Raw genomic sequence first — 142402 nt, 5'->3', positions numbered from 1 at the left:
TATGTTGGCTAGCACTATGGAAGAAAGAGACTTGGGGGTCATCATTGACCACAAGATGAACTTGAGCCTGCAGTGCGATGCTGCAGCTAGTAAAGCGACCAAAACGCTGGCTTGCATCCATAGATGCTTCTCAAGCAAATCCCGGGACGTCATTCTCCCCCTGTACTCGGCCTTAGTGAGGCCGCAGCTGGAGTACTGCGTCCAGTTTTGGGCTCCACAATTCAAAAAGGATGTGGAGAAGCTTGAGAGAGTCCAGAGAAGAGCCACGCGCATGATCAGAAGTCAGGGAAGCAGACCCTACGATGACAGGCTGAGAGCCCTGGGGCTCTTTAGCCTGGAAAAGCGCAGGCTCAGGGGTGATCTGATGGCCACCTACAAGTTTATAAGGGGTGACCACCAGTATCTGGGGGAACGTTTGTTCACCAAAGCGCCCCAAGGGATGACAAGGTCAAATGGTCACAAACTACTAGAAGATCGTTTCAGGCTGGACATAAGGAAGAATTTCTTTACTGTCCGAGCCCCCAAGGTCTGGAACAGCCTGCCACCGGAGGTGGTTCAAGCGCCTTCATTGAACACCTTCAAGATGAAACTGGATGCTTATCTTGCTGGGATCCTATGACCCCAGCTGACTTCCTGCCCTTTGGGCGGGGGGCTGTACTCGATGATCTTCCGAGGTCCCTTCCAGCCCTAATGTCTATGAAATCTATGAAATATTTTCAGAGATGGAACAAGCAGTCCAGGAAGGATTGAGGAGAGGTGGAAATGGAAATAGCTGCAAAGGAAAGATAAGATTGCAGAATACATATAAGGCCCATGGTGTAGCTAGAGATGAGGCAGCTAATAGGAAAAAGAAGCTTTGGAATGAGACATAGGCAAGTGCTGTCCTTTCTTTGTATTTAAGTCATCATTAGCCAGTGAGCCTATTCAATCATAGAATCATAGAAGTAGGGTCAGAAGGGACCTTGTAGATCTTCAAGTCTGACCTCCTGCCTAAGCAGGAGGAAAACTGGGCTCAAATGACCCCAGCCAGGTAGGCATCAAGCCTCTTCTTAAAGACCCCCAGGGTAGGAGCCAGCACCACTTTCCTTGGAAGTTGGTTCCAGATCCTAGCTGCCCTAACTGTGAAGTAGTTCTTACAGATGTCTAATCTAAACCTACTCTCCAACAACATGTGGCCGTTATTCCTTGTTATCCTGGGGGGCGCTAGGGGAAACAAGGTCTCCCCCAAACCCTTCTGGTCCCCCCTAGTGAGTTTATAGATGGTCACCAGGTCCCCCCTCATCCTTCTCTTGTGAAGGCTGAACAGGTTCAGGTCCTGTAGCCTCTCATTGTAGGGTCTGCCCTGCTGTCCCCAGATCATGCGGGTGGCCCTCCTCTGGACCCTCTCAATGTTGTCCACATCCCTCTTGAAGTGGGGTGCCCAGAACTGGACACAGTACTCTAGCTGTGGCCTGACCAGTGTCACCTAGAGGGGGAGGATCACCTCCTTGGCCCTACTTGAGATGCACCTGTGGATGCACAATAAGGTCCGGTTAGCCCTGCCAACCGTGACCTCGCATTGCTGGCCCACGTTCATCTTGGAGTCAATAATGACTCCAAGATCCCTTTCTGCCTCCATGCTCTCAAGAAGGGAGTTTCCCACCTTATAAGTGTGCTGCTGGTTACTACTGCCCAAGTGCAGCACCCTGCACTTGTCTGTATTAAAACGCATCCTGTTTTTGTTAGCCCACCCCTGTAACCTATCCAGGTCTTGCTGCAGTCTTTCCCTCCCTACTAGTGTGCCCACCTCACCCCAAATTTTGGTATCATCAGCAAATTTAAACAGGCTGCTTTTCACCCCGTCGTCCAAATCGCTGATAAAGAAATTGAACAGTGCGGGCAATTTGAACAATTTGCAATCCATCTGACCATGTAGGCATCAATGCCACAGTCGCCTAGTTTTTTAATGAGGATGGGGTGGTCGACAGCAAGGCCTTTGACACTGAAGTCCAGAAAGACTACATCCATGGCAACACCTGCATCCAATGCTTTTGTGACCTGATCGTAAAAGGCAATCAGATTGGTTTGACATGACCTGCCCCTAATGAAACCGTGCTGGTTGCCCTTGAGCATCATTCCCGGTGCCGGCCCATCACAGATGTGCTCCTTGATGATCTTCTCAAAGAGTTTCCCCAGGACTGAGGTAAGACTGATGGGCCTATAGTTGCCTGGGTCCTCCCTTCTCCCTTTTTTAAAGATGGGGACCACATTGGCTATCTTCCAATCATCTGGCACCTGGTCCGAGCACCACGAGCGCTCGTAAAGCTGTGCCAAGGGCCCTGCAATAACCCCTGCTAGCTCCCTCAACACCCTGGGGTGGAGAGCATCTGGACCTGCTGATTTGAACACGTCCAGCCCTGCCAGAAGCACTCTAATCCGGTCCGCCTCAATAATTATGGTATTGAGCAATTGTAAAAAAAGAATGCAGGTATGTTATGAAATCAAAGTCCCAGAGGAATGGAGGGATGTTGAGTATAACTAGTATTTTTTGTTTGTTTGTTTTAAAATTTTCTTGAATTTGTTTTCATTGGTTCTGAGGTTGTGCCATTCTGTTCTGAGGTCACATTTCGAGCTTTGGTTCTCACAGGGGCCAGAGCAGTCAGCCAGCCAACACAGCAAGAATATCACTGCAGCTCACTCAGCAGCCTTGCAGGTTCTCTGGTGGCCTGTAGGTGTTGGGGAGGAATGTTGCTGACCATGTCTTCCTAGAAAAGGTAGGCAAGATGATGGGTGTAATGAATGGCTCTGGCTGACCCAGACAATCAAATTCATCAAAGAAAAGGACAGCAAAAAGGCAGCAAGGTGTTTAGTGTTAAGACGGATATTACAGTGAGGAGTTAAAGTTAAATCTCCTTAAGACTTCTCCATTTTCATAAAAAAAACTTAAATCCCACAATATTTAAGTACTAAACAGAAATAGCATATATGTGCTTCCAGCTCTAAATGCAAGATTGGTATGTAGCACAGCAGCATGCCTCAATAGCCTCAATTCATCAACCCGTCCCAAACTCTGACAATGACAAAGGTAAAAAAAAGAGATGCTCAAATAAATTGAAGAATTATGACTAAAAAACAAAAACAAAACTAGATTGTAATCCACAAATTCTGGAAGAAATCCAGAATAATGTTTGACAGCAATACTGACAAAAGAACAAAAGTCCATTTCTATGGCAAGATAGTTCATGGAGACAAATGTGCTAAATTTAGAAAGGCAGTGACATGATCCAGGAAGCAGCAGACCAATGAACCTTACTTCATTATCTTGTAAATTAATTGGAACAATAATTAGAGTTAAAGCTGTAAAAGCCATAGCTGAATGTGATGGGGAAAAAACCCAGATGCTTTTGAAAAGGAAATTTGAGAGTATCACTTAAGTAGCTAGAGATAAGAGTTGACTTGTCCTTCAAGGTGGGGAGGAGAAAGAAAAAGCTTTTGATCAAGTGATTATTGAGAACAGTATTTGGTCTTATTAGCATTTATAACTGCTAGAGGGGGAATACTCAATTATCTAGGTTGTAGGAATATTACAAGTGGAATTCCCTGAGAGTTTTAAGATGGTCATTAACATATTTAACAATCCTGAAGAGGGTTTTAGTAATGCAGCAAGTTATACCATCACTTTAGAAGTTATTCAGGTGAGTTTTGATTAAGATGAGTAGCTAACTCATTAGTTTCCCACAAAACCAGACATATGAGCATCATAAAGGCAGGAAAATTTCAATGTCAGTTACAAGGAATAATTTGGGTTACTCATACATTTCACAGAACACAAAGTCTACAGTAACCAGGCCAGAGAGCTGGAAAAAATGGAAGAATTTGTATATTAGTCAGAAAACAACTTACTGTCCTGTTATCTATTGTAGTTTCCTCAAACCCTTGGCCCAGCCTGGAGGCTATTTCTAATGGAGCTTTCAGGTGTGTTGTTATCACATTCTTCATCTGTACTGATGATCAAACTGAGCTTGGCTAGGCTGCCTGGTTTCCTCATGGCAAGCCCCAGAGGCATAACTAAGAACCTTTGCACCCTGAGTAGAGGTGAGAAGGGGCAACGAGGGTAGCAAATGTCATAGATGCCACACACTTCCCTGCAAATGAGATGTTATTGTTGCTGTTGCTGCTGTGTTGTGGGCTACTGCTGTTGTGGCACAGGCACCCCCTCTAAATTAGCACCTGGGCTGATGCCCTGATCACCCACTCCTAGTCATGCTGCTGGCAAACCCGTGCCTGAGAAGCAGTGAAGTCATCTAGGATCTCAGTTTTAGAGTGAAATATGAGTTCTTGCTGGCAATGGAAGATGGGTGGCTTAGAAGCATATAATGGAGAAAGTAGGAAGACATAGAGACAAGACAAACTCTGGTTCTAAAAACAGAAAACCATATCTCTAGTCACTTACATCAGAAAAATAAATTACTTTGTTTTCCAAAGGCTTTTCTAGGCTTTTAAAAAAAGATATTTTCTCTACATTACACTAGAGTGGGAGGTCAGGAAAGCACAAGCATGCTTAAGTGTTATAACATGGGAACTTCTGACATTTTAGCATAAGCATACAGTATTTGGAGCAGGTTTCTCCCTAAGCTTAGCTCAACCAGTCTGTCTTAATGACAGGCCTGTTGCACAGGCTAGTTTTAAATTGTGTTCCAGTGTTTGTGCATAATTTATATTTCAGTCAAAATTCCCCATAAGGCACTGGACAGGGTTGCCTTGATGACAGCTGTATCACAGAATTGAGGAGAGGTTTAAGTTAGATGAGTTTGTCCCAAAGTACTTCAATTACACATGAAGTTGTATTTTGTCATGCAGCTGAGCAGTCTGCTCCTTGTGTGCTGTCATAGCTCCTACATTAGTGACAGAAGTCAGCTGTCACTGAAGCACTTCTTTTTATGTCTGTTAATGGAGAGAAAGGTTCTGTTCCAGGCTGGGCAAACAGGACTGTTTTTAGGAGGTTCCTCACAGATGCACCTGTGCCAGCCCATCAGCTGAAGGGAATTACACAGCAGTCACAGAGCTTAAGCTGACCCTCAAAACCTTTGTCACTGAGAATGTTGCACAAGACGGAAAAAGTATCCAATTATTTTGTTCTCGGAAGCCATGACGCTGCTTGAAGAGGAGGGGAAATTATTTTTTTTATTAAGCTCCATTTCTAATGTACTTGTCTTACATTAGTAATGTAAGTGATGTAACTTCACAACACTGTTTAAACCCTAGCAGTATACTTTAAGCTTGTCATTTTCAGACAATGTTACTATAAAAGCCACATTAGCTGATAAAGTGACATTGTGGCATATACTAGCACTTTACCAGGTGACATCTGAATATCGTAGAGGCATTCGTAAACTTTATTTTTCAGCAACCAAATATCAATGCAATCCAGTACAGCATATTGTCAGAGAAAGTGAAGCAGATGACAGTTCATGGAGATAAAGCATTTCTCACCTAGTTGTTTCAAATAATCTTCAAACTTGTTACTAGGAACAAGTTCCCAGCTTCCTAAAAAACAGTTGCACAACATGTACATATGCAATAACCCTCAGGCATGGGAAGGGACAACATCGCCCTCTTCCTTCTCTCACACTTTAAACAGAGGACAGGAGTGATTCAGCATAAAATACCTAACAGCTTGTTTTTAAAGATGCCTCAGATGTGTTATTTGGAAATTGCCAATGGAAAGAATTCTTGTCAAACTCTCCAATCCCCAGTGTTTTCTTGTATTTCTTCTAGTAACAAAGCAAAATTAAGGGCTTGCAGTAAACACAGTAACAGAGCACATGACCCAAACTTGGGCTTTGGTTCTGCAAATACAGATTAATAGAAAATAGGCTGGAAGAGATTTCAAGAGCTCAGCTATTCTTTTGTCTATTGTCTTTGCCCCTGCTCCAAGGCAGAATCAACTGTATCTATGTACATCACTTATAGCACCAAGGTATTCCCACTGGCTTTAATGGATTATTGCCATTTACAAAATGAGCAGCTGTATAAATGTTTGCAGAAGAAGGACCTTGGTTTTCACCTTAAACCAGAGGGGATAATTAGCAAAGGAATCAAGCTTCCAAAACAACAGCTGCATAAGTCTTACAAGGACAGAGTCAACCTAGATAAACCCTATAACATATGTATAATTTAAAGAGTAGTTTATTATATACCTAACATCTCCATGATGCCATCTATACAATATTAAGATATTTTTTAAAGCCAAACAAACTTTGCATTCTGCATGTCAACAGCTAAGGCAACACAGCTGGAAGACAAACCAGGAACTGGGATTTTCCCAGTCTTTGAGTTATTTATAAGGGATTAGTATTTACAGGTGGAATGATAAATTGAGACAGTTCTCACACAAGGCTGAAACAGAGTATGAATGTCAGAGCAGCACTCTTCTGCAAGATAGAAAAATGTTTGAAAAAAAGTGGATAGAATAATGTTTGAGAAAAAGTGGAAGCAAATGATCACTTCCCTCCCCAATTTGTGAACTTTCTGCTTAGCTGAAGGAGCTGGGATGTTTGGGCAGCCAGGTCTAGGACTAGTAGTTGTTTACATAGTTTAGGGGAAGGTCAGAACACACTGCCATCTGAAACAATCAGGGCCTGCAAGACACATGGGGTAGGTTCTTTTTGACTCTACACAGACCAACATGTCTCTTTAAAACGCTTTTCCACTACTTTGAGTAAGCTGATTTCTTTTTCTTACTATGTTCCTCTACTGAACGATAAAAAACATACTTGATTTTAGATGGGAGCTAATTTTGGCATTAATAACATGTATTAATGAACCTTACAAAGTACAGTCAGCTGCATAGGTCTTAGCTATAGGTTAAAAGAAATTAAAATGAAAGAGAGAGGAATGCCTATACATCACATGATCAGGGTCAGGGGTGACGTATAGGGCGTTCACATGGGTGCATGTGCACCCCCTGACTGTGGCTGCAGGTGGTTGCCGCTCGCTACCCCCCTCTCCTCACCACCGACACTGCCGGTGGCATATGCAGGCAGTCAGCAATCGCTGCTGGCTGCTGCCAACGCTACCTGTGGTGACTGTGGGTGGTTGCTGACCCCTGGTCGGTGCTCACCACCCCCATCCCTCCGTGCTGCCGACAGCACTGGCAATGTCTGTGGGAGCTCCTGCTTACTGCTGCCGTACTCCCGCTGCTACCACTGCACTCCCACCACCGCCGTGGCCCCCTAGCCATCGGGGGCATGAGTCATTCATGATCAGGTTATCTTTAAAAGGAAGCTTTTGGGCCTTTGTATTTTAGGAGATCCTTGTATTGTGAGAGAGAGATACATACTGCCACAGTGTGAGTAGTAATTTGGTTTCCTTGTGGGGGCTGTCTAACCTTTAATATTGTCCCCTTAGTACCGCCTTCTAGTCCTCTTTAATGTATGTAGAGGACCAGGACTCTACTATCACTTCATACCCCTCATCTTTCTTTATAATGAACATAATTACATTACAACTCATTCTAAGTAATTAACAATTAACTATAACTCCTACGTCTAATTATATTGCTAAACCAACATGATATATACATATAGAACTATACACTAAAGTCTAAAGGTCAAGTCTCTTGAGGAGGTCTGCTCATTCTTCCTGACCATGTTCTAACTTGTGTACAGCTGGCCTGTGATGCAGCTTTTCAGCAGACTCCCTTGAGGAGGGGATTCTTTTTCATTTTCTGACCCTGTCCCTGACTTCCTTTGTTGACATGGAAGAAGCTGAAGATGAACTCTGTTTCTCCAGAGAAGGGCTTTCAGAGTCTCCACTAAGTAGGATCTAAGAGTATGCATCATATTTTGAACAACTCCAGGTATGTGGGAGCTTTTGAGTGAAACTCTGTCCCCTGGCCAGCAGCTCCAATAATGCTTTTGCTCTATGCCTAGAACTTAAGATTTTTTGCTGGTGAAATTTTATTGCAGAATCTTGTTTATTAAATTTCTTCAGGTTGGGGCATCTATGTTGAGGAAGCTATGGGACATCTATGTTGGGGAAGCTATGGGGCTTCCATAGCTGCACTGGGATTTCAGCAGGTCTCATCCCTGCTGCAATGCACACAGACTTTGCCAATTTGGGGACTCCTATCTTTCCACTTACTGAGGGGATTCAGGCTCACTTGTAGTAGAGTGAGGGAAAGACATGTGCAGCCATAGCAGGGGTTGTAATCTGATTTCCCTTGCAGTGGCTGTCTGATATTTATTGTTGAACCCCTTGTAGTCCTATCTAGTATGGATGGAGGACCAGGATTCTATGATCACTCCACAAGTCTGATCCTATAGTGAGAGTGGCTTTTGTACTTAAATAGTAGACTCAGCTAGTTTATGTAATTTATGAGTTATTTGTAAGTATCTGAAATTATTTCTAGTGCAAACTCTGAGAATGATGTGAAATAACTGTGTAAGAAAAGTACTGTTATCCACGTAGGAAATTCCTGTTTCTCTTAGGCTAGAGACATAAGTTACACACAAACCGATTTAAGTGATCAGGAACTGGTTTAAACCTGTAACAGAATGGAAGTTCAGTGCACATAAATTAGTTTCAAAATGGCTGAAACTAGTTTAAGATAAACCTGGTTGAATATAGTATCAGACTTAACTGATTTAGGTCAAACTGGTTTATGGAATTTCTGTCCCAGACTCCTTCCTGGTTCAAATTAAATCATAGTCCCCAACATCCCAGCATTTTGCTGGGATGGGTTGTTCTGTCTGCTCCAGAGAACAGGGCTGGTCCCAGCCCTCCGCTTCATAGCTAAAGCAGTGAGGGCTGGCTCACTGCCCCTCCCTCTCCCGCCCCCCCCCTACAACCCCCTGCTGGGGTCTGGGGCCATGGAGGGGAGTTAAACTTACTTTCCCCTGAGTATGGAGTTGCCCTGCCCTCCTTACTTAGTGCTGGCTGCAACTGTGAACTACAAATCTCAGAGGTTCAAATCAGCAGATCCTGCCGATCTCCACCCCAGAGTGCTGAGGGAATTAGCAGAGGTCATTGTGGGATCCCCAGCATGGCTTCACGAGCACTCATGGTGCTCTGGAAAGGTGCCGGAGGACTGGAAAAGGGCCAGTGCAGTCCCCATTTTCAAAAAAGGGAGGAAGGAGGACCCAGGTAACTATAAGCCCGTTAGTCTTACCTCAGTCCTGGGGAAGGTCTTTGAGAAAATTATCCAGGAGCACATCTGCGAGGGACCAGCAGGGGAGATCATGCTTAGGGGCAACCAACATGGGTTCATTCAAGGCAGGTCCTGTCAGACCAACCTGGTGGCCTTCTACGACCAGGTCACAAAGTCGTTGGATGCAGGTGTCATGGTGGACGTAGTCTTTCTGGACTTTAGGAGGGCCTTCGACACTGTCTCTCACCACATTCTCATTAAGAAATTAAGTGACTGTGGCGTCAATGCCTACACAGTCAAATGGGTTGCAAATTGGCTGGAGGGCCATACCCAGAGAGTGGTGGTGGATGGGTCTCTTTCGACCAGGAGGGATGCGGACAATGGGGTTCCCCAGGGCTTGGTCCTCGGGCCTGCACTGTTCAACATCTTCATCAGTGACTTGGACGAGGGGGTGAAAAGCACCTTGTTCAAATTCGCAGATGACACTAAAATGTGGGGAGAAGTGGGCATGCTGGAGGAGAGGGACAGTCTGCAACTAGATCTAGACAGGTTACAGGGGTGGGTGGATGAGAACAGGATGGGATTCAATACTGACAAGTGCAAGGTACTGCACCTGGGGAGGAAGAACCAGCAGCATACCTACAGGCTGGGGAACTCCCTTCTAGTCAGCAGAGGCAGAAAAGGATCTTGGTGTCATTATTGACTCCAAAATGAACATGGGCCGCCAATGTGGGGATGCAGTCAGGAAGGCTAACCTCACCTTGTCATGCATCCACAGATGCATCATGAGCAGGTCCAAGGTGGAGATCCTACCCCTCTATGTGACACTGGTCAGGCTGCAGTTGGATTACTGCGTCCAGTTCTGGGTGCCGCACTTCAGGAGGGATGTGGCCAGCACCGAGAGGGTCCAGAGGAGGGCCACTTGCATGATCAAAAGGCAGCAAGGCAGGCTTACGAGCGGAGGCCATGGGACCAGAACCTGTTCAGCCTACACAAGAGAAGGTTGAGAGGGGATCTCGTGGCCATCTACAAACTGGCCAAGGGGAACCAGCAGGCTACGGGAGAGTCTCTGTTCCCCCGAGCACTACTGGGAGTAACGAGGAATAACGGCCATAAGTTGACTGAGAGTAGGTTCAGGCTAGATATCAGGAGGCACTACTTCACAGTCAGGGAGGCTAGGAGCTGGAACCAACTTCCAAGGGAAGTGGTGCTCACTCCTACCTTGGGGGTCTTCAAAAGGAGACTAGATAATCACCTAGCTGGGGTTGCTTGACCCCAGCGTTCTTTCCTGCCCATGGCAGGGGGTAGGACTTGCTGATCTGCTTAGGTCCCTTCCGACTCCACCTACTATGAAACTATGAAGCAGGAACCGGAAGTGATGAGCAACCCTGCAGAGTCCTGCTGCTCTGATTCTGGACTGCAAATCCCAGAGACCTCAGGGGCAGCAGGAAGAGGAAATGAACACACAGGCCATGCTGGCTACATGCCAGAGACCAATGCTGTAGGTCCCCCTGGTTTCTGGCTTGAGCCACCTCAGGCATGTGGCTGCATTTCCTGAATCAAAAATGAATATCTGTTCATTTGCTTATTAGTTCAATCTTTGCAGCTTTGACTAATCTGCCTTGCAGGTTTTGACTGTCTGTACTTAGCCTTAAAGTTGAAATCCTGAGAATATAATTAGTTTCTTCCTCCAATCCTTCCACTCTCACCCCTCTTATTTATGAAAGTTTCTGTGTGGCCTATTAATAGCTAGTTGATATTTGGGGTGAACAATGCAGTTCCTAACTCTTGTTTCTTCAAATCCTAACATTATTTATTTTCTAGTTAATAAATGGGGCTTGGGAAAAAAGTAGAGACCTCTGTATATTAACTGTTAATCCTCTGATAAGTACTTTTGATCATGAGTACCATGATGCCTTTGTGGAGTTAATTGGAAATCTATAGGATAATTTTAATTTTTAATCAGTAAAAGTTACAAGGTCTATTAGGAAAATATCTGGTTCTTTTCCATCACACTTTTCATATCAGCCATGTTACTCTTTCTTAGGAAATCTTGGATCAGGAGTTTAAACTCAAAAACTGGGTTGTACAGCTAGCTATACTTTAGGACATGCTAACATATGAAAACTTACTGACTCTAATTTCAAAGTGGCTATGAAAAAAATGGTAGCTTTTTCCAATGCGCTGATTTCTGTAGAGTCTGCTCATCTCAGTGATATCTTTTATACTCCTATTAGGACTGCAGAGCCTACATAGTCAACTGTGATACAGCTTCTAGCATGTCACTAGGACCATTTACCAGACTTACATCAACTATTTCCTTCCTGGATGTGTATGCAAAAGTCTGAACTGTATCTCTGTTTTAAGGAGTGGACTTTACTGATAGGAAACTGGGCAGCCTAGCCAAGCCCCATATGATTAGTAGTGCCAATGGGGATATAATGATCATCAGCTTAGAAAGCACTTCTAAAAGCAGTGCACCAGTGCATCTGGAATCTGTTGAATTTTAGCTACTTTTTAACAGCAAATGATATAAACCTGGAGCACTAAAAGACATAAGGGAAGGTACAGTTCTGTATTAGCAGCTCCTTGCTAATTTCTTTTACCTACTTCTAAAGTCAAAAAGAATCTGTAGCTACCTATGGGTATTTGTAGATAACACAGGGGTTTAATTCTCCCTAAATTGAAGCATTGTTTTTAAAAAAATAAAGCTTCAATTTCGTGCAAAGTAAACCCCCACCTCGTGTACATCCATGTCCTTACCTGCCTCTCTGGTGGTGGGGAGGGGAGAGCGAACTGCTGGCGGGCCGAGCGGTCCCTGACCTGCTGGGGGGTGCTTCCCTCCACAGCAGTGGCAACCCCCTAGGTAGCACCCACCCTCAGGCACCCGGAGCGGGTGGTTCAGGGGGCACCGCAGCTGCAGAGGGAAGCACCAGGCCCCTGCAGAGCTCAGGCAGGCAGGCAGGCAGGCTCCAAGGATGAAAAAAAAAAGATAAGGCTTGCCACTTTTTCTTTTCCTTCAGTGCAGCCTGCCTCCCTGGGCTGCTGCTGGGCTGCTTGCTGGGGCTGTCTGCACAGCCCCTGAGCCACACACAACCTGGTGCTTCCCTCCATGGCTGTAAGGTAGCAAAATACAGCTACTCAGAGGTGTTTTAGTTTGCTGCGCCCCAAAGTCATTTAAGGTGCATTACATCACCAAATTTGCCACAGCGGCTGGAATTAATGCGCACTACACCGCCGAATTTGCAAACTCATGCAAACAGCAATGCCATTAAAACAGTGCTAAAGGGCATTAACCCACTTTAATGTGTTGTCTACAAATGCCGTAAGTCAGCTTTTATGGCTTCTTGTTGCACTGTGGCTACCTGCAGTTTTAAACTTCTTTTTTATCATTCAGCTGGCTCAGCTATTATTGAGTGTCCAGGGCTAAATACAGACAGTCGAAATGCCCAAGGCTGAATTGATTCAATTGTTGCAGGTTAGTCTAAGCTGCATAGATTGAATTGATAAGCAAGTGAACAGACATTCACTTTTGACTCCAGAAATGCAGCCACATGCCTGCTGTGGTCCAGGCCAGAAGCAGGGAGGTGCTAGAGTATGCCTCCCTGCCTGGCTGGAGCAGACAGCTTAGGCCAAGGCTAGCTGCCCACCCTATAAGTGTGGGGGAGGGAGGGTGCTCAGGTGAGGTGCAAAGCATCTTGAGATGCTGGGAGACTGTGAGTTAACTGGAATCTGGAGGGGATCTGGGACAGAGCTCAATAAACTGATTTAACTTAAATCAGTTAAATCTGATACTGCATCCATCCAGATTTATCTTAAATTGGTTTCAGCCATTTAGAAAGTGGTTTATGTGCACTGAACTTCTGTTGTTTTACAAATTTGAACTGGTTTAGCCTCCTCAAGCACTGCACAATGAATCTGAACTATCTAGTAGCTGCAAAATACCTGGACAAATATTCTAAGGCAGCCAACAAGCTTTTTAACTAGCTGATGAAAAAAAGGCACGGTGTCAAGTACCGAACCTCTGTTAGGATCAGATTTGTCCAAGGCAGCTTCTCCATATGAGACAAATTCACTGATAGATTATTTTTACATTTTTTGAGAAAACCCAACCACTTACAAGTCTGTCTGCATTTGGATGCTTTTTATTAAGTACATATAATAGTTAAACATATTGTGGGTGCCAGTCTAGTAGGCTGTGAAAGAATTTCCTCACACTTTTTCATAGATCCTAGTGCAAGTGACATCATTCATGGTACATTCCTAAAAGACAGAAGAGGCATTCCTTGATGAAGCTTGCACAATAATAAAAAATAAAAATGATTTGCCTAAAGTCACATAGGAAACTGGTGGCAAAGCAAAGTCTTGAAACCAGTTCTGCCAGGTCTTGTTTCTATCCCAACCAATGGCCCATTCTCACCTGGATCTTCCCAGTTCAATAATATGAATTTAATTCTAATTTCTTTTCCTTCTTCCCTGACAGCAAATCATATTTTTAACATATGCCACAATTTCTGAGGGGATGGAATGTATAATTAAAGTATGACTGGCTAGCTGATCTCAGCTGGTCTTTGCATTATTCCATGGGCATAAAACAAGAATGAACTCACCACCACCATTTTCCCTTCCACCACTTTCCTTTTTATTGTAGTCTCTTTGCCATCCCAATTCTGGACCTGATTTAATGAACCATCTTCTAAGGTCACAATGCTCTGAAGAAACACAAAGTAACTAAATGTGGGTGTTGTGCCCAGAAAAAATTATAGTTTTTACTGCAGCAGCTCCCAGATGGGAGTCCAGGTAGGATTACTATTCATTCTAGAGTCTGAACAAGCACACAGAGCCCTCGTCTTGAAGAATATGTAGTCCTTTGGATTAAAGAAGTGATTTATTCTGCAGTCAGAAAATACCACCTTCTATTTTGGGGTATCTTGCTACTACTACTCATCACTTTAGTCTCTGAGTACTTTTTACATAAGATAAAAGGCAATAGTAGCAGTAGGCCCAGTCATATTCAGCATCTTCAGTGATGATCTGGGAGCAAATATAGAATCACTGCTAGTGATGGAATGGTTGGTGCAATGGCAAATCATTATGCAAAGTTTGGTACAACAGCTAATATAAGGACAGGGTAGTCCTATGCAGTAATCATAGTCACTTGGTTTTGAGAGACTCCAGAACAGATAATTGTGCCAGGGAAAAACTGTTGAGCATGCACTTATAGTGCAATGAAAAAAGGGCAAATATAATCCTATAATCGGAGAGTAATGAATATGAGTCAAGAGCTGATTTGACCTCTGTATACAATACTGGGTGACTGGTAAAGGAATACTATATCCAGTTCTGGTGTCCGCATTTTTAAAAGGCACTTAAAATACTGAAGAAGGTGCAGAGCTAACAAATGTGATTTGCTGACTGGAAAGCATGCTTAAAAATGTTAAGAGTTCAGTCAGTATCAGTATGAAGACTGATGAATGCCTTGATTACAGTATAGTTATTCTGTTTCATTGGGAGAATATACTAAATATATGTAGCTCTTAGCAGAAGAAGTGAAAGCAAGAAACAATGGCTCATGGCTGCAAGTAGAAGTCAGAAAAATTCAAGTTAAAAATAAGTCACAAACTGAACCAACGGAACTGATGGTCAAGGGCAGTTTTAGATTCTCTAGTTCTTGAGGGTTTTGATATTTCAAGACTGGATGCTTTTTTGGATAAGGTGATGCAGCCAAACACAAATCATTGTCCTCAACATGGCGGTAACTTGTGCAGAAGTTAAAGGCCTGTGAAAAACAGGAGATCAGACTAAATGATTGCATGGTCCCTTCTGCCTTAGACTCTGTAATAGCTTATGAAAAATACTATTAGCAGACTTTATAAAATCTCTGGCCCTTCTCCATCCTCAGAGTATAAAAAGTCTATTTCAACTGCATCAAGCTTTCCAGATCTGAATGAATTTCAGAAATGTTCTCCCTGGTAGCTAGCACATTTGCTAGTTCCATGTTAAAATCCCCGGTTCCATAATTCCATAACCTTTTGCAGAGATTTGGAGCACTCTGACTAAAAGCTTTAATCCTCACCTTGGTTTTCCGGTCATCTGGTGTGGTTTCATCAAACTCCTCACCAAGCTTGAAGGAAATCTCATTATTTTTAAAAGCACTCTTGGTTTTGATGGTTATTACATCTCTTGCAGCACTGATTGTCATGCTGGGCTTGGCCAGCCTACCCAATTTCCTGGTGGCTAAGCCCACTCCTATAAAAACAGAATTTAAAACTAATCATTGGAACACACCTCTTCCCCTCCACCCCTACCCTTCCACCCAAAAAAACCCAAAAAACAAGCAGAGACAGCAACAGTCCAAAAACAGTCCAAAACAATGGATTGTGATGTCTTGGAAAATAGAAAAGCAGCATTGATGGACACTTTACTATATATATATATATGCTTTCAAAGCTCTTAGAATGTATCATTTTCCTGCTGGGTGCCAGGCTGAATATACTGCCCCTTGAAACCCAATGGCCTACTGAGATCATTTAACAAACATTACAAGATTTTAGGCTTTTTTCAAGACTAGAAGATTTTGTAGTCATAGCTAAACCAACAGAGGATCAGTCCCTACAGCTGTAGCAGAAAGTCCCCTTTTCCTCTTTCCTGCATTTGCTCTCCCCTCTTTGGATATGTTTCTCTTTTTCTACCTTTTCTTCCTTCCTCTCTCTTTCACTTTAAGATAAGGAATTGTGTTTTAAAATTTGTATGTGTGCATTTTGTATCTCCCCTTGTAGTTTGGTATTTTTATCTATTTGTGTGCCATGGCATTTGTAGCTTATATTTTATACTCCTCACCTTTCAACTTTCAATTGAATGTATTTAGTTTCATAAGTAAGTTATACATTGTAACAATGTTAGCAAGGACTGGAATCAAACTGCCCTTCCTTGTATCAGGCTGGCCCCTGGAGTGAATCAGTGATTGAATGTGTAACACTGTAGCAGCGGGCAGCAATTAACACCTGGAAAGCTGCAGATCAGCCAACGGAAGAACTCAATAGAAGACAATGTAACAACCAGGAAATCTCTAAATGTCACTGATCAAGGGCTAGAAGCCCTGGCCTGAGTTAATCAAAGCCAGGGACCAACTTTTGGGCTGAATATCTCCAGATCGGCCGCTCCCAGAGCCCTATTCAAAATTCATTAACGGACTCCCAAACCTGCACATTTGTGTGGATGACCCCTGGGGCTGACAGATGCCGTCCAGTAGCCACCAAGGGGGCGGAAGTCCCACGAGGGTCAATGACCCCTGGATTGGGCAAACCTGAAAACTGGGGAGTCACCAAAGTCTGCCAAGGACAGATAAAAGGCAGTGAAAAGTGACCCTCAGTGGCGCCTTCTTGATCTCCATCTTGACCAGACCTGTCCAGCCAGAAGGACCAGCCAGCGACCCCCTTCTGGAAGATAACATCACACTGAAAGAAGCCTCAACGACAGACTCCAGCGCTTGTAGGATAGGTATACCTGACTCTGTAGCCTGCTACTATGTGTGTGTATGTGTGTGCATGTGTGCATGTGTGTGTGTGTGGGGACCAGCCCCAAGGTTTATGATTACAGTGTTTCAATCCGCCTAATAAACTAGAATTTTAAGGATCCCGAGTTGGACATTTGTAGCCAACACAGCATCATTTTGAGCACTCTGTGCTCTACTGTTGAATGTCTTGAACAAAGAGGAGTTCTATCAGATTTTGTATTCAGACATTGGTCACATCTCTGCATGTGAGAAAAAAGACAGGTCCCTCTCCCCGCTGTTTCTATTAAAACATTGGTTTCAGTTAAGGAGAGAGAGGACATTTAAGTTTAAAAGGAAAAAGATTAAAAGCACATAACAATTCTCACCTAATTCTTTCATATATTCATCAAAATTTTCACAAGAGGTTGATTTCCAAGTTCCCAAGAGACGATCAACCATTTTTTCTGAGTCAGTGGATTGTTACCTCTGAAAGGGAAAATAAACTGGTTGAAAACCCAAAGAAATCAGTGGGAAGCTTCAAATGATTTCAGAAAGCTAGGAATTAACTCCTAAGTATGTTGTGTGTCACACAGAAAGTTGCATCTTTTTTAACATACCTGAATATGTGCTACCCAGGCAGGATTGACAGAGAAAGGTGTCTTCAAAAAAAACCCTAGATACATCGGGCTGGATTCTACTTTCCTTGTTATCAGGGTTGAATGTGTAAGAGCAGTCCCAGGACTGTTTTAACCTACACAGTCTGGAAGAGGTATCTTAACAGGTCCAGGGAGTTAGAGAAATATTGAGTGAAGAAGCCTTAGATAGGAAGGAAATGTGATTTGGAAAAGGGAATATCTTAGGTATTTGGCATTTTAGATGTGGTGCATTAGGCTTAAAGTTTGAGAACTGCTGATGTAGAAGAGAGGGGCAAGGGTCAAAGTAAGAGGTAGGAGAGAAAAGAGGCTGTGGTCTTGAGAAACTGAGTTCATACAGATGATTCAGGAAGAAATATCTGAAGGGCACAGGCAGAGGGAAGAGTTGACAGAGGCGTAAACATCAAGGGTAGAGAGAGGTACAGATAGTATTCAAAGCTCCAAAAACACATGAGGTATTTAAGGGATACACTGAAGATGGGGAAGAGGAAAGGTCCCTGTGAGGCACTTGCAGAGCGAGAAAGGAAGGACATGGAGCCCCCAGGGGTGACACTGAATGAACCATCTGAGAGGTCAGAGGAAAGCCAAGCAAATACATAGCCACAAAAGCCCCGGGAGGAGGCAGTTAGGAGTTATCCATTCTGTTTCTGGTGTCTCCACACACTGCACAGCTATAGCTTCACATGATCCTGGGAGATACGGCTGGAAACACTTAAAATAAAATGATGGGACCTGCCTGTGGCTGAACCAGTGTTCTTTGATTCAGGGGTCTGAGCAAGTTTCTTTTTCCTTGCAGCCTCCAATGGACAGGACCAACAAAACCTGTCTACCGCAACCGCGACCAAGAGGTAGGCTCACATCCCACCTGCAAATGGCAGTTGGCACTCGTAACTGTCAGCCTGGCCAAGTCAGAGGGAGGGTTCAGCGGGACTGGCAAGCAGTCGGTGTTTTCAGCCAATCACCACCTTCTAGGTCATAGTGCTGCTTGTCTGCAGACTAGGCCTGGCTGCTGAGCAGGGGAGTGGTGCAGGTGTAAGGATGCAATTCCCGGAGAGAAACAAGCTGAAAAAAAATGTCACATACAGTTACCTCTTGTAACACCTCAGATTATTTACTATATACTAAATCCTTCCTCAGTGTCAAAAAGAAGAGTTTCTTCCTGTTATTCGTATATGACCACTTTTCAAACAGTTTTGTCTTACTCTGTCTCTAGGCCACCTGACAAAGTATATAATACCACAGTATCTGACACTCTCACTGAACCTCCAATGTACAGTACAGCCAAACAAACCTAGATGGGAAGCAAGGACTTTCATTAGAAGTGCATGTCTGGGCTAGAATGGCTGAATTTTAAATTGTGCCAAAGACTTTCCTGTTTTTAACATGTTTCATGTGTAGTGGTGGCATGCCAAAGACATTCAGGGATTTCTTATTGCTCCCCAGCTTTGCTGCCACTAAAACACAACCACGTTCCTCAACATGTTATATTTGAAAGCTGCAGTGCTGATTATAATTACGCAGGCAGCTACTATTACAGTGCTATTTTCTTGGGAAGTACATTGAAGTTTCATTCTACCATGAAATTGGCCAGTAGTGTAGCATTTTGAGTTCGCTGGAGCTATATCAACTACAAATCTGGACCACCATCCTTGAGATGTACAGATGTGCTCTATTTTGGCCTGGGGAGGTATGTTGGATGGATGATCCTATTTAGTAAACAATCTGCAATACCAATACACCACTAAGCTTATGTGCGACACTGGTAGGATCTTTAAGGGGTGATAAAAAACATAACAAAATCTTAATGTATAATGAAGGATTGTTTCCTCTTGACTCTTTGAGAGGAAACATGGGAATGTAGGTTGCATTGAACCTTAATCTTTGTCATATATACCGCTGTAGATATTACTGGCCAATTGTGTAGGCTAAACGTATTAATTTCTTGTGAGTCTGCAGCGCCTTTAAATTTCTTTAATTTTTCTTTCATTAAATCCTTCTCCTAAATATTTACTTAAGAAAATGGTGCTGAGTAGAGCAGGATTAAAATTCTGATCTTGTGATTCAGCTGAGACTGAAGTAAATAAAAATATGATTCACACACAAAAGTAATCCAGGCTTCAGATTTTCTTTTGCTGAACAGGATTAGATGGTAGAAAAACTTTCAAAACAGTCTACAAAGTTTTGCCTATGGTTGCCTTCTCCCACCAATGAGATACATTCCAGAGACCTACAGAAGTCATTCAAGACTGATTTGGAATTGAGCTTTTAAAATAAACTTAACAGTCTGAGGAGTTGGGTGGAGGTGAAAATCACAAGCTGCATATATAAACTCTGTGTGTTAGTTATTTAAGATTCTCCAAAGTTAAAAATGAGGTTCTGAGATATTACAGAAATCCTCTATGAAAGCAAACCCCTCTAGAGAGAAATAGGTTTTGTGCTTAGAAGAGCTTATTCATGGTCTGCGAAGAATTTAAAAATGAGACTCAATTTGGCTGTGATAAATAAAATCCCAAGTGACTTTCCCATGCAGGATAGGACACACATAGGCCCAGGATGTACATTCATGGAGAGATCTGCTGCTGTTGAAGGTAACAAAGAATGACTTACCATGTATAAACTGGACACAGAAGCAATGGCAAATGTACAGCCTTAGGCGTCCTCGAGTTAACGCAAGACTCTGTTAGAGATAGGGTATGCAGTGTGCTCCGATGAACAACTCCCATATACAGATTTCTGCTGTTGTCTTTGCTGCATTGTAACTCTTAAAAGATGAGTTTTAAGAGTTAGACACATAGTATAACATCTTTCTTATGTATCTTGGTTTCTTTGTGTAAAATTATTTCTGATTAATTGGTTCTGATTAATTCCATATGTGAGCACTTACTGTCCACCTTCTAAGTTACTGAGGAACAGCTGCTTGAATTCACAACCTACTTTACTCCATGCTGAATTTTCATAACAGACATAGAAATTGCCTCTCTCCTTGTGCACTATCCAGGGACCTGAGATGAAATAAGATGCTCTTTTTAACAGGTTTGCATTCTCAGGACCTGGAGTTAAGGCATTATCAGTGCTTGGTCTTGAGCTCTGAAATTGGCTCCTACAATAGATAAGAAAGCCACAAGTGGATCCTTTTGAAAATCCCACCCTTATTTTCTAGGATATAGTAATTACTGGCAGTGTGTGATGGTTAGCTGTAGGTTCAAAGTCTGATCTATTAAGAACCAAAACAGTGGAGTCATGATGGTGCAGACATTGGCATCTGTCTTGTTATTTGGAAAAATGAGACTCAAAATTAATTTCAAATGATCACCACCAAGGCAAAGGATATATTTTGTTTTTGATCTGTAAAATCACTTTCTCCTAATAACAACATTCTGCCACCTTACATCTCTTCCTGTACTGCTGCTTTAATCTTTTTTGTACATTGTAGCTCCAGGTGTAGGGACTCAGAAAAAAATATATACATGACAAAAAAAGGTCAGGTACAGCTGTGCTCATATAGTTTATACATAAGGAATCTCATTAGGATTGGCGGGGGGGGGGGGGGGGGGTGTTTCATGAAAAACATATTAGCCAGAAAATGCAGTTTTTATTGATCTGAAATTATTTGCAAATACATCTTACATTTGGGAAATACGTTTTAGCAAACAGAAAACAAGGGAAAATAAAATTGGAAATGTTGAAACATTTTGTTTTGACACTTCCAAAATTATTTTGATTTTTTTGATAGTAGAATCTTGAGGACACTTATAAAACATTTGCAAAAACAAGGAGAAAGTTGTTGGGGCACACATTTGGCAGTGGAGGTTTAGTCTCTGCTCCAGGAGACATTTAAGTATTTTTACAAAGTGGAGCAGCTTTGATAAAAAAGTCTAACTGAGATACACTTCAGGATGCCCAATTTTGGCGAGCTGTCAAGGGCCGCATGGGTAGCCCCGCCCCTTGACAGGTGCCCTGCCCCCTTGTTACCATCTTGGGACCAATGTCCCAGGGCCAGCACTGGTGGGGCCCAGAGCAGGGTGCAGGCTGGCAGGGGTCTGTGGAGCTGGGCTGGGCTGCACCAGTAGGGAGAGGGGGGAGCTGGTCCAGCTCCATAGAGCCCCTGCTGGCCTCCATAGAGCCCCTGCTGTACTCCTGCCACCCTGCTCTGGGCCCTGCTGGTGCTGGCCCTGGGGCACCAGTGCGGGCCCTGTGCTCCCATTGACTCCCGCACCTGCTCACTCTCAGTGCCCCCCCAAGCCCCGCAGTACAGGCGGGGGGCAGTGTGCAGCCCTGGCCCTGTGCTCACCAGCAGGGAAGGAGCTGGTGCTGAGCATGGGGAAAAGTGGCCCCTCCCTCACCCCACAGTTGGCACTCCCTGCTGCAGCTGCTCGCAGCCCATGCAGGGCTGTCCTGAGCAGGCACAGACAGCCCCATGTGGGCTGTGAGCAGCTGCAGCGCAGGGCACCAGCCACGCAGTGGGGGAAGGGCCACTGTTCGCTGCACTCAACACCAACTTATAACCCACCCCCACTGCCAGGCTGGGTCCTGCGCTAGCTCCGGGCTTGCTCCCTCCTCCCCCGCCTTACCTGTGGTGCAGCCACATGGCCCCAGGGGGCTTCTGGCTGGGGGGGCAGGGCTGGGTGGGCCCTGCTGTTGCAGGAGCCCACCAGAGCTTCCCCTGGGTCCTACTGCCCCTGTCTCCTGCCATTTTCAACAGGAACCAAGGACAGATAAATATTAATTTTCTAAGTTTTTAGGGGCCTTGTGGCTGGATAAACAGCCTCACGGGCCACATCTGGCCCGCGGGCCATATTTTGCCCACCCCTGCCCTATAAGCTGATGGTCAAGACACTGTCCTAGAAGGTTATAAAGCTTATTTCAAATCCTTGGCCTGAATCAGGCAGAAAAGTGGTTGAAAAATGGATCTCCCACAGCCTGGATGAGTGTCCTAATAATGTGCTTTTTCTTTTTTTTTTTTTTTTTTTTTTTGTGAGTTAGTTGCCAAAAAATTTCAAAATATCTGGGCTTTGGGATGATCCACATAAAATGTTATTTTAATTTTAATTTTTTTTTGGATTGGCAGCTGAAACTGAAAATTAGAAAAAAAAAATAAGCAGAGCAGCTGAAAAGCTAATATTTTAAAGAATTTCTGGCAAATAAAAAGAATGTTTAGTTTCCATATTTTAATAAGACAAAGGCTATATTTACAACAGGACTTTAGAATAGTAATGCTCAACCATCTGGTCCCTCAGATGAGTAGCACAGAGCTGGTCCGTGGGCTGGATCCTGTGGGTAGGGTCAGTCCACAGGCCAGACGCAGTACGGGGATAGGGTGCTGGGTCAGTCTGTAGGTGTGATCTGGCTGAGGACTGACTTTGCACAATGGCCTGTCCCCACATGCCAGTTCTGCCCACAAAGTGACACCACATGCCAGTGCAATCCAATGCATGATGCCATGCCATCTGGCCCACAGGGTTCCCCATGGGTTCAGAAATTTGGCAGTGGGGGAGCACTGAAAGCATTAATTGCCGCAGCTCTGGAAGCCGTGGTAATTAATATTGCTACTGATACCCCACTACCAAATTTCCAGACCCTGTGGGCCAGATTCTGCCCGTGGGTCAGAGGTTTAGCGCACCACTGCTTTAGACCATTTGCAGTGGGTGTGATGTTCACTATGGGCTCAGTCCCTATTTAACCACCCCTAGTCCACCTAACAGCACCTAAGTATAATCAATTCCACCCTGTTCAAGTCTCTGAAAAATGATAATGCACCTACTGTTGTAACACACCATCATCTCAGCTTTAAGACTAAACTAAATAAGACATCAAGGAAGAGATGAACTCATCCACAGCTGGACCCCGAGCAGAGGGAGATGGGGCATGGTGCACTGCTGGATGGTGAGCAGTGGCAGCTGCTGCATGCAACTTCCTCCAGCCCCCATTTTTGGCCGTGTGGCAGGGGAAGCTCACATATGGCAGTTGCCAGGACGTGCCCCCTAGGGCCTGCTCAAGTACCCCTTGCAATACAGGTTTCCTTCACTTTATGCTGTACATGCGTTACTGGGAAATGGCGCATAACTCAAATTTACATAAAGGGAACCCACTTCACAATGTACCAAATAGAGATACATTCCAAGACCTCAACTGTAGTGACCCCCAGACCCATTTCTACCACTTTTACAGGACAATTTTGGTACTCATCAACAGCAGACAGTACACGCAAGCACAGGGTGGTAGTGAATGTTACCATACTGGGGATGGCAACTACATGTGTCGCAGACAACAAGCAGGGAACACAAACCGAGACAGGAAACTATATTTTGGTGTGGGTCACTCCCACAATGCACTGCACAAAGCAGCTGACTGCAGTCTTCCACCACACCAAATGCATAAGAGTGAATTTACCTTGCATATAACAAAATTTTAGTATAAAAAGGGTTATCGGATAAGAGCGAATTCACACATACAGAATCTGCATAAAGCGAGGGAAACCTGTAGCACATACTATCTTATAATGCATAAATTAAAATGCAGTTCTGTTTAGCTAATTTTTCTAAGAGTGAATCATTCTATGTTTTCATAATGGGTTTTCCCACGTGTATATGGTCACAGGTTTATGGTTTTAAGGTATCTTGATTTTTAAGTTATAGGCCCCAAATCATGATTTTGTCCATAGTTGGGGTTGGCAACACAGAACTTAAAGAAAAGAGGAAACTTTTTAGAGTACAACATAACAATGGACATTGTACACTGGCCACCATCTGGATCCTCTCTAGTGACAATAGCCAGGACTTCCACAGCCAGAATATGAACCTCTGTTGTTTGGCCTAAATAGTTATGAGCCAGATTCTAAGCTATTGCAAGATATCATAACTCTACTTATTTACATGTACTTACAACAGTTTACAGAAGTTGAGGGTTTGGCCTGTTGTCCTGTATTTTGCACCATCAGCAGATTTGAATCCTTTAGAGAACAGACACAGAAGGAAAGCATACACCATGGGATAATAGGTTCAGCAAACAAAGTATTGCCGTGCTGTCACAGCATGGAACGGGACCAATGAACCACATTTTCCACATCTGCACTGCCATGGTTCAGTGAAGGATTCTTCTAGCATAAATGATATCCAAGGCATCCTTTTTTTATCTTTCATGTGCTTTCAGTTAGCAAATTATGCTGTCCCTCTGTGTTACTGAACACTGCCCTAGGTTGCTGCAAGTTCAGGCTCAAAAGCCAGGACTCTAAATCACAACCCCTGAATCAACTTGGAACTAACAATAGTACTATAATTTTAGGTCAACAACGTAATCATAAATGTTGTTAATGGTACAAAGACCCAAGAAAATTGGAATCACTCACCTTCACTTAAGACTGTCTCCCTGACTTCTCTTCCTAATGGCTCTTTTGAACTAAGGGCCAATTTTCTCCAACCCAGACATGATAGGCCTGAGGCTTTGCTGGGCATATGTGGGCTGTAGCTTTCCTTTGGCCCTTTTTCAAAAAGGCTCTCTCTAGTGCTCAGGAAGCATGACCTCCACTGTCTGCACACATGGGCCACTTAAAAATATTGCCTAGGCTGATGGAGCTTGCCTTTCAGGTTCTGAGAGACAAAAGTACATAGACCTATTCCTAAGGTCCATATTTTTCTACTTTATTCATAAGAGGACACTGTGCTGTTACATACAGGCAGGAATAATTCTTCTGTCTGGATTCTGTGTCAGAAAAAATCCATTTGGTTTAGCCATCTAGACAGGGGTTCCTGGCTCTGAATCTCAAGTAGAGGGAGCCATGTCCCTGCAGCCTGGAGCTAGTCACTTGCACTCATGAGCAAGGTGGAGCACCTCTCTTCTCAGAATTTTTTGGTATACTGCCCTGCATAATGGTCATGGCCTTGGTAGTACCTCTTGAAGCATGCACTTATAGTTGAAGCACAAATATAAGGACCTAAGCACCTAGGTTAGTGATAGGAAGTCTTGTAAGAGACAGGACACCTAAGAACTAGGTGGTGATCTTTAATAGAAAATGTTTCCTTAGACTATTAAATTTAACCCATACAGCTTAAAAGAGAATTATGTTGTTGCTTTAGAATTTTTCAGCGTAGCTTAACATTTATTCTACGCTTTCTTCCTTCATATTTGAAAAGTCCATGTACTTCTTTATATTTGGGTTCTTCCTTAAATGGTTTACTTTGAAAAAAAAAGCTCTAAATTTCTTCATCTCTCCAATTCTGAAATCCCAACAGTGCCATCAACAGACAATTACTGTGCATATTACCAAATGAACATTACACTGGCCAGATATGTTCTCTTTAATAGAAAGGTCTGTCTGTTTGCTCTTCTCACGAGCCACAAAACAGGGAGTATGCTGGGTGCATTGTGAAATGTTTGGGCTGGGCAGCTTGTGCTGACTATGTGTGAGATCAGTACCGGTAAGAACATCTGTAAGAGTAAGATCATAAAATGGCCAATCATGTTTCAACAAGATAACTGAAACTATTGCAGGCTTTGAGATGAGCTGTGCAAGCAACTACAAAGACATGCAACAATGGTTAAGAGATGTAACATCTCCAGGTGAAGTAGCTGTTTCCAAATAAAATGTGTTTAACAGCTCTGAGTGACTTAGCTGGTCAGATTGAAATCTGCAAAAACTTGTGGAACCCCTTAGGGTTTTCTTCAGAACACCACCCACTAGGTCAAGGACATGTCACAGTGCACCTCTTAAAGGTTCATAATTTGAGTGTGTTGCCTCAGTTCAACTGTTTGTACATAAGGGTCTGATCTGGTTGTCTTTATAGATCCAGAGCTCTCATTGATTTCTCATTGACCATTACCTACAACAGGGCTGTACAACTGGGAGCCCACAGGCCACATTCAACCCACAAGGAGTTAATGTACAGACCTTGAGCTCCTACCAATCTGCCACCCCCTTATTGCTCCAGCTGCTGTTGCGGCAGCTGGGGTCTAGAGGTTCCTCTTCTCTCCCTCAGTTTTCACTTCTTGTTCCTGCCTTAAAGGTCAAGGCAGCAGAGCCACAACGCCAGAAGAATCTCCAGCATGGTGCAATGAGAGAGCTGAGCTGAGAACCACCCGCCTGTGTTGTTACCAGATTTGCCTATCACTTTGGGGTGTGCTCATTTATTAGGGATACATTTCTAGGGTCTTTGTAATTCTATTAATGTGCTGCTTGTGTTACTTGTGTTTCTATACGGAGCTGTATCTTTCCCTTCTGCAAGTCTTCACCCCCAAAGGAGCTATCTTGCAGGACTCGGTTTCAATGGGGCTGGGTTCCTCTAGCCACCAAATTAGTCAAATATACACACACACACACACACACACATTAACGTGACGTGCCTGACCTGGCTGGGTTGATCAGCATGTACAGGCTGACACCCTCACACGCCAGGAATCAGTTCATTAGGGTAACAATAAAATGCAGTCAGACACAAGCACACAGGTAAACAGAATACCTCTGAATCCAGGTGGGTGTCTAGCTGACACCTTCGTGGGCTGGCATTCAGTTCATTAGGGCACGTCTGAGCCAAACTGGGTCAATCAGCCTGTACAAGCTGATCCCCTTATGTGTCTCAAACTCAGCACATTCCAATATTTTGCCCTATCTGTCCTAGTAGTGCTAGCCTCTTGATGAGCAGACCCCACAGTATTGGGGGCTTCACAGTATTTCTGGGCTTCACAGGGATCTTTGGCTTAGGTAAAAGTGTTGCTGCAGAGCAAGTGGGGAAGGAGAAGTAGAGAAGGAAAAATATACCCGGTTACCACTAGTTTGACTATAAAAGTTATTTATTGCTAAGTATATGAAATATATAATGGTACTAGTAGTAATAGACATGCAAAGGAAAACAAACAAAAATAATGACAATACTACACTGGTTTTATTGAGTATTTGGGGAAACTTAACTCAAGCTTAACTAATATAATTCAGGTTCAGAAATCTATGCCTAGAGAGAAAAAGAAAAAGAGAGCGAGAGCTGGGATCTCACCACTCCAAGGCAGTCGGGTTGTTTGCTGACAGGTAAAGTTCTCAGCATGATCCTTGAAGGGAAACGATCTGTTTCTCCCAGCTTCTCGAGAACAACAGTGGATGGTGTCAGAGAGATTTCTCCCTCTTGAAGAGAGTGCAGCCTACTTAATGTGCAGCCCCTGGCTGCTTACAAATTGGGCAGCCCTGGCATACATGAATGATTGCAAACTGGTCCTTGGGGTCTAATCCTGGTCCCACTGTCATCAGTGGGAATTTTACCATTCTGGCCTAGCATAAAGATATAGGTGCTGTGTGATGTAGGCAAGTCACTTCACCTTTTTGCTTCACCTCCCAGCTTTTGTCTGTTTTATATACATAGATCAGAAATTCTTCAGGTGTGTCTAAACCACCTGAAACTTATGCTAGGGAGTACTGCACTGAGGCATGGCTCACCTTCTCCGTGCAAGCCATGTCCCAAAATTAATATCATGTGGTCACCTTAGCATGGACCTGGGCACTCTTGAAAGAGAGAACTTACTGGTTCACACCCAGCACTGCACTGAGACAACTACATTTTAACAATTTTGGAGTTTTGCATGTGCTGCATGGACCTGGAATGCTTCACTGTGATCATCAGGAAGTGTAGAAAGTCTCTTGGAATAGATAGAAGAGTATGATTGAGTTCTTTAAAAAAAAATCTGAATTTCCTATGGTAGCCTAATGTGCCTAGTTACATCTGACCCTGGTTTGCAGACTATAAATTCCTCAAGGCTGGGGTAGCCTTTATTTCTGAATGCTGTTCACTGGTGTGCCAGCTGTCAGTGCTAAACAGACTATTATTATATAGTGTCTAAGAATAAGGGGTTTGGTCATGCGGGGTATTGAGCCAGTGTGCTTGGCCCCTTGTGGAGAGCAGCCCCAAAAGTACATTTCAATTAGAGTGGGTAATTATTACTGGCTGAGCTTTTCTGTCCATCTCTTTTGGTACTTAAAATAGGAGAATCTCCCCTATTTTTTAAAAAGAATGGGGTTTTTTGAGGGTACCTCCAAAAAACCCCTTGCTTCTTGCATATTTCCTGGATGCTCATAACTATAACACTCTAACCCTACTCTCTCCAGTACAACATGAGTTTTTAAATAAATTAACGGAAGAAGGGAGACTATGAGTGGATCCCAGATTCTATTATTAGGATGTGAGAAAAAATTGGAGACTTACATGGGGTCATGGGGGAAAAAAATTGTTTCAGGAGAGCAGAATCATCTGGGAGGAAGATGTGAAAGGCTAGAATCCCAGGATATTCAGTAGTTGTGAAGAGTCAGGATAATTATGGCTCTGAGAGTGCTGGGCTTTCCTGAGTAATCCTTTTGAATATTCTCTATGCTGTGGTAGTGTTGGAATGATGTTGTAGTTGTGATGATCCAGGAAATATGTCAGAGGCAAAGTTTTTGGGGGCGATACCTTCTATTGGGAAAATTGGGAGAGATCTGAGATAAGCTTTTGGGAACAAGGTTCCCTTTCTCTGATCTGCAAAAGAAGCTGCATTTCCACAGGTAATAATGACCTTCTTCCATCCTGAATGGTCTTGCTCTTCCACTTAGCAGGCTATTCTTTCTACTGCACTCTCGTGGCAGACTGGGCACTTTTATGCATGCTCCCATGCGTTCTGATTAGAAGGCACCAGAGCAGACCCAATTAACATGTCTGCTGGACTAGTGGAGTCTGCTCGAGCACTCTGATCAGAACACTCGAGCATGCTGCAGAGTCTCATATATTCAGTGTCCCCGCATTTCAAAATGGCAAACAAGCTTTAAAGTGCCCCTGCCTCCTTTTTTAAATGCAGGATGCTGAATACACAAGATGCTGCTGATGTTTTAATTAGAGTGGCTCCTGGGAGCCGCTCTAATTATAATGCCCTCTCCCCAGCCACAGAGCATGTGTACAGACACCCAAAGTACTTGCCTATGGAGATTACACAGGCTAGCTTAAGCTGACTCTCCTTCTTTCCTAGATGTGAGAAAGGAAAGTTGGTCTAAGATCTCTCCCAAATAGATAGCTGGTCCAATAAAAGATATCGCTCTCCCAAAATCCTTGCCTCTTGTATAAGCACTGTGAAGTCATATGCCAAGACATTCAGTGGCAGTTTGAAAACAACTGTTTACATAAATTAGGATAGTTACTCATGGGAGTAAAGACTGCTAGGATTGTACAGTTTCATTCTGACCTACTGCTCTAATTGCTGAGAATAGGAGAGATTCCACATCTAGGCTGCTGTGCTCATAGACCAAACCAGCCTTTCCTCTGTGGGATCAGATTATTTAGCTTGATGACTTAGAAGTTTTGTACAGGTTGCCTGTAACCTGCAAAGTTGTGCAATGTGCTTAGAGTTAAACTAAAGGCAGCGTAGACATTTAAATAAACCAGTCAGTCCAGTGAAATGCTGATAGCATTCCCTGGAGCTGTATCAAGGTATGTCTTCTCTTTTTCTCTTGAGTAGCTGTTTATTTTCTGCACTTTTCTGACAAAGAAGACATTATCATTGCTCTTATGCATTTATCTTTTCCAGTATGAATTATATGTTGCCTGCGCACAGGACTAAATCATGAAAATTTCTGAGTTGTTCTTCAGTACTGCTGACAGACAAAATTTTATACTCAAGCTAATACTGAAGAATGAGACTGACAATGACACAAAGCTTTGGTACCATAATCAAGCTATTTTGTAGGGTGATAAATGTGTACAGGCACATATGGAGACCCAGAATCTGCATAGACAAGAGAGAGCTAGGATTGGAGAAAGGAAATATTATCCTCATTGCTTCCAGATAGAGAACTGAGGTCCAAAAATCCAGATCCTCAAATGTATTTAGATGCTTTACTTCCATTAGGAGTTGAACACCTTGGAGGTATAGTTATATAAGCAAGTTATATAAGCAAGTCCATAGGGAGAAAGGGGTATGAAATCTCCTCTCCTTACATGTGTTAATCCCCATGACCATGAGGTGCCACCCTCCACACAGGATTCATAGCCCTGAACCTTATCTTGAAATGATACACCTGGCCCATTCTTTCAAAAACAGGGCAGGAATTATCTTGTCCTATACAAGTGATCAGAGGTGGAGGAATAGGTCCTACGCCCTTTTACCTAAACGTGCTTAGAGCATTTATCCAGGAAATGGGAGTCTCATGTTTAATTCCCTCCCATGCCTGACAGGATTCAAACCCACATCTGTATTTCTCACAACGTTTTAGCCCCAAGACTAGAGGCAAAATTGAGGTGTGTTGGGAAGAGGGAAGTGTTCCATTTGGCATAAAAAGGGGAAGATCCAATGGAGAAAGATTCATTGGGCCAGGGAGACAGAATGAGAGGCAGCACAAAAGAAAGCATGATCTGCACTCTAAGGGAACATACAAACATTACACTTAGACTGGTCAAAGTGAATACAGATTGGTCTAACTGTATAGAAGTTCAGGGGTATTGGTTGTAGCCATGTTGGTCTAAGGTCATAGGCAGACAAGGTTCTTTGGGTAAATGTGATAGCTGTTATTAGACCAAATAGTTGGAAAAAAGTTGTTCCTTGCCAGCTTTTGGGTACAAACACCCTTCTTGTACCCAAAAGCTTGCAAAAATAATTTTTCCACTATTTAGTTAGTCTAACAAAATATATCACATTTACCCAAAGAACTTTGTCTACAGAAATTCAGTGCACATACACTGGTCTAAAACCCCTCTCCCCAATGCTGCCTCCTACCTCCAGCATCTGTCAGCCTCAGGCAGGCAGTGGGGAGAGGCATCTGTGTCCCCTGCACAAGCCCTGGGACCTAGGTACCTGAGTCCCTGGGCCATGCCCCACATGCCCAAAACCCCATTACAAAGCACCCCATAATGTACATGCAGAGCCAAACACTGAGCCCAGAAGAACCCTTGTGCTCAGGCACAGGCCCAAGTACCCCAACCCTAGCACCCCTCACACCCAGCCAGGGACCCCTTTGCCCCTGTGTTTGGACAGAGCCCCCTGGACCCTGACATGGCACCTGCATACCACATGTCAGAGGCCAGAGCCAGGTACCCTGTGACCCAGATCCCAACATATACACCACCCTGCTCCCAAGCAGGAGCCGATGAGGGCAGCTCGCCTCTGGTGGGTTGGGGTGGCAGGGGGCAGAACATCAGAACTTGTCCTACACAGAGACAACCCTGTGCAGCTTGACCACTGCTAGCAGGTAGCCAGGCCACGTGCACCTGGAGTGCTGAAAGTGTTTTTTGGCCCACAGCTACAGGGTCCCAGAGTACTAGGGTTGGGGTGGGAGGAGACGTGATGCCTCTGAGTATTGCAGCTTGGGCAAGTAGGTGGATGCCCCTGGAAATTTCAGGAGCAGGTGGAGCATGGCCAAATGTGTTGGTGTTGCAGATAGATGAAACTGGAAATTTCCAGGCTGGGGTGTGGGACATTGTGAGAATCATGGAGTGTCTGCTGGAAGCCCCTGGGAAGTCCAAGGTTGTCTGGGTAGCCGAGCCAGTAGAGCCCTGGTCACTCTGGATCAGAGGCCACATCCAGCTGGAGTGAGACAGAGAACCAAGTGCCAGGACCTGCACCTATGCACACCTGTGATTCCTTCCACCCATCCACCTCTACATCTATCCATCTGCTCCCCTGCAACTGGACCCTTACTCACCCATGAACACGGAGGCTCCATGGGCATCGCTGAAGACCATGAAATAACTGATCCTGTCTTCCTTCACTACCCAACCTTGTTCACGTAACGGGAACTAGAGGGAGATGAAGGATCTCATTGCCATTTGGGGTGAAGAGGAGACCTAGCACCAGCTCCTCAAAGGGCACCACAACAGGGATATGTTCAAGCAGTGCCTAACAGATGCAAACATGGGGCCACAAAAGGGACTGGGTGCAGTGCTGGGCCGAGAAGAATTGGATAAAGATCCAGTACAAGCATGTTCATGACATCAATATAAAGTCTGGGGCCAAGAGGCAGAGCACACCTTTCTATGAAGCGCTGTCCTGAAACCCTTCAAGTGGAGGATAAAATGGAACATGGCTGTCCCATATCTTTAGTGAGTGCTCTAGTGTCTGATCTCTAGTATGAAAAGTAGTAGAGTACTTCCTCAAACAGCTGTGCTTAAAATCAAGCAACAGCCTCCACTGCATTTTGTACAGTTTTATTCAGTCGCTCAAAACATACCTAGTAAATCAAGCCTCTCAAATGAGATATGTAGAGGAATGCCTTGTTCCTGGATGAGATGTAGAGGAATGCCTTGTTCCTTAGGGATGAGATAAACATGCAGCTGTTAAGTCCTGTTAAAGGTCCTGCACTCCATGCCCCAAAACAGACTAAGTTCCTGGGAAATGTTAACATTATAAACTTAAATGTTTCCATGGTTAGGGAGCAACTGAGCAGGAAAGGGATGACAATTACAATTTGGGACTTACACATTTAAATCTTTTTGTGAATCTAGATCTAATCTAAATCTTAGAGGAAATCAGAAGAAAAATTAGGGATTAAATTTAGAGCTCCCAAGTCCTAGTGCAGTGCATTAATCACAACTATAGTCCTCCTCCCTATTGCTTTGGTAATAGTCAAAAGGCATGTTGCCTTATTTTAAAGTCTTCCTATGCTGTACTTTCAGTGTATGCCTCAGTTAATGAAAACAATCTTATTACTCTTCTCCACCAGAAAACTTTCATCTGATCATGGTAGTTTACTGCTGATTTTCTCCCAGGGAGTTCCAGCATGGTTTGTTACTAGATACCTTCAATATGTTAAGACCAATCATTTCTAGCTCAGATCCTCAAAATTATTTTGATGTGATGCCTAGCTCTTAAAAGTGCTAAAACTAGACTTAGTACTAGAAACTGAATTTGTGTTACAGCCTTACAGAGTCACAACTGAAGGAAAAACAATCGTTTGGGAACCAAAAGAATGAATCTCTAGTAGGATTCCTATGGGAATTAGGCATTTGAATGTCTGTGAGGGTCTGAGCCTATCTCTATTCCTTCAAAGGCTAGCAGTGTTTGTGATCTCATCTCTTAATATGTACCATGTGCCTCTGTTCTTCCTGTCAACCCTACTGATGATTGTAATGAACCTTCAACATTTCTGTCTGCAGTTGAATGTAAATCTCACTGGTCTATTATATATCAGACCGTTGCTTTGATTTATTACACATTGAGAAATAATTGAAATATTAATTAATATCTCAAAAGCTGTTAATTAAAGGTTACCATGTATAATGGAGAAGTATAAGGAGCAAGAATTGGCTTTTGTAGGAGCAAAAGTGCTGATCTGACAGAAAGGGATTTAAGCTGATAAACACTGTGAACATCATTCCTATTAATGAATAAAGTAGGGGTGCACCAATAAAGATTTTCATGGCCAATACTGATTATTTATCAGCCATATCAGCTGATATTGATCTGATAGCTGATTTCCAAGAGTGTAGCCTAGCAGCTTGTACAGCAGCACCATGCCAGTAAGTCTATGAGGGGGAAGGGCATGGGAGAGGGAAGGGGCAAGATGGGGTGGGGGGCAGATAGAGGCCCTCATGGTAAGGAGGAGAGGGAGTGGGGCAGGGGCTTAGGCAGGTGCAGGGGCAGGCGCTGCCCATCCAGGGTGGTGAATGTGACTCCAGGCCTGGGAGTGGGCATGAGCAGCTCATGAGCAGTGCCATGAGCAGCTCATCCAGGGAGTGTTGGGGAGTTAAATTAATTAAAGTGCCTGAAGCGTCTTATGTATCAGTGTCCTTGAACTAAAAAATGGCAGCAGGGGTGCTTTAACTAAAGCTCGTCAAATGAGCCACAATCCAGCAGACTTGATTAATCACTGCTCATGTATGGGAGTCCTGAGGCTGGGCTATGCTCTTCATTCAAACCTAGAACACAGCAAAGCCTGTCAAATAAGCCTGCAGCTTTCCCACTGCCAGTTGGCTTCTTTCTCCCCCCAGAGTTCTGTGAAGATGAAGACAGTAAATGAAATGAAAGAAGGCTTCCTCCTTCACACCTGGGATTAGTAATCCCTTAAGCCTGGCAAAGAACATTAGGCAGGTGCATAAAGCTGCTGGCCATCATCTGAAATCAAAATCCCTAAGATGCAAAATTTGAACATACAAAATGTTGTGCCTGGCTCTGCTTCTTTTGAAAATCATGAAGACTCACAAGCAGAGTAGGAGAAGGTCCTAACTGACCTTTATTTAATTAAAGCTTTTAGTTTCAGCAGTCTTGGAATAGCTACATAGTAATAAACAGGAGGAAAATATCTGGAACCAAAAGAATTAAAATGTACATCCCTGGAAATCTTTGGCAGGAATTCACAACTCCATTTTGAAGATGAATGGCTAACTATTGTAATTATAATTTTTCCAAAATGGTATTAAAATAATTAGCATTAGGGCCTTGATTCAGCAGTGCACATAAGCCCATGCTTCAGGGTTTTGCTGAATCAGGGCCTACAAAAGCAAAAGAAAATTAAGACTTACACAAAATTTCTCTAAGACAAGCAAATCTTGACATGCAACTAAGTTCAGTAACTCCCACGGGCAGGTTAACAGTAGACTTAACCAGAAGAGGGTGGGCTAGTCAATTTTAATGTAATACAAAGCTTATATCAGAAATCCAGGACTCATTCATGTTGTGGCAGCTGTTTTAACTTCTACTAACAAATCTTATTAATTAAAAAGTAATGCATTTGTATGTCAAGATATTTTTTAGGAGTCTTGTTTTTTCAGTGTAAAAAATTGCTTAATAGATTTTCCTATGCTGATACTATCAGTAACTATGTCTACAGATTGTAAATTTATCCATGGTTATACCAGGAAACATTATTGCCTCTCCTTTTGTCAGTGGGCAAGTTTGTCCAAATAGTACCAACCCAAGCTGGAACTGCATGATAAAGTAATAGTTTTGTGATCCCCTGGCACTCCTTGAGAACTGCTGTGAATATGCCTGTTTTCACCAGTGAGTGAACAAAGAGATGAAAGAAACAACAGACTAAGATCTGTACATAAACTTCAGTTTACCTGCCCAAGCATCGTCAAAATCCTGCTATAAAAAGTCTTCACTCCTTCAGCCTGCAAGCTATCTGATGAAGCCCTATTTCTAATAGGCTTTGATCATGCACCCTCAAACCTTTTCTAATGCACTTTGGAAACATGCATTTAGATTAGGGGTCAACAAAGTTTTTGTGTCGAGTGTCAAAAACCTGGCAACTTGGATTTTGAAGATGTTGTCACGCCAGGGACGGATGGCAGGGAAGCTGCGAGGGGCCCAATCCTTGTCATGTCAGTGCTGGCCCAGTCCTTTCCCCACCATGCTCCGTACGGAGCAGTGAGCCAGACTGGGAGTCCAGACCCTGGTATACAACTGCTTGCAGGCTCGCAGGTGCCTGCCACTTCTGGCCTAGGCTCTGGGCAGCTGCTGCCTGGCAGGCTTGCAGCCTCCCTGCTATCTGCTGTGAGTAGCTCCAGCTCTGTGGCCAGCAGCATCTACCCAGAGCCCAGGCCAGATGTGGCAGGCCAAGCAAAATGGCCTTGTGTGCCATGCTCTGGCATGTGTGCCAGGGGGTTGTCAACCCCGATTTACTTATTTTTCCTGTTTTACTTCTTTAAGCTTTTGTACTCTTATAGATTCATAGATTCATAGATGTTAGGGTCGGAAGGGACCTCAATAGATCATCAAGTCCGACCCCCTGCATAAGCAGGAAAGAGTGCTGGGTCTAGAAGACCCCAGCTAGATACTCGTCTAACCTCCTCTTGAAGACCCCCAGGGTAGGGGAGAGCACCACCTCCCTTGGGTGGTACTTAGTAGCACTGCAGGATTGATCCTCTATTGAAATCAATGGAACCCTGACAAAATACACAACTGAGGACTTGCCTGTGCATGTTTTAGGAGATAAATTAGGAAATCTGTACAGATGGGTAATGTCACAGTGGAAAAAAGATGCCAGCACAAAAAGTGACCCATGATTACAGAACAGAACTGATTCTTCTTCAGCCAGGGAAAAGAATGCAAGAAAGACTATATTAAGTTGGCCATGACATTAGGTAGTCTTTCCAGTACATGCTTATTAACTTTCTTAATATGATTGCAAAGCTCACCTCTTTTATATTTTATTCCATGTTTACATGACTTTGATATCTTTCATCTTGTCCTGATGTTTTCTAAAAAAATGTACAAACACCTAAAAATAATGCATCACTTGAAAATTAACAAATTATATTTTATGTGTTTTACATATATTAATAAATATCAAGTATATGTGTTGTATCTTTCCTAGGTTTCTCACCTTCTGTTCTCCATTTTTGTATGGTTCATTTTCTTCCAGGGAAGACAAAGCAAATGTGATAGTTTAAAGCATTTTCATTTCAATGTCTCCACCATCCTTACAAAAACAGTTCTCTTAATATATACATTTAAAAGCAATTTCTAGTGCTGGGGGAAATGCTCTACATTCTTAAAGAAAATCAGCCAAACAAACAAACCATAAATATAATAGAAGTAGCCTGGGAAAGATAAAGCTGCATGTGAGATCTTTGTTTATTCAGGGCCTAAATGCTACAAAGATTAGCTGCTACTGGCTTCAAGGGAGCCCTGTGACATTCTGCAATATGTTAGATACACAGACTAGATAACAATACCACCAAGGCCTTAGTCTTAGCATTCCTCTATATGGATGCAGAAACCGCTTAAGTGGTACTCATTGCAGTGCCCACTGGAGGATCAGAGCTTCTAATGGCTGCCTTTTAGTAGTAGTAATAGTATTGTTGTTGTTAATAATAAAAATAATAACGTTAATGTTTTCTAGTGCTCACTCTTACTCTATGCTCCACTTACTACAATCTTCAAAATAAAAGTTTAGCTCATGGGGTAGGGACTATAAGGTATTATATATTTGCACAGCACTGAGTGTGATGGATCTTTAGATACTACCACTATATTAATTTTAAATAGAATCAAAGCCTGAGTGATTTCATATAGACCCTGGTCTGTGAAATAAGACCTTGCACCTGCAAAAAACCTGTATGTGTACTGAATTTTAAAAAATGTGTAACATCTGAATTTAGTGGGAACAAACATAAATTTTAAATCAAGTATGTGCATACATCTTAGTAGGACTGGGGGGGGGGGGGGGGGGGTGCTGGGTTTTGCTGTTGCAACAGTTTGGTCAAAGAAAAAGCTCCCATTAAGTAAAGTGCTACATTCAGGCTCCACAGTAATAAGTTCACTTCAATTCCCAGTAAACAGGTGACCCTCCCTTTAAAAAAAAGAAGACACTATCACACACATCTTTTGCTAAATTCATTCTGTAAGACACCTGTATGTATTACACTACATGTTTGCCATAAAAGTATTTGTATGCAGCTTAGCTGCTTAGAGGAGGAAGGAAGAGGATGCAGAAAAGGCTGAAGTAATTAAAGTAATAAATGCCTTTTTCACCTCCGTCTTCACAGGCAAGGTTATCACCCAGACCACTGCACCTGGCAGCACAGTTTGCGGAGAAGGTCAGCAGCCCTCAGTGGTGAAAGAACAGGATAGGGACTATTTAGAAAAACTGGATGTGTACAAGTCCATGGGACTGGTTGCAGTGTATCTGAGGGTACTGAAGAAGTTGGCTGATGTGATTGCAGAGTCACTGGTGATCACTGAAAACTCATGGTGATTGGGAGAGGTTCTAGACAATTTGAACAGGGCAAATATAGTGCCCATATTTAAGAAAGCGGAAAAGAAGGATCCAGGGAACTACAGACCAGTCAGCCTCACCTCAGTTGCTGGAAAAATCATGGAGCAGATCCTCAAGGGATCTATTTCTAAGCACTTGGAAGAGAAGAAGATAATTAGGAACAGTCAGCATGGATTCACCAAGGGCAACCTGATTACCTTCTATGACAAGGTGCCTGGCTCTGTGGATGCTCACATCCACAGTTGAGCATCAGGGCTCCTGGTGAACTACAGCTTTGGCAGAGTTTTGGAGGGAGGGGTGGAAGGAGGGGGAGAGAAACAGAGAGTGATGCTGCTGCCCACCTAGTGTGGCAGCAGCTCCTGCCTGGGTCTACATCTGATGCCACTGGCAAGTTCTGGGTGGAGGCTCCCACTGTGCCAGGAGGGCAGTAGGTGAGCTGTGGATGCTTCTGGGAGGTTCTGCATCCAGGCTCCTGAACCGGCATCCACAGCTGATGCCACTACCCACACACTGCAGCAGAAGTCTTGACCAGGTCCACAGCTGATGCCTAATGCTGCTGGGCAGCAACAGTTCTGCCCACCCACCAGATCTAATACAGGAGTTAGGTATCTAAAAGTGAGATATGGGCAAAATTTTGTGCCTGAGTCTGAAATTCTGACCCTAAAAATTTCTGTCTTACTGCTGCCTCTTCCACAGGTGCCTGGCTTTTTTACTTGAAATTTCCCATGTGCTAAGAGCTGTGCCTCTGCAAACAACTAGAACTGCCCCAGTCTGGCGACAATTGAGCAGCTGGGTGCCTTCCTCATTCCTAAAGCCATTCAAAACCCAGAAAGTAGACCTTTCTCTGCCTAATTCCCCTGAGGGGCTCTATCCAGTAGACAATCTCAGAGCATACCTAACACATGCTGACTTGTGGCTCCTATGAGCTGGTGGTGAGGTTACTCTTCTGAGAGCTAGGTGATGTGGGCTTGGAAACAGAGAGGCACTGAACCCAGGACTCCTACGTTTTGGGCAGAGCTCTAAACACTAGATTCAAAGGTACAACTTGAAATTTTGGCACCCTGGGCAGCGTGGGGAGGGAGAACGGGTTGGAGGAAAAGTGACCATTTATCTCTCCACATACAAGGCTTGCTACAGTTGTGATGGTGGCAGAGTGCTGCCCTCTCAGTGCAAGCAACCTGAACAGTGGTGATGGTGTGGGCTCCCTGGAAGCTGCCATTCTGGTACTTCCTCTGAATCAGCACCTGGGGCTGGTGCCCCACTCATTCCCCTAATTACGCAACTGATTAGACTGTCCGATGAAAGGTGAGGAGGAGCCCTTACTCTGGTAATGGTGACTAGCACAACATTTTTGTGCATAGCTTTACTGTGTTCATGAGTGTTGGGTATCTTTAGTGATTGCCTATTACACCAAACCCTTCAGAGGACTTAGAGGAATGTTTAGTTTCTGGACCATCATCATTAGGGACCTAACTAACGCATGGTGAGACAGATTTTTGCAGGCTCCCCTCAGTGTGCAGAGATGATTTTGTGGTCTTTCCATGGTGCTGATTGGCTGAGGGGCCCAGAAGCCCTGCCTCTCAGTGCTGATTGGCCAAGAGGCCAATCACTTAGCTTCAGATTGTAGCATTGCTGCAGCCTTGCATCTGGCTTTTTAACAGATGGTGCTGAAAGAAACCTTTTTGCTTTTCTGACTGGTTCCTTCACTGAGTCTGTCTCAATAGCTCCAGCTCAGTAGCTCTTTCTCAAACCATGTCCTCTATGGCTGCAAGGGTTCCCACACTTCCTTTTTATTCTGGTAATCTTTTATTTTTGGGGGGCCAATTCCACACAAAGTTGTGGGAAATGCGGTTTTTTTGTAGTGATTGCAGAAACCACCGCTTTTTACAATTTCCATGAATTTTGCAAAACTCTGATTTAAGTAGGTACCTACTTGTCATATTTATATATAAGGTAAAGGCTGAGCTGCTCAGCACTGGCAATCTTGAGGCATGTATGGACATGTGTAGAAGGTGAACTATAAGCACCTTGGAAACTTTAGGGTTAATATACTAAGGTGTCTGCAAATGCTCAGAACTGTTCCAGTCTTGAGAGGGCAGAGAAACTTGGCACCTACCTAACACCTACACCTAGTAAGAAACTAGGCCATCATCTGCCTAACTCCCCTGAGGGGCTCGCTCCAGTAGGCACTTTCAGAGCGCACAGATGTAGGTAACAGCTAAGCACGGTTTTCAGGACAGTAGCTTTGGACTTAGGTACCTAAATTCTTTCAAGTCATTTTTGGATCTGCCCCTTGAAAAGGACAAAATTTGCAACATGCCATAGCTTCCACTCCACATTTAGTGTGCTGGTTTCTGCAGATGATATTCTTAGGTGCCTAACTCTCCTCAGTGGAGGGGAAGGGGAGCCCAAGCACCAAACTCAGGGTTGTGGATCTGCAAGAACCACCACAGTTCTCATCAGCTGATTTAAATTGCCACATCTCTATTGACTTCAATGGAGCTATACTGAAGAGTTCACCCTAAATTAAGAAGGAAGGGCTAAATAATACTGGTAAGGTGGCCTGCTGATGCTGGAGGAGTGAGTTCAGTATAGAACTAGGCTAGTGTTTCTGTAAGTTTCAAATGGTTGTATGTGTTGGTAGGCCTATATATTCAAATACCCATATGCAGGGGAACAGAAAAAAATATTACAGATTCTCCTATCTGCTCATTTAAATACTGTGATGAAAAGATGAAAAGCAAAGTTCCCCATAAGTTAACTATATAGATAAGATGGATAGTTGGACTAGATGACCTCCTGAGGCCCTTTCCCACCCTAATTTTCTATGATTCTATAGCAGTACAGGCTAGTGGAAAATGCATTTTCTCTTTTAACTGACATTTGTTGGATTGAATGCCAGTGTTTTGCAATTTCCAAGATGTAAGTGGCTGTTGATGGGAATCATTACATTAGTGTTTGTTCTGCCTACAACAAAAAAGAGCAATTAAGAGCAAAGTATCTCCATAATGAGGGCTTTTAACCTCTTTCTGTTATAGTACTTCGTCATTATCAATTGCATTTAAAGATACTGAGCCAATTGAAGTGCACAGGTGAAGTGGAATACAATTTGCTCCTATAGTGCTAATATATTGCTAATTACACTGGAGTAAATATTGAAGCAGGAACCTCTGACATTTTTAACCGCTGCTATCTCTTAAATGTTGCTTTATGAGAGTTCAAAATGGTACTCATAATTACTTGTATAATGATGCAGAAGTAAAAACAGCTTGTATTACTGCCACTTTTCAGTATGGGGGCAAAGCCAGCAGATACTTCTTGGTTATTTGCCCATAAGAAGCGAGTGCAAAGCTGCAGTAATAGGGAGCTTTCATTCATTTATTTTGACAGATTGTAATGGCTAGTAAAACCTTTTTGATTTATTTTCTTACCTGGTTCAGCTCTTGCCACCTCACTAATTGACATACAACTAGTAGACAGAAACTGGCCATAACTATCTACTGAATAACTTACAGCTGCTTATGGAAAGCTGGTAAGGACAGCATAGCTGCCACCTGGGCTACTTGTCACCCTCACAAATAAGAGTATGGTATATGGAAAGCTAATTGGGAAGAGAAAAGTCGTGGTAGTACAGAGTTCCACCATGCTGATTCCCAGTTGGCATGAGGCCAGGAGCTCTTCAGTAGTTTTAATACAGTCAGGGCTGGGCAATTAGGATCAAGGAACAGCAACCAACTCTTTTTGGCCCCTCTTCCACTCAGACACTATGGAGACATAGACTTAAAGGGCACGTCCCCACAAGCAGGAACGTGCATTTCCCTGGGGACAAAGAGCAGCAGCATAATGTATGCTGTCTCTGAGAAACCTCCGTACAGGTGAGGCACATTACCCTGGGTGGGGTAGGGGAGGCTTGGCCCAGCACCTGGGCTGGCCCCAGCAGCCTTACCGGGGATCCTAGGGGCCTTCAGGGGCTGCAGCAGTGATGATCCTGCAGCAGGGAGCCTGGCTAGCAGCTGGAGCATGACTCTAGCCAGCCACACTCCGGTTTTGGACAGTGTGCACTGCCACCATGTGCACCGCCCTGCTTTTTTTACGCGTGCAATTTTTTGACACCGGGATCTCCTTTCTCATCCCCTCCCATACACACACACTGCAAATTAGCAGGGTGGGGAATGCCTGCACGTGTGGCATGTGTGGTGCGTGCTTGTCTGAATGGAGAAGTTTAGCATCTCTCCCTTCAATAGCTCTCAAACAGCTGCCGACAAATTCTTCCAGAAGTTGCAAGGTCTTGAACTTCTAGAGAACAGAACATAGGAAAGGGGAATAACTTGCTTTGTAGTGAGAGAGCTGACCTTAGTGACATAGTCCTGGCATAGCCTCATGAGAACAAGGAAAAACAGGTACAGACAAAGTCAGTAGGCAGGGTTAACTCACTCCAGCCTAATTTGGGGTAATTATTTATCTATTGATCTCTGAGCAGTTTAACATGTATGTACCTGTGAATCATTATGAACTGGGCTCTGTTAATTTTTGTATAATGTTGCAGAAATAAAAAGAGCTTATATTACTGCTACTTTTCAGTATGGGGGGCAAAGGCAGCAGTTATTTTTGGGTTGTGTTCTTGCTTCCAGGACCATCCTGGAGGGAGGGGAGCAAATTGCGATGAGTGCCCAGGGCTTGGCGCTTTGGGGGGCGCCGTGGACAGTGCCATACATACCCTGCCACCGCCGGCTTCTGCAGGTGGTCGCCCCCCTCCCTCCGCCACCACAGATGCCACTGCTGCCAGCTTCTGCGGGTGGTCACCACCCCACCCCCTGGCCCTGCACAGGCTGATATGCCCTGGGCCCTGCACACCCCTAGGGACAGCTCTGCCTGCTTCTATCTTGGCAGGTTTTGCTCATTCAGTGTAAATCTGAAGTGGTTCTTATTTTTAGATTAAGATTTGACTACTTGCAAATAAATATCTTTATCTTTCCAGATGTACCTTTTTAAAAGCAAATTTAAGTGGTGTTATGCTGCTGCTACAAGAGAACTATATTTTTCAGGTTCCACAGAAATACATGCAGTCCAAATGCTGAAATGTTTGAATGACTATTTCAAATGCCTATCAGAAATGCTCTAAAATCCATGCAATACCATTGGTTCAGTACATTGGAACGGAAAATAAAACCAGTATTTGAAAACATAACCTCCTGCTTCATAGTATTTTTTCCAAGGTTCAACTGCCATCTAGTGTTCAGTCATATAACTGCCACTAGTGTTCAGCAAGGATCCTGGTTTTCTCTGTTTAAAAATCACAAATTCTCTGATTAAAACCCCCAAATCTGTGATTAAAATGAAACATCACTATATATATATATATATATATATATATCAATTGAACACAATGTTTTATTGATACATTTACAATTTTAAAGCAAGCCTACCAATACTGCAATTATTATAATAAAATAATTTCTAAGTACCTATAAATGTTGGTATTTAATTTGGGGTTTTTATCATGGAAAATCAGAGCTCCCCTTGTCTTCCTAGCTCACCAGGACACAGGTCCAGGCCACTTGCTCCCCACCCACAGCTTCCTGGGTCCTACTGGAGCCCCTCACTCGCCAACCACAGCCCCCCAGCCTTGCTGGGGCCCCTCACTCCCTAGCTACAGCCCTTGCCTCCCCCAACCCTGCCAGAGGGGGCCTCCAGATGCCAGGGCTACAAGGCCAGGGACCCAGGTCCACAGTCCCTGTCCCCACAGCAGCACCCAAGTCCCAGCTGTTGCCTGCAGGAGACAGCAGCTGCTGGGGCAGAGTGGAGTGTGGATCCTGGCTCCCCTTCCCCTGTGGGTAACACGGCCAGAGCAGAGCCCATGGGGGGCCAGGTGCAGGCTGCCCGCTGCAGGCTCGGGGCTCCCCTCTGTGCTGCCCTCCCCCACAAGACCTTTGCAGCCCAGTGGGCAAGACCCAGCATGGCAGGGCAGAGTGGGGAAGCTCCTTGCCACTGCAAGCCCTGCACCACCCTGGTGAGGCACCCCCTACCCGTTCGGCAGCAGCAAGGGGCATAACGTGCCACTACCCCTGCTGCTGCCAGGCAAGCAGCTTCCCCGCCTGACCCCACTCTGCCCTGCTGCACCAGGTCCTGCCCACTGGGCCACAATGGCCCTGTGGGGAGAGCAACAGGGCAGGGAGCCTGAGCCCACAGTGGGCAGCCCACCCCATACACAAATCTGGGGGGCACATCCTCCATGTCCCTTCCAGAAGTGCGTGCAGCAGTGGGGAGCCCTCTGCCCTGGCCCCCTGACAAGGTGTTTGCAGCACCATCCCGCTTCCCACCCAGGCCCTGCAGCTGTGCATCCAGGCCTAGCCCCAGCCCTGCCCAACTCCCTCCCTCCCTCCCTCCTTCCCTATGGGGGCCTCAATCCCCTCTCCTCCTTGTGCCAAACTCACCTGCGGGAGCTGCTTTCCAGGCTGCCTGGAAGCCATGTGTATAGTTTTATAGTTGGTAGGGTCGGAAGGAACCTGAGGAGATCATCTAGTCCGACCCCCTGCCGTGGCAGGAAACAGTACTGGGGTCAAACGACCCCGGCCAGATGTTTGTCCAGCCTTTTTTTAAAGACCCCCAGAGTAGGAGCCAGCACCACTTCTTTTGGAAGTTGGTTCTAGGTCTTAGCCGCCCTGACAGTGAAGTAGCGCCTCCTAATGTCTAGCCTGAAACTACCCTCCGCTAGCTTGTTGTTTCTTGTAACTCCCAGGAGTGCTCGGGGGAACAGGGACTCCCCCAATGCCTGCTGGTCCTCCTTGACTAGTTTGTAGACTGCCACTAGATCCCCTCTCAGCCTCTTGTGGAGGCTGAACAGGTTCAGGTCCCTCAGCCTCTCCTCGTAGGGCCTGCCCTGCTGCCCCCTGATCATGTGGGTGGCCCTCCTCTGGACCCTCTCCATGTTGTCCACATCCCTCCTGAAGTGCAGCGCCCAGAACTGGACGCAGTACTCCAACTGCAGCCTGACCAGTGCCGCAGAGAGGTGGAGGATCACCTCCTTGGACCTGCTTGAGATGCATCTGTGGATGCACGACAAGGTATGGTTGGTCTTCCTGACCGCGTCCCCACTTCGTATGTGTGAGTGCACATGGCACCCCTTCCCTGACCGCCTTCCTCCCACTCCCCCTTGCAGGGTGGACTTCTGCCCGCAGAGAGCTCTTTGCAAATGTGGAAAATCCACATTTCTCTGTTAAAATGAAAAGTTTGTGTTTTTCCTGGGTAAAAGGGAAAATCTGCAGTGAGAAACAGAAAACTTGGATCCCTGGTGTTCAGTCAGACTATACTCAGCAAAATCTGGTCAGTCCCAATCTAATACACTGTTAAAAAGAGCATGAATTAGCTACTGTTAAAATAAAAGATCTTCCTTGTCTTCTTCAGGTGTAAGGTGTCTTATGACCCAATTTAGAAAAGTATCTGTTGTCTCTGAGACTACAAATCTCCAGAAGCTACACTGGCTGGCTGAATGGCACACTTAACAACTGCCCAAGGAAAGAAGAGGGGAAGGATATTTAACACAGATAGCTGAGGAATAGTTATTATAAATAAACTTCTCAATTCCTGCAAGAGGTTAAAGTAAAAGATCGTCTCTGTCTTCTTCAGGTTTAAGTCGTTCCATGGCCCAATCCAGAAAGGTGCCTCTGAGGCTATTTTATCATTTGAAGTATTCTTCCTTGCATTATCACAAGACAGAAGACTGGCTTCACAGACTGAGAACATTAAAGTATAGCACAATGGCACTTCTTATTGTAAGAGAACTTTTTTCTCACTTTATTGTTGCTGCTGTGAGATGGTTTTTCCCTACCTCCTATACAACTGGAGAAACGATTATGTTTGATGTGGAGGAAATAAATATCTGGGTAAGCCAGAGTCTACCCACACGTGGACATGCAGGCAAGTTGAGCTAACCTGCCAGTTTCCACAGTACAAATCCACACTTAACTCATACCCATAGGTTATAGGGCTTCTGGAAATGAGTTGCAGGATCCTTAGCATCTCATTGATTTAACTGTGTTTTGTGGTATACTGTAATAGTACTTTTCTGTCTTTCCCAAGCCCTCCATGGGAACGAGCTCTTAGTCTTCTAACACAGTAGTATAACGCACTTCTAGTTCAGAACACACCTCCATTTCTTGTCTTCACCTACTGCCGAACCACGGGTCCAGCCCTGGGCTGTGAACTATTCCTGTTTCTCAAAGCACTGTGATTGAAGCAAGATGCAAGTAGTAGGTACAGGACACTAACGGCAGGGTCTAATCATGAAAAGGCAGGGTGAGGAGATCATGCAAGCTAATGTAACAGAGTGGAGGCAGACGATACTGAGAATTCCCTATATGCAAGGCACTGCTTCTGATGAAAACCAGAGCACAAAGCAATGGAAGAACATCATTATGCCAATCAGCAACAACACTAGAACTTCCACAGGATCAAAGCCACCATCATGGGGTTTGCATGAAGGTGCTTGACTTGCTTTTTTCAGGCACAACATGCAAAGGGACACCAATACCAATCCAGAGCAGGTGTTTCAACTGCCTATACATGCTGACTCCATGGGTGCTCTGGAGCTCAAGCACCCACTGAAAAAAATTAGCAGGTGCTCTATAGGCATGAGCCAGAGCTGTGGCTGCTTGCAGACATTAAAAAACAAACAAACAAATGAACCACTCTTTAACAGAAGCAGCAGCACATTACTTCAACCCGACTCTGCAGCATCTGTTAAGATCAGCTTTCAGTAGGACTTTTTGGTGCTTGTTGTTAAAGCTGATTCAATCAGCTATTAGATAAAAGTGCCAAAAAAGCCCCAATAAAGCAACCAATCTTTACAGTTGCTGGAGATCAGGGTCAAAGTAATGTACTGTCTCTTCTGGGCAAATGTGGGGCTTGGAGCCAGGTTTATTGTAAAACATCTTTTTTTAGGGTTGTTTTACCTTTGTAAGCACCCACCAGCAAAAACCAAAGTCACCACCTGTGCAACTGCCAGTACCGTTGTGGTGGTTTGTGAAGTGGTTGTTGATGTTGTTTACCCAGGAATGGTACACATACCTAATGTGTCAAGCCACATGCAGATATTCAGTTTCTACTGGGAAAGTTGCTGCTTTCCCAGTAAAAACCATGAGTATACAGACATTAAGGATTTTTCTCCCAGAGCAAAAATGACTGGTCCAGGAGAAAAATAACCCAGGAACAACAAAAATTAAATGGCTCTTGGGAGAGCAAACTTCTGTACATATAGCTTCTGAGAGAAGTCACAGCACAGACCTCCAGTATCCCAATGTGCTTTGCTCCCAGCTCCCCTTTCCCCATCCCGGGTCCAGGGAGACAGTATTTCTCTCTGGCTGGACTCTATGGGCATTTGTACACATGCTTGCACCACAGCGCCGGGTGCTTTTAAAAGCACCTGGTACTGCGGCACACTTGTTTGTATAAATGGCAAAATGCATGTCAATGCTGAGAAAATGGCGGTGGTGTGCTTTAGAACTAAAACACATTGAAGAATCTCCGGTGCGTTGGAGCAGACAAACGTATGCCCTACTGCTCCAGCCAAACAGGGAGCCCCTTCAACATCTCTTCATTGTGCTGCAGGCAGTCTGGGTTAGCCAACTGGGGCTGCCCTGTATCATCTGTCATCAGGTACACTGTGGAGTTTACAAACCAGGTTGAGATGTGTGCACAGGGGCCCCCTGGCTGTGCAATGGCTCAGCATTCACATATATTCAGTAAGTTTTTCAATTCAGAAAACAAACTTGGGAAAATACTAGATCACTTGAACAGGTGTATGTATCCTAAGATAACAGCTGGCTTTGAGAGAATGACAACTGATGGCACACACACACACTCATTTGTTTGTTACAAGGAGGCAATGAATCTTAGCCACAAAGAATACAAGCAGCCTTGGTTGACCACAAAGATAGATTTATGTACATCACTGTGGGATGCACAGGCAAAGTGCAGCATATGAGGAGACTGAAGAAATTTGTTGGACAAGATGTCATATTCTCTCCAAATACCAGGCTTATCAAGGGCACATCAGCAAATGCTGTTATTTTAGACAAACTGTTATACTGGCCTATCTCAAGACAATAAGAAAATAGCATAAGTGACTTGTTCTCTGAGTGGTTGCAAGTTGATGGTAGAATGTCTATTGGCAAAGCCTTTTGACTCACTTGGATGCCAGCATGGTAAATACTGTCCATATTATGATCTTTTGGTGTGTTGTGCACAGCACAGCTGTGAGATCTTTGACTAGGAATGGGTTGGTTTGTAGGCCTGATACAGGTATCTAGAATGTGTACCTGTCACTGGCATCACTAGGGCTGGGTTAAGGGAAGCAAGGGAAATAAAACATGGATTATGTTCCAATCCTTGTGAACTGTAAGGTGTCATACATACAGAAATATGATACTGGGTACTTTTCAATTCATATCAGTTTATTTCCTATTGGTTTTATGTGATGAAAAGCTACAGATACAATCTCCCGATTCCTGACTCTTCCTCTTTCCCAGTTTCATACGTCAATGTGCAATGCTAACACACATATTAACCAAGAAAAAGACACTGAAATACCAAATCCTGTATTAAAAAAACATTGCAGGCAACCCAGCTATCAATAAGTAGATTCTGCGAAAGATACAATCACGTGTTTTGAACTGAAGTAACACCAAGTTGTGCAATTTCACTGATAAAAGAATTATCTGCTGTCTACCTATTCTCTTTACACTTTATGTTTGCATGAGGTAGAGAAAACCCGGAACACCTGTACTTTCCAAGAGTTAAGAGATTGGCTCATAGCTCATCCAACCCCAGAGATGTTCAGTGCCTGCAGAACATAGCAGCTCAATAGACGTAGCAGAGGTCTTTAACCTGGTAATCATAAGAAACCATTCAGTCAATCCCTTCTGCTACTTTCAGGTTGCAGACACACAGCATGCTTGGGCACCTATAGGAGGGCCATAAGGGCATTCAGATTATGTGGTCAGCTGTCTAAGCTTGAGCACTACATCTGCAGCCAGCATTGCTGGAGGCCCGAAGAGTGTGTGCTTGCCTTAAACAGTCCAATGTCCATTCTGAGATGGTTAAAAGCAGTCCAGCCCCTGCAGGACAGCTGCCAACCTGACGGGCAGAAGCTGGTGTTGGGGATGAAGTTCTTTAGCTGCACTTCTTGTGCAGCATATTTCCTGCTCCACTGATGGGAGGTCCATACTATGACATGCCATCTACAGATTTGATGAGCTTATTGGCCTGAGTGGAGAACAGGTTCTGAGACTTCAGGCAGTAGTTGGTTTTGTGGCTTTCAGCTACTAGGCTGGAATGCAAAGAATGGTCTGGATCTCGGGCTTTAAAGCCTAGGGCCAGGATAGCAGCTTGTCTCCAGATGTAAGATGGGGAATGTCTGATAGGACTGGATAATGCTCTAATACTATTACCAGTAAAATGCTATACCAGGCTTATAAAAAGCCCAAACTTCACACCTGTGCCGAAGAGTAGGCAGGTTCAAAACTATGTTATTTCAAGCCTAGGCTGTAACCCAGGGGTGGGCAAAACACGGCCCACGGGCTGCATGCGGCCTGCCAAGCCACTCTATCTGGCCCACGGGGCCCCTAAAGTTTAGAAAATTAATATTTAGCTGCCTCTGGCTTCCTGTCAGGCAGCCCTCGATGGCTTGCCAGAACTCAGTAAGCGGCCCTCTACCCAAAATAATTGCCCACCCCTGCTATAACCTATATCCTCAGCTGGAGAACCACTCTCAAAGCACATATAAATGGTGGGATGTTCATGGATTAAAGTAGGGTTTGTGTTAAAATTTCTACAAGAACCTAGGTTGAGCCTACAGTAAAAACAAGAGCTGATCAAAATTCAGAATTTCTGTTTTGCAGGCAATTCCTAAAGATTTGGGAAATATTTCAACTTCAGACCAGGAAAAAATTCCCAATGGAAAATAATTGGGGGGGGGGGGGGTGGAAGGGTAAAAATAAAGCTTCAAAAGAACCGCAGTGAAATTGAGGCTGCAAGCCCTAATTTCAACATGCTTTGAAAGAAGTCCACCAAAGCGCAAATATTTTTGCAAAATATTTTGAAATCTATTTTGTCACAAAATTCAAACTAGTTCTAGTGAAAACCTGTTCTAATTCATTAGCACTATTATTTTCACTGAAGTTGTTAGCAGGCTGTACAATATCTTAAGATTCTGCCATTTGCCAAAATGAGTTTGAATAGTTACAGTTGACTGATTAACCATGGAAGATCCTGCCCACATTAGGATGTTAATATTTGAATGAGGGGGTCTTCACGCAGCCTAGTCCTGCAGACCAGAGCATCCACATGATTGAAATTCACAGAAAGGATGTGGTTAAACTCTTGACATCTTAGCACTGGAGGCCTAAATCAGCCGAGTTCAACACCTTATATAAAAGGGGGCAGACAAATTCTACGCTTAGACAGTGTGCCAGGGAGGCCAAAGAGAAAATGCCACAGCCTATTCAGCCGTAGGAAGCTTAGAGCACATGGGCCCAGGATATTAACTTCCAAAAACTAGCCTGCTGAGCGCCACTTTTAGCTTAGTTGTTTTTATTGCAAAACACTTTTATCTCCTCACATAATGTTTTAATACATATCTCCATGTTATATAACAAAAAATGCTTAACATTAGAATTTCTGTACAATTCATATGAAAGCCCACAGAGATGACGGGCTAGCAAAGCCCGCTAAAAAAAGTCATGTTGCTATCTCAGGTCTTGTAGAATCATAAACCGGAATCTCAAAGAGCATTGTACTCCATGCATGCTAGGCCTTAACAGGTGATATTCAAATCACCTTCTCCTTGTCATCAGCCCCGAAGGACATGTAATAATTATCTAACCAGGATTACAACTTTTAAACATGATATCATATTGGATACAACATTTCTATCAAAATATTCCTGTAAAATCATGTCAAGCATATGACCTACAGACTGGATCGGGCCTGTGAAACTTCCATTTGGTCCAGCAGTAGTCCAATAGCTACCGGAAGTTAGGTGGTGGGACTAGTGGAGTATGACCTGCTGGAGAATTCAGGGTCTCTGGGCCCCAATGGATATAGATGTCAGCATCAGGTGGGAGTGAGAAAGGGCTATGATGATACAGCCCTCACCCTCCTACTACATGACTGCTCCTGGCATTGGCACCATGCCACTGGCGTCAGTCCCACACCAGCACTAGACCCCCACTGCCAGCACTAGACGTGATGCTGCTGGCCTTCCACTTCTAGTCTGGGATGAGCCCCTCGGTAAACCTTTTGGACCCAGGACAATTTTGACATTCTTGCTCTAAAACATAGGAATAAAACTCCCAAACCACGAGCTGGTTCAAGATCCAAGGGTTTGTATTAAGAGATCTGCTGGTATTTTTATTTTAAGATAAAAGAAACTATTTCCAAGAACAAAAAGAAATGAGACAGGATGCTAAGTATCTATATTTTCAGAAATTATCAATAATTTGAGATGTCTCAATTGGACACTCAATATTGGTCAAAACACTTCTGAAAATGTTGGCCCCAGTAGAAAAGTCAGCCCCAAAACTGATCAACTAATTATTATTCTCAAATATGCAAATATTTAAAGTGCCCACTGAAATACTTATTGAAAAACAAGTTTGTATAAACTCCAAAGAACACCCGACATGAAGGTCTTATGAAATCAGACTAGCTAGTATTAGAATTTTAAATACTATTAAACTCATTAGGGATAGCTGTGTCCCTTTATGTATTTGTACAGGGTGCAGCATAAGAGAATTGTGATTAACTTACCCACTAACTGTCATTTTATACTGTATTTTCTTCATGCGACAAACCCCTAAATAAAATACATGCCTCGATTTTGGAAGGGAGAACGAACAAAATGTTTTTTCAGCGTCTAGGTCAGCTGTGGGACATACAATAAAACCTAGTGGGAGTGTCCAGAAAGTGGCACCAGGAAATTACTGCCTCATGAAGACTCTCTCCTGGGATGACATTTCCTGGAAACCGCTGTATTTCTGGGAAGACTTAGTCACACAAGGCTGGACTCCAGACCCTTGCAAGGGCAGAAACAAGACTGTTAATTCCTTACTGTAAGTAGTTCTTTATATAAGTTCTGATACATAAAGTGTTGTTTTTACAGTGCAAGGCTCATCAGGATACTACCACCAGCTCACTTGCTGCTTCAGGCACAAGCTACGTTGCTCATCCAATAGCTATGGCTGTGAAAAGGTTAACAGAGGAACCCACCATCATGGCAGCTATGTTGACAGCTTCAAGGCATGCATAGTATCTCCAGGCTTGCTGCTTTTCCAGCAAAGAAAACAGCTTCCTTACTTAAAATATTCACCCGTTTTGTGGAACTGATTTTTGGGGGGGAGGTGCATTTTATACGTAAGGAAATATGGTATTCAAATACTTTACATGCTTTCAAATATGACTAACATTCAAATAATTACTAGGTTAAGGTTTGAACTACTGGATATTTGCTTTACAAAGTTATCTGAAATCTAAAAGATTTTAAATGTTTTTAGATTTTGAAGTAAATTCTCTCTCACCCTAGACAGTGTCCAAGTAATTACCATTAAAGATTAACAGAAACTACAGGTAAACTATATGTATCAGGTACTGCGTGTTCAGGAGACAAATGTCAACTGACATAACTTACACAATATATGTTCATGTATTTTCATTTCTTTTGTACTAGTTAGCATAAAGCCATATAGTGATGGGAAGTACATGCAGATTTTATTCCCTGGGACAAATCCATTCCAAGGCATGCTAGTCAATTCTTTCTGTACTTTTAATAATATTGTAAATGAAATAAACTCAGTTCAAGTTTAAAGAATAAGTAACCTATCTAATTTTCTTCATGTAGGGAATGCTTCCCTGAGGAATTCCAGCAATACCAAGTAAAATCATTAGTGAAGAGAATAAGGAATAATGCCCCAAAACCCCAAATTACCAGTGACTATTTTTAGTGAGGTCTGAAAGCGGTCTTTAATTGGTCAGAACTTCTGGAGAGGCTCACTGTACTCTAAAACTTTAGAACCATTTCATATAAAGACCAGATAAACAACATATCCTGTTTCCTGTGTATAAAATATAAGAAACACGAACAAGAAGATAGGAGTTCCTTATGGATTTACAGAATTGGATTTTTTAACATTACTAAATTGATTGTTCTACCTTCCACTGTACTGGTTGCAAGGACTTGCTTTTTTGTTGCGTATTTCCTTCAAAGTTGCAACATGTAAAATTAAGACTTACAACAAAATTCATCTATGCAATTTGAGTATGTGCAAAAGACATCATTGGAACACGTTTTATAACCACATCATACTGGTTGGATTCCAAAACCTTGATCTGAGGTAACTTCATAAGGTATTCAGTAAAATATGCAACAACACATTGCATATTTAAGTGCAACACATATTTTCCAAGTATACAGAGTATATGACAACCATTTTACTATTGCACTTGAAGGTTAAGCATTGATTTAATTTGTTGCGTCATCCCTTTTTAGGGGGATTATCTGAAGCTCTTTGGCTAGTCTCGCCCCAAGGGTTTGGCTACTTGCAGCAATTATTCTTCGTGACATCAAATCAAAAGGTCCACCTATAAAATTAAAATTTAACAATTTAATTGGTTTGTAATCTTAGAATATACATTTTGACAAAAATGAGTATTAAGAATATTTTTTTTAAAAAAGAGCAACTTATAGCCTAGCAAAAAGTGTGTGTGAGTGCATGTATATATGTATATATAGCCATAGATATAGGTATCTAGAAATCTATAGCATATCAAAAAAGTTCTTTTAAATCCTAATTCTCAAGGGTAACAATGTAAAAGAAAAATCCTGTGGCTAGAAAGAGACAGAGCTCTAATTCGAATTGCTTTACACTCAGCATCACCCAACAACAGAAACCTTCTACAGGAAAGACTGCATAAGAGAAGCTACAGGTATTTAACAAGTTACATTAGAAAATGACATCTATCTATGTTTGGAATAACAGAAGATGGATTTGGTGACAAATTATTAACATAAAAGTGAAAACACAACCACCTTATTCCTATACCATCTTTAGTACAAGTCTTCAGTCCAGTACAAATCCTGAGACCAGGCAAGCAGGATGCGGAAGAAAATTGGGTTTGGGTTTGGGTGCCTTCCAGTGAGTTGGCAAAAAGCTATTTCACTGAGGCTGCTTCCCCTAATTTGGCCCTACTCTGGAGACAAGACTAGCAGAACTCATCCCTGAGATCTGCACTATGTACGGAATAGTTACTTGCATGACAATGCAAGTGGAGGTCTATTAAATCCTACTAAACCATCCTCCATTTTCTTTGGAATTTCCTATCGTCATCATTAACCCAATTACAAAAGTGATTTACAATCTATGGCAGTCAAATAAACAACCTATTTCACTTTGGCATAAGTAAAACATAGGAATAAAACTCCCAAACCACGAGCTGGTTGGAAGCAGGCCAGGAAGTTGTGTGCTGTGGGTGGTGGTGCCTGTGCAATCAGAGCCTTCAATCAGGATCCAGTGGAGTGGGCTTTGAGCCCACTGCCTTAGTCACTGAATTTGGTTCAAATGGGATATTACCATAACCTAAATCTTTGATAGTGGTAGGATCTATATGCGTTATTCTGAGAGCAAGTCATTGGGCTAACAGAAAAGTGTAGGGTTGTCCATTTCCACTGAAACAACTGTTTAAACAGCTCATGGACTAGGCATGGGGAAGAACCTACTTCCCTACCTGCTACACAACAGAAATTACTGAGAGAGCTATGTACAGTTTCCAGGGATAGGAATCAATCCTAAATATTTAGGCTGTATCTGTGCCGTAACAGCAACAATTCTTCAACTATGCCCCACAGCCGCCCCCTGCTCCCCTGCAGTGCCTGGGGACCAACCCCTCCCCTCTCCCGAGCGCTGCTGCAGCTGCCTCTGGGGGAGAAGATGCTGCCGCCACCTCCCTTCATGTCCCCATGTCCCCGGCACTTGCTCTCTGCCCACCTCCCGGCTCTGCCCTCCCCTGCAAATATCTGAATCCACAAACCCGGAGTTCGCGAATAGCGAGGGTTTTCTGTATTTACAAGTACTACCCTGCTATGGAGTTAATTAGTTTCCAGAGGCCTAATAGGGCCACACATGTAGACATGAGATGCTTACTCCACGATAAACAACTCATGTAGATGTGTCCACTGAGGAGAAAAAGTATCAACCCGTCTGAACCGTCCTTACAGCCTCTCACCTGAAGCAATCGTGTCATTGGGAGCTGTGCAGCAACACCCCCCATGTCCCAGAGCAGTGGTGGCCAACCTTTTTCACTGGTGACAAATTAAACCCCGCACTCTCCCTGAACTCCACAGCTATCTGATCCCCAGGCAATCTGCTGCTCTGCTTTATGCTCCCTAACTGACTGCCACACCCAGAGGCTGCCTGTGCCACATGTAGCGTGCAGGTTGCCCACCATGCCACTAGAGTTTCTGCCTCCTCAATAATTTTGGCTGGGTTAACACCCTTCCCAGGTTCACTGCCATTATAAACCCAAAAAAGGGGCAGAAGTCAGGCCACAAAGTGTTAACCCCCCTCCACCAAAGATACAGTAGTTCTTCTCTACATTCTCTAAATGGGATTCAGCAACCCCCTTGCAAAACTGGTATCTGATTGTAGTATAACTGGCACTGGGTGGAGAGGAAGGGAGTGGGATGAAGTTACTTATAACCTAAATGTGAATGGAGGCTGAGATTTGCCAGAGGGTTTGCTCTCAACAGGTTGTAGCAGGGCACTAAGATGCCTGCTACTTGGAGAGCCGGGATAACTCCTCAGGTGCCAGTTGCTGAGGCAACTAGAGGGAACTAGTGACCCACACTTGCCTAGCCAGCTGACAAGGAGGGGCAGGGCCTGGCTCCTATATAAATCACAGGCAGAGGCCAGGAGGCAGTTCCCTGCTGGCAGACAAAGGGGCAAGAGCTCTGCCTGAGTGAGCGAGGGAAGAGCCCTGAATGCATCAGTTGTTTGAGACTGGTAAAGGATGGAGCACTCTAGGGGTGGCTGGATTAATGTTATAGCCGGACGGCTGGAGTTGGTGTTGTAGCCCAGGGGCTTGTTTTGTTTGCTGTTTGTAACCAGCAGTTTGGGTGAGACTAAGAGGGGATGGAGGAGGCCCCACAGGGGACCCGCAGCAGTGTGGGAACCCTAGCCCCAGAGAGAGGGGGCCGTGACTGAGAAGCCCGAGAACCGGAGACCCCGAGCGCCGGAGAGGGTGCAGAGCGGGACCGAACAACGTCAGTTCCATCTGTGAGGCTTGGGACGTGGTACAGGGGTGGTTGGAGCCACGCATAGCCCATAAGGCTGGGGTGCATAGAACACCCAGTACCGGAACAGGACGAGTGATAACAGGAGAACTGTGGCCAAGAGGATGAAGGGCACCCTCCCTATAAAATACATATGACATCAAAGTCGTGGCAGGAGAGGATTTGAGAGTGCTTGTCGGCAACTTGGCACGGTGAACGAGGCGGCAGGGGAGAGCACGGAGATGCTGCCTGCCTTCCTGTTACAAGGTATGAGGCAGGGAAGCAGGGGTGAGTGGTGTTGTGTGACATTTTCTAGTTTTGGGGTGTCATTTAGGTAAATTACTGTTGTTTGTCATTTCTTGTAAACCACTCCGAGCCTTTCTGGATAGAGCACAACATAAATCTACACAACATGTGTACTAGGGCAGGGGGACACACTGAAAGTCTCACTGATCTCATTTTAGCTATATTTATTTTTCTACTAGACAAACAGAAGAAAAAAAAGGCAGGGGGGAGGGAGGGTTCCCAAACTCCCATGAATAAAGCACCTTTCAGTTGGCTTTGTCTTACCTGATACATCTAGCAGCACACCACCTGCTTCAGTAATAATGATTCCAGCTCCTGCCATGTCCCAGCAATGTATGCCCATCTCATAATATGCATCAGCTCCACCAGTTGCCACAAGGCACATGTTTACAGCTGCTGTACCAACAGCTCTAATCCTAAGAGACAAACTATTAAAGTGAGAGTACTTTACAAAAATACTAGAATATTAACAATTTACCCACTCAGTGGACAAGGTGTACACTTATAGCAGAAAACTAGTGCTAGTGTGAAGGAATGCTGCAGTGAGAAATAAGCCAATATGTATCTGTGTTTACTTCTGCTTTAACTATGAACAAAACTATAAGTATGCATCACTCAATTTCAGCTAAATTAGTTAAAAAGACATAATTGAAAAAATTGAACTTAGAGAAAAAAAGTCACTTTCATAAATTATATGAAATCAATTTTTTTTTCTTTTTATGGTGAAGATGTGAAGTGGGTTAAAATAACTGAAGATAAACATTGATAAAAATACCCATCTTAGAAAAAAGAAGTACTCTCCTTCATTTCTTCGGTGCTAATCTGCATGCAATATGCATTATTCGCCTTGTAAGAGATTTTAACCCTCTTTCTAATTTAACCCTGGAAGCAGCTTTGACTTCTACAAAAGAAATCTAAATGTAATGCTCAATTAAAAAAATACTCCTTAGTCCAGCAAAACTATTACAGACCTTTGTTCAGACTTACAAAAATTATATTAAATCACAAGATAGCCAACTTTAAATCATATTTTCCCATTTAAAAATATGGTAAAATGGAATTAGATTAACTTATTTTCCTTCCTAAAATCATGTTTGGTGCTAAGTAGAACACTAAAAAAATAAGAGCATCTTACCCATGAATAGGAATACTGAGAAGCTTTTCCATGTTAGACAGAACAATTTTTAAAACTTCTGGATCCCGGTTTGATCCCAGTTCTGTTACTAAAAGGGATTTTGTAATATCTGAAAAGACAAACTGATTTGTTTCAACTGTTTTACATAAAGACAATAAATAGGCATTCACAGTTATTGTAACCATTTATCTGGCATGTTGTCTTGCATACCATATAACATGGGAGCAATACATCTTCTTAATTTGGATACTATAGGAAGAACACAACAACAACAAAAAAGAAAAGACACTGCCCAGCTTCATTCTGTGTATAAAGTCACTGGGGACAGTTATCTGATAAAACACAATTCTATAAGCATTAACATATTTTCAAATCTTGAAGCCCACAGTCCAGCACAGTTAAACATGAATTATCTTTGTTCAGGTTAATAAGCAAGTAAACAGTGAGATACTACTAAAAAAAAACCAAACAAAAAAGTTAAGTCCACAGTTTAAATACTTTGCCAGTTAAGTTGTAATAGTTAGTTTTTTGAGAGATTTGTTACTGTTTCTGAACAGGACAGTTTCAAATAGGCAGGAAATAAATTCCCCAAATGGATGAATCTTATTATTTTGCAAATCTAAAGAAAACCCAGAACACAACCCCTGACCTCAGTGGGCATTTTCCTAAGATAAAACTAAATCTTTATTTGTTAAAAATCATACTATCTGTAAACCATTCACCTTTTTCAAAATTTAATTTTAAAAAATCTGTCAGTAACTGAAATGTAATCTACCATTCTTGTCACACTTGTCTGCCAGAGAAGCTGCTCAGTACAACTTACCTTCTTGACCTGATACTTGAAGCTTCTGGCCATTGCAAAATGCACCTTTTCCTTTCCTGCCAGTGTACATTTTGTCTTCTACACAACTGTATACAATTCCAAATTCCATCTGAAAGCAGAAAGAATGAGTCTTTTTCTCTTTTTAGCTGATGTAGAAATACAGATCTTGCATAAAGATGCTATGAATTAGATTATCTCTGTTGGACGTGAAATAATAAAGAGATAAATTTACCTTTTTGTTTACACTGAAGCCAATTGAAACAGCCACAAATGGAAACCTTAAAAAAAGCATTTTACTAATTATAGTTCATTATTAGTATATGTATTTACAATTTCTGTTAAATGCAGATGGAATATAAATAAAGATGGGCAGAAACATACAAACCAGAACAGATACTCCCAGAATTTTTCTCCTGGGACCCAAATATCTGTCAATTTTAACTGTTAATAGCTTATAGTTCAAAAGGAAGGATGGAGTACTGTTAGGTTAATAGGCTCAGGCAAATGGGTGCTTTAGTTTAATTCTGTACAGAATAGGTTATAAATTACTGGTCTCTCACGGCTTGCTAACCACTGCTTTAATGCTGTAATCATTATACCTGAGAGAATAATACTGTGCAGAAATATGCTACTCTAGTTAAATTTGACTAGTCATATAGTCACTAGACATGACTAGTCATGTACACGACTAGAAACAGTATTATAAGGAAGATATCCAAGATGGATTCATTGAACACATCTATTGCACAAGAGATTTAAAACTGTTACTTTACTTATTCCAGGGTCAGAAGAGGAAGTCTAGTTTGTTTACCAGTTTAGGCAGTAACTAGAAATAAATTTTAAAAAGTGGACCTGTGTACAAAATTAGTAGTTCCATCAATAGGGTCAATGATCCACGTAGGATTATTCGTCAAGGTGCTGCCTTCTCCTGCTGCGACAGATTCTTCCCCAATGAAACTACAAGACAAAATACAGAAGACATATAAGTAACTATGAAGACAAACAAATTAAGCATAGCACTTTGAACACAGTTATTTTTGAAGCAACTGACCTCTGCCATCCTTAAAAGAAAACCAGATGCAATGCCTTAATTTTCAGATTACTGGTATAAGAATTAAGCAGCAATTATCAATGTGAAATTAAGGTGAAAACAAATGAATTGCAACTGGCATCTAAGGAAGCTAATGGTGACATCTGTGATCACATAAAATGTGTCTATTCTTTATTATTAGTTCAAAATTGGAATTTTTTAGACATTAGTCATTACATTTTCTCATTGTAAAACAGTCTTTTTCAAATAACTAGTGTCATACATAAGCCATTTGAGTAAAAGGGCACAATACTACTTGTACTTAAATCTATTTTAAGTAAGTGTGGCGGCAAAGCGCCCCCACAGGCTAGTGAAGGAGAGAAGAGGGGACCCACAGACCCCAGACCCCGAGAGCAAGCCCCCAGAAGGGCATACGTACCGGCGGCGGAGCAGCGGGAGGAAGAGCCGCATTCGCGGCTGCAGCCGTGCGAGCTGCCATTACGCCGGCTCTGGCAACAGCTGTTCCCCGCGCGGCGAACAGCTGAGCCAATCCCAGCGGCCGGAGAAGGTTTAAAAACGCCGGCAGGACAAGGAGGGGAGGAGAGCCAGGGAGAGAGAGTACGGGTGTGCTGCCCATGCTGCAGGCTCTCGCACGGAGTGGAGAGGACCCCGCCTGCGGGTCTCAAGCAGGCAGCTTAGGCAAGAGCTGGAAGCCTTTTGCAAACAGCAAAGCGAAAGGCAGTCAGAGAGTGCAAGCCGAGGCACTCTCTCTGCATCATGAAGCGGCAGATGCCCAGGAGGCAGGGGAGCGCTCTGCGGACAGGAGGAAAGGGGAGACAGCGGAGGCCCCAGGAGGGGGCTGGAACCAGGGGGAGCACCCACCAGCTCCCCCTGATTCGGAGGAATATTATCTGTAAGAGAGGAGAAAGGAGAAACCCCTCCCAGCAGGAGGGAGGACGACCGGGAACCGGGGAACCGGTCAGAGGCCATCATACTGGGCCTGGCAACATCTGGAATACATCGCCCAGCAGTTGGCATGTGGACGGGGTGTAGGGGAGGCGGAGCCCCGTGGATCACCACGTCCGATAACCGTGAGTAACACCGTCTATCGGGAGGCCCCACCCAGGATAAAGATCTCCACTGTAGACCCCTCTGAAGGTAATTGAGTACATCCAAGTCGTGGCAGGCGAGTTGAGGGGAGGGGCAACACCTCGATAGGCCAGGCGGAGCGAGGCGCAGGCTCCACAGTGGTGCGTTGGCCGGGAAAGACATCATTCTCGGATGGTGGTAAAGGGACAGTGTCCCGACCCGGGACCCGATAGCGATGCAGCAGCCAGCCCTCGCGCCCACGGAGCTGCTTACGCAGGCTATCCAGGCCATAGGGCAGGTGCTGGCAGTGCAGCAACAACAGGGCGCACACCAGCAGGAGTGGATACAGCGAAATGCTGCTTTATTTAAAATGCCCCGGATGACTAGGGAGGATGACCCAGAAGCTTATATCGAGGCATTCGAGAGGACAGCCATCCAGACAGGGTTAGACCGTGGTCAGTGGGGCCACCACCTGGGGGCGCTGGTGATAGATCAGGCCCAAGCGGCCTACCGAGCGCTATCAAGGGACGAAGCTCGTGATTACGAGACAGTGAAAGCAGCAATCCTCTACAGGCTTGAGATTTCACCAGAAAGTCATCGTCAGGCCTTTAGAGCCCGAAAGTCCAAGAAGGCCAGGCGACCCCGGGGGTTGTTGCAAGCTTTAAGGGACTCACTCAACAAATGGTTGCCAGCCGGCAAGTTCGACCAGGCGGGCGTGATGGACCAGATCCTGTTAGAACAATTCCTATGGGATTTGGAAGAGGATGCCCAGAGGTGGGTACGCAGACACCAGCCGCAAACTAGCAAAGAGGCACTTCACTTGGCGGAGGCCTTTGCGAATTCGGAAAGGGAACGGGGATACGGACGAGGCTCCCGAGGCACGAAAGAGGGACCCACAAGCGAAGGGGAAAGGCGAACGGTCTCCAGACGAGGGCCACCGAAAGGGGTGGTGTGTTACTGCTGTGGGCAAACCGGACACATCTCCCGTGAATGTGGGGAAGGCCTGAGCGAGCTGAGTCACACCCCTACAGGATATCCACCCTCCCGGGATAGAGGCAAAGAGGCGGAGAGAGGGGAACCCATGGACTGCAGTTTCAGGTAGGCAACCCAGAACGAGGGATGGAACCAGCCCGTAGTAACTGCATGGGTTGGAGACAGGGTGGTTAAGGCCACATTGGACACGGGGTGTTCCCACTCCCTACTTCAGGCAGACCTCGCTCTACAGAGGGAACGGAAGAGTGAGGGGCCCCTGACGATGACCTGCATACTAGGGGGGGAGATGCGGTTCCAGACTTGCTATGTTCCGCTTAGGGTGATGGAGTTTAGCAGAGAGCTCCGAGTTGGAATTGCCCCGACCCTGGCATGTGAGATGATACTAGGCCGAGAATGGGGCCCATTCTATACAGTCCTTGAGCGAGTGAGGGCTACGCAGGAGGCGAGGAACCGGATCAAGAGGGGCGACGGATGGGCCGGCGAGGGCCCAGCCCGTCGCAACGAAACAATGGCAGGCGACATCGACCTAGAACAGTTCGTGAGCACGGCCCAATTTCGTAGGGCACAACATGAGAACCCGGAACTGCAGCGGATGTGGGACGCTGACCCCGGGGAAGGACCCTCACAGGGGCGTCCCAGCTTCGAGGTAACAGGGGGGCTATTATATCGGGTCCAACGGGGTGAGGAGGGTACCATACGGGGGAGACAATTAGTGGTCCCGACCTCACTTCGCCAAGTGGTGTGGAGACTGGCCCATGACTCACCCCTGGGTGGCCATCTGGGACGTAACAAGACCCGGGCGAGGCTGGCCCAAGAATTCTTTTGGCCTCATCTCCAAGAGGATGTGGAAAGGTGGGGGGCCGCATGCCCAGAGTGTCAGAGGGCCCAGGAACGGAAGCCCCCAAGGGCACCCCTGAAGCCCATGCCAATAGTAGAGACACCGTTCTCGCGAGTCGCCCTGGATATAGTAGGACCCCTCCCCAGGTCTCATAACGGATACCAATATATCCTGGTGATGGTAGATTATGCCACCCATTTCCCAGACGCCGTGCCCCTAAGGTCCACAACTGCCACTCGAGTAGCGGAAGAACGTCTTAAGTGGATAGCATGGGTGGGCATACCTCGGGAGATGCTCACAGACCAGGGAACAAACTTTGTGTCTGGGGTAATGAAGGCTTTATGTAAAACCATGGGCATCACCCAGCTAAAGACCTCGGTCTACCATCCCCAAACTAACGGTTTAGTAGAAAGGTTAAATGGGACCATCAAGCGGATGCTCAGGCGGTGTGCCCAGGAAGACCCGCGGAGGTGGGATACTATCTTGACACCCTTGCTGTTCGCCATAAGGGACGCGCCGCAAGAGTCAACCCAGTACTCCCCATTTCAGTTGGTGTATGGCCATAGCCCTCGGGGACTGCTACAAATCGTAAGGGAAGAATGGGAGAAGCCAATAGGCTTGGGGGTGTCGGCGGAGAGGTACCAGGAGGAGCTACAAGACCGAATCTCCACGGCCCAACGGATCGCCAGGCAAAACCTGAGGGACGCCCAAGGCATACAGGAAAGGCATTACAATCAGAAGGCGAAAATACGGACGTTCCAGTCGGGGGACAAAGTTTTGGTATCGCTGCCAACCTCCTCCAGCAAACAGCTGGCTACGTGGCAGGGGCCATTTACCGTGGTGAGACAAGTAGGGCCCGTGGACTACGAATTGCTTAAACCAGGTCACCACCGGGAACGACAGATTTACCACGTAAATCTGCTCAAGGAGTGGAAAACTCCTCAGGGCTGGTTGGCCCTAGACGAGGATACAAAGGAGGACCTGGGACCGATGTGTCCCGGGTTAGGGAGACCTGGGAAGGAGGGGTCAGTACAGATGGGTAAGGAGTTGGGCCATCAGCAACAGCAAGAATTACTAGCTTTGATAGAGGAATTTAGGGCAGTGTTCCAAGAGATCCCGGGGCGAGCAACGGGAGTAGAACATGAAATCAGGACCCCTCAAGGAGCACTGGTGAGGGAGAGATGGAGGCCGATACCTCAGTGGTGGCAACAGGACATACGGCAAGAGATCATGAGAATGCAAGAACAAGGGATTATACGACCGTCCCGCAGTCCATGGCGGAGCCCCATAGTCCCCGTCGTCAAACCGGATGGGTCATTGCGCATATGTATAGACTACAGGAAGCTCAATGCCCTGGCTACATTTGATGCCTTTCCGATGCCACATGTCACTCACCTCGTTGAGAAAATCAGGGAAGCACAGTATATAACCACGTCTGATTTGGCAAAGGGATATTGGCAGATCCCGATGCGACCCACGGATTGTGCCAAAACAGCCTTCGGGACCCCATGGGGCCTATTTGAATTCACGCGGATGCCCTTCGTCCTCAACGGAGCAGCTGCGACGTTTCAGAGATTGACGGACAACCAATTGGCACCCCACGCAGCATACGCGGCGGCATACATTGATGACATCATTATATTTTCTGCCAGCTGGTGACAACACCTCCAAAACCTCAGAGCAGTCCTGGGGGAACTCCGAGCAGCAGGGCTGACCGCCAACCCGAAGAAATGTAAACTGGCGGGGAAAGAAACAGCATACCTAGGATTTCGAGTAGGCCGAGGGACAGTTCGGCCACTCACAGATAAGATTGAGGCGATAAGGCAGTTCCAGGAACCGAGAACCCGCAAACAACTGCGTTCCTTCTTGGGACTCGTTAACTATTATTGGCGATTTATACCCTGCTTCACGACGCTTGCCACACCACTTACAGACGCATTAGCTGGGAAATCTGTGACGCCACTGAAATGGACACCAGGGATGCGAAAGAGCTTCCAGGATTTAAAAGAAGCAATGCGCAATAACGTTGTCGTGCACACGCCTAACTTTAACGCCCCTTTTGTTTTACAGACGGATGCATCAGGACGGGCGCTGGGAGCAGTGTTACTGCAGAAACACGGGTAGGAGGAGCGCCCAATTGCCTTTGCCAGCAGGAAACTCAGTCATGCAGAAACCAGGTATGCCACCATCGTGAGGGAGTGCCTGGCAATACGCTGGGCAATAGAATATTTTAAGTACTACCTGATGGGGAGGGAATTCGTGATAGTAACAGACCATGCACCACTACAGTGGTTAACACAGAAACAGAGCATGAACACCAGGATCACCTGCTGGGCTTTGGCTTTACAGCCATTCAAATTCACGGTGATACACCGTCCGGGCCGAGATAACTTTATGGCTGACTTCTTGTCCAGGTGGGGAGGCGCAGACGACGCAGAGGAAGGTACGGGCCACATCCATAGGGAGGAGCCGCAGGTGACACATGCCGTCACGAGAGAAAATCAGCTGCCACAAGGCAACTTAAGGGGGGAGGTCTGTGGCGGTGAAGCGCCCCCACAGGCTAGTGAGGGAGAGAAGAGGGGACCCACAGACCCCAGACCCCGAGAGCAAGCCCCCAGAAGGGCATACGTACCGGCGGAGGAGCAACGGGAGGAAGAGCCGCATCCGCGGCTGCAGCCACGCGAGCCACCATTACGCCGGCTCTGGCAACAGCTGTTCCCCGCGCGGCGAACAGCTGAGCCAATCCCAGCGGCCGGAGCGGCCGCTGCGGGAAGGTTTAAAAACGCCAGCAGGACAGGGAGGGGAGGAGAGCCAGGGAGAGAGAGTACGGGTGTGATGCCCGTGCTGCAGGCTCTCGCACGGAGTGGAGAGGACCCCGCCTGCGGGTCTCAAGCAGGCAGCTTAGGCAAGAGCTGGAAGCCTTTCGCAAACAGCAAAGCGAAAGGCAGTCAGAGAGTGCAAGCCGAGGCACTCTCTCTGCATCCTGAAACGGCAGACGCCCAGGAGGCAGGGGAGCGCTCTGCAGACGGGAGGAAAGGGGAGACAGCGGAGGCCCCAGGCGGGGGCTGGAACCAGGGGGAGCACCCACCAGCTCCCCCTGATTCGGAGGAATATTATCTGTAAGAGAGGAGAAAGGAGAAACCCCTCTCAGCAGGAGGGAGGACGACCGGGAACCGGGGAACCGGTCAGAGGCCATCATACTGGGCCTGGCAACATCTGGAATACATTGCCCAGCGGTTGGCGTGTGGACAGGGTGTAGGGGAGGCAGAGCCCCGTGGATCACCGTGTCCGATAACCGTGAGTAACACCATCTATCGGGAGGCCCCACCCAGGATAAAGATCTCCACTATAGACCCCTCTGAAGGTAATTGAGTACATCCAAGTCGTGGCAGGCGAGTTGAGGGGAGGGGCAACACCTCGATAGGCCAGGCGGAGTGAGGCGCAGGCTTCACAGTAAGTTTCAATTTATTCTGCTGTAAAGTGCTTTTTTGATTTTTACTTTTCTGAACTGCAAGACAGAATGGACAAACCAGGTGGAATTTTCTTATTACCAGTCTATAGGATGTAGTTATTTTATATATAACCTTTTACCAGTGTGTAGAAATAAAACATGTCTTTTCTACATAAGACAGGCAGACTGCTACTATTAGTAAAATTAAGAAAGAAAGACAGAAAGAAAGACAGAAAGAAAGACTTTTGACTTTTAAGAGACCTTTATTCCCCGGAGGGTGATGACTCGGAGCCAGTCAAAAGCATGTACAAGGATGCCCGAAGCTCTGGGCCTCATGGACAAGGCCTGGGCTCGTGGCCTGCAAGGCCTGCCCGTACACGCTAGACAAAAAAAACCCAACCAACACAACGAAACATAAGGACTATTTACAGTATTTACAGTTCTGCCAGCAGGGACACCCATGGAGGCCTCTGGGGTCGACCCGCACGAGCAAAAGTCCAGGGCCTCGGCCCGCTTGACGCGTCTCTGCGGCTTGAGCAGCCGGTGGCATCACAGAACGAGGATCAGGCGTCCCGCCTCGACCCGGCACAGCACCCCCTCGAGGGCCCAGCGCTCCTCAAAGGCGGGCACCGTCCGCCGGAGGACAGCGTGCTCAAACTCGAGCGAGAGGCGGGCCCGCACCAGCAGGCGGAAGAGCTGCAGGGCGTCGACCATCCCGGTGCCGCTGAGCTGGTTTCGCCGGCTCTTCAGGGTGGCCATCTTGGCCTGGCCCAGCAGGAAGTTGGCCAGGCTGACCGTGGCCCGCTCGGCCGCCCGGTATGGAAAGGAGTGGACGTAGGCGTCTTTGGAGAAGTCTCGGCCCAGTACCCGAAGCAGTGCGCCCAGGGCGGCAAAGAGAGGCTGCAGCCGGGGGCAGTCGAGGAAGGCGTGGAAAATGTCCTCGTCCAGCACCCCCGGGCAGAAGGGGCAGGCCGCCGAGGCCGCTGGCTCCAAGTGACGCACAAAGGTGCCGGTGGCCAGGATGCCGTGCACGAGCCGCCACTGCAGGTCGCCGGTCTTCTTGGCGATGGGCGCCTTATACAGCGTGCGCCACGCCGGGGTCCCGGGCCGCGCCAGGCGCCGCCGCCACGCGGTGTCAGGGCGGCCGGCGAGCACCTGGGCGTGCCGGGTGCGCACCACCCACATGTAGAGGCCCTTGCGGGGCAGGGTGCCAAAAGGGCAGCCCGTATTGCTGCTGGGGGGCACCGGGAGCCTGAGCAGCGTGTTGGGCCGCTCGGCCAGCTCGCCGGGTACCGCTGGGATGACGGGTAGCGGTGGGAAGGCGTCTTCTGCGGCGTCTGCGGCGGGGAGGGGCCGGCGAGTCTGGAGATGGGCTTCCAGGGCGGTCGCTGCCTCCGTCGGGAGGGCGGCCCTAACGGCCCGCAGAAGCCGCCCCGCGGTGCGGACGGAGCGCATCGCCAGCCGGGCAGCCAGGGCCTCGGGTGACAGCCAGTCCGACCGAGCGGGGTCTAGGAGGTGCTCCAGGCGGGTGGAGCGCGCCTCGACGAGAGCTGCCGTGAGGCTGGCGGAGGCCAGGCTCGGCACGACACGGTGCAGGGCCGGGTTGTGGATCAAGGGCTCTCGAAGGAGCTGCGGGAACCGCAGGTGCCTGGCCTGGGGACAGAGATGGAAGGCCGCCCGCCAGGCCCGCACCATGCTGCGGTAGAACGGGGGAAGGACCGCCCCGTTCAGGAAGGTGAGGTCCAGTTGAAACAGCTCCCGGTCAAAGCCGAGGCCCCCCACTCGCCGCAGGAATCGGCACGCCAGCTGTCGCCACGGGAGGTGGCCTTCGGTGTACAGGAGCCGCTGGAGGGCCTGCAGCCGATAGGCGGCCACCCTGCTGGCCAGATCGATCAGGCCCTGGCCCCCCTCGCCGGTGGGCAGGTAGAGGGCAGCTCGTGGGAGCCAGTGGCGTCCGTCCCACAGGAAATCGACCAGGAGCCGCTGCAGTCGCTCCAGTAGCTCCGGCGGAGGGTCCAGCACCGCGCAGCGGTGCCACAGGGTGGCCGCCGCCAGGTTATTGATGACGAGGACGCGCCCCCGGTAGGAAAGGCTGGGCAGGCGCCAGCGCCACCGCTGCAGGCGGGCCTCCACTCCCTCCTCGAGGCCGTCCCAGTTGCGCGCCATGAAGGTCGTCGGCCCCAGGAACACGCCCCAGACCTTGAGGCCCTCGCGGCGCCAGGCGAGGCCCCCCGGCAAGTCCGGCGGAGGCCTGCCAGTCCATGCGCCAAGCAGCAGAGTGTCACTCTTGCCCCAGTTGATGCGGGCGGAGGAGGCGCGCTCGTCGGCCCGCTGGCAATCTGCCAGAGCCCGCACGTCTTCCTGGGTGGCGAGGAAGACGGTGACGTCGTCCGCATAGGCCGACAGCCGGAGACGAGGGCCAGCGGACGGGCCCGTGGCCGATGGCAGGGCCACCCCACTCAGGCGGCGGCGCAGCGCGTGTAACAGCGGCTCGATGGCCAGGGCGTAGAGCATGCCCGACAGCGGACAGCCCTGGCGAATGCCCCTGCGCGCGGGGAACGGAGCGCAAAGCACCCCGTTCACCTTGAGCAGGCTGGAAATGTCCCGGTACAAGACCCGGAGGGCCCCGGTGAAGAGGGGCCCAAAGCCAAAGGCCTCCAGCGTGCGGAAGAGGTAGGCGTGGCCCACGCGGTCAAAGGCCTTCTCCTGGTCGAGAGAGAGGAGGCCGACGTCGAGGCCAAAGAGCTCGCTAGCCGTGAGCAGGTCCCGCAGCAGGAACAGGTTGTCTTGTATGGTCCTGCCCGGCACGCAGTAGCTCTGCTCGGGCCCGGTGAGAGAGGCCATGACCGCGCGGAGGCGGGTGGCCAGCGCTTTGGCCAGAATCTTGTAGTCCGCGCACAGCAGGGAGACCGGCCGCCAGTTCTTCATGTAGCCCAGGTCTCCCTTCTTGGGCAGCAGGGTCAGCACCGCTCGGCGGCAGCTGATCGGCAAGACCTTGTCGGCGAGGCTCTCCTGGAAAACGCGCAGGAGGCTGGGGCCGAGGAGAGGCCAGAAGGTCTTGTAGAACTCGGCAGGCAGCCCGTCGAGGCCCGGGGCTTTGCCGGAGGCGAGGCCGGCCGTGGCGGCCGCCAGCTCTTCCAGGGACAAGTCCCTCTCCAGCTCGCCGGCCTCCAGGGCATCGAGACGCGGTAGGCCCTCGTGGAGTTCCCGCGTGGCCTCGGGGCACGACGGCTCGGCCGCGAACAGGTCGCGATAGAAGGCGACGGCACGTTCGCGGACTTCGCCCGGCTCTGTAATGACCCGGCCCTCAGGAGTCTTGAGATGGTCCAAGACTTTGCTCGCTGCCCGCCGCCGCTCCAGGTCGAAAAAGAAGCGGGTCGGGGCGTCGGTTTCCACCAGCTCCTGGCAGCGGGCACGGATCCTCGCGCCGCGGGCCGCGCTCTCCGCCAAGTCGCGCAGGCATTTCCTGCGGAGCCGGAGGCTCTCGCTCAGTGCCGCGTCGCTGCCAGCGGCCAGCAGAGCAGCCTCGAGCTCCGCCACGTCCTCCTCCAACTCCCGGACTCGGCGGCGCGTCTCGTTCGCGGCCAGCTGGGTGTACTGCTGGCAGAAGGCTCGGGTCTGGACCTTGCCCACGTCCCACCACAGCTTCCAGGAGGAGTGGCTCGGTCTCGCAGCCTCCCACCTCCGCCAAAAGTGGGCAAAGCAGTCCCGGAAATAAGAGTCCTGGAGCAGACTAATGTTCAAACACCAATACGGTGCCCGTGCACAGGCTCTCCCCGGCAGGCTCAGTTCGCTGAAGGCCAGGCCATGATCTGATAGACCCGAGGGAGCGATGCGGCTGCTGCGCAGGAGTGGCAGGTGGTGCCTGGTGATATAAAGGCGGTCGAGGCGAGCCATGGTGAGACCGCCGGCACTCGTCTTGGCCCAGGTGTACTGGCACGCATCGGGATGCAGGGCTCGCCAGACGTCCACGAGGTCTGCCCCCTCCAGGGCAGCTTGCAGCTTGCGAGCGGAGGGCAAGTGGGGCTCAGGCCCTGTGCGGTCGAGGCGCGGGGCAGTGGTGCAATTGAAATCGCCCCCGAGGAGGAGCAGGTCATCATCCTCGCTAGCGTCGCGCAGGAGGGCAGCCAAGCTCTCAAAGAAAGCGACCCTCTCCTGGCCATCGGAGGGCGCGTAGATGTTGACGAGCAGCAGACGGTGTTGCGCGAGGGTGACGCGGACGGTCAGCAGGCGGCCGGGGACGACCTCCCGCGGCACCGCCGCGTCAAGCTGCAGCTGCGGCGATAAGAGTGTCGCGACCCCCGCGCGGAGGTTGGTGCCGTGGCTCAGGAACACCTGTCCTCGCCAGGCAGCCCGCCAGGCCGCCTGGTTGAACCTGTCAGAGTGGGTCTCTTGTAGGAAGGCGATGGCCAGCCTCTTCTGCCGCAGGAGCTCCAGGACGGCCTCGCGCTTCACCGCGTCTCGACAGCCGTTGACGTTGAAGGTGCCAATGGTTGTGGCTGCCATGGGGGTGGGTGTGGGAGAGGAGGAGCAAAGCAGAGTGCCGGTGGAAGAGCGAGCACCCAAGAGCAGAGCAAGGCAATACAGACAGGTCAGGGAAGGCCTACCGTGCCCTACTCTAGTCGAGGGACCCGCCCAGGCCCCACTCCACTCTCACCCTCTGGGCAAGCTTGTCCAGACGGTAGGCCATCTGACGTGTGCCCCGATCTTGCTTCATGAGCTTGACTGCCGCCCTGGCAGCCTTGACAAACACTTTGGGGTCCGCACACCACTGGGTGATGTGCCCCGCTACATTTTTCTGCCCCTTGGTTAGCTTCAGCAAGGACAGGAGTCCCCCATAGTCAGGAGAGACCCAGGGGGGCTCCGCCAGCTTGGGGTGGATGTTGCCTACTGAAGAGCGGCGAGGCCGCACCCCCGGCGGAAGCTCGCCCGCAACTGCAGCGTCGACCCCCTCAATGTCCAGGCACATCAGCCGCCTCTCGTCGTCCGAGTCGAGGACCGGCTCCGCGAGGACATTCCCTGTCTTCTTGGGGGGGGAGGGGCCATCCCGCTCACGACGTCTCTTGCGAGACTCCGAGAGCTGGATCTCCATCTCGCTAACGTCCCCATCTGCTCCGGTAGGCTGGGGCGTGACCAAAGGGGCAGCGGGCTCTCCCGCCACCCCCGGGGCCAGGCCACCGGAAGAGAGACATTCGCCACTATCCCTGCTGCCGCCTGACTCCGGAGGCTGGGGGACAGGCGAGGGGAGGGGGACCCCTGAAGGCCCCTCCCCCCCACCCGCTAAGTCTGCCTCGTCGGTGGCTACATCCGACGGGGCGGGTGGTGTGGCAGCCGGAACGGGGTCCGGCTCTGTAGTGGGGGGGTCCTCGGCACTGGCCGAGGAGGGGTCTGTCAGGGATGGGGTGTCCTGAGAGGCCCCCCTCATCTCCCTCTCTTTTTTGGGTGGTAGGGAGGATGCCCGAGCCCCATCATCCGATGAGGCTCCAGCACCGCAGTCCCCGGCCACCCCAGCCACTTCGGCCGGGGCAGGCAGGGGGCAAGGGGAGGCGTCCGCCTCTCCACCCGGTGGGGCTGCTGCACCGAGGGCAGGGGGCGCCACAGACGGGGGAGGGGGCGGTGGGGCCATGGTAGTAGCACCAGCCCGTCGGCTGGACGATGGCTTCCCGCTGGAGACCCCGGTCCCCTGAGATGGAATGGGGGGGGAAGGAGGTCGGGAGGAAGAGCTCCCAGCCTCCCTGGGCCTGCCGCGTGCCCCAGAGGTCGACGCGCCGTCTTTCGGCGCTGCCACTGGCGGCGATGGTCCGGCCGCCTTGCTCCGAGGGCACTGCGCGGCCAGGTGGGAGGAGCCCCCGCACTTGAAGCACGTGGTCTCTCCCACAGATAGATAGATAATAAACCGCCGCCCCTCGAGCGTGAGGCTCAGGGAGCGAGGCAGCGACTGGGGGCCCTCCTTGAGGAGCATGAAGACCTGCCTCCGAAAGGACAGGACGTGCTTGCCCTGAGGGTTCTTGTTTCCCATCGGCAGGCGGCGAAAAGGACTCGCAGGAACCCCATAGGCCTCGAGTCCCCTGGCCAGCTCCCAATTGGAAACGTGCGGTGGGACGTTGGAAATCACCACCCTCACTGCCTGAGTCTCTAGGGGCGTGACAGGGTAGTGGATGCCCGCAATGTCCAGGCCCTCCGCACACACCCTGTCAACCAAGGCGGGCTTGCTCAAATAAATCATCGGGACCGTGTTCACGCGCCCCGCGTAGCGGATGGTACGCCATCCCAGGAGGGCGGCCAGAGCCTCCACGCAAGCCTCGAGCCATACATGGGCAGGGGCATGAACCCTCAGGCCATGAGACAGTGGGAGGTCCTGAGAGACATCCTCATGCCAGCTGCCAGGCGTAGGAGCCGCCATTCCTCGCCAGGACAGGGTTAAACTGCGAAGCGCAGCAAAAAAAAAAAAGCCTCAGGCTGAGGCTGGGGGACTGGGACTGGGAGGGGGCTGAAAACGCCCCAAAATCGGCCTGAGGGGGGGCAGAGCAACCCCGCAGGGGCTCAGGGCAAGCCCCAAGGCAGGGGCAGATGGCAGGGACCAAGGGAAGGGGCCCTGGGGGAGGGAGGCAGCAGAAATCAAAGGGACAACTCAGGCGGGGGTGGGGGAGGGGCAGAGGCAAACGAGGCTGCCAGAGCCCAGGGGAAAAAGGCTCAGAAAGTGGGGGAAGGGGCAGGGAGGGGTCCCCAGGGACAGGGTGGGGAGAGGCAAGGGTTTTTTTGGGGGGGGGACAGGAAAAGGGGGACAGGGAGTGCGAGGCAACGAGCTGAAAGCACCTGAGCTGGAGGAGCTTAGAAGGGCTTCAGCTGTCGGCGGCCATCTTGAAAGAAAGAAAGAAAGAAAGACTTTGACTTTTAAGAGACCTTTATTCCCCGAAGGGTGATGACTCGGAGCCAGTCAAAAGCATGTACAAGGATGCCCGAAGCTCTGGGCCTCATGGACAAGGCCTGGGCTCGTGGCCTGCAAGGCCTGCCCGTACACGCTAGTCAAAAAAAAACCAACCAACACAACGAAACATAAGGACTATTTACAGTATTTACAGTTCTGCCAGCAGGGACACCCATGGAGGCCTCCGGGGTCGACCCGCACGAGCAAAAGTCCAGGGCCTCGGCCCGCTTGACGCGTCTCTGCGGCTTGAGCAGCCGGTGGCATCACAGAGCGAGGATCAGGCGTCCCGCCTCGACCCGGCACAGCACCCCCTCGAGGGCCCAGCGCTCCTCAAAGGCGGGCACCGTCCGCCGGAGGACAGCGTGCTCAAACTCGAGCGAGAGGCGGGCCCGCACCAGCAGGCGGAAGAGCTGCAGGGCGTCGACCATCCCGGTGCCGCTAAGCTGGTTTCGCCGGCTCTTCAGGGTGGCCATCTTGGCCTGGCCCAGCAGGAAGTTGCCCAGGCTGACCGTGGCCCGCTCGGCCGCCCGGTACGGAAAGGAGTGGACATAGGCGTCTTCGGAGAAGTCTCGGCCCAGTACCCGAAGCAGTGCGCCCAGGGCGGCAAAGAGAGGCTGCAGCCGGGGGCAGTCGAGGAAGGCGTGGAAAATGTCCTCGTCCAGCACCCCCGGGCAGAAGGGGCAGGCCGCCGAGGCCGCTGGCTCCAAGTGACGCACAAAGGTGCCGGTGGCCAGGATGCCGTGCACGAGCCGCCACTGCAGGTCACCAGTCTTCTTGGCGATGGGCGCCTTATACAGCGTGCGCCACGCCGGGGTCCCGGGCCGCGCCAGGCGCCGCCGCCACGCGGTGTCCGGGCGGCCGGCCAGCACCTGGGCGTGCCGGGTGCGCACCACCCACATGTAGAGGCCCTTGCGGGGCAGGGTGCCAAAAGGGCAGCCCGTATTGCTGCTGGGGGGCACCGGGAGCCTGAGCAGCGTGTTGGGCCGCTCGGCCAGCTCGCCGGGTACCGCTGGGATGACGGGTAGCGGTGGGAAGGCGTCTTCTGCGGCGTCTGCGGCGGGGAGGGGCCGACGAGTCTGGAGATGGGCTTCCAGGGCGGTCGCTGCCTCCGTCGGGAGGGCGGCCCTAACGGCCCGCAGAAGCCGCCCCGCGGTGCGGACGGAGCGCATCGCCAGCCGGGCAGCCAGGGCCTCGGGTGACAGCCAGTCCGACCGAGCGGGGTCCAGGAGGTGCTCCAGGCGGGTGGAGCGCGCCTCGACGAGAGCTGCCGTGAGGCTGGCGGAGGCCAGGCTCGGCACGACACGGTGCAGGGCCGGGTTGTGGACCAAGGGCTCTCGAAGGAGCTGCGGGAACCGCAGGTGCCTGGCCTGGGGACAGAGATGGAAGGCCGCCCGCCAGGCCCGCACCACGCTGCGGTAGAACGGGGGAAGGACCGCCCCGTTCAGGAAGGTGAGGTCCAGTTGAAACAGCTCCCGGTCAAAGCCGAGGCCCCCCACTCGCCGCAGGAATCGGCACGCCAGCTGTCGCCACGGGAGGTGGCCTTCGGTGTACAGGAGCCGCTGGAGGGCCTGCAGCCGATAGGCGGCCACCCTGCTGGCCAGATCGATCAGGCCCTGGCCCCCCTCGCCGGTGGGCAGGTAGAGGGCAGCTCGTGGGAGCCAGTGGCGTCCGTCCCACAGGAAATCGACCAGGAGCCGCTGCAGTCGCTCCAGTAGCTCCGGCGGAGGGTCCAGCACCGCGCAGCGGTGCCACAGGGTGGCCGCCGCCAGGTTATTGATGACGAGGACGCGCCCCCGGTAGGAAAGGCTGGGCAGGCGCCAGCGCCACCGCTGCAGGCGGGCCTCCGCTCCCTCCTCGAGGCCGTCCCAGTTGCGCGCCATGAAGGTCGTCGGCCCCAGGAACACGCCCCAGACCTTGAGGCCCTCGCGGCGCCAGGCGAGGCCCCCCGGCAAGTCCGGCGGAGGCCTGCCAGTCCATGCGCCAAGCAGCAGAGTGTCACTCTTGCCCCAGTTGATGCGGGCGGAGGAGGCGCGCTCGTAGGCCCGCTGGCAATCTGCCAGAGCCCGCACGTCTTCCCGGGTGGCGAGGAAGACGGTGACGTCGTCCGCGTAGGCCGACAGCCGGAGACGAGGCCCAGCGGACGGGCCCGTGGCCGATGGCAGGGCCACCCCACTCAGGCGGCGGCGCAGCGCGTGTAACAGCGGCTCGATGGCCAGGGCGTAGAGCATGCCCGACAGCGGACAGCCCTGGCGAATGCCCCTGCGCGCGGGGAACGGAGCGCAAAGCACCCCGTTCACCTTGAGCAGGCTGGAAATGTCCCGGTACAAGACCCGGAGGGCCCCGGTGAAGAGGGGCCCAAAGCCAAAGGCCTCCAGCGTGCGGAAGAGGTAGGCGTGGCCCACGCGGTCAAAGGCCTTCTCCTGGTCGAGAGAGAGGAGGCCGACGTCGAGGCCAAAGAGCTCGCTAGCCGTGAGCAGGTCCCGCAGCAGGAACAGGTTGTCTTGTATGGTCCTGCCCGGCACGCAGTAGCTCTGCTCGGGCCCGGTGAGAGAGGCCATGACCGCGCGGAGGCGGGTGGCCAGCGCTTTGGCCAGAATCTTGTAGTCCGCGCACAGCAGGGAGACCGGCCGCCAGTTCTTCATGTAGCCCAGGTCTCCCTTCTTGGGCAGCAGGGTCAGCACCGCTCGGCGGCAGCTGATCGGCAAGACCTTGTCGGCGAGGCTCTCCTGGAAAACGCGCAGGAGGCTGGGGCCGAGGAGAGGCCAGAAGGTCTTGTAGAACTCGGCAGGCAGCCCGTCGAGGCCCGGGGCTTTGCCGGAGGCGAGGCCGGCCGTGGCGGCCGCCAGCTCTTCCAGGGACAAGTCCCGCTCCAGCTCGCCGGCCTCCAGGGCATCGAGACGCGGTAGGCCCTCGTGGAGTTCCCGCGTGGCCTCGGGGCACGACGGCTCGGCCGCGAACAGGTCGCGATAGAAGGCGACGGCACGTTCGCGGACTTCGCCCGGCTCTGTAATGACCCGGCCCTCAGGAGTCTTGAGATGGTCCAAGACTTTGCTCGCTGCCCGCCGCCGGGGTTTCATGCTGAGAGGGGCATGAACCCTCAGGCCATGAGACAGTGGGAGGTCCTGAGAGACATCCTCATGCCAGCTGCCAGGCGTAGGAGCCGCCATTCCTCACCAGGACAGGGTTAAACTGCGAAGCGCAGCAAAAAAAAAAAAAAGCCTCAGGCTGAGGCTGGGGGACTGGGACTGGGAGGGGGCTGAAAACGCCCCAAAATTGGCCTGAGGGGGGGCAGAGCAACCCTGCAGGGGCTCAGGGCAAGCCCCAAGGCAGGGGCAGATGGCAGGGACCAAGGGAAGGGACCCTGGGGGAGGGAGGCAGCAGAAATCAAAGGGACAACTCAGGCGGGGGTGGGGGAGGGGCAGAGGCAAACGAGGCTGCCAGAGCCCAGGGGAAAAAGGCTCAGAAAGTGGGGGGAAGGGGCAGGGAGGGGTCCCCAGGGACAGGGTGGGGAGAGGCAAGGGTTTTTTTGGGGGGGGGGACAGGAAAAGGGGGACAGGGAGTGCGAGGCAACGAGCTGAAAGCACCTGAGCTGGAGGAGCTTAGAAGGGCTTCAGCTGTCGGCGGCCATCTTGAAAGAAAGAAAGAAAGAAAGACTTTGACTTTTAAAAGACCTTTATTCCCCGGAGGGTGATGACTCGGAGCCAGTCAAAAGCATGTACAAGGACGCCCAAAGCTCTGGGCCTCGTGGACAAGGCCTGGGCTCATGGCCTGCAAGGCCTGCCCGTACACGCTAGACAAAAAAAAACACCAACCAACACAACGAACATAAGGACTATTTACAGTATTTACAGTTCTGCCAGCAGGGACACCCATGGAGGCCTCCGGGGTCGACCCGCACGAGCAAAAGTCCAGGGCCTCGGCCCGCTTGATGCGTCTCTGCGGCTTGAGCAGCCGGTGGCATCACAGAGCGAGGATCAGGCGTCCCGCCTCAACCCGGCACAGCACCCCCTCGAGGGCCCAGCGCTCCTCAAAGGCGGGCACCGTCCGCCGGAGGACAGCGTGCTCAAACTCGAGCGAGAGGCGGGCCCGCACCAGCAGGCGGAAGAGCTGCAGGGCGTCGACCATCCCGGTGCCGCTGAGCTGGTTTCGCCGGCTCTTCAGGGTGGCCATCTTGGCCTGGCCCAGCAGGAAGTTGGCCAGGCTGACCGTGGCCCGCTCGGCCGCCCGGTATGGAAAGGAGTGGACGTAGGCGTCTTCGGAGAGGTCTCGGCCCAGTACCCGAAGCAGTGCGCCCAGGGCGGCAAAGAGAGGCTGCAGCCGGGGGCAGTCGAGGAAGGCGTGGAAAATGTCCTCGTCCAGCACCCCCGGGCAGAAGGGGCAGGCCGCCGAGGCCGCTGGCTCCAAGTGACGCACAAAGGTGCCGGTGGCCAGGATGCCGTGCACGAGCCGCCACTGCAGGTCGCCGGTCTTCTTGGCGATGGGCGCCTTATACAGCGTGCGCCACGCCGGGGTCCCGGGCCGCGCCAGGCGCCGCCGCCACGCGGTGTCCGGGCGGCCGGCGAGCACCTGGGCGTGCCGGGTGCGCACCACCCACATGTAGAGGCCCTTGCGGGGCAGGGTGCCAAAAGGGCAGCCCGTATTGCTGCTGGGGGGCACCGGGAGCCTGAGCAGCGTGTTGGGCCGCTCGGCCAGCTCGCCGGGTACCGCTGGGATGACGGGTAGCGGTGGGAAGGCGTCTTCTGCGGCGTCTGCGGCGGGGAGGGGCCGGCGAGTCTGGAGATGGGCTTCCAGGGCGGTCGCTGCCTCCGTCGGGAGGGCGGCCCTAACGGCCCGCAGAAGCCGCCCCGCGGTGCGGACGGAGCGCATGGCCAGCCGGGCAGCCAGGGCCTCGGGTGACAGCCAGTCCGACCGAGCGGGGTCCAGGAGGTGCTCCAGGCGGGTGGAGCGCGCCTCGACGAGAGCTGCCGTGAGGCTGGCGGAGGCCAGGCTCGGCACGACACGGTGCAGGGCCGGGTTGTGGACCAAGGGCTCTCGAAGGAGCTGCGGGAACCGCAGGTGCCTGGCCTGGGGACAGAGATGGAAGGCCGCCCGCCAGGCCCGCACCACGCTGCGGTAGAACGGGGGAAGGACCGCCCCGTTCAGGAAGGTGAGGTCCAGTTGAAACAGCTCCCGGTCAAAGCCGAGGCCCCCCACTCGCCGCAGGAATCGGCACGCCAGCTGTCGCCACGGGAGGTGGCCCTCGGTGTACAGGAGCCGCTGGAGGGCCTGCTGCCGATAGGCGGCCACCCTGCTGGCCAGATCGATCAGGCCCTGGCCCCCCTCGCCGGTGGGCAGGTAGAGGGCAGCTCGTGGGAGCCAGTGGCGTCCGTCCCACAGGAAATCGACCAGGAGCCGCTGCAGTCGCTCCAGTAGCTCCGGCGGAGGGTCCAGCACCGCGCAGCGGTGCCACAGGGTGGCCGCCGCCAGGTTATTGATGACGAGGACGCGCCCCCGGTAGGAAAGGCTGGGCAGGCGCCAGCGCCACCGCTGCAGGCGGGCCTCCACTCCCTCCTCGAGGCCGTCCCAGTTGCGCGCCATGAAGGTCGTCGGCCCCAGGAACACGCCCAAGACCTTGAGGCCCTCGCGGCGCCAGGCGAGGCCCCCCGGCAAGTCCGGCGGAGGCCTGCCAGTCCATGCGCCAAGCAGCAGAGTGTCACTCTTGTCCCAGTTGATGCGGGCGGAGGAGGCGCGCTCGTAGGCCCGCTGGCAATCTGCCAGAGCCCGCACGTCTTCCCGGGTGGCGAGGAAGACGGTGACGTCGTCCGCATAGGCCGACAGCCGGAGACGAGGCCCAGCGGACGGGCCCGTGGCCGATGGCAGGGCCACCCCACTCAGGCGGCGGCGCAGCGCGTGTAACAGCGGCTCGATGGCCAGGGCGTAGAGCATGCCCGACAGCGGACAGCCCTGGCGAATGCCCCTGCGCGCGGGGAACGGAGCGCAAAGCACCCCGTTCACCTTGAGCAGGCTGGAAATGTCCCGGTACAAGACCCGGAGGGCCCCGGTGAAGAGGGGCCCAAAGCCAAAGGCCTCCAGCGTGCGGAAGAGGTAGGCGTGGCCCACGCGGTCAAAGGCCTTCTCCTGGTCGAGAGAGAGGAGGCCGACGTCGAGGCCAAAGAGCTCGCTAGCCGTGAGCAGGTCCCGCAGCAGGAACAGGTTGTCTTGTATGGTCCTGCCCGGCACGCAGTAGCTCTGCTCGGGCCCGGTGAGAGAGGCCATGACCGCGCGGAGGCGGGTGGCCAGCGCTTTGGCCAGAATCTTGTAGTCCGCGCACAGCAGGGAGACCGGCCGCCAGTTCTTCATGTAGCCCAGGTCTCCCTTCTTGGGCAGCAGGGTCAGCACCGCTCGGCGGCAGCTGATCGGCAAGACCTTGTCGGCGAGGCTCTCCTGGAAAACGCGCAGGAGGCTGGGGCCGAGGAGAGGCCAGAAGGTCTTGTAGAACTCGGCAGGCAGCCCGTCGAGGCCCGGGGCTTTGCCGGAGGCGAGGCCGGCCGTGGCGGCCGCCAGCTCTTCCAGGGACAAGTCCCGCTCCAGCTCGCCGGCCTCCAGGGCATCGAGACGCGGTAGGCCCTCGTGGAGTTCCCGCGTGGCCTCGGGGCACGACGGCTCGGCCGCGAACAGGTCGCGATAGAAGGCGACGGCACGTTCGCGGACTTCGCCCGGCTCTGTAATGACCCGGCCCTCAGGAGTCTTGAGATGGTCCAAGACTTTGCTCGCTGCCCGCCGCCGCTCCAGGTCGAAAAAGAAGCGGGTCGGGGCGTCGGTTTCCACCAGCTCCTGGCAGCGGGCGCGGATCCTCGCGCCGCGGGCCGCGCTCTCCGCCAAGTCGCGCAGGCATTTCCTGCGGAGCCGGAGGCTCTCGCTCAGTGCCGCGTCGCTGCCGGCGGCCAGCAGAGCAGCCTCGAGCTCCGCCACGTCCTCCTCCAACTCCCGGACTCGGCGGCGCGTCTCGTTCGCGGCCAGCTGGGTGTACTGCTGGCAGAAGGCTCGGGTCTGGACCTTGCCCACGTCCCACCACAGCTTCCAGGAGGAGTGGCTCGGTCTCGCAGCCTCCCACCTCCGCCAAAAGTGGGCAAAGCAGTCCCGGAAATAAGAGTCCTGGAGCAGACTAATGTTCAAACACCAATACGGTGCCCGTGCACAGGCTCTCCCCGGCAGGCTCAGTTCGCTGAAGGCCAGGCCATGATCTGATAGACCCGAGGGAGCGATGCGGCTGCTGCGCAGGAGTGGCAGGTGGTGCCTGGTGATATAAAGGCGGTCGAGGCGAGCCATGGTGAGACCGCCGGCACTCGTCTTGGCCCAGGTGTACTGGCGCGCATCGGGATGCAGGGCTCGCCAGACGTCCACGAGGTCTGCCCCCTCCAGGGCAGCTTGCAGCTTGCGAGCGGAGGGCAGGTGGGGCTCAGGCCCTGTGCGGTCGAGGCGCGGGGCAGTGGTGCAATTGAAATCGCCTCCGAGGAGGAGCAGGTCATCATCCTCGCTAGCGTCGCGCAGGAGGGCAGCCAAGCTCTCAAAGAAAGCGACCCTCTCCTGGCCATCGGAGGGCGCGTAGATGTTGACGAGCAGCAGACGGTGTTGCGCGAGGGTGACGCGGACGGTCAGCAGGCGGCCGGGGACGACCTCCCGCGGCACCGCCGCGTCAAGCTGCAGCTGCGGCGATAAGAGTGTCGCGACCCCCGCGCGGAGGCTGGTGCCGTGGCTCAGGAACACCTGTCCTCGCCAGGCAGCCCGCCAGGCCGCCTGGTTGAACCTGTCAGAGTGGGTCTCTTGTAGGAAGGCGATGGCCAGCCTCTTCTGCCGCAGGAGCTCCAGGACGGCCTCGCGCTTCACCGCGTCTCGACAGCCGTTGACGTTGAAGGTGCCAATGGTTGTGGCTGCCATGGGGGTGGGTGTGGGAGAGGAGGAGCAAAGCAGAGTGCCGGTGGAAGAGCGAGCACCCAAGAGCAGAGCAAGGCAATACAGACAGGTCAGGGAAGGCCTACCGTGCCCTACTCTAGTCGAGGGACCCGCCCAGGCCCCACTCCACTCTCACCCTCTGGGCAAGCTTGTCCAGACGGTAGGCCATCTGACGTGTGCCCCGATCTTGCTTCATGAGCTTGACTGCCGCCCTGGCAGCCTTGACAAACACTTTGGGGTCCGCACACCACTGGGTGATGTGCCCCGCTACATTTTTCTGCCCCTTGGTTAGCTTCAGCAAGGACAGGAGTCCCCCATAGTCAGGAGAGACCCAGGGGGGCTCCGCCAGCTTGGGGTGGATGTTGCCTACGGAAGAGCGGCGAGGCCGCACCCCCGGCGGGAGCTCGCCCGCAACTGCAGCGTCGACCCCCTCGATGTCCAGGCACATCAGCCGCCTCTCGTCGTCCGAGTCGAGGACCGGCTCCGCGAGGACATTCCCTGTCTTCTTGGGGGGGGAGGGGCCATCCCGCTCACGACGTCTCTTGCGAGACTCCGAGAGCTGGATCTCCATCTCGCTAACGTCCCCATCTGCTCCGGTAGGCTGGGGCGTGACCAAAGGGGCAGCGGGCTCTCCCGCCACCCCCGGGGCCAGGCCACCGGAAGAGAGACATTCGCCACTATCCCTGCTGCCGCCTGACTCCGGAGGCTGGGGGACAGGCGAGGGGAGGGGGACCCCTGAAGGCCCCTCCCCCCCACCCGCTAAGTCTGCCTCGTCGGTGGCTACATCCGACGGGGCGGGTGGTGTGGCAGCCGGAACGGGGTCCGGCTCTGTAGTGGGGGGGTCCTCGGCACTGGCCGAGGAGGGGTCTGTCAGGGATGGGGTGTCCTGAGAGGCCCCCCTCATCTCCCTCTCTTTTTCGGGTGGTAGGGAGAATGCCCGAGCCCCATCATCCGATGAGGCTCCAGCACCGCAGTCCCCGGCCACCCCAGCCACTTCGGCCGGGGCAGGCAGGGGGCAAGGGGAGGCGTCCGCCTCTCCACCCGGTGGGGCTGCTGCACCGAGGGCAGGGGGCGCCACAGACGGGGGAGGGGGCGGTGGGGCCATGGTAGCAGCACCAGCCCCTTGGCTGGACGATGGCTTCCCGCTGGAGACCCCGGTCCCCTGAGATGGAACGGAGGGGGAAGGAGGTCGGGAGGAAGAGCTCCCAGCCTCCCTGGGCCTGTCGCGTGCCCCAGAGGTCGACGCGCCGTCTTTCGGCGCTGCCGCAGGCGGCGATGGTCCGGCTGCCTTGCCCCGAGGGCACTGCGCGGCCAGGTGGGAGGAGCCCCCGCACTTGAAGCACGTGGTCTCTCCCACAGACAGATAGATAATAAACCGCCGCCCCTCGAGCGTGAGGCTCAGGGAGCGAGGCAGCGACTGGGGGCCCTCCTTGAGGAGCATGAAGACCTGCCTCCGAAAGGACAGGACGTGCTTGCCCTGAGGGTTCTTGTTTCCCATCGGCAGGCGGCGAAAAGGACTCGCGGGAACCCCATAGGCCTCGAGTCCCCTGGCCAGCTCCCGATTGGAAATGTGCGGTGGGACGTTGGAAATCACCACCCTCACTGCCTGAGTCTCTAGGGGCGTGATAGGGTAGTGGACGCCCGCAATGTCCAGGCCCTCCGCACACACCCTGTCAACCAAGGCGGGCTTGCTCAAATAGATCATCGGGACCGTGTTCACGCGCCCCGCGTAGCGGATGGTACGCCATCCCAGGAGGGCGGCCAGAGCCTCCACGCAAGCCTCGAGCCCCACATGGAGAGGGGCATGAACCCTCAGGCCATGAGACAGTGGGAGGTCCTGAGAGACATCCTCATGCCAGCTGCCAGGCGTAGGAGCCGCCATTCCTCGCCAGGACAGGGTTAAACTGCGAAGCGCAGCAAAAAAAAAAAACAAAAAAAAAACAAAAAAAAAAAAACCTCAGGCTGACCCGGGGACTGGGACTGGGAGGGGGCTGAAAACGCCCCAAAATCGGCCTGAGGGGAGGCAGAGCAACCCCGCAGGGGCTCAGGGCAAGCCCCAAGGCAGGGGCAGATGGCAGGGACCAAGGGAAGGGGCCCTGGGGGAGGGAGGCAGCAGAAATCAAAGGGACAACTCAGGCGGGGGTGGGGGAGGGGCAGAGACAAACGAGGCTGCCAGAGCCCAGGGGAAAAAGGCTCAGAAAGTGGGGGGAGGGGGCAGGGAGGGGGGCCCCAGGGACAGGGTGGGGAGAAGCAAGGGTTTTTTTGGGGGGGGGCAGGAAAAGGGGGGCAGGGAGTGCGAGGCAACGAGCTGAAAGCACCTGAGCTGGAGGAGCTTAGAAGGGCTTCAGCTGTCGGCGGCCATCTTGAAAGAAAGAAAGAAAGAAAGAAAGAAAGAAAGAAAGAAAGAAAGAAAGAAAGAAAGAAAGAAAGAAAGAAAGAAAGAAAGAAAGAAAGAAAGAAAGAAAGAAAGAAAGAAAGAAGAATTTTTCCCTGTTAAGTCACTCACCCCAAGTCACCAAAGCTGGGACTTGAACTTAGATCTCCCATGTGGTAAGCAGAAACACTGCCACACAGCCAGAAAAATCCCAAAGCCTTACCCAATACCAAATGAACAAAAGTCAAATCAGGTATGTGATCCTGAGTCTAATACATACAGATTTTTAAACAGCAAAATAAAACCATCTCATTAAGCATTTACTTATTTCAACATTTTAAACAGATTAAGGTCAACAGGCAACTTAACTGCTAATACATCAGGGCTATTTTATCTAGATTATCAAATTTAAAAGAATGAGTTAATGATTAAGGATGAATAGAAAATTTTATCAAACTTGTATGAAAACTGTAATAAACATAAGCAATAAACCAAACTGGGGTACTTGGGAGCCGAGTTAGGCAAAATATACTATCTCTTGGAATGGAAATTTTATATCTTTCTGAAGAAGTCAGAAGGTTGATAGATAAAGGATCTGTAGAGATCACCTATCATACAAGATCAGAAGGACTCATCCTACTCCAGAACTATCACTTTCACTGTACAAATGTGGTAATTATAGTTAGAAAATAAGAAAGATTTGAATAAAATTTGCACTAAGTACACTTTAGATATTTACCATACTGAAGTTCAAGTTATCCTTTAACCTCCTGGCAGTCTCAGAGCTGAACTTCACTGAATACACATTAGATTCCATATTAGATTCCAGGGGTAGGCAACATTTTTTGGCTGGAGTGCTGAAAAATCCACAATGCCTACCTTGGAAGGTGCCAGAGTGCCAGCATGCCAGAAAAACAAAATGAAGGCAGGGGGTACATAGGAGGATGCCCTGCTTGTGCCCCCTGCCCCTCAGCTCTGCTTGTACCCCTGCTGCCCTTGCCCCCAGGCCTGCTGCCCCTTGCCCCCCAGCCCAGGCTCCATGCCTATAAGCAGCTACCCAGAACCTGAACCAGCTGCAGCCAGGAGGCTGCAAACAGCTGTTGCCTCCCCGCCCCAGCCGCAGCTCTAGCTGCCTCCCAGACCTGGCCTCCGGGGAAGCAGCAGATACCTCCGGCTCCAGGGAGGCAGCAGATACCAACGATGCTCCCTGCTGTACAGCCCTTGCACATGCTGCACTCCCGGCCCTTCTGCCCTCCCCTGGGCCCTCCCAAGCGCAGCGCGTGCAACCCAGAGTGGCAGCGCACAGAGGGACCACACAGGGAAGCTGCCTGCTGCTGCAAGCTCCGCACTGTGCACTGCCCGGGTCACACTTCCCCTGTGTGCATGGGAGCACCAGGGCCAGTACACAAGGTTGAGCCCCTTGCTGCTGCCCCTGCCTGCAGGGTAAGTGTGGCCAGGGCAGCGGGGAGCTAGGAGCAACAGGCAGCTTTCTGCGCTCCCTGCTGTGCCCTGCCGTGTCAGATTTCACACGCTGCTCTGCAGAAGTGGCAGTAAGGGCAGCACAGTGGGAAGCACTACTGGTATCTGCTGTCTCCCCAGAGCCCAGGGCTGGATCTGGTGCTGGGGCCAGGGCTGGGAGGCAGCAGCTGTTTGCCTTCCATCCTCCCAGCCGGCTGCTCAGAGCAGCCCAGGCTCCATGGCTATCAGCAGCTACCACGAACCTGTGCTGGCTGCAGCTGGGAGGCTGCAAACAACTGCTGCTTCCCCGCCCCAGCCCTGGCTGTCTCCTGGCCCTGGGTTCCGGGAAGACAGCAGGTGCCGGCACTGTGCTCGTTGGGGCCAGGGCTGCGGGCAGTGTGGACAGGATGGGGCTGGCGGCAGCACCAGGCTGAGGCCATGGTTGGGGCCTTCAGCAGCGCCAGGATGGGGATGGGGCTGGGTCCCACGCAGGTCCATGGCCCTGGTTCCATGCGGGCCCCAGCCCCAGCCCCATCCCAATGCTGCCAAAGGCCCCGACCAGGCAGTGGCACTGTGCTGGGGCCCACAGTGGTGGCGAGGGCTGGGACCAGGCCCGCCAGCAGCTGGCACCACTGCCACAGCTGGGGTCTGGGCTGGCACAGGCCCCAGCTGGCTGCTGGGGCTGTCAGCAGCGGCAGGGCCAGCGCAGGCCCCGGCCCCATCCTGATGCTGCTGACAGCCCGAGCCCAGCAGCAGTACTGGGCTGGGGCTGGCAGAGGTGCTGGCTGGGGCCAGGCTTGTCAGCAGCACGTGGCTGTGGTTGGGGCCCCCTGCAGCACCAAAATGGGGCCGGGACCTGCGCATGTCCACCGGCCCCAGGTTCATCTTGGTGCTGCAGACAGCCGTGGCACTGGGCTGGGGAGGGAGGTGGAGGTGCTGGGCAGGGCCTGGCCCGGGGGGAGCACACGGCTGGGGTCGGGCCCGCCGGCAGTGCCGGGATGTGGCCCCAGCTTCGTCCCAGTGGTGTTGATCACCCCAGCCCATCAGTGGTGGTGGAGGTGCCAACCAGGGCCAGGCCCACCAGCAGCGCTGAGATGGGCCTGGGCCCCAACCTTATCCTGGCACTGCAGATGGTCCTGGCCCAGCAGCAGCGCTGGGCTGGGGTGGGTGGTGGAGGTGCTGGGCAGGGCCCAGCCCGGCAGCAGCATGTAGCTGGGGCCGGGCCCACCGGCAGCGCCGGGATGGGGCCCCGGCCTCATCTCGGCGCTGCCAATCGCCCCAGCCCAGCAGCGGCAGTGGAGGTGCTGGCCGGGGCTGGGCCTGCCGGCAGCGCATACCCGGGGCTGTCGGCAGCGCCGAGATGGGCCCAGGCCCCAACCTCATCCCGGCACTGCCGACGGCCCCAGCCCAGCAGCAATGCTGGGCTGGGGCAGGCGGTGGCGGTCCCAGCTGGGGCCGGTCCCGCCAGCTGCATGTGGCCCAGCCTGCCAGCAGCGCCAGGATGGGGCCAGGGCCTGCACAGGTCCACAGGGCTGGGCCCTGGCCTCATCCCAGCGCTGCCAACAGCCTGGCCTGGTGGCAGCGGTAGTGCTGGCCAGCCCTGCTGGCAGCACATGGCCAGGGCTGTCTGTAGCACCAGGATGGGGCCAGGGCCCGTGTAGGTCTGTGGCCCTAGCCCCATCCCAACACTGCTGACGGCTCTGCCCCGGTGTTGGCACTGGGCCAGAGCCTGCAGCAGTAGTGGTGCTGGCTGGGGCCGCACGTGGCCGGGTCCAGGGCCCACAGCAGTGGTGGTGCTGGCTGGGGCCTGCCGGTGGCATGTGGCCAGCAGTGTGAGGTTGGGGCCGAAGCCATTGCGAGGGGGTTAGGACTGGGGCCAGGGGCTCTTACCTGGCTGGGGTTGGAGGCGTTCCAGGGTTGGGGTCCAGAGGTGGCAAGGGTCAGCAGAAGCACAAGGCTGTTCCCAGGCAGCCACGTGCTGCTCAATTTGGGCACACCTCTTCCTGCCTCTTGGGGCGGGAAGCAGCCCGCATGCTAATAAAAACCATGCCGTGTGCCACGTTGGGTACACATGCCGTAGGTTGCCAGCCCCTGATCTATTCTTTTGGTCACTACTTTCCAAGACAGCATTTTTAATACAAACAGAAGTTATACCTGTGAGAAGGATATTTTTCTTTTACTGCAGAAATAATCATTTGTTCCACTTTTTGATCTGTAACAGTTACCAGATCTGCTGGGGAGCTTTTAGTCATAATAGATATTTCTTTTTTCAGTGCTTCACGGACAACCTGAAAAGAAAATTATTTTTTAAAATAAAACTGGAAAATACTAGATATTCTATTTCCGCACACAAACTCAAAACAATGATGCTCTCTTCAATTTATTACAATTTGTCTTGTATGCAAAGACACAAACAAAATCAGTGACGAATCCTGAATTAGAAAACATAAACTCAGGGCTCTCCACCCTCCAATCTACACCACAATCCTAGTAAACTTACATATGTATTTTAGGTGCTTCACAAAAAGTCCCATTTGAGAATGAAACCTTGTGCACCTCTATTTCGTTAGAATTTTTCAAAATTGACACTCTAATAATAATGTAGTAATTTACAATAATACTACAGTGCTGAATGAAAATGCTTAAATCTGTATTCCAGGGCAGACAATGTATATCTGACTGCAGCCAATGCAAGACAAGCAGGAGTAAGAATTTATGCCTCTGGACCAAAAAAATGCATCTAAGGGCCCTGAGCAGAAATGAGACAATTAAAAAAAAAAAAAGTTTAATGAGATAATTGAAGCAACTTAATGAAATTCTGAAAACTGCATGGCTCTTTGTGTTACAGGTGATATACTGTAAAACCAAAGGTAATAAGTAAAGATCTGGCCATCATTATAACTAGAGATCTGTCTCTTCTTTTATTCTACTAATGTTTCCAACTGGGAGACACTTTTTTCCTGAATTAAAACTGGTGGAAAATTTCACTCTTACACCCAAAAGGTTGTGTGCACCGCACACTTTTTTTCCCCTAAACATGTAACATTTCATTCCCAGGCTAGAAGACATCATACCAGTGCTGAGGAGTACTGTTGAAAAAATAACTCCATTACTTTTCTGAATTTGCTTCACCCAGCTGAAAATCACTAACAGATAAGATGTGGAGGGGGGGCCTTGAGAGTAAATAAATTGAGAATCACTGATCCAGCTGGTGCCACTTAAGGTTGGTGGGAGCAGGATCTAACACTGCTACACCTTGTTCTTTCTACTGTCTGCCCCCTGGTCTGTACTTCAGAGGGCAAGGGCAGCCCCTGCTACTAAGGCTGCTCAGGCAGGGTCTCACATGCTGGCATCCACAGCTATGGCCCTTTCTGCCACCCCCAGAAGCAGAGGAGGAGTGGAGGGGATCAGCCAGGCTTCAAAGCACAGCCCTATCTGTGGGTCCTTCCACCTGCCCATTCACAGAAGAGCATGCTACCGGAAGCATGGTGGTGGCCAATACAGGGGCTGCCTGGGGCTGTGGAAGGGCAGGGAAGGCAGCTGCAACAGCAGTACCTAGAGAAGCAATTGCAGGCATAGCTTCATAGATTTCATAGACATTAGGGCTGGAAGGGACCTCAGAAGATCATCGAGTCCAGCCCCCTGCCCAAAGGGCAGGAAGTCAGAGGGGGTCATAGGATCCCAGCAAGATAAGCATCCAGTTTGCTCTTGAAGGTGTTCAATGTAGGTGCTTGAACCACCTCCGGTGGCAGGCTGTTCCAGACTGAAGTAACTGGGGCAGTAGCAGGGTGCCAGATGGGAGAAGAGAGCATTTACCTTCACACACAAGGGGATCCCATAGCATACTTCCTCTCTGCAATAATGTGCCACAGGATAACCTTTGGGAATTACTGATCTACACTAAGGGAGAGAAACTTGATAAGGAGGGATGGAATAGAGACTTATACAACCTGTTTTCACAGGGCAAAGAGGAGAGATAAGGGGCTGTGAAAGAACTTGTAGAAAGACTGTCAGCCTTTGGGCAGAAGATCAAAGTGCTGCAAGAGAAAAGTGAGAGATACTGCTTTCTTTCTTTAAAGTGCTTTTGTTGCAGGTCAGGGACAAAATACAAATCATGGCTAGACAATGACTCAAAAAGTCACATATTTTTTCTTCTAAATTATCCCAGCTGAGAAACTGGAGAGAGAATTTTGAACTCAACACTTCACTCTGCCATGAAAGATGGATAACAATTTATATTTTTGACAAAACACAGGTAGAACATTTGGCCAGGCTTAAAAGCTAGATTTCTCCAAAAGGCCTATCTGAGTTTTCAAGAAATATTATGTAACATATATAGAGTCTCTTACCTCTCCAGCTTTTCTTGCTAAAGTGACTGCATAATCCATGCATTCTTGCCAAGGATCAGCCATCTTCTTTTAGGTAAAGAGCCTATTTAGTAGACATATAAATATAAAAGCTTATTTAGAAAGTTTTGCACGTCCTCAAATTGTTGATTAATGGCCTACTGTTCTCCTTATTTTTAATTATGGCACTCCATATCTGCTGGCATTTATATACACTAACAGTGAAAAGTTATCCTGTCTCCTGGAAAACAGTCTAAAGATGTGCCTTGCCCATAAAACTGCTTACTATATTTGTGGTAAAAGCAGACTAATAGTGCTAAAGCATTAATGGACATAGTATGCTTTTTGTAAGACACAGGACCTAAGTGCTTACTTTATGCATTGAGAACAGTCCGATTGTAGTCACTGACCTCAGGGGGACCACTCATGAGTGTGCAAATTTAAATACCCCCACACATTTTTGTAGGCTGAATGCCAAACCATCGTCATGGAGACCACATCTTTAGAGATACTGTACAATTCTGAGGCTGCCAGTTAATGATTAGGTTCTTCACAATAATTTGCTTTGGATGAAAGCGTGCCAGACAATTTGGGATATTTTTAAATCAAGTGTGGTTTTAAACTACTTTAACATTTTAAAATTAGAGGCTAGTGAAACTAGGACTGGCCCTGATGTAGTCATTTATTCCACACCACACACCTTTTCCACGACTAAATAAGTAGCTCTGGATAAATAAACAACAAAAAGTTACTTTCACTTCAGAACATACAGGATTTTCTTCAGTCTCCAGATACTTCCCTCCCAGTAAGTATATATTACTTAGCACTGTATTAGGTATATCTCTGCGTGCGTGAGCATTGCTGTACTATGTATTTTTGGATAAAGTGTTTTTTTCACTATGGCTGGTTTATGACATCCTAAAATATGTGAACGAAAGGATCCTCCTGTATTCCTGAAGGAAAGAACTTTCTTTTTTGCAAGTGGCTAAAGAAAATGGCAGTGCTGATCATTCAAAGGCCCTGTGGATCATGGCGCTCAGCTTCCAGCCCGCAGGCCAGACGCAGACCACGAACACACTGCACCTGGCTCCCAGGGCTCCCCACAGGTCAGGAAATGTGGTTGGCAGGGGAGCAGTGACCATTAATACAGTCACCCTCCCCCCTGACAAATTCCCAAACGTCAAGGCCTTAATGCCCAGTTGGAGCCAGGTCCTTTCCTTCCCCCTGTGCTACCAGGTCTTGCCCCCTTTTCCACCCATGGGGCTGGTTTGGGGCCAGACCACTCCCCCTCCCCTTGTCAGGCTGAGCCGTGCCCCCTTCAAGCTCCCCCACACCGGGTCACCCTGCTCCGGGCTGCAGGCCCCCCTCCCCCACTCAGGCCAGGCCGCCCTGCCCCCTCCTGGTGGCTGGATGGTGCCCACCGTGCGAGCCCCATGCACAGGGCTGCAGCCACCCTCTAACAGGCCCCATTAGTGGGGGGGAGATAGCCCCGGCCCTGTCCCCTGCGCCAGAGACGGCGCTGGACGGATTCTGTCCAGAAAGCGGAGGATCAGACAACCCCGCCGGGCTGCGAGGCGTCGGGGCGCCGCAACACACGGACACAACCCCGTTACCCTACGACCCCCCCCCCCCCCCCGGACAGTCGCTAACCCCAGCTCCTACCCGCAGTACCGGCCGCGCCTGCTGGTTTCTGTCTCCCGCTCGAGCACCCTAGGACGTGCATGCGCCGCAGCCGTCAACACCGCCCCCCCCCCCCCAAAGCTCCGGCGGGGGCGGGGCGAGGGGTCTTAGTCATGGCTGCGGGCAGGGGCGGTGCGTAGCTGTTACGTATCAGTGACGCAATAGCGTTGCAGGGTTGCCCTGTCCGCGCCCCAGGACTCTGGTGGCTACGAGCCAGTTCGTGTGCTCGTCTCGCCGTCGGCGGGGGTTGGGTCGGGCCCGGCCCGGGCCCGGGCGGACGGAGGGGAAGCTTCCCCCACTTTGCAGCCCTGGGGCAGGTTTCCTTCACCTGCCTGCTACACCCCGGGGACGTTGGTTTTTGGGTTGCTGCGAGCCTGGAAATCTCCGTGCGGGTTGCTGCCCGAGGGACCCGCAGCGCGGCTCTGGGGCTGCTAGTTGCACGTGTCCCTTGGGAGCCTGAGCTGGAGAAGAGGGCACCACAGCATAGAGCCGCAGGGCAATAGGTTATTCCGGTGGTTCTCAACCTTTTTTGGGCCAGGACCCACTTGCAAACACCAGCGGCCAGTCCGGACCCAGTGCCCCGCAATCCTGGCCTGCTCACCCTGCCCTCCCCGGTGTTTTGGCCGGGGGGTGGTGCCTAAGAAGCCCCTCGCAGAGTCAAGGGAAAGGCTATGGCTTCTCAGTTTTTCTCGTTTAAAAGCAGGCCAAAAAAAGGCAACAAAAAGTTTCCCACATTTTTCTCCTTAAAAGGAGAATCCATGTTTAAAGTTTGTGGATCCATTTTTATTTTATTCATGAGGCTTTCCTATATTCTTGCAACCCACTTTTGGATTGTGACCCACAGAGTGAGAAACACTGATCTAGGCACTAACCGTTGCATCTCATGCAAAACTAAGGAAGTGATATTCTCACTGTACTCCACACTGGTGAGACCGCAGTCAGAGGACTGCGTCCAGTTTTGGGCGCCGATCTTCAACAAGGACGTGGAAGAACTTGAGAGGGTCCAGAGAAGAGGCACCCATATGATCAGGGACGTGCAAGACAAGCCATACAAGGAGAGGCTGAGGGACTTTGGCTTCTTCAGCCTACAGAAGGAAGGCTGAGAGGGGACTTGGTAGCAGCTTACCATTACATTGGGGAGCACATCAAGAACTAGGTGAACAGCTGTTCACCAGAGCACACCTAGGGAAGACCAGGAGCAATGGATACAAACTCCTGGAAGGCTGCTTCATGCTCAATTCCAGGAAAAACTCTTTCACCGTCAGGATGTCCAGACTGTGGAATAAACTCCTTCCAGTGGTGGTGCAATCACCTACCCTGGAAATATTCAAAAGGAGACTGTACAGTCACCTCGCTGGGGTCACTTGACCCCAGTTGTTTTTTACTGCCTGGTGCAGGGGGACTGGACCTGATTATCTACAAGGTCCCTTCCAGTCCCTAACAATCTATGAAGTCCAAGCCCCTGCCTAAGGCAGGAAAGGTCTTGTGCCCCCTATGGGGATCAGGCCTGCCACTTTAGCCTTATTCAGCTAGTGAAGATGTCCAAGAAGTGCAAGTTTGTGGCTGATGGCATTTTCAAAGTAGAGCTGAACCAGTTTCTGATTCATGAACTGGCCACAGATGAGGTCAGAGTAAATCCACCCAGGACTGAAATAATCATCCCGGCTACCAGAACTCACAACGTTTTGGGTGAAAAAGGCTACCATGCCAGTGTGGTTTTGCTTCTGGGCAGGAAGTGTTGAGCTCTATGCTGAGGTGGCCAGAAGAGATCTGTGTGCTGTTGCCCAAGCAGTTGCTGCGTTACAAACTTCTGGGAGGCTTAGCAGTGCGCGGAGCCTGCTGTGCTGTCTGCTTCATCATGGAGAGTAGTGCCGAGTGTTGCGAGGTGGTTCTCTGGCAAACTCAGGGGCCAGCGAGCCAAGTTTGTGAAGACCCTGTAAACCACTGTCAATACAACCATGCACCACATCCTTGTCAGGCAGGGTGCATCGGGTATTAAGATCACGCTGCCTTGGGACCCAAATTGGAAGATTGGCCCCAAAAAGCCCCTGCCAGACCACGCTGGCATTGTGAAATGCAAAGTAGAGATCTCGCCCACCACATCCATCTCAGAGCAGAAAGGTGGAAAACCAAATCAGACAGGCATACCTCAGCTAGTTCCCACAGCCTAGCAGGGTTGTCAGCACCTCTTAGACGCAGACTCCAGCATTTATGCGGTGAATTGTTTGGGTGCCTGCATTCCTGTTCACCTTGGATAATAGGATAATACTGGTATAACCATCTCAGTTTAACATCATGCCTTAACTTATATTGGTAGAGTAAAAGTGATGGCGTAGCTGTGATGGTCCAGAAATTACACAAGAGGCAAGGATTTCTTAGGGTGATAGCTTTTATTGGACCAACGTAGCTGGGATAAAGTTAGATAAGCTTACATTCAAAAGACTTGATAGAGACTTGGAGTGTCTTGCATGTGAAAGTGTGTCTAACTTTAACTTAACTACATAATTGGTCCAATAAAAGATACTACCCTAAGATATCCTTGCCTTTAGCTTATATCAGCTTGACTTGTAAAATTTGCCCTGGTATACAAACCTTGCAAAAATACTTTTGTGCTAACTTTTAAGCATGTGCACGGCAAGAATCATAGCCTTATAGAAATAGGTACATTTCCCTATAGACCCACAGAATTGCCAGAAACAATGGGATTTTTTAACCTATTTAAAAATTATGCTTCTGTAATACAAATAGCAATTTGCATAAATATTAGAAACTTTGCCAACTAGATACATTTTAACAACTTTTATCGAACTTCCGCTTAACCTTCTCAATATTGATGTCGGGGGTATTTGCTAAGGGAAATTCTAACTGAAGAGAAAAATGGTAGCAGAGTTCCAGCATCTCATTCATGGGGTTTGCTGGTGATAGTTTTCTCCTGGGGAAAGGGTCAGAGCTTTTGGGACAGATGACCCAGTTGCGTAACATCAGTCTTAGAACCAGGAAAATTGAACTGGTCAAAAAAAGGGCAATTGGAAATAAGAGGGCTGTAAAAAGGAAAAAATATATAGATGGAGGAAGGTACCAGGGAGGACATAAATTTAAGATTGGTGATAGAACAGTGACATAATTTAAAATCCAATCATTGACCTACATGGGATTTTTTTTTTCTTTCCCTCTCTCTGCCATGAGAGACAAGTGTTTATTGTAAAGGTCAAATTCATTTAGTATGTTTCATCCAAACAGAAGCTTGCTTTTAGAAAATAATGGTTAGACAAATGTGACTGTCATGGTAAATAAAACAGAGAAATTATGACAAATGTGTTGGATTTACAGAGTGTAACAAAATATAATTGTGTTCAGCTGTGAAGCGCTTGATTTGAAATTTTATACAATACACTTACTGTGTTTTTTAATATTATACATGACAAGTTCAAAAGTATGCAAGGCATTTCCTACAAAATATGATTCTAGTGCAACTTTCTGGTAATATAAAAATAAAAGCCTTCAAAACAAGGGAACTATATATATGTAGGATCAGTTTAGCAACACAAGCCCCAATCCTGAAAACGTTTGAATCATCATTTTAATGTTTATAAAAGACGTTTACGAAACAACTGATGCAAATATTTTGAAGCAGTACTTAAACTATTCGTTTCATATTTTACTGCAAAAGATCAGATGCCACATCGTTTCATATCTTGAACCTCCTTTAACTGTAACCATCAAAATATACAATAATGTAATTTGAGGTAAATTTTGTTCAGTTTACTCACATAAGTAAACCTACAGAATCTAGGATAACAATAGGTATGATCCAGCTTCAACCTTATGTGGTATTCTTTATGACAGAGCATTAAAGAAGTTTAAATATTGCCATTTTAACAATTAGCCACCAAAAAAAACTATACTTGATCCTTCCTTTTTGTTTTTATCCACAACTGCTGATAGCAGTAAGTTAAAGATATCCTTCCAATTTTTAAATATCTCCAGATATATCAATTAGTTCCAGTAATTCAGCCACATTTTTGGATTTCTTGAAAACTCCCCAAACCTTTTAAGCTCTGGTTTTCACATGGGTACATCCAGTTAATGTTGGCACTCATCATTGGACCAATCCACTAAACTTATAGAAAAACTAGCCAATTGTCTGTCAAAGAATGACGGGGGTGGGTAGGGGGGTGGGCATGATGGAGCCCCAGGCCCCACCCTGCCCAGACCCCGTCTGTCCAGGCCTGCTTCCCCTTCCCTCCTGCTGCTTTGGGTTCAGACCCACTCCCCCCGCTGCCCGTCGCAGCAGCCGGGGGAAGGGAGGAGCGAGCCTGGTTCTGAAGTGGGGCAGGACGAGGCCCAAGGGTTGTTAGAAAACGGGCTGCTGGGGCAGGGGGGAGCAGTGGGCCGGGGCCGACCTGGTGGTGGTGGGGGGACAGGAAGAACAGGCCCACGGCTGAAGTGGGAGTGGGGGAGGAGTGGACCCGGGCCTGATGGGGAGAGGAGGCTCACTCCTCCCCTCCCCCCAGCAGCTGCTGTGTTGGGCTGGGCTGAGCTGGGCCAGGACAGGCAGGGCCCGCTGTCCCCCTTCCCCAACTGCAGTGGTGGGCCGGCTTTTCCCCCAGGTCGGGTTCACTCCCCCCACTGCATTAGACCGGGGCCCAGTCCTCCCCTGGCCCCACCATCATTGCTGATGCCACGGTGTGCCTGCTTACTCCCTCCCCCCCCTCCGTGTCGGGCCTGCTCAGGGACAGGAGGAGCGGGCTCGGGGCCAATGCGGGGGAGCGGGGTGGGGGAGGAGTGGGCCCGGGCCTGAGATGGGGAGGAGGGCCGCTCCTTCCCTCCCCCAGCCAGTGCTGTGGCCTCATTGGGCCAAGCCTGCTGTTCCCCACCCAGTGCAGTGGGTCGGCTTTTCCCTTGCTCGGGCCCACTCCCCTCCCCCCCCACCCTGTGTTGGGCTCGGGCTTGCTCCCCTACTCCCCCCAAGTTATCTACCTCTCTGATGGGGGGGGTGGGCAACAGAGCCCCGGGCCCCACCCAGTCTGGGCCCACACCTCCTTTCCTCCTGTTGCTTGGGGTCTGGGCTTGCTCCCTCCTTCCCCGCTGCAGCAGCGGGGGGAAGGGAGGACTGGGCCTGGGCCTGATGCCAGGGAGGACCAGGCCCAAGGGTGGGGAGAAGCCGGGCTGCTGCGACGGGAGGGGATGTGGGGGGCAGCGGGCCTGGGGCGACCTGGTGACAGCAGGGGGACAGGAGGAGCAGGTTCAGGGCCAACGTGGAGGAGCAGGGGAGGAGTGGGCCTGGGCCCGACTTGGGGAGGAGGCTTGCTCCTCCCCTCCCGCCACAGCTGCTGTGTTGGGCCGGGCCACCCGCCCCCCGCCACGGCAGGGAGGGTGGGGGAGGAGAGGACCCGGGCCCAAGGGGGAAGGAGACCCACTCCTTCCTTCCTTCCTCCAGCCGCTGCCATGGCTGCATTGGGGTGGTCAGGCTGGGCCCGCTGTTCCTCCCCCCACTGTGATAGGCTGGCTTTTATCTGCTCGGGCAGGGTGCAGGGAGGGGCAATTGACTAGTATACCTGGGGGGGGGGTCTCGCCCCCAGCAGGCTGCCTTCTGTCAGAATGCTTCTTCGCACTCTGATTGGCTGTTTGTCAGCCAATCAGAGTGTGAATAAAGCATTACAGACACAGACAGATAGATTTAGGCTATTAGAATGCATATAGCTTGACACAAGTTTTCTTTTTATGTAAACATAACTATAATCAAGAGCACGCAGAGGACATCTAGGATAAGGATTAATTATCCCTAAAACTACCTAGCAATTCCCTGTTTTCTGAGAGAGAGATCCCAGAATGAAACTAACAAACATAGGATAAACTTAATAAGATTCTGTATACAAAGCCTCAGGAAGGATTCATAGTTTTCAAAAGGTGCTTGGTTCTTAAATGTCATTTCACTTCAAGTAAAGTTTAAATACAGATGGAACTAACATTAATGTGACTTTCAGAGACAGATAAGTGAAATTTAAATTAAATGGTTTCACAACAGACACGAGAAGAAATTTAACACTCAATCAATAAAATATCTTACTCAGGGGTTGTGCCAGTCACCAAAAGAAAACATTAGTTCCAAAATGTCTTGCTAGATCCATGCTAACCCCAGAAAGCTGGATCAATTATTGATTCTTTTTAAATAAAAAGATATGAGTACCAATGACTGAAGGAATCATTTTCAAAATCACAATTCAAAATAAGTAATGTGTGTATCTACCAGTGGTTTCAAACTTACATGGGGCCCTGGGCTGGATCTGAACTGCAGGGCTCATTTTGGGCCAGATGTAGCCCAGGGAGCGAGGGCTGCCACATTGGCCGCCATGGACATGGCAGTGTGGGGTCCAGGAGAACGGGTTTAAGGACAGCAGCAGTGGCGAGCAAAGTTTGCTGCCGACAGCCATGCCCAGCAGGGCCAAATGGACCCAATTCTGTGGCAGGTCACACTCCCCAACTTCCAGTACCTGCTGGTAGCCAAGCAGATGGGATAGAGAGGCTCCGCGGGACAGATCCATCCCGCAGGCCATATGATTGACACTATATGTTAAGCACACTACTTTTTGAGACAAAAATAATTTTATTCTGTCTTTCCTTGCTTTAATGGATATTTTTGAATTTACAATTAATTATTTCCCATGTTACAGCATGTCACATACAATGCCTGAAATCTAAGTAATAGAAGTCCTAAAATGAGACCATCATGTACTGGTGTACAATGCTACCTCCTTAGTGACCTTTCCCAGAAAAAAGGGCTAACAGATAGTGGCAATCAAGGTCATTAATACTGAAACACATAGCATTAGGCCATAATGTATTTATGTACTGCTGGGACCTATACTTCTCTGAGGGAAGTATGAACAATACTGTCAATAGCCCCTTCAATAGCCATAAAGGCAATTATTCAAAGTTTGGACCAGGGTTTTGCTGGTTTGAAAAGAAAAATTCAACAAGCCATTGAATTATTGTGTGGCCTACTTAAGAGTATCACATCTGGAACTGACATGGGCTGAGCACTCTGGAGGCCCTTATTTGGTAGTCGAGTCATACATTCAGAACTGATGTGATGACTTAAAAATTCTGTTTCCTTTCCCTTCCACTTAATCTTAAGTCTATAGAAAGTGTCTGCAGAGTAGCTCCTGATTTCTAAAAAAGCATTCCTTCAGAAACACTTCTTATTGAGTATCATCAAGGTAGGATCAAAAGGGAAAACATGGAAAAAATGGTGAATTCCATGATTCTGAAAGGTAATGGTGAGAATACTGTAATCTGCCTGAGCAGATAGGGTGCCTCCAATTTCCAGTTAACTTACAGTTCATTTAGTTAGGCTAAAAAAATACGGATGCAAAAAATAAACTACTAAAATGTAAATTAACTTACATAAAAACACATTAAACTTTATAACTTTAAAATGTTAAAAAAAAATCTTTATTGTGTTGCATGGCAGTAGAATAAAACAAAGAAAAAAATCTAATTTCTAATGCAGTCTCCTTGTTGGTAGATGTTGTTTAATTTACTAGTATGTTTTATGCTGTTTGTAAATGAAAGAATTTCTGTTTTATAAATATTTAAATTCAACAATATCAGTGCATTACATGTGCTGAACTGTTTTTAGTGAAATAAGTACAGCTTGTCCTTGTTAAAACTAAGGACCCACTTTTTAAAGGGTTCAGTTTTGTTGTCAGTTCTGCAGATATAACTTCATCCATTTGATGTGAACAGGAACTGTCTACCTGAGGGCAGAATACAAGCACAAGTTGTGCTTCAATTTAGCTCAGCGTTTTTTGATGATCTGTATTTTCCATGCAATTTACTGATCAACTACTCTAAGTATGAATCTGTGTCTTCTATGAACTGATCTTCATTATCAAGATATTCCAAAATAATGTTTCCACCATTATATAACGGACACTCTTTATTGGCCATCCAAGTTTCCAATGTGTGGTCAAATGGCAGCACTTCTCCGGATACAGTGTGACACAGACGTAATTTCTGTGAGGGGGGAAACACAGCAAATCTTGCTGTTAAATTCATATCTATGCAAAAAAGGAGACAGAATTAAAACTCATTACATGAAAACCAATATCAGTGATTTACCTTGGCTGTTGATTTGTTGTTGTCATTTTTTAGGCTTGCTAAGGAAGCTGCAAAATCTACTGCTTTGCCAATACTCCACTGTCTGCAAAAGAACATGGGTTTGCTTTTTTCTTTGCTTCCCTTAGGTAAGAACACTTGGAAGTAAATTCTTTCTGTCTGCCAAAGTACAGTGAAAAAACATAAATTTACATACAGGTCAAATGGGGTTTTATTATTACACACTGGCATACACATCTATTCATTTGGTGGTCTTAAATTAATTTAGATGATTCATACAGTATTAATAATTTTATACTGAAGCAGTGCCCAAAGACTTCAACTGAGAATGGAACCATATTACACTGGATACCATTACAAATACATACTAAATTAATGATTACTTTTTGAAGGGGAAAGAGGGAACCTAAACAGCACCATTTGGGCTCCAGTGCTGGCATTTTATAGCAGTGCAGCTTCACCCTCACAGAAAGCAAACAAAAGTCTGCTGGAAAATAGCAGTCAGCTCTAATGGAGACCACATGCCAGCTGATTCACAAACTAAAACTTTTGTCTACACCAGCCGCTCAACTTTCACTCTGCTCCTCTTCCCATTAGCAACCAATAACTCTTCAGACCTCTGTGTGACTGACAAATTTATAAGACAGGATACTACTGAAATCGTCATTCCCTTAAGATGTATATTTAAACAAGGGGTAGAGACAACTTATTCTTCTGGCTGGTTTCCATTAAGAACTCAATAAAACCACAGGAAGAACTTCTATTTTGTGTTCTACATATACACGCTAGTTAGGTCAGCTTTTACCGAGGCTTAGCTGAATTCAGTTTAAGCAAAACAAGTAATTATTTTTCCCCATTCGCTCTACTTGTGCCTCCCCTAGATAGGTCAGAACTAGCTTTCAACATGACTAATGGCTCAAAACTGGGGTTTGGCACACAGAGTGGCAATGCCTTTACTCAAGTTAGACTAGATAAAGAGTGGATATGGACTAAAACCTAGGTAAGCCCGACTCACAAGCTAACGAACTCAGTCTGTAGCATCATTCAAGTGATGCTTGTCCATCATTACTTTATCATGAGTCCTCCCTGCATGCCCAGAAAGGACAGATAAGGTAGAAAGGACAGATAAGGTCTCCCAAAATTCACTGGAGCAAAATTCACAGAGCACCCCAGTTTACTGCAGCACTAGGAACCATGGATGGCCTCCAGATCTCTTAGTGCTGCACCCAACACTGCACCAATAAGGATGGTAATTCAGGGTTTTTTAGTGGTATGGCCACATACACTCAAGCAGAAAAGCTTGAGGAGTAATTTGTGTTACCTTTGAAGTTAGGATGCACTGTGAAAAAAGTCATGCACAGAAAAGCTACTCTTGTATCATCCTAATTCAAGTAAAAGGTCAGAAAATAGATTAGAAAAACCTAAGAGCTTGCCTAGACCAGCTTTCTGAGGTGCCAGAGGCATCCTAGGAATTCCTCGTTCAAATTCTGTCACCAAGCTGCAGGAAGAGTTGGAACAGAAGGAGGAAGTGCACAATGACAGCTGGAGACAGTCTGAGGAGGGAATTAAACAGAGAGAACCTGGAGGTTGAGATTAATTGCATCTGTGATAAATTAGCCTATTATCAGTATTCTAGATGATTGAACAATTACAATCCAATTAAGCAAATGAATAATGAAAGGAATTAACAGACAGCTATTTGTGCTGCAGCCTCCAGTCTTCGGAATTAGGGAGCAGGTCTTTAATTTCCTTATAACAAAAAACAGACTTTGTACATTATGTTCTCCATTTTAAAAAATTAATCACCATCTTCACACCACAGAACTCGTACATCTATTACAGTGACATAATCCGAGAGTTTGCTAGAAGCAGGACTTCACATTATGACGGCCACCTAAGCAGAAACATCTAATTTGCAATCCAGGCATGTGGTAATTTTTAGCAGAGAAAAAGTATCCCTAACAGGATTCAGAGAGGAAGTATCTTTAGTTATCTTGCAAATAATAATTAAATCCTACTAAGTAAGACCAAGTAATATTAAATGCAGTATATATTTTATGGCCAATATATAACATTACAAATTCCACAGTAAAGACCTAGTGTCCATATGCTACAGAATTTAAAATAAATATGAGGAATAATTAAAAACACATATATTCAGATGAACCACAAGTATTGATCTAAAATAAAAGCCTGTAAAGAGGACATGGAAAAAATATCTTTACTTGGAAAAAAGGAATGGTTGATTTGAATGGACACCACAACACAAAACAGCAAAAAATCTGTTAAGCAATGGAGACTGGTCTTGACTATATAATGAGCTATGTCTACAGAAAAAAAATAATTTTCCTATTAAACTCAAAATTCAGGCCAAATGTGAAACTGATTCATCTCAACTAGCACAAGGGAGTACTAACTGCACATTGCAGATACCAGCAAAGAAGGAAGAGCTCATTAGTACAGTACTTCCTCTGGAGGGCAAAGGGTCAGAAGACAGCTTCCAGATTTGTTGTACATGGCAATGGGTTAATGGTTAGTGATGCAAATTAACCTGCTGTTTAAATAGTACACAATATATCCATGTTCTCTCTCATTCACAATACTAGAAGATTTGCTTTCAAATACCAGATTCAAGCCCTGATCCTCCTCATGTGTATAGAGTTAAAAGCCTGTATAACGGACTGTGGATCTGGGGGGTAGTTCAGAAACAAAATTCAGTAAACGGATTCCCTTTTTTAGATTAAATATTCTTTCCCATTCTAAATGAGAAAGTAACATCAACAACAAGAGCCTAGAAAACTGCTTCTAGCTATAGGTAAAATGATTTGCTGGAGCAAATCAGAAATATGTATGCCATTACAAAGCATCTGAGTATGACTGACCTGTGGCAAGGACTTGTCCCCACATGCATGCATTTTCAGTTTCATTAGTGCCACCTTGGCTGCTGTTTCACTACTTTTTGCTCCTTTTCGTTTCTTACTTTTTACTTCTTCCCCTTTTTTAGAATCTGAGGAAAATATAATTTCTAAATATTAGTGAGTCACATTTTGTTTCAATTAAATAAAATTTCCACTTACTCAAATTGTCACAAGATATTTGGAGATCAATGCTCTAGGCTAAATTAGATCTATACAGACTCTTTCCCTCCATGCACTTGGACAGATACTAGTACTTTTAGAGTTTTAAGCCAGTCCTAATAAAATAGCTAACTAGGTGAAAAATGCTGTTCAGAAAAATGCTGCAAGGCAGCAGAAAGTAACCATGTCCTTTACATTTATCTGAGGCGTCGAGCAGCCCCGTGGGAGCATAGGTAAAATGTCAAGAGGTAAAAATTCAAGCTTCTAAATGTGCCAACACATGGTATTGCTGAGGTACTGTTCCACTGAGGAGATAAAATGAGTTGGGGGGTGGGAGGGGATAGTATGAGTCTTTCTCCTCTTTCCCAGCATCAGTATCCCCCACAGGACCATAAAGAAATCCCCCATGTGCACAAGCTCTACTAGTATGAGGGTTACATATCTGGTGAATTACCAGCCTGGTCTGAGCCCAATCTGTATACATAAAGTCAAACCTGGATAATATCACTCCTTCTTATATCACTAAACTCCACCTATTATTACAACTTTTGTATCAATGGCTAGTTTTATTATTATTGTTACTATTATTAACAATAATAATAATAACAATGCAGAAAACTCACTTTGGATGTTGTCACAAACTGCATAATATCAACAAATTCAGCAATCTTTGCTAGGTAAATTTCTGATTAATATTACAACTAATGAATCATGATCCAAGATCAATTCAGTGAGCAAACAATTATTGGCAGTGTTATATGTCTTGTTGAAAAACTGTATGTAAATATATAGAACAAATATATATATTCATTCAGAATTCATACCAATACAATTTACAGTTGGCCAGCTTTGACTTCACCTGTGTTCTTGTTGATGAACCACAGCTGCCATTGGATTTCCAGAATATGCTTTAAGGACACCTGCTACTGTGTGTTTAGCCTCTACATATAAGGGCAGGCCCATATGTAACTGCTCACAGGCAGGGGGCATCTAGCTAAAAAACCTTCATTCTGTCTTCTTTCGACTAATACAGAATCCCAAGCAACCTACTGAAGACAATAATATGACAGTCGTCCTACTGTACTTACCTATAATATCTTTAACTAGCTGCTGAGTGGCTGCCATCCGAGGTTTAGGAGTTTCCAGTTCCTCACACTCATGGTCTGACTGATGACGGTGTCTATGAAAAATAGAATGGGAAACTCTTATTGAGTGTTCCCCATTTTAGTGAAAGAACACCGTTTTCAATATTTTGCTCTGCTCACCTTAAGCAAAATTGTTTCTCACAGTAAGGGCACACAACTGGTAAAAGCTCTTTTCCAGTACAGTCCTTATATGTGCATGGGTAAGATCTGGGTTGATCCAATTTCGCATTCTCACTTTTTATGTTCACCTAAAAATATTAAGAAACATTCCATATAAAATATACATAGTAAACAATGAACATTAGCTAGCATCCTCATCCAACTTGTTTCTGAGCTTTAAATTTTACATTTCCAACCCCCTCCCCCCCGAAAAAAAAAAGAGACTGTATTAAAGCACTGCAAACTTTGAAAAACAAAAAGTTTTCCACTTGGGTAATCTCAAAAGCCAGGCAATGTGAAATTTTGGCATGGTACAAAGTAATCATAAATTACCAACTTACCATAGGCAGAGGAGGAAAAAATTATTTGGGGGGGGCTAAGCGCACGTGCATGTGTGCTCCACCCCCTCCTTCCCCACCCCCCACCAGGTAATTCTGTGGGGGAAGGGGCAGGGGGAAGGTAAAGGGGGGGGGGGCCCTAGCCACAGCAGTGAGCGAGGGAGTGGGGCAGGGGCCAGGGTGAATGGGGCCCAGGATGTGCTGGGTGATGGGACAATCGGAGCCCAAGCAGCTTATCCAGGGGTACTGGGGAGCTCCTGCCGCTGTGTGCACCCTGGCTAAGGCCCGGGGGGCATGTGTCCCCTTGATCTGTGCGTGGGGTGGAGGTAGTTGCCACTGCGCCCCACTGCAGCTGCCCTGGTAGCAGCGCAACACCATGTGCCTGCCATTGCTGGGCTGTGCCATGCCCCTGCCCACCTGGCAGTGGGACGCATGGGGCATTGCGCTGCTCCCAGGGCAGCTGCAGTTGGGTGCAAAGTGCAGCATGCAGCAGCAGCCGCCTCCACCCCACGCACAAATTGTGGGACATGTGTCCCCCCAAGCCTCCGCCGGGGTGCGCACAGTGGCAGAAGCCTCCTTGCATCCCTGGACGAGCTGCCCAGGTTCTGACTGTCCCACCTACCTGGCCCGGCTGGGGCCCCATTTACCCTAGCCCCTACTTCTGCCCCACTCCCACCCTCAGTGTGGGAATCTCGATCTGCCCCCGCTGCACACCCCCAAATCCTTTCCCCTTCAGTGTAGACTGGTATTTGCCTATTGTACTGCTAGTGATGTACTCGCCAGGCTGTGATCCTGGCTGCATGCACGCCCCTCCTCACCCCTGCTGCAGCCGCCCAGAATCCTGTGGCCCAGCCCTTCTCGTTGCCCCACATTTGCAGGGGCTCAGCCCCCTTAGCCCCGGCCTTCTGCCGACTATACAACTTACCTCCGAGCAGCCATGAGAATCCCGGCTTCTGTGCTGAAGGCTTGTGTTAGAAAAAAACCGAAAGAATCTGTATCACATCAAACTTTCGAACAAATGAAAAGATAGAACATAAGAATTTGAGGAGGATTAATGTGGCACAGCTTTCATTTTGATCAAATTTCAAGTCAATAAATCACACTCTTTCAAAATTTGTATTAGTTTATAGATTTCATATCTTCCAGGGGATTTGTTTTAAAACCAATGCATCACATTGCTCCTGAGAGCAAAAGAAAGCATGGTCCTCAATACAGAGGTATAACTGGCCAGTACTGCACCTGGGCAGTAGCAGTGCATGGTGCAGAAGCAATGGCTGATGCATGGGTATATCATCTTTTTCTGCTGCCAGCATGTGTGTTGCGTAGCCATTTAAATACCTCTTTTCAGCAGCAAAAAAAAGGAAGCGATATCTCTGCAGCAGCAAACCTCTGGTTGCTGTTCCTGCACTGTGTGCCACCAGTGTTTCTCTGCCCTCCCCACACAGAGCTGAGAAGTGCAGGGGAGGGAGAGTGGGGAGGGTGAGTAGCCTCCTAGCTCTATTCTGGTGCCCCTACCCATTTCACCTTAGGCAGTGCTGGGGGCTTATGTCCTGCTTGCCTACAGAGGGTTATAGTACTGCCTCAATAATTATGCCCCAATTCAACATAGAATTTCAAGTGAATGGAGTTACTCATAGGCTTTAAACCAAGTATCTTCCTAAACTGTAGTTGTAGAAAGCTAGAGCAATGTAGAGCAATGGGAGCCCTAACTTATGAAACCATAAAAACAATATCATGAGAGAACCTGAAGTGATGTAGAGTTTATATAAGGATATGTGTGAGTAACAAATATAAACAGCTATTTAGCACACCAAAACAGAATGGTTTATTCTCTTAAGACAAACAGCCATACAGTGTATAGACCATGGCATCCCTCTCTGCAGCGGCTCAAAAAATACTCAAAAAACTCCAAAAGAACATTAATGACAATTCCTAATATTACTTTAAGCAATAAATACTTTTCATCTTCTCTTCTATTAACTCAGAAGTTTATGCAGCTTAAAATACTGGTACTGTAACTTTGTTTTTGGCTGTTCTTATAGACACTGTACTTTGAAGTTTAAATACCATCTTACCAAAAGACTCCTGAGCAGCCATCACATACAAAGGGGAGAAAATCTGAAAACAAAGGGATTTTATTTTAAATAACAAGGTAGATATTTAGGTAATAGTTTTAGCTTAGACCTATATATTTAGCTGCTATTTAACTGCACACAAACCAAACAAAAACTTCTCCCCATTCAAAGTACTAAAAGCAATTTACTATCATCCCTTTGTATAACAACTGTACTGATATTTAAGAACTGGAATCAAGTCTGATTTGCTAATCCTACATACTGAAAAACTTTAATAATCAACTTGACACTGATTTGTGTAGGGGATCTGAGAATGTACTGTTGTATACAACACCCTCTTGTAAATTATTGTTACTCTTTTATACAATTATTTTATTATATAGTAAAGCATGAACAAATCTCATCCTTTTATGCATATTCATCCATTAAATTAGTGACAAATCTGCACATAGGGGTCAGGTTTACTGGTTTCTATTCCTGGTCTAATATGGACTCCTTATATAAAACTTAAGCTCATATCCTCAACAATTTTTAGATGCATAACTCCTGCTGGGTGCATCTACACATGCTATTAAAGCAACGTGAGAAACTCTGGTGCAGTTCATGCCAGAGGTAGCTGTATCTTCATGTGCACCCAGGACCACAGCAATTAGAGCTGGTGCAGAGCAGCCCTAGGTTGGCAGGGAGCATGGGGGTCAGCTCCAGGCTCTGGGTGGTGGTGTCGGGTGGCGGAGGGGCTAGCTGGAGTACGGGAGTGCTGAAGTGCAGCAGGCAGCCCGCGCAGTTTAGCACCCTCATCCCCACTCAGACCTTGTAACAGTCCATATGTCTGTTTCAGCACTAGTAAGTACTTTGCTGTAAGATAGTACTGTCCCCAACAGTACTATCTTTATGGTGGAGTTAATATACTGTTCCCTAATACTGGCACACACATAGATGGTGACACTTTACTGTGGAGCTAATTAGTCAACTCCATAGTAAAGTGCATGTATAGATGCACCCACCGACTTCAATAAGAGTCAAGCACCTAACTGCTTCTGAGGATCTTGCCTAAGGGCCCAATGATACAACCTTTTCTCAGATGCAGGGGTGTAGGTTGTAGCCATGTTGGTCTAAGGACATAGGCAGGCAAGGTTCCTTGGGTGAATCTAATATCTTTCTCATGATGAACACTTACTCATGCAAATAGCATTGCTGACTTCACCAGGACTACTCACATGAATAAGTGTTCATCAGCATGAGTATAGATTGCACACTGGGGCCCATGTGTTTAATTCTTGTTTCTCTGTTTCATACAAATGTAACATTGCATTTGTAAAAGTTCTCAGCACTTTGGATGAACGGTGCTAGGTGAGTGCAAGGGTAGCTTTTCAAGAGCCAGCTTTGCTTTGTAATAAGTTTAATAACAATAAACCTTGCACTCACCTAGCACGTTTTATCCAAAGCTGGCTCTTGAAAAGTTACCCTTTGCCATCCATTATAAAGCTCTTACTTCACTAGGCACCTTCTACGCCTCCACTAGCTTTTTGTAAAATATCCCAGATATGCAGCACCACTAGTCACAATATCTTCACTGCTGCTAGCAGTAATAGACATAGAAGATTATATCAATGTCACCCAGCACTGCTCAGGGCAAAATCAGACAACTTGACAGTAAAAATGTTTGAGCTCCAACTACAACAAAGCCTACAAAAATCTGCTGCTGTAGAAAAAGCACGTGAAAGTGTCATAGGCCTAAGAGGAACCGCAGAATGAGGGAGTAAGAGGTGTCAATGAACTTTGCTTTTCAAACTTCCGTGGCACTGCTACGCTTCTCTCCAGGCACTAGAAAGGCATTAATGTCAAAGTTCCAGAGCAGGGGACATGCAGAGAAGACTATCCATCCCATTAAGTCTGGTCCTGGAAATTAAACTTTTCTTTTCTGGTTCCAGTTATAAAAAATTGTTCCCCCGTCCAGTAGAGGAGACTGGAAATTTTGTGAACTGTTGAAAACATGGGGGTAAATAAAGCATAAGTGCTGCCCTACAAGGCTTCCTTTCATTTGAGGATGCTTCAGGTGCCACCTTTTACTGGGTTTCTCTTACAACAAATTATTTCCCCAGTATGCATAGCCCAATTGTGAAGGGGGACCTATTTTCCTGCAAACATACGCGGGTTCCATGTGACAGGGTTTATGCAGTAGTCTTCTCTTGCTGTTTTTCAGCGACACAAAAAACTAAACCATTCTTTCATCTCACAACTATGCCTGAAAGCAAAGGGATGACAGATATTCTGAACCAGACTCTAACTTTCTATATCAAATCTAAAAGGTGCTGCAGTGAAGAAAACATTCCTTGGTTAACAGAATCATAGGAAGATAAGGGTGGAAGGGACCTCACAAGATCAACTCCAATCCTCTGAGCAGGAAAGCACAGCTGGTGACATCAGGCCACTTCACCCTGCTCTCTGTAGGAGAGGGGAATGGGAAAGCCTCCCCTGACTGGGGATTAAACCCAGACTGTGACAGAGCACCGAATTATTTTGGAAAGCAACACATCTATGCATTCCAACAAGATGGGCAATGGGAAAGAGAACAATGTAAACATCCCTGTTGGCCAGAACTGGGCAGCAACCTGTGACCCAAGAAGCAATTGTATCCAGTCCATTAAGCCCAAATATTGGCAGGAGTTGGGCTTCTGCAGTGGGGGACTAGTCAGGTCGGTGGCACTGGCCCGCCATGGAGCAGTCGGGGCTATTTCGACCCGCCGCACCTGGAGGTTGCAGCCCCGGGGGTAAAGCAGTCCGTGGAGCAAGGTGGGCAGCCCGAGGGCCGGGACCAGATACTGCTGCCACTAAGGCACGTCACAGGCAACAGCAGTGATAACAGCCCGGCCCCGCGGGACCTTGCGGCAGCCCCAGCCCCACCCCAGAGATGCCACCGCAACCCGGAGGCGCAGCGCCGGACACACGCACTGGACAGACACATGCTGCAGCGGACGAGGGCTGACGCCCGGGCTCTGACACCAGCTCCACCAATAAGCAACGCGCGCCCAAGCAGTGCCGCGCCTACTTCCCATCAAACCACGCCCCCTCCCCGCGGCGGCCTCCCGATATGGAGAGGCCACGCCCACGAGCGCGGAGCGGGCGGAAGCGACCCCCCAGTGGCGCGGACCACTCTGGCTGCCACGTACCAAGCTGGTGGCAGTGCGCCACCCCGCAGTGCTGCCCCAGCGCCAACTCCGCCATCGCCGTACTGCGGCTGCGTGCGACGCGCTGGGCTATTGGAGAGCTCCTTTCCGCTGATGTCAGAAGAGGGCGGGGCGAGCGCCCGTGCCAACTGCGCTCGCCCCGCCCACACACTGTGAACCCGGGGGTGGGGAGGCGCGGAGAGCACCGAAAGGGAACGCTGCCAATACGGGGCGCGGGCGAGACCCACTGATGTCACAAGGCCTTGGTGGCGTCACACTCGGGCCTGGGGTCTTGGCTGCGGAGAAAATGTTCCTGTTTCCCTGTGGTCCAAAGGGTGAAAACCCAGTCTCCCCAGGGCTGCCTGGAGGCTGAAGGTTGCCAGCCTCCCTCGCCAGGCAAAAGATGCATGGGTTAAAATCCCAAGGCTGCCAGCCCCCCACAAGGCTCTGAACACACCGCTGGATCCAGCATTGCCCCTTTATCCCGTGGACCTTGACAATGCTTGCATTTGGGTTTTTTGTAATTGCCATACGCTGAAGTTGCTTTATTGCTTTCTCAGAAGATTTGTCATCTGCTTGCTTAGTGTCTCAGGTGCACCTCATGCCATTGCTGCTTCGTTAATAATGAATCCCTAGGAAATGCTAGAGGCCTCAGTCATGGCTTAATCATCAATGTCATTTGTCATTACTATTATGGTATAGGTAAATAAAAAAGGAAAGCAGTATAACTGCAGGCTTTATCGCAGGTCTCTTACAAAGCTCTGCCTATCATTTGCAGCATCTTTGCATTAAATCCATAAAGGAGCAGAGCTGGGGGTGTTTTTTTTGAGTATATCAATGTCTGAAGGGCAATTTTAGTCTCTGGATTCTGAAAGTTCAGAACCAGTTTTAGCTTCTGAAATGTTGGGGTGGTTCCAGATTTAGAAATTCTTTCAAAACTGGTGTCCAAAAAGTACTTTAATAGAGGTGGTCATCCACTTATTTGTGACTACCTGCACCAAAATATTGCAATATTTGATTTAAATAACGGTAGTAGTCAGTCATTTGTTTTAGAAAAGTGCTAAAATCTGCAACTGAAGTCGGGTACATTATGCTGTCACCTGTGTATGCGTATACTAAGAAATCATCCCTGCTCCAAAAGTGATTTAATAGAGAGTTACTATTATGTTGCATATTGAAAACAAGTTGCTGCAGAGGGAGGCTGAGATAGAACAATTATGTTGTGGACATATGAAAATATATAATCAAAAGCACTTTTTTCTTAAGAAAGAAAAACTTCTGCTTCTGTGTCTTTTTGCATTTCAGTCTACTCCTTTTACAATATAGAAACTTTCCAACACCTAGTAGTAAACAGGGAGAGACCTGCTCTTATGACAGGGCTTGTGTTCAAAACTGTTCTTTTAATTAATTCCTTATTACTATGCCTGTGGGTAGGGGGCGCTTGTAAAATACTAGAGATGTGCCTGGTAGGCCAGAAGCTGCCGAGCCCCTTGTCCGGGTGAATTTACAGTCCGTTTGCTAAACTCCAGCTCCAGTCTTAGAGCAGCGGAGCATTTTCCAGTAGTGCGTATTAAGCAGCCTGACTTACACCAGTCTTGTCATGCTACAAGAAAGAAGGGCGCTTTCACCTCCCCGGATGCTTCTGACATGGGACACCTCCAGCCTAATCTGCACATCACAGCAAAGCAACACTCTCACAAAAGGACTCTCAGACCCAGGGGAATAAACTTCCAGCCTCTCCCCGCCCTGTGCAAAATGGAGTGTATTTTCTACCAAGGAGGACTTCTACAATCTTTAAATTCTCCTCAGCCTGAACAAGGGGGTGTGCACTGAAAGCTTGCAAAGACAGGATTTTTGTTTTCAGTACTATTTAGTTGGTCTAATAAAAGAGATCCCCTCTGACCCAAGCGCTTTGTGCGCCTCTTGTCATGCTGCTCAGTCTGGGCCTTGCTTTCCTGAGCCGCCCGCTGAGATCCACGCTTAGTCAGGCCGTCACCTGCGGTGTCTCACTGGGAGACCCAACCAGGTAACTCGGGGCTGTGACATTCAAGAAGCCTGGGCAGCGACCGGCCAGGGGCAGCCGAGCGCCCAGCGGCTGGCGACATTTCCTAGAAAGCTTGATTGAGGCCGCTCCCTGCCGCGCGCGCTCGTGCGTGTGTGTGGCGGGGGCGGGGCCCGGCGCGCAGGGGGCGTGGCCTGCGCTCGCACCTGTGGCGCAGGTGCAGGAGCCGCCAGTCCCCCGGCGGCGGGCGCGGCAGTGTGGAGCTGCGCGGCCATGAGCAGTAAGCTGGGCCGGTGGCTGAAGGGGGGCGGCCCCGGCGGGGCGCGGAGTCGGCGTGGCCCCACGCCGCAGGAGGCCCTGGCGCGTCTGCGGGAGACCGAGGAGATGCTGACCAAGAAGCAGGAGTACCTGGAGAGCCGCATCGCGCGCGAGCTGGCCGCCGCCCGCCAGCACGGCACCCGCAACAAGCGCGGTGAGTCCCGCCACCCCCCTACCCCCGGAGCCGGGACACACCCGGTCCCGCCCGCCCGCCCGCCCGCTGGGACTTTGCCTCCCCGGCCCGGCTCTGCCCTGCCCAGTGCCTTGTGCGAGTCCCGGCCTGGCATCCCTCGGGGGTGGGGGTTGCTCAGCACCCTCCGGAGCTGCTCTTTGTAGCCATGAATAAGGCAGCCTCGCGCGGCTGTGGCTGAAGTGCAGTGCAGGTGGGTGACACTTGTGAAGCAGTGTCCTAGGAGCCTGCTTAATGAGGGCGCTGCGTTTCACAGGCGTGCTGTGCTCTAGCCTTGAGGGAAAAGACTTTTATTTACAAGGGATTTAAACTTCCTAGGTAGAGGAGGGGTTCAGCGCAGCAGAGGAGTGAGGGAAACCATTGGGTGCGTCTACACATTAATGCACTTTTGCTAATGTGTATTAAATTCAGTACCTCCCTCATGAGGTACTAGAAACAGGCGCATTAGCTTATTTTAATGCATATTAGGCAAAGCGCATGGCTTTTTGTGACACTTTTTGTGACACTTTAATGCACATTAAAACAGGTATTAAAGTGCGCATGTAGACACACCCATGGTGGAAGAATGGTTATAGTGGTGTTATTGCACAGAGACCAGATATTGTACATGGTTATAGCGCACTGAGATGTGCCTGGGAGAGCGAGCTTCCATTGTATAAAGTAACTGTCTCTCAAAATATTCATTTGCTGTGATGGGTTTCTAACACTTCCCTTGCTTACTATTAATGTACAAACCCATGTCTCCAGCGTAGGGCAACAAAAATGGGTAGAGGGCTGGGAAAGTAGGGGGCTGGGGAACGTGACTTCTGAGGAGAGGCTGAGGGAACTGGTCTTGTTTAATTTGTAGAAGAGAAGACTGAGGGGGGATTTAATAGTGGCCTTCAACTACTCATCACCCTGGTTGAGAATCACTGTTAGATGCAAATACCTGGTTGTATTGCATTTCCCTGGATATGTTGGACCAGATCCTCATTGGACGCTGTTGGCCAGACCCACAGCTGGCGTCTGTTGTCATCAGCATTTCCAGAGAAATTGAACCGATAAAAGGGGTGTTTAAATTTGACTTTTCAGAAATTGAATAAGGTTGAATTGAAGAAAGAAACTGATTTTTTGGGGGGAAGAATGTGGATTCTTCGTCTGTTCCCACTTAAATTTTCCTTGTACTTTAGATCACCATTTCAAACCCAGAGCAGATCAGTAGTGACAGAAATTGTTAGCTACTTGGTGGGGGGGGGGGCAGCCAGCCCCTATGACACACATGGATGTTTGTTTATAACTTCTTCAGAAGAAAATAACAACTGGATTATCATGGAGCTTAGATGGACCTTGTCTAAGATACCTCTCCTTCATAGCTGAGCTCAGTTGGAGTCTGCTGCAAGGTTTGCAGTACCACTAGTCAGGCTGTATTGTCTTGATTATTCTTGTGCATGAAACAATTTAGAACTAGGAGGATGTAGCTTCTTATATGAACAGGTATAAAGCCTGACAGGACTCTAAAATCATGCAGCATGTTAGCGATGACAGAACCTGGAAACACTGGATAATAACATGCTTAGGTTGTTACTAATAGACACTGCAGCCTGGGTGGTGTCAATACAGCTGGGCATGCCTTGTGTTCAAGCATTCCTTGGAGGTGACTTAGATGTCACGGCTATAAGGTTACAAGACTTGAACAATGATGCAACAGTTTCATGTTACCAAAATTAAATCAGTCATTCCAACTTTAGGGACCATAATAGCTCAACAACTATGCGGATTTGCGGAGCTGTGTGTGGAAGGTTTCTCATATATTGCAGCTATTGGTTTTAGTCCTTTATTTTCTTTATTTAAAACAATGCAGGCATCTTGCTGTAGGCTGTAATAATGTATGGAGAATTAGGGCTGAAGTATTATCTTAGGTTTGTATACAGGTTTCCCTCGCCGACCACAGGGGTTAGGTTCTGGAAAGTTCTCTTAGTCAGCAAAACCGTGACTGGTAAAACTAAAGGCTTGTGGGAAAAATGGGGTTAGGGACTTGAACACTGTACAGTATAGTATATAAAATCATTTTTACTTGCCTTTAATACATGGGATGGTCAACTGGGCATAGGTGTACCCCTAGGGGTACTTATACAGGTTTAGGGGGTACATGTCAGCAGGTGAGGACAGAGCACACCCAATGTGCGGCAGCAGCATCTCCCCTGGCATGTTCACCTCTTACCCGGGGAGGGGGAGGAGGAAGAGAGGGACACGCTGGCTGGCCCTGTGCAGCACACCACAGTGCTTCCCCACCCCCACCTGTTTGAATGGTAGGGTGGGGGTGTTTTGTGCCTGCCTCTGGCAGGGCACGATTGGCTGGTCAGCAGCCTGTGGATGGGGTGCTGGCTGGGTAAGGTCTTGGGACAATCTGAGCCCAGAGGCAGCGGAAGCCTCCTGCCCTCACCCCTGGATGAGCCGCCTGGCTTGGATTGTCTCATAACCCGTCTCAGTTGGGGCTGCTGTTCCTTGCTTCCCTCCCCCGTGACCCGGCGCAGCAGGGAGCAGTGAAGCCACATGAGGATCTCCTTCCCTGCCTGCTGATTGCCTTGTGTTGTCTTGGTGCCGCTTCTCCTGCACGCGGGGCTGCACTGAGGGCAGTAGCATGGGGCTGCACCCCTTAAACCACTGGCAGGCACACATGAATGATGCGTACCCCCGGAGGCTGGGGAGGCATGGGGACCACCCGCAGGCAGTGGTGGTGGCGGCGGGGGCATGGTGGCAGCAAACAGGGAGCTTCCTCAGGTGGCCGCGGCTCAGTGGTGCTGGGGGGTGGCGAGTGCCGACCAGCAGTGGGCAACCACCCACAGACGTCGCCAGCAGCAATTGGCAACTGCCCGCCGACACTGCCGGAGGTGTTGGCGGCAAGAGGGGGGTGGCGAGCAACAACTGCCCACAGGCGCCAGTGGCAGTGGCCAATCGCAGGGGGTGCACTGCCAATCTCAGAGCATGCATGTGTACCCGTGAGCACCTCCTACGCTGGGATGGGCAATTATTTTGGGCAGATGGCCGCTTACTGAGTTTTGGCAAGCCATGGAAGGCCGCATGACAGGCAACCAAGGGCAGATAAATATTAATTTTCTAAATTTTTTTAGGGGCCCCACGGGCTGGATAGAATGGCCTGGTGGGGTGCATCCAGCCCACAGTCTGCATTTTGCCCACCCCTGCCCTACACATTGCTAATGCAGGTAGAGGAGGGTCATCCCTGGGGCAGCATGGGGCAAGCAGCGGCGGGCAAGGAGATCCCCACGCGGCTTCTCTGCTGAGTGGCGGGGAAGGGAAGCGGGGAACAGTGGTGAGCAGGCCTGCTGTTCCCTGCCACCACGGGTAGGGCAGCTCCCCACCACCGCACTCACGTTTGGCAGGGCTGGGGGCCACCTCTGGCTGGGGGTGGGGAAGGAGAGGCATGAGCAGGGCCAGGGGGTTGGCGGGCTGATGTGCAGTTACAGAAAACCATGGTTACTCAAAACTATATTGTGGTAGCTAGAATGGTATACAGAATGTTAACCATGAACACTCAAAACTGTGATTGGCAAAACTGTGGTTGGTGAGGGAAACTTGTACATAATAACTTCCTCAGAGCGTTTAAGAATTATGATTTTAGTTCTGCTCTTGCTTACGCTAGTGTCATTTCTTTGGCTACAGAAATGTTGTTTCTGATTTATATCATTGTAAAATCACTCATAGAAACCATTACTGTAGTCTGTCAGTGCTCCTCAAAACAGATCCTGTAGCAATAATATTGCAGTAGCAGTAATCCTTAAGGCTCTCGAATTAAAAGGCACGTTGAGAGGTGTATAACCAACGTGCCTTTTAATTCAAGAGCCTTAAGGATAAACAGATTTGTGCCGGGCTCCTAGTACAGTGGGGTCTCAGTCATGTGAGCTACAGCTCACTAAAATCATTATGTCCAAATTCTAGAACAACTTCACCTGTGTGTAGATGTTGATGGACTGATTCTTATGGGCAGTTTACACCCATTAAGACCATTTTGCCAGGGTATAAAGGAGTCTCTATGTTAACCAAACTTGGGTGATAGATAAATTAAAAAAAAAATACTGTTGCACCACTTCCAACTTGTTTAAGCTTCTGGCAAGTGGTTTGTTGCTGGCATGATCTATACCTTTTGAGAACAATAACACATTTTATTCTTCAATACTGATTGCGAATATTCAAAGTTATTCTGTACATGAGGTGCTTCAGAGCAAAGAAATTATGCTGTAAACAGAGCAGCCTAACAATACTTAAGATAACTGTTTTAAAAAAACACCCCTGTGGCTGTCCAGGCCCCTAATAAGGGACTGTCTGGTCTGTACTTTGGTACTTCTGACAGGACGTGCACAGTCTAATTACATTTCTACATTTGGAAAGAGGCACCTCAAACCATCATTACTGCAGATTGACACTACAAAATAAGCCATTATTTTAAGAGTTGTTTAAGAGCTTTACAGATTTTTATGTTTTCTTTGCACATAATTGCTTTGGACAAAGATGAGCAAAAGAAATAAAATATCCAGTATAGGCCAAATGTATGTAAATGGGCATAACTATAAGTCAGCGGAGTTGTGCTGATTTTTACCAGCTTAATATTTCTTTGACAATGTAGTCATATTTTTGTATGGAAATTTTAGTCTATGGATTGCAAACTTGCATGTTGTAACATGCCATTTCTCAGAGCCCCTCTATATCCTCAGAATAAATATTGTTTTGTTACTTTATTTGCTGAGTTTCCTCTATAAATAGAAACAAATCTTTTATAGTGCTTTTGTTTATGCTTTGGAAAATCAGATTCATAATTGTCTTCTGGAAGTATCAGTGGTGGAAATGCTAGCATAAAGTGACACCATCCTAAGGTGTGAGAGTGTCCTTTTGTATGTTAATTGAAGTAGGCTGTATTATGTATGCATCTAACAAATCTATTTTTATGTTAATCCTGTTTTTAAAATGCAGCAAAACCCCCCAAGATTTGGGACTGTAGATAGAACAGGCCCAGTTGTTCCTAATGCCTCAGAGTACTCATATTGTTAGACTCAAACTGAAATATAGTTAATCCGACTCTTTTTGAGAGGTGCTAAATTCTGGCAACTGCCACCACACATTTCACTGGAAGCTGCAGGTGTTCAGCACTTCTTTGGAACAAACTAGTATTAGTATAAGAGGCTTTTTTTCCTGAAGAAAATATTGTTCTTTTAATGGTTAAATTACTGTTACATTTATTTCCCCAGATTATACTCTGACTCTTTTTACCTGGCTCTCTTCTTTTTCTGAAATCTTTGGAATGGGGAACATCTTTTTCAAACTCATTCTTTGAACTTCTCTGAAGTAAGTTTATCTCCCCTTTTCAATATCTTTACTTTTTATGTAATTTAATCATGTATTCCTTTACAGTTAGGTCCTATAATCGCATTGCTGAGAATTTCAATACTGTTGCACCATCTTCTTGTAGAAGAGCTGCATACTACTCTTTAAACAATGTATATATGCAATAAAAATACAGCCTAGATCCATTTAGCAATATATGAGTATCTGAGATTTAGAATTGACAAAGCCAAGGATCTCAAAAAGGTTCACAAGGAAACTTCCTTGCCTGTTTCTGTAATGACCGTGCCTCCTGCTTACATTGTCATGTATTACTGAGCAATGTGACATTGTGAGTCAAATTCCGTTCTACCTCTTGGGTGTCTAAGTGGACTTAGGGGTGTAGGTTGTAGCTGTGTTGGTCTAAGCAAGCTTGGTAAGCACATTTTTTGCAACTATTTAGTTGGTCTAATAAAAGATACCAGATTTACCCAAAGAACCTTGTCTGCCTCAGTGGACTTAGGCACCTAAGTGCAATTCTGTACACCTCATTCAAGTCCCTGAAATCCATTAATTGATCTACTTTGGTTACATGCTGTCATCGGGCTCTTCAGATTGAATAGAAGGCAGAGTAAACTTGCACTTTATAGACTAATCAAAGCATGTGTGTGTGATATATAGCACAAGCTTTTGTGAGCTCACACATCTCCCTTCAGATTGAATCATAAAAGTAACAGAAGGGAGAGGACCCACCCACCTTTTTGTAGTAGCAGTTTTTCAGGGAGCTAAGTAGGTGGAATAGAATATAGTATTTCAGTGGCTAAGTTTATTTACATGCCTAGTAGGCAGCATAGGAACTCATCCATACCCATAATTGTGACATGAATGTCATGTGAGGCAGGGGAGTGTGGTATATCTTGACTGGTGTGGAAAAAATGTATACATTGATTTGTTGTGAAGTGAAAAATAAGTTATGGAATGCCTAGTTAGACTAAGGTGAATAAATAGAGGTGGCATATTGCAATTGAGCTGATTTTTCTCCCAAAACGCTAAGTATGTTGAGAATCACAGTGAAGAATCACTTTTCTGAGTTTTTGTTTAACTTAGAGGGGATTCATCCAAAGTTTGAGCTAAAAGTCTTTTGGATTTCAGAAATAACTGGTCTGCAAATAGAGTTGATTGGGAATAATGGCATAATTTTTTCCCCAAGTCTTACATCCTAAAGTCATCTTGTGATTCACTTCTAAAATCACTCACAGTTATTGTTTTCCTAAATTCATGTTTGCCATGTGGCACCATAATACATAATATTTATGCAGTTATCAGCTTTTAATTTTATAGGGGCTAAGAGCTCCCCCTGATAAGCTTGTATTATACAGATGGTAAGACTACGGTCCTTCTGGTCTTAAAAAATGTTGAAACTCCAAATTGGCAATAAGAATCAGAATTTTCCAAACATTTACCCTAGGAAGATGCAATATATGTCAAAGTCTACCAAAATGCTTGTCTTTGTGTAGCCAAGAAAACACAGCTTAGATCATGCATTGCTTAAGGCATTTATCAATAAAATGGAATGCATTCCCGTACACTAAAGCACTGAGAGGCTGTTTTGCAGTGTGAGCAGCCTTCCATTGCCTGGGTTCAGTATTACTGGAGTTGGTTTGAATGAGGATCTATTCGTAACCTTAGGGATTTGATGGGTGCCTAGAATTTCAGCGTTGTGTGCAGACATCTATTGGCACTACATATGCTTCAAAAATTAAATGAGATAGAGAAGTGCAGCAGCATTCAGGGGACCACTTAGTTCTCAGCATAAGAGGGGTTAATACCATTGCTTTCCTCTTCCCTCGTCCAAATCTTTATGAGAGAAGCTGGTGGAGAGAGAAGTGAGAGAGTGCCTGTAGGAAGTTGGCAGACAGGGTTCTTTGGGTAAATGTGATATCTTTTATTAGACCAACTAAATCATTGGAAAAAAAATTTTCTTAGCAAGCTTTCGGGTTTAAAAACTCTTCGTCAGGATTTTTAAACTATGTCCTTAGACCAGCATTTAAAACTATGTGTTTAAACTATGTCCTTAGACCAACACAGCCACAACCTACCCCCCCTGTAGGAAGTCTGCATTCCACACCCAGCCACTCCCCCGCCCCTCCCCCCCTTGTCCAGGGAAATCTTTTGTCGTGTATGTTTTCACTTATGGTAGTTTTATGCTGATAAAGATTTGCCCCTGCCAGAAACTCTGTTTGTCGAACAACTTCTGCTGAGTTATCTCAGCACCTTACAAAGAGTGGGCTGAATTTTCAAAAGGTTTTAGTTATAAAATGTAGAGTGGAGGGAGGGGCTGAGAGAGGTAGGTCTCTACAACGGCACAGGAAAAAAACAGCTTGAAGAGAGGTGGAACCTCCCTCCTGTTAACTTTGCAGTTTCATCATGTGACTATTGCTCCTGCTATTTCCCAATATTGACATGTGAATTTCAGGAAGCTATACTGGTGGAGGTGCTGTGAATGGCTGAGTGCATTGTTTTACTGGTGTCTCCAGTCTTTCTTTCTCTGTTTCCTTTTTTCTTATTTTTTTTTTTCTTGGCATTCCTGCTCTTGTGCCCCTGCATTGTTTGGGTTTTGCCATGCACAAGTGTAAAGCAGAAGCTTCCTGCAATGGAAGGGGAAACCAATTCTGGTCTCTGGACAATGGTTTGTTTCTGATTTACCAAAGATATTGACTACAACTGGTGTGTTTATGGATCAGCAAAGCAAGCAAGTAGATCAGGGGTTTTGAGGGGCAGTTGGGTTTTACTCTCAATTTGTTTGTGCCAGTGCTTACAGATGATAACCTGAATAGGAATTCTCAAATCTTACCTTATTTCTATATCATACCTTGTTCAGCTGACATTACTGAAACATTTGCATGTGTGTTTTACTTTGAAAACATATAGATAACTTTGTGCTTCTGATTTACACAACAGCTGCTTTACAAGCACTGAAGAGAAAAAAGAGGTATGAAAAGCAGTTGACCCAAATTGACGGGACACTTTCAACCATTGAGTTTCAGCGAGAAGCATTGGAAAATTCCTATACCAATACAGAAGTATTAAAGAATATGGGCTATGCTGCCCAAGCAATGAAAAAAGCTCATGAAAATATGTAAGTGCATTCCCTTTGCTTTTGCGTTAAAGACTTACAATACAGCTCTTACTGAAAAGGAGTCACCCTGTGACTATACAGACTAATTCTGTCACTTTTATGGTTTAGCTTTTATTTTGATTCCAGCACTTTAATGTTCAGGAATGTTTTGTATAAAGAACTTGGAAGAAAAATAGCTATTCTCAATAGCAGATCTGAGAAATGCACAAAATTATTAGGCCTAGACTATGAGAGTTCAAGTGTCTTGAGGGCAGAAGGAATAGCAGGAGCACTTTAAAAACACTAAGGGCTTTGGTTACTTAATAATGCCCTAATCAGGCTGAGTGGAGAACAAGGGAGCTATGGATAGTAATTTTCAAAAATATCATATGTTCTTTGGGTTTTCTGCAGTATTATCATGCCTGAATACATAGCATTAAATTAAAAGGGGCTGTTAAGGAGGAGATGTGCAAGACCTAAAACAATAGCAAAGATGAGGCTTCTTCAGAGAACAATGAGGGGAAGTTCTTAATTTGGGGGATGGCTGTGCGTGACTCCCAGCATTCTGGCATGATTTTCTCTTTACAAGGGAAATCTGAGCTTAAAGGCTGCCTATATATGTGCTTGGAGGTGGGGGGTGACATTTTAATCAGAATGGTTCCTGGGCAGCCGCTTTAATTTAAAATGACTCATTGTGTATTAAGCCCCATGTGTTTAAAAATGGCCATGGGACACTTAACTAAACCTTGATTAATGAGGTTTAGATAAAAGCACTCCACAGTCATTTTAAAACATGTGGGGGCTTAATACATGTGATGCTTCAGCAGCACTGCAGTGTTCTTTATCAGAATGCAAGGCAGACTCAATTAATTGAGCTGACGTTCTAATTAGAATGGCAGTGAGCACATGTATAGGCATAGATGCTGGCATCAGGAAGGAAATGAAGTCTGCTCTGGGAGTGTCGGTGAGAGCCGATAGACATGCCAACAGAAGGAGGAGAGGGGAGAAAGGCAGGATCTGCAGAAGCAACACTTGACTTCTCACACTCCGGAGATGCTGGTGATTGGAGCGGCTGAAATGTACAAAACTTGCAGTGGAAAATTAAGGGCTAGATGAAAGGAAATGTTAATGTGCATCTCTGCTTTTATCCTTTACTATGAAGAACTGTATTTGAGTCGCTCTTAACCAACCACATTGCTGGTCATAAGTCTCTGAAGGGAAAGGGATTTACAGGTGCTAAATGGAGCTGGGTCTATCCTGCTTATACAGCTAAGAAATGGGGCTGAAATTCAGAGCCCAGGCTCATAAGTGGCTTCAACCAGAGTGAGGTGCCAGAAGGCAGGTTTCAAGAAGTTTGAACAGGGTTCAGAGCAAAGTCACTTTGTAACCATGGGCATGATTAGATTAAACGGGGGCCCTAAATTGAAGCAGTGCATTTTAAAAAACACCGTTTCAATTTAGGGCTGATTAAACCCCCATGTCGTGCATGTGCCTTACATGCCTCAGGCAGGGAGGGGAAGGCAAGCTGCTGGCAGGCAGAGTGGTCCCTGGGCTGTATTATATTATATATAATACAGGTTTTTTTCAAAAAATATTTATTTCTGTATATATAAACAATTATATATATGGTGATGGGCGTGCACTCCTGCGTACCTATCACCATTCTCTTGAAAACATCACAGTTATGTAAAAGACTACCTCAGCTTCCTCCCTCCTCCCCCACCTTCCCAAATCATCCTCCTGTTTTGTCCAGTCCTCTCTCATTGTCATCATTGTTGCTGTCTTCACTGTTGTCCTCCTTATTGTTCTCTTGGGAGCACTTGCCTCTGAAAAATCTATGCCAGTCCCTTCCCTTCCATATAAGGTCTGCCACTTCTTTTCCATGGTTGTCTTATATATAATACAAATGATGTATGATATTAGTCCAAAGCCAAAAGGCTAATGGTTTACCAGATAGCTGTTGACTCTGCTGGGGCCAACCCCAATCAACATTTCAACCCATAATAACTCCACAGCTCAGCACTGCTCAGTATATGTGTGCACTGCAAATACCTGCCCATAAAGGATCCATGTACTAATTATCCCCACATTCATGACTGGAGCCAGGTGTTCTTGTCATGAGTCCTGGGATACTCCAGAATTTTTATATGCAGACCAAGTGCAGGGCAACTTGGTCTGGTTGCACGTCATGGAGGGTGGGGCCACACTAATCATATGTGAGAGGCTGGGAGAGGGGGTGACAGAGGGATTCCAGGTGAACTGCTTTGGGCTCCATTTGGTGATGTTTGCCAGACATTTTAAGGTGGATAAAGCAACAGGTATCATTGGAAATGGGAAGGAAGGTGCAGCTAAGCTGTGGGAAGAGGAAGCTGAAATATTTGCAGTGTAGTGGCTCACCATGACTTGGAAAAGAATCTGCACTGAGGGGGACTGAGCACAATGGGGAATATTACTTATCCAGATGGACTGCACTAACTTCTCTAGCAGGGGATGGCTTTTGGCATAGATGATTTTACTTATCTGGCAGGGAAGAAGCCTTCTTCTTGGCCTTGAACAATTTCATATAGTTTGAGGATTAAGGCAACGTGCACTGTGGGCATGGTGACCCCTGCGAGAATCTACAAATGCCTCAAAATGAGAGGATCTTGGCTATGCCATTTATGGTGATGGAGGATTGCTCTTGGGCTTGCTCTCTAGCTTGCTCCTTTAGCCTTTTGGTTAGGGGCAGGCAAGACAAGAGGGTATCTGAATTCCAGGGCATCCAAGCTTGGGGCTTGCTCATAGAATGCCTGCCATGGATTTTGGAGTATCTGAAGTCCCAGGCTGAAGGGTCTGAGAGGTAAGTGGTAGTGCTATACAAACTTGAATGATGGAGCTCTGCTCAGCCAAGAGAATTTGGAACTGATTTGGCCTGTGATTTTTCATGTGGCATGAAATTAAAAAAAAAAAGTGGTAGGTTCCCATCAGCATTTTTGGCACATGGGGAGGGTGTCAGAGCTTGCCCCAACCTCTCTGAGTGCTAGCCTGATATTGCAGTACCTCCAGGCATGATGCTTCTTCTCTCCTGTGGGAATAACTGCCCCCCACCTTTTTTTTTTTTTTTTTTTTTTTTTAAAGGGCCACTCACACACCCACTTAAAAGGTTCCCATCAGTATGTTTTACCAATATGGTCCATGTACTTTATAGTCATGCTTAGTGTTGGCTGCATTTAATCAGTGACATAGTTGGTTTTGATTACTGAGCACATGCTGCTTCTGGCAGCAGTTTAATGATAGACAATGTATTTAACGAGTTTTCCTGGTAAGAAAAGGAACTTTCTTCCCTGTGCTGGTTGGGTGAGGGGAAGGGGAGGGAACCTTGTCTTGTATTCAATTAAATATAGCATTTAGGTTCTTACATCTCTTTTACTATAGTTTCTGAAGTGCATCAGCATCTGAAATGTTGTTTTTTAACTATATGCATGTTAGAAACTACGCCTCAAGTATTTTGTTGTGTTGATGCCTTGGACTGGAACTTCTCTGGACTGTGTTCTTGGTAATGAAGGATTAAACTTTAGGGTTGTGTTATCATAAGGGAGACTGGGTCTAAGTATGCTCCTTTAAAAAATGGATTAAAAATATTTTTCCAGGGACCTAGAGAAAATTGATAACTTGATGCAAGACATCACTGAACAGCAAGATGTGGCACAGGAAATCTCAGAAGCTATTTCAAGCAGAGCTGGATTTGCTGATGAGTTTGATGAGGTCAGTGTTGCAATAAAGTTAAAGGTGAAAGAGGTATACAGTCTGATATGCTGGCTATTTCACTGTACCATTTCATGTTTTTATTTTAACCCTGGGGTTCCAAAATAGGTCATCAGGGGTTCCTCAAAGAGACTGGGGGTAATGGCAAAGTGGGCCAGGAGGCAGCACACTACCACTGCCAATCTGGGTTGCCTGACTCCATTTCAGCTCACATGGCCCATGGGGTCAGAGGCAGGAGTACTACAGCAGGAGAAATAATATGAAAGGATTCTGTGACTTAAGGAAGTTTGAAACCCCCTGTTTTAAGGTATTTTTGCAAATATAAAAATACTTGGACACATTTAATCTCCTTTTCCTTTTTCAAAGGAAGTTTAAAACTTGCTGTCCATGGTTTTTACCATGTGTTTGAGGATATCAATGCAATATGTGCTCCACATAGAATCACATAACTAGGTATATCAGGAGAATATTACCTCCACATTTGTAGAAAATGTGCTACTGTAATAGTACTGTTTGCAATTCTAAACATGTAGGACCAGATTTATTGAGGTATCTTGATACCTGAAGAAATGGCTAAGGGCCTATTAGTATTTTCAGAAGTGGTCTAAAGGTGGTTAAATGCTTACCTTACCTAGAGCCAGTGTTAGGCCACCTAGCCTACCTCAACACTTCAAAAAACCTGCTAAGTACCTGTCTGCATCAGCAGGTACCTAAGATCTTTGAGTCCAGATTTTTCTGAAGTGTTTATCTAATTCTTAATGTAGTCTGTGGGAATTTCCTGTTTATTGGGACATTTGATCAGGTCCTTTGTAGAGATGCACTGATATATTGGTCTGATATCAGATCAGCACTGATATAAAGAAAGTTGATTGTATTGGAAATTGGCCTGATTTAGCCGATAGATGCCCACTTGTGTGCGCAGCTACAGTGCAGTGAGGAGCACAGCCCTGCAGCTTGGAGAGCTACGCGCAGCTGGTAAGTCTGGTGTGGTGGAAGGGGAATCGGGGGGCGGGGGGTGCAGATCAAGGCCCCCACAGTGAGGGAGGAGTGGGGCTGGGGCAGGGGCTGGGGCAAGTGCTGCCCAGCCAGGGTGGAAAGAACACAGGACAGAGCCACGGCTCATCTGGGGGGCATGGGGAGGGGGTGGCAGCTCCTGCCGCTGTGCACTGTTCATCCGGGGGGCCACTGGTCTGGTGCTTGCTTGCTCATCTGGTGGTTCCCACCACTCATCCAGGAGGGCATGGGGTGAGAAGCATGTGCCCCCAGATCGGCACGGGGCGGGGTGGGCCAGCCCGCCCCATGTCCTCCCACCCTGCCCCAGCCCACAAAGATTTGGGGGCACGCACCCCCTCTATGCCCTCCTGGACAAGTGGTGGGAGCAGCAGGAGCCACTGGACCAGCAGCTCCCGGATGAGCAGTGTGCAGCAGCAGGAGCTGCCCCTGCCTGCACACCCCAGACGAGCCGTAGCTCCCTCCCACACCTGCCTCACCCTGGCTGGGCAGTGCTTGCCCCAGCCCCATTCCTCCATCACCATGGGGGCCTTGATCTGCCCCCCACGCCCCTTCCCTTCCCCTTCCAGCACACCAGACTTACTAGGTGCATGCTGCTCTCCAAACTGCCAGGCTGATATCAGAAATCAGATTGGTATTGGCCGATATGCCTCCTTAAAAATTGACTATTGGTATCAGCCCCCAAAATCTCTAGCAGCGCACTCCTAGTCCTTTGTTATTTTAAAATGAGAGATGCTGATCCTCATGGATTTAAAGATCCCATTAAATGTTGAGCAATCTTAATAGCTATTGAAATCACGAAAGAAACAAAACAAAACATTGAGCCCATTCTGGGATCAGGTTTAGTCTTTTTGGCAGGTTTGAATTTTTCTACAAATTATAATGAGATTTTTCAAATGCCTGAACATTAAGAACCAGTTTTTAATTGCCCTCTGGTGGTTTTTAAAAAAACAAAACAAAACTAAAATACCTCAGGTAAACCACAAGCCCATACCCCCAAATTAATCTTTTCCTCAGGATGAGAACAAATGTAAAATGCCTTGATCCTAAGGATGATTACTTTTCCTCTCTCAAATACTTTCAATAAGTCCCTAAAAATACTTCTTCATTTGCTGTGTTAAACTTCTGCCTAGGTCCTAGCTGTCTTGGATACTAAATGTTTTTGTGCCTGAGGAAATCTTTTGGATACTGAGTGGGAAATAAAACCCATGGTTGTTTTTTAACATTGATCACTGTTCTAAAGAGAGACATTTTATTTAAACATTTAAATCAAGACTGGATATTGTTCTGAGAAGTCTGTTTCAGCTCAGAAAAGAAGTTACAGACTTACTATAGAAATTACTTCAGGAGGACTATCAAGAAGGTCAGCATAAATGTTTACAATGTCTGCTTCAAGAATGCATAGCTTTTCTGTGGTATTACAAATATGTATTTGATTATTTGTCCAAATCAGTTTTTCTGCAGGTAAAAAACTAAACATGTAATATGTCTCAGTATTGACTAACAGGACCCAGCAGGACAACTGGGACTCTAATGTTACTTTGGATCTGTGCCAAATCCAGTGCTTAGTCAGGCAGGGCTTCAGTATTTTTCATCCAATGACAACATCTATTAACACCGTTTCCTTCTGGAGACAGGTCCATTTATAGAATGGTAGCAGAGACATACGTTGATTCCAGTTTTGACAATTGAACTCTTTTAGCCACAGTAAAATTGTAACTTTCTTTGCCTTCATTTTTAACTTTCAAGGATGATCTGTTTGTTTGTTTACAATAAATGCCCATTTAGTTAGAATCACGTGTCTTGCTTTTTAGTGGGAAGTGTAATTTGGTAAATCTTAATAAGTTTTTTATGATAGCCAACAAGTAAAGTTTGTAGTGGTTCTGCAACTGATGTATGTTCCCAGGCTGATTTTTAAATTAGAACTGTTACTTTAGTGATTCTTTGATTAATGGTTTTTGTTAAATACATCCTTTATTTGTGAAATTATAGTTCTGTAAATATAATGGTTTTGTTTGTCTTCAGGATGAGTTGATGGCAGAGTTGGAAGAGCTGGAGCAAGAAGACCTTAATGATAAAATGTCTAATGTCAGATTGCCAAGTGTCCCATCTACCTTGCTGCCTTCTCGCCCTGGTAAATTACTTGTTTTTAGTTGCCCATGATTAAGCTATGCTGTGAATAAGGGGGAAATAGCTCGTATGATATAATTAACTCAGCTTTAACATTTAATGTACTGTACACTTCTTACTCCATCTTTGAGCCTGTTCATCACAGGAAGCAGTGAAGGCTTTTTGTTTTGTTTCATTAAACTATTCAGGACCCCATTCTATGCAAGTGTAAATGGATGTAGCACTACTGGCATTTACACTAGCAGAGAAGTTGATACTTGGGAGAAAGGGAATTTCATTGAATTATTCTGGTACTAATGACCAAGAACTTTGAAATTATTGTTATCTTTTTAACCACAAAATAGTCTCTTTTGTGAATAGGAAATTGACCCAGTTTTAGAATGCTGGAGTCGCAAAGCTGCTGCATGTTATGACATCAATTTTGAAAATTGCTAAGGTTATTTTATTTACCAGTAGAGGGAGCAAAATCAAATAGAATTTGGAAAAGTGTTTATAGTTTTTGTTCCTGTCGTTCCACACTTGTTCCTTTAAAAGGTCTCATTCTGCAGTTAGTAGCCAATTTTCAGACCTTTATCCTTTCTTTTTCCAGGCTGCTACTCAACACCCCTTGAGAGACACTGGGGACAATTAACTTGTAGCCACTTATTTCCTCTTTGCTTCTATTCTGTCTCCTGAGAGAGCCACTGTGCATCAAAACTGGACAGCACAAGTTAAGAACAAGTTGTTGGTGTACTGTGCTGGCCAAGGGGCTGATGTGACATGTCTACTATCCTAGTGCAGTTTAAACACTAGTTCTCTAGTTTCTGATCCAGTATCTCTCTCAGCTGATCAACTCTTAAACCTCTTGGGGGCGAGGGGGAAAGAGAGTGAAAAGATTTCACTATGACAGTGGTCATCTGCTCACCTAAGCTGCACTATTTTAATTAAAACCTGGGCAGCCCCCTATCTAGGAAATTATTTTGACTTTTCAGGTTAATTTGCATTGGTGAATTCAAGAGTCTGAAATCTGGCCTGTGCACAAGCACTGACATAGTATTCAGTGAGTAGGGGGTGTTGGTTATAGCTGTGTTGTTCTAAGGACATAGGCAGACAAGATTCTTTAGGTAAATGTGTGATGTACCCAGCATGCATCTCTTCTGATTATCCAGGTAGAGTTTAGACAACATTGCTTTTTGGAGAGATGGTATATTTTTCCCATTAATAACAGCTTTTAGCAGTTATTCATTATGAGATGAATTCAACCCATAATGTTACAGATTGAATATGAGCTATCCTGAGAGCATAATGACTGTACACTTAATCTGTTTCACTGTGCTGCCTCTATTTCGCTTGCTACTCAGTAAATTGTTCTGAGATGTACTGAGACTAGAAAGCATTACAAAGAGTATGATGTGGGTGAAGAAAATTGTTCTGACTATTGCATTAGTCACTAATTATTGCTAATTTCTCATTGTAGCATCCTCCAGGAAAAGAGTGGAAGATGATGATGGTATGAAGCAGCTGGCAGCTTGGGCTTCTTAATAGCCCCAACTTTTATAATGCAGAACACTACAATACAGGTGTATAAAAAAAAAAAAAAAAAAAAAAAATGAAACTATTTCATATACTTAACAATGCAGCATGATTGCATTTCATGCAGATCCAAGTCAATTACTCTTTTGTTTTTTTATTTGTATAGCCAATTTTTGCTCTGAAGTAATAATATACTTTCTATATTTAAAAAAAAATTATAATCAGGCCCTGGCCAGCCTTGTGTCACTTTTACAGTGAAGAAACCATAAGGAATAAAAATAGCTTTTACTGGATAGTGCATAGCTGCATAGTATTGATTTGTAAAACATGAAGGCCCCATAGCAGACATGACTGAAATCCCTGCTATAATGAACCACTGAAACTAATTAGTCTGCAAGACCTAGCCTACTGGTCAGCTTGGTTGCAAGTATTTGAAAGTCAGTAGAACAGTCAAGTTTAGGTTTCACTCCTATTACCTGCTTTGAGCACATTGACTGCTGACAGCTAAAAGCTTCTGCACTCCCTCTGGATCCACTGCTTGTCAAGAGTTTTAAGCTAGTGTAGTTTAAGGAGCTGCTGCTGTTTATAGCCACAAGGGTGCTGCTAAAGCAGCCAGGCCACCTGGACTCAATGCAGTTCTGTTAGCAGAGGAAGCTTTTCTGTCACCAGAGTTGCACATCCTAAAATAGCAGAAGCAGAGCTGGCAGAAACTGCCTTCCATTGGCAGAGCTGTGTTGGAGTTGAGATGTGATCTTTACACATCGTTAGCCAACATAGCTGTACTGCCAGAACTTTGTATTATGTTTCAGGCCTTTATCCAAGTCCCTACCAATTTTAAACTGATCCAGCTAATTCTGTGGAAGATCAAGAATAAATGGTAACTTGACTCCCAGTTATAAAATCCTCCACCCCATTTTAGCTTTTAAAGATGTGCCTTGATTTCTTTGGGCAATACAGTTTTTCAGGGAAAATTGCAATGTATTTTTAATGCTGCAAGTGCCAGAGAACTTTAGCTTCTAAGCATTCCATTGGTGTAGGGAGACCTGAAGGGAAATATTATTTAAAAGTGTTAACATTTGAAATTTTAAGCTAGAATGTTGTTGTTAGAATTCAAATGTTTTGTCTATGGTATTAATGAACAGGATGTCACAGCTGATTTTATTTTTAAGCTAGAAGAACTTACTACACTACGGGCATAGCTACTGTGCAATAAACAAATTTGCTGCACAGTAAATGTCACACATCTACACATGTGCCCCTATTTGGTTGGAGTAAATTAACTCTGAAGCAGAATAGTACTTGTAAATACAAGTACTAACCTGTTGAAGAGTTTTTTACTGCATGGCAGCACGCATGTAGATGCTGCCCCAGCTTACTGGGGCATGACGGTACTTCATTGCGGGGGGCTGCCTGCCAGATAGGTCTGCACTGAAGCACCCTCATGCCCCAGCCAGCCCCTCCAAAACACATTAAGCCAGGGGAAGCAGTCCTGGGCTGGCAGGCTGATTTCCCCAGGACTGCCCTGCCGGCTGGCGCTGCTCTGACCCGGCTCAATGTACTGCAGTCCTGGGCACATGTTCAAACGGCACGCCTGGGAGCAACTAGCTCCACATGCAATTAATGTACATGAATAAACTCTGTATACAAGCCCCTACCTTCTAAGCTACTGCACTAAGAAGAAATTCATGCTTAGGACACAGAGCAAAAATAGCATGCCACTTTGTCAAAATACATTTTGATTCTAAATTAGACCTGATGTTGGTATTAGTACTTGTTGTCAACCTTAGTGAAACAGTAAACAAATAGTTGTATTGTGGGACATTCTAGGGTGTTAGAAATCAGAATAATATCAATCTAGGTTTCTAGTTGTAATTCAAATCAATTGATGGTTGAACCAATTGGGGAACACTGGAAGTGTCAGGTTATCCTTGCCTCATTGCAGCAACAGAAAAATTGATCACTTGATTCTATAGACATGATCCTGTAATATGCAGAGCACTTGGGTCCAAATCCATTAAAAGACTTCAGTGAGCCTCCTTGGACAGGATACAAAACCTTGTGAGACTAAGCTCCTATTAATGGAATGAATTCTGAAATTACAAATACTGAGGAGGTGATTTCTTCCTTGCAGTCGGGTCCTAATATGAGTCCATTCTTTTAACCGGACTTGCTTCTAATTTATACCAGTGTTAATGGAGAATTGTATCCTGCCTATTAGACTAGTTACGCTGGTATGGCAAAGTGGGTAAGCAATGCAACTCTGTTCCAGTGGGGAGCACCAGGAAGACCTTCCTTTTCTGGAATGAATCAAGAAGAAGAAAGACACATTCTTTAGGTCTTTATTTTAAAAGCTGGATTTTAAAACCTGCTTTTACATTTAACATATAATTCTGACTGTCAGGAAGAAATTACTATGTTAATGTAGTTATATATAATATAACTGAATAACATGTTTTGAGACAAGATAGAGACTTGGAGGCTTAATAAGTAAAAGGCTGAATTGTTCGGTACATAATACATTAAGTTTTGGTTGAAATAAGAATCTGTAACTATGTGATTTGCATAATTGTACAAGTAGACTGTCTGATCCATTTCTGTTTATGCATTTTGCATTTGTAAATGTAAGGCAAGCAATGTCAATAGAGTCGCATGCTTAACTTGGAAAGGCTGGCCTTTAACATCAGTTCTTTATCAAATTAGTTTTCCATCACTTAGCACTTATTGTTTTCAGAGCATTTTAGGTAGCACTTAGCATAGTCAACTAAATACAACATATACTTTATTGTACTTTTTTAGAATTGAAGACCTGGGCTATTAATTTCCTTTGGAGATAGTTATCCATGTGAGTCTGAATTCAGGTAGAAGGTAGGAAAGGGTAGCCCCTTAGGAAATTTTAGGTGCTGTCCTGTCTTGTGTTTGGCAATTAAAACAAAACAAAGTTTTTATCTGCAAAGCTTTCTTTGCTTGCTATACACCCGCTTCTATGGAACTGAAATTCATTAGAACATGTTAAGTAATTGGCATCTAATATTATCTTTATCACTTTAGGCAGTCACTGTCACTGTGATGCCATGAAAAAAGCACCCCCTGAACTGTGGTTCCTAGGAATCCCTAACTTCTTTCAAAGGCAAAACCAGTTGATCAAAGACAGCCATGTTTTATTAAATTAGCAAAAGGCAATATGCTGGGCTTTTAAGCCATTTATAGACATTACATTTTTCTAGGTTTAATCTAGACTACAGCAGTCACTATATACACATGGATGTCTGTAGTCCAAATTAAAATTGGCTCCAGTCTGAATTAACTGATCCTCATTGAATGAAGGTTAAAGTTTAATGCAGACTAGGGCATGTATTAAACTGTATTAATGAATACGCATCTGTGGCATTGCTTTTAGGAAAAACAGTCCTTAGGAACTCAGATAAGCACTGCAAATATCAATCTGGGCAAGGGAAGCTCAATTGGGCTTTTGCAACACAACAGAGGCTATTGGGCACAAAGTAACATCTTTACAAATTTGAATGTGCCAACAACACCTCGCTCTAAGTATCTAGTCAATTACAGGTTCTGGAGCAGCACTTTAGATAACTGCAACAATGTAGCAGTGATTTAAGGCTTATTATCATCTCCTAATTACTTCCAACCTCTGTTAAGGGGCTGTCAAGTGTATGGACTGTGTACTGTATAGCCAGTGCCTCCTGCTATGAAGGTCAATAATAATCTATTAATCCTTGATTTGACTTGAAATTTGATTCAGCGTGGTGCACATCAACACGGTTTACAAAATGTTAAACATGTCTACAAACAGCCTTAAATACCACAAATTCTAGCTGTCCTGTCCAGTGTCCCTGGAGGCTACCACAAATACTCTGTGAAAAAGGATACGTCTAAACGTATGTCTAAAATTTTCCAATTCTAGGCTAAAGATGACTTCAGGTCACTGGAAAATACAGATCTGTCATCTTTGTGCAGAACATTTTCCTATGGACTGGTCAGAGGACAATAAAACTTCAAGGACAGTCTTTTTCTGTAGAGTGAGCTACCACATCAAACCACCAAACTCCAAATAGGTTCTGGTCTATCTCCCAGTCCTGTAAAGAATCAAACAGCTGTAGGTTTTTGAAATCAACAGGAACTGATGTGTTCCTGTTGCCCAGGAGGTACTGAGCAGCTTGTAGGATCAGGCCATTAACAATTAACCTCCTGAAAAATAACTGGAGGCATAATCATACATGTTTGAGTAGAACATCCAAGGATGCTGAGAGTTGGCTTTATTCAGAAGCAAAGATGCATCTGTTATTATGAACATTAGATGGGTACAAAACACTTCTGTTCACAACTGTTGGAATGTAGTATAGGCACTCCTCACTTAACGACCGAGTTCCGTTCCTGCGACTAGGTCGTTAAGCAAATTGGTCGATAAGCGAGGAGCCGCCCCTTGATATTACATGCCTTGGCTTGAGACGCCGCGTTGCCGTTTCCACGATATGTTTCGTACAATACCGACTGCTCGGAGAGCTGGTCGTAAGTCCGCACGGTCGTTAAACAGGTAGGTCGTTAAGTGAGGAGTACCTGTACTGACTGGCCAGAATTGCAGTAAACCTTTTTGATGCTTTTGTTTTAATGAGATGTGCATCCACAGATCTCCAGATTAAACTGATTTCACAGTTTAATGACATTTATGACCCTAATGACATCTATGGCGCTACAGCCATTGATATATTTGAAGAGCTACCCCTTTTATTGGTAAATTGACAACTGAAACTGTGATGGCTGCTTTCTTTTGAACATATCTCTTTCCTGTGCCAAGCCGGTATTTGTTCAGCACAAAAACAGAAGGGTTTGATAGTGTCAACCCACTACTCTAAGTGCATTAGAATGGGCACAGCTTACAAACAGGATTTTAGAAGCAGATGGAGTGCTATAGTTGATTTATTCTGAAACTTCCTTTTTGAACTGTGTTTATTTTGGGAACTGTTTTAATGGTGTTTAAAAGCTTAATCTTGGTATTTTCTAAAAGAGAATTGATCTTTGAGGGTGAGTGTAAAAGCTAATTTATATTTGTGTAAATAAATATTTGGTGTCCTAACTGTATTGAAAGCTGACTATTTTTTTTAAATAGGATCTGATGACTTTGCTGTTGCCTTTTCTTTTTAAGTCCAAAAGCTGTCTCCATTCCAGGCTCTCATTCTGTTTCATGTTTTACATTTGCATATCAAGAACATCAACTCTGGCCTTCCTTCATGATCTCCTGGATGTCTCTAAACATATATTTAGTTTTTGGACCTCACTTGAAAGGGTGGGCTGGCCAAGCCCTCAATGAATTTCTTCAAAATATTCCTTAGGCATAAAATGTGCATTAGCAAAAGCAAATACAAAAAGCTATTTTTAAACAGCCTGATTTAGAATCTTATGACAAGATGATAGAAATATCAGTGCTTGCCTGGGAAGAATAAAAATGACTTAGTCAGCTCAAACTATAGATAAAGATGACCATATTATTTTTAAGGAAATCTGGGACTTTGCCTTCTTCTCCACCTCCAAGTCAGTAGCGCTGCTGCAGGCAGGCAGGGCGCAATTCAGAGGTGGATAGAGTGCCATGGTATGCTGGGCAGGCACTGCCTACCTGCCTAGCACACCATAATGCTCTGCTTCCCTGCTGCACTGTACCCTGTGCCCCTGTGATTCTGGGACTTGTTTTAATTTTCACCAACTGGCTGAAGCTGGCCTATGAAATCCAGGACTGTCTCAGCCAACCAGAACATATGGTCACCCTAACTGCAGAGATCTTTGCAGCTCAGATGGAGCTGGCTTGGTTGCTATGGGATGGGATCTGCATGTGCTGTGTATGCTTTCATGAAACTATTTCCTATCCACTCCCCTTCTGTATCTACCCACTAATACTTGAGTTTCTGAACTCAAGTGGAGTAGCTACCAAATAAACCCTGTCCCAGCCGCCTGTGGAGGGTTCGGGATTGAGAGTGTGGTCGGGGGTAGAAAGGTAAGAAAGATTTATTGACTTAACAAAAACACGACTATGCGTAGTAACAAGACAAACAATGACAGACAAAAGCAATTCATGTTGGCAACTTATTGGCAGTCCCCTCTGATGCCTGATACACAGCAAGCTTCTCTTTCCACAAAGTTCAGTGAAGTCAGGCGTCTCCGATCAGTGCTGTCCGAGAGGTACCGTGAACGACCCTGGAATGCAGTTCTTGGGCTCCTCAAGGTCCACGGGCCCACTGATCCAGGCAACAACTAACTAATCCTTTTCACAGAGCTGTATCTTCCTTCTGAATGGTTTCTAGATATTTCAGCTAATTTATAGCTTTTGAAGGGTACCGGTAACGTATGACTACTCAGATTCCCTTTACTTCAACAGTCTTTAGACTGACTAATAGCAGTACAAGCTTTGCATTCTTTTGATAAGGTAATTTTAACTGTGCCACAGGGCTTACTACTTCTAGGCTTTGCTAAATTTACTAGGCCTTACTTTATACAAGGCCTCACTACACCTTAAACTTTAATTAGGCTTTTAGCAACAATATATAGTTTAATATCTAAACAAATACAGAAAAATACTTGGTCTAATCTTTATAGAGCCTTCAGCAAGCACCTTTATCACACAGGCACACTTTTCAGCTGTCACACTTTACCCCTTGCTTGCTGAAGCACTATGATAGCTACGATTGAGATGCTAAAGCCACATGTGCTACATTGGGAAATGGGGCGGGATCTATAAATTTAACTTGCATAGAATGAACAGATTTATGACAACAACGGTTAAAACACCACTTAGCTGTTGCCACTAGGGCAATACAGAATACCATGACGCTTAAGATGGTTAGCCGCGTAGTTGAGGTGACACTTAGTGACACACGAATAGTACAGATTACATTATACCATTTACAAGCCTTGGGCACATTGACAGCCAGACTGATGATTCGCCCACCCTCTCGAGCAAGGAGAGCCAACTGAGTGCCTGGCCGAGCCTTTGCCTCAAGGCTTTGCAGCTTATTTTTTACTTCATTCTAGTTTTCTAACCGTGGCATGTCTACATCTGATACCCATGAAGTGGGTATTGTAAAGTTGAGCGATATAGTCTCAGAGGAAATTTCTGGCCATTTTAGGGCAATAGTACAGTTACTTAATTGCAGTAGAGCAATGGCTCCACTTTTAGCTCCTAAGCAACACGAATTGCACAAAGTCCAGGTGGTACTATTTTCATGCAGCAAATGACCTGGTCCTTCTCAACAAACACGTTGCCCTATTGTTACGTATGACACATTAGATAACTCGTATACGCAGGTCATGTTAGGTGTGCTGAGAGGCCAGCCTCTCCATAGGGTTCCTAATCCAATCAAGGTGCTACTAATTTGAATTAAGAAGGACTGTGCTACATACCGAGGGCCATTGGGGGTAACTATTTCCCATATGGGGCGACGCAGATTCCAGTCTCAAAGGCATCTTTCTTCTAGCCCCGTGTTTAGCAAATAAGCAGTGGTCCAGTTTCCATCTTTTACTCCCTGCAGCAGGAATGAACGTTTTCCTTTATCACAGCCTTCCCAAGTGGTAATCCAGGTACTTTGATAGGGGTATCTTTCTTTAAATGTTGCAGGCATCCCATGATGCTCTAAGCTACTGGGCTATTCTCTGTTTTTAATGTTGTTTATTATCTGGGAAAAATGTGTATTCAATGATAACTGAACTTGCGCATAAGCAGTACTCCAAGTTTGATTTTTGTCTGCTTTAAAAGCAGTGTCCATCGTGACCTGGGCAAAACGGACTATCTCTAATCCTACATCAGTTAGCAATTTGTCAGTGTGCTCTAACGTTTTTCGTTCGAGCATGCCTCCCCTAGTGAGCAACCCTACCGCCTGTCGGTGATTGGCTACTCCTTCAGTGTTTTTCTGGGATTTATCCAAGTTCTATACATTCATAGTTAAGTCCATCCAAAAGATAACCTAGAGTATCTCTTCGTTTGTGGGACTTAAGTGCACTTATGGAATAGAAAATGACTGGCCATTCCCATCCAAGCAACCCTTCAGCTACCCGGGCTCCTGCTGAACAGTTTGGAAAAGTAGCTCGGACATACCATTGTTCTGGTCTGAGCAATACTCAGGCAATGAACAATGAAGCATTTAGGAGGGTTGGGATTTTAACTTGTGACCTCCACCAGGGTGTGGAGTTATACACGGGCAGTGTCGGGGCCTCCCATGGGGGAACGGTCAGAGATAGTAGTGAACACCTTGTTTTCTCACAGATCACATTTATCCTTCTTTCTTTGAGAGCCTGTAACTATGCTTTACCTCCCAGAGAGCAAAAGAGCTGCCACTGTTGCTCATGGGGACGATGCTGTATCAGGTTAATGAAACAGCATTGCCCTGGCAGAAACATAGCACTGATTTGCTTTAGGAACCCCACTGGTATAAAAGGATGAAGATAAGTGGTGGAGACTTGTGGATACAGTCTCCTTCTGGTTGTATTAAAGTGGGTACCATATCACTACGCCTTTGTATAGGTATGATTCACAAACCATGTAATAACTTTGTTCCAACCTGTAATGCGTTCTCCCACCTGGTGGGCCTCACACCATAGCTGGAGAGTGTTGTCAGCCATAGGGATGGAGGGGGCAGATTCTCCCTTAAATGCAATGGCTCAAGAGGCTGAAGAGATGCAGAATGCACAATTGGGGGGACAAACTCAGGGGCTTTGAACTCAATGGGGTTCCCCTCAGGAAGTATGTAACAACAAATTCCCAAATGAGCAGAGCTACAACAATCACCTCCCCTCCCACAGTTAGCCATTCTAGCCTTCAGGTAGGGAATGAACCCAAGATAATAACTGGTGCCACAGGTGCACTGACAGTTACCACTTTGCTAGTCAACTATCCTTTTTCTTCTACTCAGAGACTAGGACTTCACTTGCTCTGGGGTGGCGGGTTTCTTCTAGTATGGATACTGCAGCTGGACCACGTGAAGACCATCTGAACGTGTTTCTGGGGGATGCTCTTCAGGGTCAAGCCACTCCTTGAAGTCGTCAGGAGCAAGTTCATTAGTATCTGGGTAATAAGAAGGATAGTAGACACACCCTACACAGGAAACACAGTAAGGTATTAATAAAAAGAGTACATTCATAACAGTCTACTACTTCATGGTGCCAGTCGATTTAGACTGGTGACAGAGCAGGACTCATCTTTAGTGGCAAGCTCAATTAGGAATGGTTATGGCTGCACTTGTGGACAGATCCAATCTGTAGGAACAAGACAACAAGGAGCTTGGCTCCCGTTAGGTGAATCTGACTTAAATACTCACTATGTATTATGCATACTTTTTGCTAATAGTGTCCCCTCTCATTTATCTCCTTGAGGATGCTTCACTACTACTCAATCCCCTGCCTGGAGCTTTCTCGGGTCACCACCCCTAGGTCACTCTACTGCCAGCTTGCAGGGACCACCCAATCTAAAGGTCTGTTGCATGGGGCTACCTCCCGGACAGGGTCGGTTATTGGCCCAATTGATAGCTCAATCCAGGTGCAAGTTCCAGTCTTTAAGAGCTGGGCCAGCGGCTAACCGCAAATTGCATTTGAGGATTCCATTGGCTCACTCTCCCAATCCGTTAGATTCAGATGGTATGGGATGTGATATGTCCATAACATGCTATGTTTCGTGGTCCAGTCATACACAAGATGGTTGTGGAAGTGAGGGCCATTATCGGTCTGTAGTTCTATAGGTGGTGGATACCCAGCTAGCAAAGTTTCCAGTGCTGCACAAGTGTCTCGGGCTGTAGCTCTCACTGAGACACGGGCAAACGTCATTCCTGTGGCAACTTCTACAACTACAAACACGTACTGTTGCTTTCGGGAAGTCTGAGGGAGGGGGCCTATGAAATCACATTGCCATACCTGCCACGCTACTTTTCCTTCACGTAATAACAATGGGACAGTCAGGCAGGGTTTTAGTCGCATTTTTACCTCACGGCAAGTGATGCATGTGTCGACTATTTCTTGTGCTTCTTTCTTAGTTACATGAATGCCCCAAGATGCGGCCAGGTGGGCAGTTCCATCACGCCCGGGGTGTCCATGTTGTTGATGTAGCCATTCTGCGGCTCGTTCCCCAGGTGTACAGTGGGAGGAGGAATTGGGTAACAATGGACTAGCCGCTTTATCTTTTTCTTCAACATACAAGGTTTCAGCGCTGTCCTCTCTTGTTAGTTGATCAACTCGCCTATTCAACTTTGCCTCTGGGCCTTCTCTTGACTTATTTCTATGTGCTGCACTCACATATCGGATGTGTAGAGGAAGCTTATCTTGGGCTAACTCCCATAAGGCTTTCCACTCTTCGTGGCTCCAAATGTCTTGTCCTCGTCTTTTAAAGTTCTCTTTATGCCATAGGGGTAGCCATTTAGTACATCCTTCTACTACCATCCAGGAGTCACTATAAATATAGATGAGCCTTCTAGGATGTGGACCTTCTGCTAATTCCCACACAACCACACCGAGCACTGCTTGGAGCTCAGCATACTGCGTGCTTTTTCTGAGGCCTTGTGATACTACTTGCTTGCCATCTCGAATCCTCAAGGTGGCTGCTCTCCAGGCACAACCTTGAACAGACTCATCTGTGAACCAGACTTCAACATCAGCTGAGGTCTTCATTTCAGGTGAGAAAGGAGGTGCTTCTTTGATGGCTGAAGGTTCACTGCAGCTTGTTTGATCAGGATAAACATTAATTGTACTTTCAGTGACTTTTTCAACTAATGCAGGGTGTTCCTTTGGGGTTACTCGTTGGACTTGGCTCAAAATGTAATAAATCCATCTTTGGACCGTGGTGTCCTGGGCTCTCCCCCCAGGTGGAAGCTGGAGGTCTGACAGAGCCATTCCGAGGATAGGTATTGGAGTAATAACTGTGGGAAATTCTCCTCTCAGTGCTTCTGTGGCTTCCAGGGCTACTGTTGCTGTACACAACATTTGTTCTAAGAGGGTATACCTGGCTTCCACCCTTCTCCAGCCTCGGTTCCAGAATCCAAGGGGTTTTCCTTCTGCTTCCAAGGACTCCTTCTGCCACAGGCTCTAGTGTGGTCCTCCTTCCGAGACACCTACATGGAGCCAAAGTTCTCCTTCTGGACATCATGCTGCTAGGGAGGCATGAACAGTTACTGCTTCTTTAAGGGTTTGTAAGGCATATTTATGCTCAGGACTCCATTCCCATTTAATTCTCTTCTTACATAGGTTATACAAAGGACGAGCTAATATGCTAAACTCAGGAACATGCATATGCCAAAAATTGAGTGCTCCCAATGGGCTTGCAGTTCTTTCACATTAGTGGGAGTTGGGGTCTCCACTATATTTTGCAGCTCCTTAGTTGGTATTGTGGGCCCCCCATTCTGCCATTCTATTCCCAGAAATTTACACGGGGGCCCTACCTTTTGGATTTTTTGTTCAGACAGTGTGAATCCAAAGGTAAGCACTTTCTCTTTGAATGATTCAAAGGCCTTGATGGCAGCCTCTCTGTCTTGACTGCTTACCATGACGTCATCTATATACTGCCACATGTGTACGTCCGGGTACTTTTCTTGAACTTCATGAACTATTGTAGCTAAAACCCCATGAGCCAAGGTGGGGCTGTGTATCCACCCCTGGGGCAACACGGTGTAAGTATACTGCTGCCCTATCCACGTGAAAGCAAATACTGGCCAGCAGCTCTCCTGGATGGGAATAGCAAAAAACATGTCTTTGATGTCAATGGATCTCATCCACGCAGGTCCATAACACCAGATGCTTTCTGTCAAAGCTGGTAGTGATGGGACAGCAACTGTTAAGGGGGCAGTATTAGCATTCCAAGCTCAAAAGTCAATAGTCAACTGCCACCCTCCATTTGGCTTGTGCGCTGGCCATGCTGGATTGTTGTATGGAGAGTGGGTTCGTATAATAGTCCCATCTTTTAACTGCTGGTTTATGATACACTGGATAGGTTGGGTGGCCTCGGGGGAAGTTTGATACTGGGGTCTATGTACTCCTTTCATGGGAGGCAGGGTTAGTGGAATCATGCTACATCAAGTTACAGCTGTTATAGCCATTTCTTCTGTTTCTCCGTGAGGCACTGCGTACCCAAACTGCCAATTCTTTTGTTCAAGGGCAAACCGCTGTCTTCTTAGTACATTAAGTCCCAGTAAACTTGGTCCCCCTTTAAGTATTACTGCTGCTGCTATTACCTTAGAGCCATTAGGTAACATGAAGGTTGCTCGGACCAGATGTCCTGGTTGTCTGGTGCCTCCAACTCCAATTACTTGATAGGGGGTTCCTTTCTCCCCCTTCCAATCTGCGGAATCTAAAATGCAAATCTGGGCACCAGTATCTAATAGCATATTGATTGACTTTTTACTTTTACTTAATTGAATCTGTATAGGTAACCAAATTAAGGGGCCAATATTAACTTTAGATACCGGTCCCCGGCTTGCTACTGCCCCCATTGTGGCCCCTTTCTTTGGGGGTTGGGCCAGTCGGACTCCCTAGGCCATGTGATCAAGCGGGGTAAAGGGTGGCGGCCCCTCAGGTGCCTGGGAAAATGTCGACAGTTCTACCTTCAGGGCAGAGAATCTCTTTGGTGACCCTGCTGGTGGTGCTGATGGCTCTGCTTTTTCACTTGCTTTTTCGCTGTAGTGTTTAGCTCACAGCCCTCACAAAACATTGGTGGGCACTCCATCAATTTGCACTTCATTAAAACCGGCAGCTAACAAGTCTTTCCACAATTTTGCTTGTGAGGTCTTGGGCCAGCCTTCTCCAGCTTTTTCCAACAATTTGGGGGGATCAGAGGGTTTGTCTTTTGCTGAGGCCACTGTCATGGCCTTGGCAGTTTTTGTTGGCTTAGGCAGCCCTGGTTTCTGCAAAATGGGTAGAAGCTGCACTAATCGCCGGATCGCATCTCTTACCGGGTGATCTACCACCTCTGGCTCCAAGGCCAACAAGGCTGAGGTGCACTCTGTTGGTGCTTGTTGGCAAAACCTCCTCCACAACGATGCTGTCATGACTTCTGCATCTGGCATGCAAGTCCAAACTGCTGCAAGAATAATTTCAGTTAGCGACAATTAGAGGAGCGGACAGGCCCATGCCTAAGGGGCAGGGCTAAGCTCTTCTTCCATATTACCATAACCGGCTGCAGTGGCTTGGAGTGCAGCAGAAAACAAAGTAACATTTTCATCACCTTCTGCAAACTGATTTGACTGGAGCTCAGGGCACAGAATGATTTGGGCTGCTTCGGCTCTACTCACTGAAATTGCAGAAGCCTTGCCTTCACTATACATTCAAACTAGCCAGTCTATCACTGGTTCTCTTGGCTTGGACTTATGCTGTTCTTGTATATCTCTTATTTCCGCCTGGGTAAACAAATGTAGCTCTGTTTGGGGATTCCCTCCTTGCAGACCTGAATGCAAGGGAAGACCTTCCCTACCACAGGGAAGACCTGGCTAGGTTCTTCTCCCTTTGGGCAGGGATATATGGGGGCGGTTCAACACCATGCTCATCATCAGTCTCCTCCTCTCCATCTTCCCAGAGCTCATCTTCCTGTCTCTGTCCATAAAGACACTGTTTGATCGTGTGGGAGGATGGCTCCACAGCCTGTGCTAACTGCACCATTTTCTGGAGGAGAGTGGTCACATGCACGATCATAATTTTTCCCTCCCTCCGCTCTAAAGTCTCCAAGCGGCTCTGAGCAGCTCGCACCACCTCGCACACAACACTGTTGGAATCTCTCAAGTCTTCTAACTCCTTACTCAGCCAGGTGACCTTTTCCCAGAGCTGGGCGACTTCTTCTGCCCCTAACCGCAGGCATATGACCAGCAGCCATGACAGGCATCCCTTCCTGGGTTTACCCTGGGCAGCAGCAGCAAACTTAGCCCAATGATCGGGTACAGTTCCTGGGTCACTCCAGGCAGGTCTCAATCTATCCTTATCCCACCCAGGATTCTCCACCCCCGTCACTTCCTTAAGCAAAGCCACTAATGGGGCCCACGCAACTCCCTCCATTCTGTCCTTTCTGTTCGGACCAGAGCCTCTCAATCCTGTTCGTGATGCCAATTTATGTCCCAGCCATCTGCGGAGGGTTTGGGATTGAGAATGTGGTCGGGGGTAGAAAGGTAAGAAAGATTTATTGACTTAACAAAAACACAACTACGCGTAGTAACAAGACAAACAATGACAGACAAAAGCAATTCACATCGGCACCTTATTGGCAGTCCCCTCTGATGCCTGATACACAGCAAGCTTCTCTTTCCACAAAGTTCAGCGAAGTCAGGCATCCCCAATCATCGCTGTCCTAGAGGTACCGGGAAGGACCCTGGAATGCAGTTCTTGGGC

General features: G+C 47.6%; 4 protein-coding genes and 1 pseudogene across 6 annotated transcripts; 2 read left to right on the top strand and 3 right to left on the bottom strand.

The window, feature by feature from the left end:
• Positions 1–13201: 13201 nt before the first annotated feature.
• LOC102561300 (myelin P2 protein) lies at positions 13202–18440 on the bottom strand. Of its 2 annotated transcripts, none has more exons than XM_006261851.3 (5): positions 18144–18440; positions 17012–17111; positions 15207–15379; positions 13741–13842; positions 13202–13393 (listed from the first exon to the last, which is right to left on the bottom strand). In XM_006261851.3, the coding sequence occupies exons 2-5, from the start codon at positions 17082–17084 to the stop codon at positions 13343–13345; spliced, it is 399 nt and encodes a 132-aa protein (XP_006261913.1). In that variant the 5' UTR covers positions 17085–17111; positions 18144–18440; the 3' UTR covers positions 13202–13342. The 2 variants fall into 2 exon arrangements, with proteins under 2 accessions (XP_006261913.1, XP_059579924.1); XM_059723941.1 differs by having other exon boundaries at positions 18015–18435.
• A 29921-nt stretch (positions 18441–48361) lies between these two features.
• On the bottom strand, positions 48362–90722 carry IMPA1 (inositol monophosphatase 1). 2 transcript variants are annotated; one of them, XM_059723938.1, is made up of 9 exons: positions 90616–90722; positions 88957–89038; positions 86762–86895; positions 59367–59471; positions 58747–58792; positions 58515–58623; positions 57692–57800; positions 56821–56984; positions 48362–53564 (listed from the first exon to the last, which is right to left on the bottom strand). In XM_059723938.1, exons 2-9 carry the CDS (start codon positions 89017–89019, stop codon positions 53446–53448), a joined length of 849 nt encoding a protein of 282 aa, XP_059579921.1. In that variant the 5' UTR covers positions 89020–89038; positions 90616–90722; the 3' UTR covers positions 48362–53445. The 2 variants fall into 2 exon arrangements, with proteins under 2 accessions (XP_059579921.1, XP_059579922.1); XM_059723939.1 differs by having other exon boundaries at positions 56821–56972; positions 90616–90721.
• A 31-nt stretch (positions 90723–90753) lies between these two features.
• LOC132249286 (small ribosomal subunit protein uS3-like) lies at positions 90754–94508 on the top strand (annotated as a pseudogene).
• A 2712-nt stretch (positions 94509–97220) lies between these two features.
• On the bottom strand, positions 97221–108818 carry ZFAND1 (zinc finger AN1-type containing 1). Its single transcript, XM_006261855.4, has 8 exons — positions 108719–108818; positions 105549–105591; positions 104399–104438; positions 103097–103224; positions 102920–103011; positions 101637–101761; positions 98758–98913; positions 97221–98652 (listed from the first exon to the last, which is right to left on the bottom strand). Exons 1-8 carry the CDS (start codon positions 108771–108773, stop codon positions 98482–98484), a joined length of 810 nt encoding a protein of 269 aa, XP_006261917.1. The 5' UTR covers positions 108774–108818; the 3' UTR covers positions 97221–98481.
• Positions 108819–110943: 2125 nt separating this feature from the next.
• On the top strand, positions 110944–133142 carry CHMP4C (charged multivesicular body protein 4C). The gene is made up of 5 exons (XM_014605390.3): positions 110944–111189; positions 119500–119677; positions 123286–123400; positions 126437–126545; positions 127998–133142. Exons 1-5 carry the CDS (start codon positions 110991–110993, stop codon positions 128060–128062), a joined length of 666 nt encoding a protein of 221 aa, XP_014460876.1. The 5' UTR covers positions 110944–110990; the 3' UTR covers positions 128063–133142.
• The last annotated feature ends 9260 nt before the right edge of the window (positions 133143–142402 follow it).

The sequence above is a fragment of the Alligator mississippiensis genome, chromosome 3 (genome assembly GCF_030867095.1).
Source record: "Alligator mississippiensis isolate rAllMis1 chromosome 3, rAllMis1, whole genome shotgun sequence".
NCBI classification, from domain to species: Eukaryota; Metazoa; Chordata; order Crocodylia; family Alligatoridae; genus Alligator; species Alligator mississippiensis.
Note: the sequence above shows the minus strand (reverse complement) of the source record. Positions and strands in the feature narration are given on the sequence as shown.

Excerpts from the sequence above, each read along its gene's own strand:
- LOC102561300 (XM_006261851.3), bottom strand. The coding sequence starts at position 17,084 with ATGGTTGATCGTCTCTTGGGAACTTGGAAATCAACCTCTTGTGAAAAT. Across the intron at positions 15,380-17,011 it reads TGAATATATGAAAGAATTAG|GAGTGGGCTTAGCCACCAGG; the intron begins GTGAGAATTGTT and ends CTGTTTTTATAG. Across the intron at positions 13,394-13,740 it reads TGGAAGGGAAAATGGTGGTG|GAATGTACCATGAATGATGT; the intron begins GTGAGTTCATTC and ends TCTGTCTTTTAG.
- IMPA1 (XM_059723938.1), bottom strand. The coding sequence starts at position 89,019 with ATGGCTGATCCTTGGCAAGAATGCATGGATTATGCAGTCACTTTAGCA. Across the intron at positions 58,793-59,366 it reads ACTACTAATTTTGTACACAG|GTTTCCATTTGTGGCTGTTT; the intron begins GTCCACTTTTTA and ends GCTTTTTTTAAG. Across the intron at positions 57,801-58,514 it reads TCAAGTATCAGGTCAAGAAG|ATATTACAAAATCCCTTTTA; the intron begins GTAAGTTGTACT and ends TTGTCTTTTCAG.
- ZFAND1 (XM_006261855.4), bottom strand. The coding sequence starts at position 108,773 with ATGGCGGAGTTGGCGCTGGGGCAGCACTGCGGGGTGGCGCACTGCCAC. Across the intron at positions 104,439-105,548 it reads GGCTGCTCAGGAGTCTTTTG|CCTTCAGCACAGAAGCCGGG; the intron begins GTAAGATGGTAT and ends TTCTAACACAAG. Across the intron at positions 103,012-103,096 it reads GAGAAACAATTTTGCTTAAG|ACACCGTCATCAGTCAGACC; the intron begins GTGAGCAGAGCA and ends TATTTTTCATAG.
- CHMP4C (XM_014605390.3), top strand. The coding sequence starts at position 110,991 with ATGAGCAGTAAGCTGGGCCGGTGGCTGAAGGGGGGCGGCCCCGGCGGG. Across the intron at positions 123,401-126,436 it reads TTGCTGATGAGTTTGATGAG|GATGAGTTGATGGCAGAGTT; the intron begins GTCAGTGTTGCA and ends GTTTGTCTTCAG. Across the intron at positions 126,546-127,997 it reads CTTGCTGCCTTCTCGCCCTG|CATCCTCCAGGAAAAGAGTG; the intron begins GTAAATTACTTG and ends TTCTCATTGTAG.